General features: G+C 45.5%; 1 protein-coding gene across 1 annotated transcript; it reads right to left on the bottom strand.

The window, feature by feature from the left end:
• Positions 1–43,561: 43,561 nt before the first annotated feature.
• DNAJC10 (DnaJ heat shock protein family (Hsp40) member C10) lies at positions 43,562–104,750 on the bottom strand. Its single transcript, XM_088476362.1, has 23 exons — positions 104,614–104,750; positions 100,568–100,886; positions 90,024–90,189; positions 86,665–86,715; positions 85,372–85,454; positions 85,103–85,234; positions 81,177–81,270; positions 79,636–79,713; positions 77,927–77,970; positions 75,556–75,693; positions 73,478–73,567; positions 72,440–72,553; positions 72,197–72,311; positions 67,941–68,068; positions 61,355–61,471; positions 61,107–61,208; positions 56,178–56,333; positions 53,668–53,801; positions 53,294–53,347; positions 51,346–51,493; positions 47,541–47,663; positions 46,279–46,386; positions 43,562–45,747 (listed from the first exon to the last, which is right to left on the bottom strand). Exons 2-23 carry the CDS (start codon positions 100,760–100,762, stop codon positions 45,736–45,738), a joined length of 2,382 nt encoding a protein of 793 aa, XP_088332488.1. The 5' UTR covers positions 100,763–100,886; positions 104,614–104,750; the 3' UTR covers positions 43,562–45,735.
• Positions 104,751–144,179: the final 39,429 nt, after the last annotated feature.

Here is a 144,179-nt window from a genome sequence, read left to right as displayed (position 1 = left end):
TTGGCAACATAGTTGCACATTATTGGAGAATTGATACCTCAGTCATCAATAACGGCAGCTTCCAGACTAGGGTTTACAAATCATCCTTAGGATCACTGTATCCATTGTTTTGTCACCATTTGGCTATATCTTTTATATCTTTTTTATCTTTTATGTTCATGTCACTGATTAATGTCATTGCTATATATGTGTATTTTTATTAATTATTTTTGTTTTCTGGGTATTTTTATTTTCATGTCTATAAAGATTTTTTATTTTATTCTATGATTTGTGAGACTCTCCATTCTTGATGTTCTGTGATATTTCTTCCTTTAGTGGATTTATTATCTAATTATTAGTAATACCTAGGCCTCTAGAGATAGTGCTCCTTTTTGTCTTGTATTGTTTGTATCAAGAAGTTCAGCACCTCTATTGGTAGCAGCAATCACCTGAGGCCTTTATTTGTCTCTCTGCATTGTCCTCCTCTATATATTTACTGTGTTCCCAGTATACTATTATAACCATTCCTTTAGTTGTATAGCGCCTCGTTTTTGTTTTTTCTTTTTTTTATTAGTTTTTTCTTTGTGATATCCCTGTGGTATTGCCTGAATTCGCAATGCGAATTCAGTCGTTAATATCACACTACAATCTACATTCAATATGTGGATTGTAGTAAATAGAGCCCATAGTAACATTTCTCATGAATGGTGATTATGTTACTGACTTTAAAAGTAAACTGATTTATCGGGGATAACCTACACAAGATAGCACTTAAGCTATTTGGATAGTATTTTATATGGGGTTTATTGTGGGCTGTTGGGTTTTGAAAATTTTTTCAAATTAGTGGTGACAATTGTACGAGTTTATCACTGTAAAAAGGTGATTCTGTTACCAGTGGAATTAAAGTGGCCCTTAAGCCACTTTAATACAACTCAGGGCAAAGTCCTCTATTTCTACTTGTTGTTACCCATTGATTTTTCCTTCCACTTGCCATGCCAAGTGGTTTGTCCCTTTTTCCTAGGTGTGTGTTTGTGAGTAGCAACCAGTTATTTCCTGTAAGTTGGACCTGGGTTAAACCCTGGTAGACATCGCTGATATAGTAGCAACAATCTTAAAGAGAGGGATGACCAATTTAATTGGAGTTAGTGCATGTGCAACTGGGAAATACCCCAGTCCCCAGCCGGTAACCAATGGCTACATGTGAAAGTGACATCCTAATACTTTATCATCAGAGTTAATCCACTGCATCTATTTCTGGGAAAAACAAATGATGTAAAAATAATTGTTTTCTGCGCTTTATATCAATATTGTACATGGTGCCAGTTGTTTGCCAACAGGGTCGGACTGGTCTACAGGAGAAATCCCCGGTGGGTCAGACTGTCTGACGGCCCCACCCCCTCCTCTAGGGGTCAGTAACTTGGTTGAGAAGGATCATGGATACATTTGGGTGCTTGTTTTGTTTGTGGAACCTACACCAAGATTAGCACTCCTGCCAATCAATGTTGTTGTCCTGACACACCCGTCCTTTATAGAGGGCTCCTGTTCTTTGCATGTATCCTCTAATGGTTGGCCAAGTCCCTCTGTGGTGGCTGGCCACATCCCCTCTGGTGACTGGCCACACCACTTAAGCTTGGGCCCCTACCAGTGCATTTGCTGATGGGCCCTTTATGCCCCTGTCTGACACTGCTTGCCAATATTAATGCCATAAATGAATATTGATTAAAATATGAATAAATCCCTCATGCTTTTATTTGCTAGATACACACACATTTATGGTCGTCACAAGAGCCGGCAAGTATTGTTTTTCTATTACTTAGTCATGTATGGCATTAATATTGCCACGCAGCTGGTTCCATGTATAATGTGGGTAAAAGTGAGAGCAGGCGTATTACTTTTCTGAAATAATTTTACTAATAAATATTACATATCAACAGATTCTGCTGCAGTATTCCGATATGTATCCTAGGTGTTACCTCCCCACTCACTGTCAGTATTTATTATATTATATTGCCATGCTTTATGTAGAAGAATTGGTATCCCTTTTATCCAAAACCTGAAGGCCACCCAGCTGGTTTGTTGCATCCTAGCTGCAGTATATCCTTTTGGCCTCAATGATTTCTTCTTCCAGGGCCAGTGATGAAACTAGCGAGTGATGGGCCCAGGTGCAAAAATATGCTTTGAACCACCACCACCACTGAAGTCCTCCCCTACCACCACCAAAGGCACCTTCTGCCCACCACCACCATCGAAGACCCCCTTCCCCCTATCCCCAGCAAAAGAAAAAAACAAAATGCAGGTAGTAACTTGTGTGCAATTGTATATTAAGTATCACTTTATAGAGGATATTTCAGTCATTCACATAAGTCCTTGCCCCAGTAGAGCTTACAATCTATATTCCCTATCACATGGACACACATACACACTAGGGGTCAATTTTTGTCAAGGACCTGTTAACCTGCCAGTATATATTTGGAATGTGGAAGGAAACTGGAGCCAGTCTGAAGCATTGTGGTGAATGCTGGAGAAATCGGTGGGGGTGTCAGGGAGTGGGGTCAGAAAATGGGGTGATGAGAGATGGCAGGTGCTGTCAGAGAATGGGGTGCTGGAGGGATGGCTGGGGGTGTCAGAAAATTGGGTCCTGGAGAGATGGCTAGGGTGTCAGAAAATGAGGTACTGAAAGATGGCTGGGGGTGTAAGAGAATGGGTTGCTGAGAGATGGTTGGAGAGTCAGAATGGTGTGCTGGAGAGATGGCTAGAGGGGATCAGAGAATTGGGTACTGAGAGATGGCTGTGAGTGTCAGAGAATGGGGTGCTGTGATGGCTGGAGGTGTTAGAGAATGGGGTGCTGGAAAGACGGCTGAGGTGTCAAAGAATGGGGTGCTGGAGAGATGGCTGGGGTATCAGAGAATGGGGTGCTGGAGAGATGGCTGGGGTGTCAGAATGGGATGCTGAGAGATGGTTGGTGGTGTCAAAAAATGGAGTGCTGTAGAGATGGCTGGGGGTGTTAGAGAATGGGGTGCTGAGAGATGGCTGGGGGTGTCAAAGAATAGGATGCTGGAGAGATGTCTGGGAGTGTCAGAGAATGGGGTGCCCAGAGATGGCTGGGGGTGTCAGAAAATGGAGTGCTGGAGAGATGGCTGGGGGTGTCAGAGAATGGGGTGCTGAGAGATGTCCTCGGCTGTCAGAATAGAGTGTTGAGAGATGGCTGTGGCTGTCAGTTTTCCAAGGAGTCCCCAACCCCCATCTTAGTACCATTCTTTCCTGCAGGCCATGTTTCCTGCCTGCCTTCCTCTCATCTCCGTTGCCGTGGCCTGAGCCAGAAGAAGGTGTAGGTCCCAGCCAGAGCAACAAGTGGCCACCTCAGGTGGGTTTTAGCAGCAAAGGGTGCCCTGGAATACTGACAATGATGTCACTGGAATCAGTGCTGGCAGTGCAATCCCAGCTACTGTAGGATCATCTTATTACTGGTAACCATGGCCACATCAGGCTATGTGGGCACTGGTGTGGTGCACTGGCTGCACTGCCGGTAGTTCTGTCCCTGTACCAGGGCTACATCAGTCCTACTTTTTTTTTAAGGTATTATGAATTTTAATTTGGGACACAAGTCTCTAACATTTCACATGACTACTTGCATAATGTATTTAGATTGACAAGTTAGTTACAAATATAATTCTTTAAGCTCTTGCTACACATGAGGAGAAATAAATTATTTTGGAGTTACGTTAATGCCGACATCACAAGCTTTCCTGTGCACCTCTATGGAGCACTGTACTTGAAATATAGATGGATGCGATTTCCTATTCCGGAACGGCAAATTGTGTCCATCGCACTGAATTGAATTCCCCCCATAGTGTACCATAGCAATTAAAATGCACTAAAGACTTCTATTGGCACATTTTGCCTGCATGAGACCACCCTCCAACTTCCTCTATCCCTGGCACTAGTTGTACAAAGTATAACAGTAATAGCAATAGATAGAGCAACAATTGACATTGGCTAATGAAAGGCGCTTTGCTGTTTTCCCAATGGGCGCATCCCTTAAGACTTTCAAATTCTATCTATTCAGAAAGCTCCTGTCTAACTGGCCTCTAAATGGAGTCTGAATTTGTCCAGACAAGCTTCTGTGTGTTCAGGCATCGGAATGGGGTTATTGTGCCATCAGTTTCATAAATTTTAGGAGAGCGAGTATGCCAAGGTGAACCACACTCTTGTTCTGTATAGGAGAAAAAGCTTGCATTATAATACATCATTTCTTTTAACTTAGGCAACAAGAAAAACAGACGAGAGATTGATATTTATTGGCCCAGTGGAGCGGAGTTATTGCTCAAATACGTCTTCCTATGTTTAGTGGCATTGAACTATGCCTACAGTACAGCCATTAGGTTGTTTGACGGGCTCTGAGAGGAAGATGGTTGTAAAATAAATCACACCCTGCCAAGTTATGACTCCCACTTTTGAGTCTTATGGTTAAAAACATGTGTTATTATTAGGGGTGTGCACCGGCCACTTTTCGTGTTTTGTGTTTTGGTTTTGGATCTGGATCTTTCTTCGTGTTTTGGATCTGGATTGGTTTTGCCAAAACCACCCTTCCGTGTTTTGGGTTCTGGGTTTTGTGTTTTGGATCTGTATTTTTTTGAAAAAAAGCATAAAAACAGCTAAAATCACAGAATTTGTAGGTTTTTCTGCTCCTATGCTATTATTAACCTCAATAACCTTAATTTCCACTCATTTCCAGTCTATTCTGAACACCTCACACCTCACAATAGTGTTTTTATGTCCAAAAGGTTGCACCGAGGTAGCTGGATGACTATGCTAAGCGACACGAGTGGGCGGCACAAACACGTGACCCATCTAGGAGTGACACTGCAGTGGCAGACAGGATGGCAGTTAGAAAAACTAGGCCCCAAACTGTACATAATGCAAAGAAAAAAAGAGGTGCAAGATGGAATTGTCCTTGGGCCCTCCCACCCACCCTTATGTTGTATAAACAGGACATGCACACTTTAACAAATCAATCATTTCAGCGCCAGGGTCTGCCACACAACTGTGGCTGAAATGATTGGTTCGTTTGGGCCCCCACAAAACAAGCTGGCAATTAATGTGTCCCTGCACAAACTGGCTCTACGGAGGCAAGATGTCATCCTCATCCTCCTCATCCACCGATTCCTCACCCTCTTCAGTGTGTACATCCTCATCCTCACAAAGTATTAACTCGTCCCCACTTGAATCCACCACCACAGGTCCCTCTGTACCTTCTGGAGGCTGGTCTCCCTGGAAGAGCTGATAATTCATTTTGATGAACATCATCTTCTCCACATTCTGTGGAAGCAACCTCCTACGCCTTTCGCTGACAAGGTTCCCGGCTGCACTAAACACTCTTTCGGAGTACACACTGGAGGGGGGGCAACTCAGGTAAAATAGAGCCAGTTTGTACAGGGGCCTCCAAATTGCCTCTTTTTCCTGCCAGTACAGGTATGGACTGTCTGACATGCCTACTTGGATGCTGTCACCGATGTAATCCTCCACCATTCTGTCAATGGTGACAGTATCATATGCAGTGACAGTAGACATGTCAGAAATTGTTGCCAGGTCCTTCAGTCCGGACCAGATGTCCAAACTTGGTCCTGCCTGCCCTGCATCACCGCCAGCGGGTTGCTTAGGATACCTAAGTTTTTTCCTGGCAGCCCCAGTTGCGGGAGAAAATGAAGAAGGAGCCGTTGACGTGTCACGTTCCGCTTCAGCTGACAGTGTGTTCACCAGCAGGTCTTTGCACCTCTGCAGGCTTGTGTCGGCCGGAAAGAGAGACACCACATAGGCTTTAAACCTAGGATCGAGCACGGTGGCCAAAATGTAGTGGTCTGATTTCAACAGATTGACCACCCTGGAATCCTGGCAAAGCGAATGAAGGGCTTCATCCACAAGTCCCACATGCCGAGCGGAATCGCTCCGTCTTAGCTCCTCCTTCACTTTCTCCAGCTGCTTCTGCAAAAGCCTGATGAGGGGAATGACCTGACTCAAGCTGGCAGTGTCTGAACTGACTTCACGTGTGGCAAGTTCGAAGGGCTGAAGAACCTTGCACAACACGGAAATCATTCTCCACTGCGCTTGAGTCAGGTGCATACCCCCTCCTTTGCCTATGTCATAGGTGGATGTATAGGCTTGTATGGCCTTTTGCTGCTCCTCCATCCTCTGAAGCATATAGAGGGTTGAGTTCCACCGCGTCACAACCTCTTGCTTCAGGTGATGGCGGGGCAGGTTCAAGAGTGTTTGCTGGCGCTCCAGTCTTCGGCACGCAGTCGCTGAATGGCGAAAGTGGCCAGAAATTTTTCGGGCCACCCAAAGCGTCTCCTGCACGCCCCTGTCGCTTTTCAGAAAATTCTGCACCACCAAGTTTATTGTGTTAGCAAAACATGGGACGTGCTGGAATTTGCCCAGATGTAATGCCCGCACAATATTGGTGGCGTTGTCAGATATCACAAATCCCCAGGAGAGTCTAAGTGGGGTAAGCCACTGGGCGATGATTTCCCTCAGTTTCTCTAAGAGGTTGTCGGCGGTGTGCCTCTTACTGAAACCGGTGATACACAGCGTAGCCTGCCTTGTAACGAGCTGGCGTTTCTGAGATGCTGCTACTGGTGACGCTGCTGCTGTTGCTGCGTAAGGTGATACATCTACCCAGTGGGCTGTCACAGTCATATAGTCCTTAGTCTGCCCTGTTCCACTTGTCCACATGTCCGTGGTTAAGTGGACATTGTGTACAACGGCATTTTTCAGGACACTGAGGACACTTTTTCTGACGTTTCTGTACAGTCTCGGTATCGCCTGCCTAGTGAAGTGGAATCTAGACGGGATTTGGAACCGGGGACACACTACCTCCATCAATTGTCTAAATCCCACTGCACTAATGGCGGATACCGGACGCACGTCTAACACCAACATAGCAGTCAAGGCCTCAGTTATACGTTTTGCTTCAGGATGACTGCTGTCGTACTTCATCCTCCTCGCTAAGGACTGTTGGAGGGTCAATTGTTTAGTAAAAGTAGTGGTGTTCCTACTTCCTCTCTGGGATGATGAACGACTCCCAGCAGCAGCAACAGCAGCAGCGGCAGCAGTAGGCGTAGCAATGCAGGATCCTCCGGAGGAATCCCGGATAGGAGAGTCAGTCATGCCAGTGATATGGCCTGCAGGACTACTTCCGATCCTGACTAAGGAGGAAATTGACGAGGAGGGAGTTGACGGTGTGGTTTGCAGGCGCTTGGATACAACAGGACAACGGGATTTAGGTGTCCCTGGACTGCTTACGGTCTGAGCCAAAGTTTCTGAACTTGACAGTAACTTTTTATGAACGCGCTGCAGGTGCCGTATAAGGGAGGATGTTCCTAGGTGGTTGACGTCCCTACCCCTACTTATTTCACCTTTACATATGGTACATATGGCAAGACAGTTGTTGTCCGGATTTGGATAGAAATATTGCCAGACCAAAGAGGTGGAATGTTTGGTCTTCTGCCCAGGCATGACCGTGATGGGCTTTTTCATCCCACGGACAACAACTGTCTCCCCCGGAGCCTGATTTAAACAAACCACATCACCATCAGAATCCTCCTCGCCAACTTCCTCCTCAGCGCCAGCTACACCAGTATCCTCATCCTGTTGTACTTCAACAGTGACATCTTCAATTTGCATATCAGCAAGTGGACTGTGGGTGCTCCTTTCAGCACTTGCAGGGGGCGTGCAAATGGTGGAAAGAGCCACCTCTTCCCGTCCAGTGCTGGGAAGGTCAGGCATCGCAACCACCACCACACTTGGACTCTCCTTGGGGATTTGTGATATCTTCTTAGAAAGCACAGTTCTTCGCTGTGCTTTTGCCAGCTTAACTCTTTTGATTTTTTTAGTGGGAGGAGTGCTTCCATCGTCATGTGAAGCTGAACCACTAGTCATGAACATACTAGGGATCGACCTTAGCCGTTCCTTGCCACTCCGTGTCGTAAATGGCATATTGGCAAGTTTACGTTTCTCTTCAGCTGATTTAAATGTCTTTTTCAAGGTCATTTTCCTGAACTTTGCCATTTGGGATTGTATGTGCCCTCTACTATGACATTGGGCATCGGCCTTGGCAGACGACGTTGATGGCATGTTATCGTCTATGTCATGACTAGTGGCAGCAGCTTCAGCACTAGGAGGAAGTGGTTCTTGATCTTTCTCTATTTTATTTTTATCGGAGAAAGTTTGGTCCTCCATTTATGTTATATCGATTTGATATATACGTGCGGCTAAACACAGAAAATAATTTTTTTTTTGGTTTGGACTGGAGTGTACTTTGTGGGTTACAGCACCCTTTAACGGTCAAGCCAGCCGGCCCTTTACTTATGACACAGGCGCACTCTTGGCACTACTTTGTTGATGCACGTGCGGCTACTGCGCACACAATTCACAAACACAGAAAATAATTTTTTTTTGGTTTGGACTGGAGTGTACTTTCGGGGGTTACAGCACCCTTTAACGGTCAAGCCAGCCGGCCCTTTACTTATGACACAGGCGCACGCTTGGCACTACTTTGTTGATGCACGTGCGGCTACTGCGCACACAATTCACAAACACAGAAAATAATTTTTTTTTTGGTTTGGACTGGAGTGTACTTTCGGGGGTTACAGCACCCTTAACGGTCAAGCCAGCCGGCCCTTTACTTATGACACAGGCGCACGCTTGGCACTACTTTGTTGATGCACGTGCGGCTACTGCGCACACAATTCACAAACACAGAAAATAATTTTTTTTTTGGTTTGGACTGGAGTGTACTTTCGGGGGTTACAGCACCCTTAACGGTCAAGCCAGCCAGCCCTTTACTTATGACACAGGCGCACGCTTGGCACTACTTTGTTGATGCACGTGCGGCTACTGCGCACACAATTCACAAACACAGAAAATAATTTTTTTTTTGGTTTGGACTGGAGTGTACTTTCGGGGGTTACAGCACCCTTAACGGTCAAGCCAGCCGGCCCTTTACTTATGACACAGGCGCACGTTTGGCACTACTTTGTTGATGCACGTGCGGCTACTGCGCACACAATTCACAAACACAGAAAATAATTTATTTTTTGGTTTGGACTGGAGTGTACTTTAGGGGTTACAGCACCCTTTAACGGTCAAGCCAGCCGGCCCTTTACTTATGACACAGGCGCACGCTTGGCACTACTTTGTTGATGCACGTGCGGCTACTGCGCACACAATTCACAAACACAGAAAATATTTTTTTTTTTGGTTTGGACTGGAGTGTACTTTCGGGGGTTACAGCACCCTTAACGGTCAAGCCAGCCGGCCCTTTACTTATGACACAGGCGCACGCTTGGCACTACTTTGTTGATGCACGTGCGGCTACTGCGCACACAATTCACAAACACAGAAAATAATTTTTTTTTTGGTTTGGACTGGAGTGTACTTTCGGGGGTTACAGCACCCTTAACGGTCAAGCCAGCCAGCCCTTTACTTATGACACAGGCGCACGCTTGGCACTACTTTGTTGATGCACGTGCGGCTACTGCGCACACAATTCACAAACACAGAAAATATTTTTTTTTTTGGTTTGGACTGGAGTGTACTTTCGGGGGTTACAGCACCCTTAACGGTCAAGCCAGCCGGCCCTTTACTTATGACACAGGCGCACGCTTGGCACTACTTTGTTGATGCACGTGCGGCTACTGCGCACACAATTCACAAACACAGAAAATATATTATTTTTTTAGCACTTGGGGGGAGCACCCCTGATGGACAGAGCACCCCCTGGACAACACTACAGCACTCCTTTAGGACTGGGACACTGCACAGGACTTTGGAGTGGACACAGCCCCTATGGAGAACTGACTGCACAACACAGTCCAGCCAGCCCCTATGGACTTTGAAGTAGTGGACACAGCCCCTATTAACAACAGCAGCACAGCACAACACAGCCAGCCCCTATGGACTTTGAAGTAGTGGACAACAGCAGCACTACACTACACTACACTACACAGCCCTAACTCCCACCCTCCCTCTTCACTGTCCACAGCCGAGTGAGAAAATGGCGCCGACGCGGGTACCTTATATAGGATCCAAAACCCGCGAGACTCGGAAGGCGGGATGATGACGTTTTGCCTCGATTTCAGATCCGAGTCAGGCGGGAAAAGTCGAGCCTGACTCGGATCGGACTCGGATCGGGGGGGCTCGGGGGGGTTCGGATTTCAGAAATCCGAACCCGCTCACCCCTAGTTATTATATCGCTGGCCACTGACCGATGGCCAGACATGTAATAAAAAATACATATCCCAGTAAATGGGCTATCAACATCTCTCTGTTAGGCATGATTTAAAAAAAAAGGGGCTAATTTTGAGTTGGGAGCAAAGCAAAAAGAGCAAGTAACTTAGGGATCTATGGGCCTTAATCAGCGTACACTGCTGAACGCAGATTCCCGATGATCGGGAATCTGCGCAGAATCATTACCCGTTCTGCACATGTGCAGAACGAGTCTGCGAGCCCGGACGTAGACTGTCAGCAGACTGTCAGTAATTGACAGTCTGCTGCTGTTTGTGGGCGGGGAGGGGGCGGCAATGCCCCCCCCGTTTCACGAAACGGAGGTATGTCGCTGCCGTTGGGGGAAAGGTAAGAAGCCAGGATCTCCGTCGGCTGATGGATATTTCCTGGCTTCTTCCTCTCATCTGCGGCGGCCGGCTGCGTGACCCTATGGGTCACCTTAGCCGGACGATGTTCTGCAGAGTATCCAATGCTGCGTTGGACAACACGGCTCGGATACGTAATGCAGCAGGATGGCGTGATGCCCCCTGCTGCATTACCATATCTGCACAGATGGAATTGCAAAGCTGCTTGCGAGCAGCTATGAAATTCCGTCCTTAGCTGAATAAGGCCCTATGTACTAAACCTTGGAGAGAGATAAAGTGGATGGAGATAAAGTACCAACCAATCAGCTCCTAATTGGCATTTTTCAAACAGCCTGCAAAGTGACAGTAAAGGAGCTGATTGGTTGGTAGTTTATCTCCGCCCACTTTATCTGTCCCCAAGGCGTAGCACATAGACCCCTTTGTATCTGGAACAAGTCATGTTGCAATGCAAGGGGTGCAAATACATTTACTTAGGTATTTTTTTTTTTGCATGAAGGGTAAACACCATTTGCTTTTGCATGTTACCCACAGATACTGAACGGCTTTATTTTTACACATCAGTTTAGGTTTCAGTTTGGACACACCCCCATCCCAAATCTACATCTCTCTGCACATTTTGGTGCTGATGTAGAGTCGGATGGTTCTGTTTGCACTGACACAAATGGTGAGTTTTAGCATACAGAATGCTTCAGGGTGAGAACTGTGCAGCGGCAATGCGATTGCACATACCCGCCCTGAGTTGTGGGAGTGTTGTGGTTGTGTATCAAAAGCTCCATGCAATTCGGAGTTGTGTGCGGGAAGGGGAAGCCTGTTACTGACGGATCTCTTGCACCCAGCATGGGGTTGGTGCACTTGGTGACACTAATGATGGCTGTAGCAACTGGTAGAAAAAACAATCGGCGGCACCGACCCCTGCATTAGCTGAATGGAATCTTGCATTAGCGTAAGGTAGTAAATGTGGCTTCCGCGGCTGCCCGTAGCTACATCCACTTTGCATTCCATTTAGAATCAGCCCTTTAAATCTGCCCAACCTGCAGTGTATGGTTTTGCCAAGGTGCAAAGTTACGTGGTCGTTATCGCTTCAGCTCCAAAGTCTTCTTCTAATACTTTTTTTTCCTCCCAGTAGTAGAGATGTGTGGTACGGTTCTCCAGAAATCCGAATTCACCCGAATTTCTTGAATCTGGACAGATGAAAGTCGCGGTTCTGATCTACTGAGGAGATCCGGAGAGATCTGAGTTGTTGTTCTGATTTTCCCACGGTTTGGAATTCAGATTTTAAATCCAAATTTCAGATTTTTGGATTGCAACAATTACATGATTTTAGCTGTTTATAAAACTTTTTAGCAATTGAAAAAACAAACAAAAAAAAACAACCAGATCCAAAGCCAAAACCAAAACACAGGGGTCAGTGCACATCTCTACCCAGTAACAATAATTGACACTATGGGGCATATCCAATTAGCCCCGAACACTGTTCGGGCGCTAATTGATCCCCACGATCGGCGAAAAACAGGGATTTTTCGCCGATAATCCCCGATTTTCGCCGATATTTTTATTCTCTCTATCCTATTAATTTGGGCGAATTAATAGGATAATTCGCCCTTTAACACATAGGAGCCGCGATAAGCTCGTGGACCTATGTGTTCTCGCCCTTTTTAGGGCGAAAAAACGCCACTTATCGTGGATTATTTTTCAGGACACATCAGGTACCGAAAAAAAAACTCTGATAGGTGCCGTTGTCAGGCCAACTTCGGGGCTAATTGGATAGCCCCGAGTGAGCCCCCCGCGGCTAATTGGATATGCCCCTATATCTGCATGTATTTTAAAATGAATGTGTAATTGCAAAGTGTGCCTTCACACTGAGGAAAACATATTGCGGTGATCACTTGTAGTATTACGGGAATGCATTCTGGCAATGTTCCACAACGGAAATGTTTTCAATATACCACTTTATTATATAGAATGCATCTTGGCACTCAGGCCATATTGTGTGCAGCAAATATAACAACTCAATAATAATGCAATAATATATACTATATACATATATATATATTTTTTTTATACTTGGTTATATAAATTGCTAGAAAAAGAAATAACCCCTATGGCATTTTTCACATTTTATTTCCTCACATAACGGACTCAGTATAAATTTATTAAATAATGTTTTACTTCTGATAAGCACAAAATACTCCGTAATGTATAATTAAAAAAAAAATAAAAAATGTTCTTAATCAATTGAAAAAAAAAAAAGCTAATGTTTTATTATATAAGTATTGACCTATCCCCTGTCTTATAACTTGGTAGACTTACCATAGAATTACAGGTGTAAGCTGCTTCATGTTATATTTGTTTATGTATCTATGTCAGCTCTTGCTGTATGGCTTGGGCCATTATCTCTCTGCAGCAAACATTGGGCCTGATTCAGCAAGGATCGCTTTTGCGATTACGCACGTAAAGCTACAGTGCAGCACCCAGCTCCTGTCACTGTGGAGGAGTCAGCACTTTGGTGACACACCTCGGCGGGAGACACCCGGGTGCATTCCACACACCCCCTTGTGACGCCACTGGATACAGCCTAACTCACTGTTATACACAGGTTTGATGCTGAGGAGCAGGGTAATATACAACTCACCAGCCGGACAGTGTTATGTATAGCGGCACAGGGGTGCTGGAAGGCGTTGTGGGTGGCAGTAATACCGGGATCTCCATGAAGCTAACTGGGAGACTACTCTCTCCCACTGTGACAGGATGGCATCAGGTATGCACAGTAGCTAAATCCAGCAGCCATATTGGAACAGGATATGAAACTTCCCTGCAGGAAGAAAATGGAGTGTGCGCAGTAGCGTTTTCCACTATCAACACGCAGCACACCAAAGAGTCATGGGCATATCTATAATGAATGCAGGGTGTGCGGTGCACATGGGCCCCTTGGTACAGGGGGGCCCACACTCTGCACCCATAGAGTATATTTACCTGTCTGCCGAGCGCAGATGGAATCACTGGGAAATTGGTGTTCGAGACAGTTCCCTGGAGATCTGCGCATGCGAAGGATAGAAGTCAGAAACCACTGTGAAAATGTGACATAGGGTTTTATGGGGTCTATTTACTAAGCCCTGGATGAAGATAAAGTGAACGGAGATAAGGGGTCCAAATGGGTTGTGGGACAGAACTTAGTAGCGCTACAATCTCTAAAATACACTTCAGTGTTTAAAATATAAACATTTATTCACAAAAACACAATTTCATTAAAAAAAAACCTAATATCCATAGGTCAATCACACATATTGAGTCAACATATAAATGTACTAGTTCTGTACATCCAATAAAACAACTACTCCTCTTGTCAGGGATATGAAGCTGCTAAGTTCTGTCCCACAACCCATTTTGTCCATTATTATACTTGGTCCAAAGGTGAATAGGACCTAGGGCAGAACACCAGGAGCTTAAGATCTATAGCGCCCGGGAGTTCCCTACCCCTATTCTACATTGGAGATAAGGTGTCAGCCAATCAGCTCCTGACTGTCATTTTTCAAACACAGCCTGTGACATGGCAATAAGGAGCTGATTGGCTGGTACCTTATCGCCGTTCACTTTATCTCCATCCAAGGCTTAGTAAATAGACCCCTATGTATCAAGAAGTGAAAAGCATGGAGAAGTGGACCGGTGAAGAAATTGCCGATAGCAACCCATCAGCTCCCACCTATTATTTTATAGACTGTACTGTACTTAATAAATGCTACTTCAAAGCTGATTGGTTGCAACGTCTCCACTGGTCCACTTCTCCATTATTTACACTGCTTGATACTTCAACCCATTGTCCCATACGGCGGTGAGAGAATGGGGGCCTGCATGGAGACTGCCCGATGGCCCCCCCTCCTCTCTTGAACTGCCTCTGCAAAGAAGCTATCTCTACTTAGGGTTGGGTATGAAATACCGGCAGTCGGGATGCCTGCTGTCAAAATGCAGACAGCTACATCCCGTTGCTCGGTATCCCGACAGGGGTCGGGCAAGTACACTAACCCTCCCCCCTTCTCCCTGTAGTCCTAACCCTCCTTTCTTGCACCCTAACGCTCCACACCCTGCACCCTAACCCTCCCCCCTTAGTGCCTAACCCTAACCCTCCCCCCTTAGTGCCTAACCCTAACCCCTCCAGTGGTGCCTAACCCTAAACTCCCCCCCCCCAAAGCCTAACCCTATCCCCCGCATGGTTCCTAAACCTAACCCTCTCCCCTGCTAACAGCTAAGATGCCCCGGTATATCTTCGTTCGGCACAGCGGCTGTCGAGATTCCGGCACCGGGATTTCAATGCCTATCTTTAGTCCTGGGTCGAGCTTCCGACGGCCGGCATACTAACTAAATCCCCTCTGCTTAGTATGTGGATCTACCATCTGTTTTCTGGTGTACTCTATCTGAGATTTCATGAAAGCGATGTTCAAAAACAGATATTTTCACTACCCTTCCATAAAGCGCAGATTTGAAAATCTCCTGTTAAGCTACTGTTCCTTGTCCAAAATGTGTACCAAAATCTAATTTTAATCATACTTACCAACTGTTCCCCTCTGTCCTACAGGAGATCTAAGGAGGCTCAGGTCAAGGTGGGAGTGCCCGGGGGTGGCGCTTTAAAATGAATTACCGCCGCTCCTTCCCCGCAAAATAATGCACGGTTGGAGAGAGTTGCCATCTCTGACGGGAGCTGAGAGAACCCCCCCAAACCAAATTTGGGAGTCTCTCGAAAATTCTGGGTGTGTAGGCAACTAAGGGGTCTATTTACTAAGCAGTGTTAGGAGACAGAGTGAAAAGTGATACGAAAGTTATAAGGTACCAGCCAATCAGCTCCCAACTGCCATCTCACAGGCTGTGTTTGAAAAAATGCTGTCAATGGGGAGCTGTGCCGGACCCGGGTAAGTAGTACCCACTCGCGGTTCCCCCCCCCCTCTCTGCACCCCTGTGTACGGACGACCGGCCGATGGACAGATATGTCTGCAGACATATCTGTTCATTGGCTGTGCAGGACAGCCAATGCGATATGTCTGTGAACGACATTGTTCAGACATATCGTCTGTACACATTGGACGACGGGGGCACGATATATTGGCCAGTGTGTACCCAGCTTAAGTAAAACAAGTGGGAAGCAAATGATTGTTGGCACCATAAAACACACAATACACAAGAGCACCCAATTACAGTATGTATTATCTCACAAGTTTTACAGCTGCAGATTGGAGTACAATTAAAATGCTGCCAGCTGTAGTCAATTACTAGGTATCCCAGTGGTAGCTTAAAGCAATAATAACAGTAATTTAGTGAAACACATTCAATATGACATGATTAGATTTTACTGACTGCAATAACATTTAGGGACTGAGTTTACATTACCCAGACACCACTGATTAACTCGCTTATACCTTTCTTGGCGTTGTATTTAGGGAGCATATTTTCACACATCTAATTTGTGACCGCTGGAAATTTGTAAGTCTAATTATATCCTGCAGAGTGAATTGTAGGCTTTTTGCACAGATCCTTCGCAGTTCCCAGAAAGTTAGTGAGGACAGAAGCAGCTGGTCAGGTCTAACAGGAAACTAAAATTAAGCTCTGTGTATACATTTCTGCTAGTGACTAATTGGGTTTTTCTTAATGGGTTATGCAAATGACAAACATTCTAAAAGAGTACAGTATCTCAATCTCAACAAGGACTTACTGTATTTACCTGGGAGCTTTTTTGGCATCAACAATAAACCCACACACTTTACCCAGGCTGCTAAATTTCTTCGGCTAAAAATTGTCATTTCCAGTGTTATGCGGTTGAGTGATGTAGATAAATATGAGCTTAGCTACGCCATTCAATATAATTAACCCCTTTATAATCAATAACTCCCTTGTTCCATTATTAGTTAACCCCATATCACCAATTAATGCCAATTTCAGAGAAAAAATACAAATAGAATTTGTATGCATTAATTAAAAAACAATTTTGGGCATGACTGTAACACACTTAATGTCCCTTATACAGTGCAGCTAGTAGTGGTCCCCCTATGCAGTGCTCCCAGTAGTGCCCCTTATACAGTGCCCCCACTATGCAGTGCTCCCAATAGTGCCCCTTATACAGTGCCCCCAGTGGTGGTCCCCCCTATGCATTGCCCTTTATATAGTGCCCCCAGTAGTAGTCCCTGCTATGCAGTGCTCCAGTAGTGCCCTTTATATAGTGTCCCTAGTAGTAGTCCCCCCTATGCAGTGCCCCTTATATAGTGCCCCCAGTAGTGGTCCACCCCTATGCAGTGCCCCTTATATAATGCCCCCCAGTAGTAGTCCTCTTATGCAGTACCCCAGTAGTGCCCCTAGTATTAGTCCCCCCTATGCTGTGTCCCCCTCCTCCCCCCAGCAGTGCCAAAGACACACACACAAAAAAACACTTACCTTAATCCCCGCTACTGCGCCCACCGCTGTCTGCTCCTCCGTCCTCCCAGGCCGGCTCGCTCTGCAATACGGGAGACATCTCTCCCATCATGACATCACTCCCATCACCCACTGCGGGAGCCGGAAGATTGAGCTCATGAGTGAGCTCTAGCCCGGCCCCGGCAGTGGGCGCAGCAGTCAATGAGAGTCTGCCTGACTCTTATTGGCTGCCAAAACAAGCACACTGCCGCCGGGTAGTAAGAGTGTACTACCCAGTGGTGGTGTTTGATACTGTGTAGTGCGGCCCGCACTACACTGACAAGTGAGCAGTGCTCTGGACCGCGGTCAGCAGCGCGACCCCCCTGCTTGCATGCCGCCGGACCAATCCTCGCTCGACGCCCCCTAGTTACACCACTGGATATCGCTCATGGAGCAAATCGTCTAGTGTGTACGCATCATTAGTAGCTGATTGGTTGGAGCACCATTTAAGATTAGTAATGAGTGATAACAAGAATATCACTCGTTGATAAATCTGGACCTTAGGGGTCTATTCACTAAGCCTTGGAGAGAGATATAGTGGAGAGAGATAAAGTACCAACCAATCAACCCCTAACAGTCACTTTACAGGCTGTGTTTGAAAAATGACAGTTGGGAGCTAATTGGTTGGTACTTTATCTCTCTCCAAGGCTTAGTGAATAGAACCCTTAGTGTTTTTATTTTTCCTAGCACCTCTACACTCGGAGCCAGGGGGCCTTGGGAATTTTAAATACATATATAACTGCTTCTTTGGCAATTAATGGAGACAAAGCACTGAGGCCTGATTCAGAGATGGACCCAGTTCCGGTATTTATGCTGTTGGGCGATTATCGGAAGACTGCACATGCGGTGCCTTTCAATGTGTGTGCACAAGGTCCCACTGCGATCCCGCCCTCCTGTGAACGCAGAGAGATTGACCAGAAGGCAGCGTTAGGGGGTGAAAATGGAGTATTTGGGGGAGGTGACAGGGGAGTGGTTGGATAAATGCAGGCGTGGTGAAGCCATTTTAGGGGTGGGTACCAGCAGGTATCTGCAATCCTGTATGCAGAAATCATCCCCCCAGGGTGTCTGCCCAGCCGGCCTTGCAGTGTGACTAGGAGGCTACTCAGGCCAGCTAACATTGGTGTACTCAGCTGCTTTTCCAATTGCGATGACTGCGGTGGACATATCTATGCTATTTGGAAGGAAGCGCATTTATTCACAGATTCGCACCTCTACAGCTAGCTAACGGCGTATGTGCAGGATCTGTAATTGTAATGCCTCCCTCTGCGAGATCTCTCGCAGTTCCCCCAAGCCGCAGCCTGATTGACAGGCCGCGGCCATTTGGGAGAGAGGAGTGGGCGGGGCCAGCCTCTATTCCCAAGAACGGGGATGCTTAGCCCACGTTCCCTGGGAGTGCAGAAGCCAGGGCCTGCGTCTTCCTATGGAGCTGCAAGGGGCAGTCTGAGTTACCTCAGGGTTACTCAAATTGCTGATGGTCTCGCTGAAGATCCAGAGCTGCATCTTAGGATGCTTCCCTGCGGCTGTGCAGTACCGTACAACTCAGGCCCTATATCTCCTATCACTTAGACATACATACACACTTGATTGAATTAACCTACCAGTATGAGAGGTAGCTGGAGCACACCCACGCAAACACAGGGGAAACATATAAACTCCACACACAAGGGCTATGGAATTGAACTCATGACCTCAGTGCTGTGAGGGAGTAATGCTAACCACTATGCCATCCATGCTGCCCATTTACTGTACCATCTACACTGCACAAATGCTAGGCAAACAGTACAAATCTCCTTTCCGGGCATACTGCTCGAATTCCATTGTCAGACACATTGAAGTGTTTACACTGTCTTGCAGGCTTCTATATTTATGCATCCATAAGTGTATATTACAGGGCATTCATGACAGTCAGTCACTAGTGGCTTTAGCCACATTTCACCAACGGCATAGTCAACCACATAATCAGACCCCGTTTCACAGACCTCAGATGCTCAGACATTTCTGCTAGCCACATAGTCAGATCCCATTGCAGACTTCAGTATTGGTCACATTGCATAAGCTCTTTTTAGTCAGCCACATAATCAGACCCCATTAGACAGACCCCACCAGAGTACTGGCTTTCAGCATTCATATAGACGGACTCATTTAATTCAATTAATATGGCAAAAAAATAAAAATAAACTATAAAAACATAGGGCCTGATTCAGAGCCACTCGTAAGCGGCAGCTCGTTTGCTCCGAGCGATGTTTGCCCAACTGCGCATGCGTACGGATCGTTATACGCATGCGCGAACCAGTCAGTGCGGTCGAAATTCATGTGCTCGCAAAATAGCGAATGCCTGCTAATTTGAGTGACAGGAGGAGGCGTATGTGGGTGGTAACAGGGGAAGGTGCTTGAAAACGGGGAGTGGAAATCCGATCGCAGGCGTGCTTAGAGGTCAAAACGGGCGTTTTAAGGGAGTGCATAATTAATCCAGCAGCGTCATTGACCACGTCACTTGGTTTTTTTAACTCAGAACTGCTCGCAAAATTTCTTTTTTCAAATTTACGTTCGCATGTTTTGCTCGCTCGTTCAGACTTAGAGGCGTGAACAGACCGCAAAGTTCGAACGGTTCATTTGAATAGCCACCCCTTTTTAGAAAACGAACGACCGCAAATAGCGAGCGGCTCTGAATGAGGGCCATAATTCAGAAGATTGAAGGTCTCCTAATCAGAGCCCCACTTCAACCTGGGGCATTGCTAGTTTCTCAGGTTCCATCTCCAGAGCCAGGGTTGACATACATTTTCTCCAACACACAATAAAATAACAAGAGAGGCTAATAAAAGAGGATATTTCTGTTTATACTGGACATTTATGTCTATTACAGCTATACCGGTGCATGATCATTAAATAATTATCTATATATAAATAAATAATATAAGAATAAAGTTTTATATGTGGCATTAGGCCACATATAAAATTTCAACAGCAAAAAAAACAGTCTTCTGAAAATGTACAATGTAGCGTTGACCACACGCCACTGTCTGCATCCCAGCAGAACCTCACCATTAACATCTCATCAGTGAGAAGCAGGGCTATTTTTCAGCAGGAACAAGCAGCAACCCAGTTCCTGAACCTCTCATTAACTATGACGTAATGTCCTGGTCCTGGGCCAAAATTTATTTTCCATTAGATAAGTTGTATGTTAAAGATCCTTTTTAGTGCCTCCTTTTCTAAATACTATATATATGTATGTATATAAAATATATTTATATGTATATATTCTCTATGGGAGAATTATTTTTGTTGGAGTCAACCTTAATTTAAGAGCACTCCTTTTTATCGGTGCGGAGGGTAACGCCATTACCCTATAGAAGCCTATGGGCTTCTTACAGCACCCAACGCCTCGCCGTCGCCCAGCACTGACCCCCACTCACCTGCTCTCCATGGTTGCTGTCCTGTGCTCCTGCTGGGTCCTCCGTCTCCTCCTAATCTTCTTCCGGGTGCAGGGAGGAGGAGGAGAATCCCAGGACCTCCTGCACAGGTCACCAGCAGGAAGCGCACGGGGCACGGAGGGGGCGGGGTCCCACGGAGACCCCCTCACCTGGCGACGGCTGCTTCGCAAAGGGCAGCTCTTATCGCAAGAGCTGTGATTTGCGATACTAATCGCATATGTTAGTAAATATGCGATTAGTAAGGTTACGGTGACTGGCGGAATGGTCACCGCAACCTTACTACTTCCCACTGTAGGTATGAGAATGTCTTTAGGTGAAGGTATAGCCAGAATCTTAGGCTGTTATGCTACAGTCTGGTGCTCTTATGTAGGTAAAACATGATGTCAAGTTGGCGCACACCGGAGGGGTTTACAGTTGCCTTTGGTGATATTAGCCGAGTTGCCGCTGAATGTGGGCATTTATTAGGATACTAACAAAGATCCCATATCTGATGTTTTACAGCTGGTCATGGATAAATGAAAGTGGTAAGAGTAAACAACGGAAGCCTATGTATACTACTAATGTATATATTAAATTGCTAAAAGTATCTGAGTGACATCACAAGCACTTGAAAATTGCAGGAATCAGCATACAGCGGCCTCTGAAATATTTAGTACAGCAATATGGAAAAGAAACAGACTAATCCAAGAAGCAGCATATAACAGTAACTAATGTCGCATGCAAGACAGCTGTGATTAACATCAGGACGACCCTTACTTACTGTACGTCCCGTCTTTACTATCTTCCCTGATTCAGCAAGGAACGCAATTGCTAATATGCACGCAATCGGCCGATTGTTGCGTACTGAGCATGCGTATACATCGCAGTACACGTACGCGAAATAGCTATTGCGATCGGGACTGTGACTACGCAGACCCATTGCAGAGTGATTGACAGGAAGTGTCATTTATAGGTGGTGTGGGGGATGGTCGGTGAACGCAGGCGTGACAGTGCGTTTTAACGTCATTGCAGGGGCGTGCATAAATTATCCACTACGATGCCATACACAGCCTGAGGCCTGATAGCGTGTGTGGTCGTTAGAAATTCCTGAGTAAGGTCAGAGCTTGTACAAGTGTGCGTGAGGCTGTGATGGTACTCAGTGTTACCGATGGTGTCACAGTCTTGTTAAACATTACGGATGTGTGGTAAGTAAAGTGCGCGTCCTTGTGTAGTGCTGCGAGGGAATAGCAATCGCTTTGAATTAGCATACTATCGCAGTTGAACTGCTTACGTAAACGCTATTGCATTACGATAGTGAATCAAACCCTCTGCTCATACATTAACAGGCTCCATCACAACAACACAAAAAGCTTCACCAACGACAACATGGCGAATAAACTACTTCCTGTGTGTGGCAAAAGGCACCTTCTAAAACAGCGAGTGCATAAAAATATTAGATTTACCCACACCCAACTTTATCTTCATTTTCAGCCCCCTCCCCGCCTTTTTTTTTTTAAACTGAATTTATTCGCACAAGAACAACTTTTTTCCTTTTTATTTATTGTAGAAATACAATAATAGTACTATGAGTTTATAAGTAGTATAAAAGTCAAAGTAGACTGCATGACTGGTGGCAAGCAACATTAAAATAATGCAAGACTGTAGCACTTCTACCATACAGACTGCAGTGGAAGTGGAAGGGGCTGGTCATAGTGACTTACAGCAAGCAGCCAGCTCAATCGCTAAAGGAGCTGCACAGACTCTCACTCTTAGGGGTCTATTTACTAAGCAGTGTTAGGAGACAGAGTGAAAAGTGATAAGGTGACAGCCAATCAGCTCCCAACTCCAATCTCACAGGCTGTGTTTGAAAAATGACAGTTAGGAGTTGATTGGCTGGCACCTTATCCTAGAACTGCTTAGTAAATAGACCCCTGTGTCATGATGAAGATGTAGAATGGCTTGTAAGAAGGGAAGAGGGGAGTCTGGGCCTGATTTAGAAGTAGACATTAATGTTGTAGCGGCTACGAATTTTGTTGCTACCGCCAATGTATGCTAATGCACAGCCAATTGGCTGTCTACTGAGACGCCCACCGGCTGCAGCTGCAATTCGCTGCGGTGCACAAATAGTCGCACCATAGAGCGGACAACGGCTGCATCTTTGGACTATGGTTACTGAGAATGGCTGTCGGAGCCGGTGGAACTGCATCTTGAGATGCAGTCCCTGACACCAGCACGCTCCCGACATGCTCTCCAATGAAAGCCACACCGCTCAGTCACTGCCCAGGAAATCCTATCTGCGTACCCTGGCTGTAACTGGCGAGAAGCATACTCAGTGTGTATCTGAGGCATGCGCATATATAAAACATTGGGCTCTTGCGGTCACCTCTGACTGTCTCAAAGTGTCAGGGTCCAAACTGGACCCATATTTATGGTGGAAGCACCTTCAGGCCCAAAGAAAATATGTTAATGTATAACAACCCCAGGATATGTAGAACTCAGCTATATATAATACAGTGTGTGAGGCTAGTGCCCCATCATTGCCTGACTCAGTGGCGTAACTATAAATTTTGCTCCCCCATGCCAAAAAAGTTTCAGGCACCTCCCCCCACCCAAAGATCAAACACACCCAAAGACTACGTTTAAGGTGTGTGGTTACATGATACAGCAACGTGCCTTACACATTATGACACACTAAGTAATGCCACTTATAACACAGTGTGCCACACCGGAATGCCCCTTACAACACATTATGCCACACCGGAGTGCCCCTTACAACACATTATGCCACACAGCAATGCCCCTTACACATCCCACACAATAATGCCACATATAACACATAATGACATACAGTAAAGCGCTTATAACAAATTTATGCCATGCTGTAGTGCCCCTATTTCACATTATGCCACACTGTAATGCCACATACAACAGATTATGCCACATACAACACATTATGCCACACAGTAATGCCCCTTACACATTATGCCACACAGTAATGCCCCTAATAGCACATTGTGCACACAGTAATGCCAAATACACATTATGCCAAACAGTAATGCCCATTACATCCCACCCTGACAGATCTACTTCACCAACCCTCCTTTCTGCTCCTGCCAGTCCATCACCTCAGCTCAAGACAGGTTGCACAGTTTTTATGTCCGTGTAGAACCAGATTATTGGGAACATAGTTTATAACCTGTAAACTGTGTATCAAATTAGTGCCCCTTATACAGTGCCCCCTGTAGTTGTGCCCCAAAATGCAATGCCCCTATACTAGTGCCCCTTATGCAATGCCCTCTGTAGTAGTGCCCCTTTTGCAATGTCCCCTGTAGTAGTGCCCATTATGCAATGTCCCCTGTAGTAGTGCCCATTATGCAATGCCCCCTGTAGTAGTGCCCCTTATGCAATGTCCCCTGTAGTAGTGCCCCTTATGCAATGCCCCCTGTAGTAATGCCCCTTATGCAATGCCCCCTGTAGTAGTGCCCATTATGCAGGGCCCCCTGTAGTAGTGCCCATTATGCAGGGCCCCCTGTAGTGCCCCTTCTAGTAGTTAGCCCCCTGTAGTGCCCCTTCTAGTAGTTAGCCGCCTGTAGTTAGCCCCCTGTAGTTAGCCGCCTGTAGTTGCTCTGCACGCACACAAACACATACACAAAAGAAAAAAACACAAACACTTACCTTTATCCCCGCTCCAGTGCTGCTGCCGTCCATACCCCGGCGTCCGCTCCTCGGCACTATGGGAGTGACGTCATTATGTCACTCCCATAGTGCTCTGCGGGACCCGGAAGATGGAGCTCACTCCTGAGCTCCGTCACCCGGCGTCCGCTCCTCTGCACTATGGGAGTGACGTCATGACGTCACTCCCATAGTGCCCCGCGGGACCCGGAAGACGGAGGGAGCTCCGTCCTCCGGCTGCCGCCGGGGGTTTGAATAGGAGCCGGGCGCCCGCTGGTAACACACTCAGTGGGTGCCCGGCAGATGGAGGGTGCAGGGGGTGCGACCCCCTGCACCCTCCGTAGTTACTACTACTGCCCCCATTGCCCCCAAGCTACCCAGCGCCTCCAAGCCACCGCGGGGGCTGCGGGGGCAGTAGTTACGCCACTGGCCTGACTCACTACCCCAAACTAAGGATTTTTGTTGGCTTTCTTGTAGCCTTGCTTTAAATAGCATTAAAAGGACATTTTTACCCAGTGGCAATTTACAGATACGCACCCATTTCCCCAGACTTCAGAATGGCCTGGGTCTCTGCTGTATCCTGATCCTCCTTGGAATTTCAAAATTCTTCTGCCAGGAGAACCAGCACTAAGATAGCCAGGAGAGTGGATTTAATTAATTAAAGGTGTCCACCTAATCAACATCATCCTGATGGGATCCTTACTCCTAGCAATTTTGTGAGTGTGAGTTCTTTCACATAGGCTCAAGGTAAAATAATAGTGAGTAAGAAGTATACCAAGTGATACAATTAAAGGCTCCTGCCAGTTCTACCCTTTTCCTCGTTAAGGTAAACGGTCCTCTTACTCCAGCAGCAGAAGTTCCATTGCTGCTACCCTTCTGTTTCATTATTGTGGTTGCTGATAAATCAGTGGTGGGCTGGATTCCTGAGTTGGCCACGAAGTAGCTTCTGCCAGACTCTGAAAAGTAACGAGCTGCTCCAAATTATGGATGGCCATCGATGAGCGATGTTTCACTCTATTGATGTTTTCAATGGCGATGGTTTTTCCATTTGATGGTTTACACCAAGGATGGGGATCCTCAGAATTATTTGGTCTGTCCCTCAGAGCTTTTTTATGCTAGCCTCATCTGCCTAGCAGGGTGCCTAGAATTGCACTTTGCCGCCAGAATCTATGTAGCAGTGCCACCTGGAGTGTCCTTAGGACACTTCAGATGGTCACACCGCTGCCCTTACAGCTCCCCGGCATTGCTGTATCAAAATGGCCCTTAGCAGAAAAAAGGTTCCCCACCCCTGGTTTGTACCATCGCTTGCTTCTTGGCAATGGTTGTTTACCGATTTTTGGCGATGTCATTCTGGCCACATACACCACAAAGAGAAACTCCGAGTAAGTGGCAGAGCTCTTTTGTGCATTCACAACTATCTCTCTCCATTGCACATGAGCGTACCATAGATGGTACAAACCAGCAAATGGTTTTCCAAAAATGGTTATATACAATGGTTGGGCAGAAGCAATTTTGGAAAAACTGAAACAGTTCAATACCGACCTTTCAGCTCTACCTCAAGTCCCGACACAGAACATGACGCCCAGAACCTGCATGATGACGTGACACAATGTGCGACCAAACAAGGCTCTTGCAGGAATAGGGCTTTCAGCCCAATTTAATCATGGACCTCAATAGAGCAGAGAAAGAACTACAGGCAGGGGCAGAACTATGGGAGACGATGGAGGCGCCTGCCGCCGGGCGCCAGCACTGAAGGGGCACCTCCTCCATCACCCACAATATATTCACCCCATTTAGGGCTGTAAATATGGGGGATAGGAGGGCAGTAAATGATAACTTGCCTTCGGGCACCTGGGATGAACTTACGCCACTGACTACAGGTCAGATATGAGAAGAAAGGGTGGGGGCTTAGACAAAAAATTCTAAAGTAGAATGACTTGTTTCATACCCTGATCAGATTCTATTTGCAAAACATAAGAAAATTATTAATTTACAAACTGGGAAATTATTTTGCAGAATTTTTACTTATGTTTCAATTACATTTTTATATGAAGCATGAATACTAACTGGTCAGCTCAATCATAAATAGCACAATTGGGCTAGGTTGTGGTACCCCCTCAAAACCCCAGATCAGGTTCTACATTTTACAGCACACCCCCTCCCCACCTTCAGCACAAACTGTAGCTGCCAGTACCTGGATTTGCTAATAACTCTAAAACAATCCCATTATGTTACCCACGCTGTGCGTCACTGACTGGCTGATCCTTTTGACAATGTGAAAACTATCCAGAGCCCAAACCACCAAAGACGCAGCAGCTGCTGGGCTGCAGGGTGATTTATGGATGTTATGTCTTGAAATCCAATTCAAAGTCATATAGTAATTTCCCCAGTTATCCATAGATAGGGCTGCCGTAGTTATTACATGCAAAACCAGGTCTGTCTTAAACTTTGCTAAAGTCGTGAAATTCCCCAACTATTATTTGTATTTTCCTCCCTGGATTTATATAGAATTTAAATTATAGCAAAATAAGTACAGAGTTATGGTTGAGGGAGACAGGAGACAGCCCTGGTTAAACCGAAAGATAAGTACCTACTACCAATAGGGTACAGCTCAGTGTGGTCCAAGATGGAGGGCCCACTGCTGTGGCTGTGGAGGGTTATCACACCATTTCTCTAAGGGGCATATGCAACTGGCTGCAAACTGGGCAGCGTGACTTTTTACAGGTGTGGTATAAGAGATAGACAGCAATTAGTTAGACAATGTCTAGATAGACACCAGATGTTAGACAGTCAGTAGATAGACAGGGAAAAAAAGTTCGACACAGACAAAAATCAGACACACTAAAGTTAGACATGTAAAAAGTTCGACAGGTACAAAAGGTGGACAGGGTCAAAAGTTCGACATGAAAATGATCTGCACAAAAATGGTCGACAATTTTTTTTTTTTTAGCTCTAATCTTCACCCTAACCCTAACCATCTGGGTATGTGCCTAACCTTCCAGTAAGTGCCTAACCCAAACCCTCCCCCTGGTGCTTAACCCTAACCTTCCTTCCTGGTGCTTAACCCTAACTGTGGGGGTAAGTGCCTAACCCTAACGAAAAAAAAGTGTCGACCATTTTTGTGTTGATCATTTTCATGTCGAACTTTTTACATGTCTAACTTTAGTGTGTCTGACTTTTTTCTGTGTCAAACTTTTATCCTGGTCTAACTATTGACTGTCTAACATCTGGTCTCTATCTAGACATTGTCTAACTAATTACTGTCTGTCTATAGTCGGGAACCCGGATTCAATGGCAAAACCAGCATGTTTTTGTTTGCGCCTCCGGAATTGGTGATAGCTTTTCAAAAGTCCTTATTTTATTGTATAAATGTCAGAATAACGTGAAATGCCGCTGGCACATCACTCCTAATGAATATCATGTATTTAAAGGTGTTTAAATAATAAAGACATCTCATTTTACATGTCATATTCTCTAAATAAGCGGTTCCCAAACGCAGGCCTGACACAGGACGGATCGCAATTGCGATCATAGCTGCGAAAATATGCTACTGCTTGGCAAAGCTCAGCCGGTATAATGACGCCCACTGCTGCCTTCTCACATCCTTCCAATGGTCGCTCTTCTGCGTAAACATCGGTACCATTGACGCACATCGGCCAGTCACGCAGCATTTACAGCAGCTCTGACCAGCCGCAAACACTGCAAGTCTCCTCGCACACAGAGGGCTCTCATGCTGTCATCAAACGGACAGACGCGTCTGCGTTCTACTCAACACCCCCAAACGCTGACAGCCTGTCACTCACTTTGCGATGGACTCCTCTGTGCATCCGTAGTTGCAGTGCATGAGCAGTGCGGCTTTTACGAATGCGCGATGGCAATAGCTCGATGTGCGTTTGTAGTTGCATGTGCAATCGGTCCTCAGTCAGGCTCTCAGTCCTGAGCACAGTTGGTTAAATCAAACTGACTGATGAACTAATAAGGGACCTATTCATCAAACGATAAATAGTTTCTGCATATTTAGGTTACCAGGCCATTCATCATAAGGGGTCTGATAGGACCCCCTGATATTCAGCAAACTCTGAAAACTGAAAGTTTTCGGAGTTTGCTTCCGAGAACAAGCGCCATCTTCTGCCACCCTCCTCCGGGGATGTGAAGAGTAATCCGAGCGGATTTCTGCGCCGCCTTCTCACGGACTCCCTGGCAGCTGTGCGCAACTAGGCCAGAGGCCTGAGGGAGTTAGAATATATTTATGAACTGAAGACAGGGAAAGGACTGAAGGATTGATTAGTTTTTAATTTACTTATTTTAATGTTTTGGATTCTTAAAAAAAATGTATGAGCTTCTGCCATCAAATTCTATTGGGGTGATTCAATTGTTTTAGCCCTGGCTATTTCTTTTGGGTGCCCGATGGAGCAATTCAATTGTTGCTGCGTTTGGGCGCCCATAGCCTCCAGGGGTGGCGAGCAAAAAATGTGCGAAAAGTCAGCTTTTAGGATCAAGACTGGATTAACAATGGGGCGGGTGGAGCTACATGGAGTCATGTGTCCTGTCAAATAAATCAACAAGCTGGTGTAATGTCTGACACTGTTCTGTTGTAATCTTAACCTGGGCTGTATGCATGTCCCTCTCTCTCTCTCTCAAGATATATCTACATATATTTATATATATACACATATATATTTATATGTACATATATATATATATATATATATATATATATATATATATATATATGCGTGTGTGTATGTGAATGTATAACCTCTCTTTATCTGCTGCTCTGTCCGGCTCGGATATATTTATTTATTTAAGATATATATTTAAAAAAGATGGACGCTCCAGTAATCCAATGTAGGTAGAGTACCAGAAATAAAGCAATGTTGGTGGTCAACATTTACAATGTCAACAGCATTGATAACCTCATTAATATTGATGCCTGCAAAAAGTCAACATCAGAATATAGACATTGTTGATTTTGTCATAAGGTGACATTTCCAGCAGGGTTGGGGTTAGGGACAGGAGAAGAAAACCTGCATGTTGACATTGTTACAATGTCGACATAACATCCATGTCAACTAGCTGAATGTCAACATGGTCAATGTCAACATCATTTACATGATGATTGTCAACATTGTAACTGTCTAATTAATATATCAAACCCTTTTGAACTATGGAGCACCGTTCGCATCAGCAATCCATCCATCCATACACATAATGGCCCTGATTCTGAGACAGACGGATCTCTGGGCCTGATTCAGTCGGTCGCTCTGAGAGAGCACTCGCTCTGAATCAGGGCCGGTCTTTTTTTTTTTACAGAACGGCCTCCTGGCCGCTCGCATAGCTGTGGGTGGCCACCCACAGCTATAGCGAGCGGCCATGATGATGGTCGCGATGGTCAAGACCATCGCGACCATCGTGCTTGCGATGAGACCCTTGTGGTAGGGTCTCGTTGCTGCAAGCCCCAGAGAGATTTCGGCTCTAACAGAGCCGGAATTTCTCCACTGACATCACTTGTGATGTCAGTGAGGCCCGCCCCAAACGGTAGGCGTTCCCATGGGAACGCCTCCGTCCGGACAGCCACCCCCCAACCCGCCCACCAAAGGGGGCGTGCTGTCACTCAACATCGACAGCGCGCCCCCTTTAGTGCGAGACCCGGAGCGACGGATTGCCAGTCGCTATCCTGGTCTCGCACATGCGCACGACGGAGCCGGCTCCGTCGTGCGCATGCCCTCTGGGCCACCATCGACCCGGTTGCGAGCGCTCAGCGCTTGCGACCGGGTCTAAATCAGGCCCTCTGTTCAAGGGCATAGATGGCGAGTGTTTGCTCGCAGCACATGTGCAGATGTAAATGGAAGGTTTTTCTTCGTATCTCCGTATTATTCTTATGCCACGTATACATTAAATGATTTGCTCCATGAGCGATAACGTTTAGTGGGTCAACGACAGTGGTGTGCTCAATGTCGTTAACGACATTGAGCACACACACTGAACGATATCATTAACGAAATCGTTCAGTGCCAGAACCCTCCATCATCCCCGAACCTGCACAACCTGACGATATCGTCCGGTTGGACAGCAGGTTCGGCGATGGGTGACCTCGTCAACGACCAACAGGAGCGCGCATCGCTGGTTGTTGACAGCGCTGGTAGTTGAAGGCATGTCCACTGGACGATATTGCGGACGATGAACGATAACGATATCATTATCGTTCAAAACGCCCAATATATCGTCTAGTGGATATGCGGCATTAGTCAGACAAAACATTTCCAGATCTGTCTTTCCGTGAAATAAGGCATTTTTGGCCGGGAACTTGGAAGTGACAATGTAAGCACATGTAACCAACCTCACTTGTGGGAGTTTCATGGGCGTGTTGTGGACATATATCTAAAGTGCCATGCGAATCTGTGTCATATGTACAGGTCTAGTACGCCTGTTACTGATGCATCTCTTGCATCCAGCATGGTCTGGTGCAAGTGCTGATACTAATGATGACAGTCACGGAGGGTGGCATAAATTCAATGAACGGTATGGGTTTCATCTTGCAGATGCACGAACCCCCACATTAGTGCTACAGATTGTTACTTGTAAAGTGGATGCACAGCCAATTTAATATATGCCTACATGCATGTCTCAGACTGTCTTTTTCCTTGGAAGGTGACAGAAATGTGTGTTTGGAGATATAACTGGTTTCAGGTTTCGTCCTTATTAGAAGACGACCAGCTGGAGACTCACCTGATGGTGGGCTATTTAATATAATAGTGGTGCTCCAAGGGAGGGTACTTCATGTATTCCAATCTGCAAAGCAGTAAGTTCACCCTTAACACCCTAGACCAGTATTGCCATTGCAGCTATTAATTTTTTGAAAAAGGCTACAGCTAAGAAAGCAGTTCATTTATCATTTGCTTCAGTGGCTAGTGATGTGTGATAAACACTTCTAGAAATATGGCAATAAACAGTGAACAATTTTAGATATTTTTCTTTTTTATTAATCTAAATCACAGGTTCTCAAACTCGGTCCTCAGGACCCCAAACAGTGCATGTTTTCCAGGTCTCCTCACAGAATCACAAGGGAAATAATAAGTTCCACATGTGGATCTTTTAAAATGTGTCAAATGAATATGTGAGTAATGAACACACCTGTGCACCTGCTGGGTGACCTGCAAAACGTGACCTGTGTGGTGTCCTTAGGACCGAGTTTGAGAACCACTGATCTAAACTATTCTAGCACTCAAAAAAGGCAGACAAGTTCACAAAAAACATTTTTATTTGTTATAGCTATAAAGAAAACTGGCTACAGGTAGGCGCTAGCTATGCCTTTAAAGGGGATGTAGTTAGGAAGCCGGCGGTCAAAATGCCGACCGCCAGCTTCCCGACTGTGAAATCCTGGCATGGGACTAATGATAGACGTTTAAATACCGACGCTTATCATCAGCCCCACGCCGAAATTCCGACACCCGGCATACCGATCGTAGGTAAGCCGGGCGTCGTGAGCGCTTAGCCGCAGGGGGGGGGAGAGTTAGGATTAGTGGCTCCCGGGGGTATTTAGGGTTAGGGAGGGTTAGGTTTAGGCTTGGGGGGTTAGGGTCAGGCACCACCGGGGGGGAGGTTAGGCTTAGTCGCCCCCCCCGGGAGGGTTAGGTTTAGGGTGCGGGGTGGGGAGGTTAGGGTTGGGCATCCCTAAGGGAGGGTTAGGAGGGGAGAGGGGTAGGGATAGCCTACTTACCTACTTACCTCCCCGGTCGGGATCTTCAGCTGCCGGCCTTTCCGGCATCGGTTCTTCATCCACCGGGCTTAGTTACGGCGGTGATTCATACCGATTCCTTCTCATGCAACTAGCCTGTGCAGACCACATACACACAGACCTGGTCACACCCCCACATGAATAGTCTCCATCACCGCAGTGCTGGTCCCCCCCCCGCAGTCACACAATAGGCCCTTCATAAATTTCAGCTCCATGCCCATATGGACCTTAATCTGGCACTGTTTAGGATGACCAAACGGGAGTTTGCGCGCCCAAAGTAGGACGTTAGATGGGGTTAGCTGCTAAACCATGTGCTTTTAGGTGCCCACACAGATCAACAATTGGATTGCGCCGTCGGACGCCCATAAAATACATTTGAATCACCCTTTATGTTTCTATATCTTCCTGCTCACGTGTATGGATGTCAACCCAGAATCAACATCACTATTGTAGTCACAGGTGCTCAGGGATACATTCATACTTGCCAGCTCTCCCAGTTTATCAGGTAGACTCCCTGAAATAGTAGCAGTCTCCCTGACTCCCTGAAGATTGTGCCAGATTAAGCCTTTGGGGGGCCCGGGGTACATAAGACAGGAGGGCCCTCCCACTCTTGTCAGCTCCACCTCCCTGGCTATGTGTGTGCCAGACATACAAATGATCTCTCTATGAAGTTCTCCAGGAAATTCTGCACCACACATAGGGGCCTATTCATTAAACGTAAAAATTCTCTGGAGATAATTAGCTTTAGAACTCTCATGGAGTTCTAGCTAATTATAGGTGGAATTCATCATTCCACCTCTCCATAAGTATCTATTCCGAAAAGCTGTCATTTTTGCGATTACAGCTTTTCGGGAAATAGATACTTTTCCCTGCCTACACTACCATATCGCTTCTGGAAACAGTGCTGCGCATGCGCTGTTACATCTGTAAAACCAGCGCATGCGCAGCACTGCCTACAGATGCGTTAAGTTTCGTACCCCCCCCCCCCCCCCCGACTTACCTGTCCGCGCAGCAGCCTCCGGCTCCGTCCTGCTGGTCTGTCATGTGGTTTCCCTGCAGACCACATGACAGATTAGAAAAAAAATATATATATTTTTTTCTTTTTCTAAACTTTCTTGTGCTCTGCTGGGGAGCACACATGACAGACCAGCCTCCGGAGCCTGAGGACGAAGCTGGAAGAGGCAGAGAAGACACATCCAGCCCCGGCTTCTAGAGATGGCTACTGAGGGAGTGTCTCATCACAATGACTTTAATCATTCAGATGTTCGAATGATTCGAGTCACTCAACGTTTGGTGTGTCGAGACACTCACCTCTGTCAGTGGGAGTCGTTAGCGCCTGGGCCGAGTGCAGAAGTATGATCAAGTCGGACTCGGATCAGAAGTGTAGGGGCGGAGCTGTCAGTAAATCAGTGAGTCGCGCTGCTGCTGCCGGGGCTCGGGGGGGGGGTGCACTGACTCGGGAGAGTAAGTGCAGAAGCAAGATCTCCAGTGCCCACAGCGTTTGCTGAGCTGCAGTGGGAGACTGCTCGTGACTGCTGAGCAGCAGCCACGGCAGTCTCCTATGCCTGTTGGGGGGAGTGATCACACTGATCGCGCCCCCCCTGGCTTTGAGCAAGGCTGAGGGTGCTAAGAGCGCCCCCCTCCTCCCCAGTGCGCAGCGCCGAGAATAGCTTTTTATTTTTATTTTCCCGGGAAGGGGGCGTGTCCACTCCTCCCGCGGTTAAGCCACGCCCCCTGTTACCCGGGCCCGCTGCTGCTCTTTACGGGCCTGCATACACACACACATACATAATGTATATATATGATAAACAAAAAAAATTACAATAACAGTTACTTACCGGGCCTGAGAGACTTTCTACACTTTTCAGGTGAACCACTTGGAATGTGGGGTGGTGGAGATCGGGGGGAGGGGGGGAGGTTTGAGGGTGCCATGAGTAGGGGGCAGAGGTGCCTCGACTGGGGGGGGGGGGTCGGGGGTGCCGTGAGAGGGGGGTAATGATGGGGGGGTTGAACAACAAGCCGATGGGAGAGAAGACGTATAGGAAGCAGGAGGGGTGAGAATTTGAATGGGTTGCTGCTTGCTGGAGCTGGGTGCAGGCGGGGATGCGGCTCCAGGAGAAGGAGGAATATACACCGGCCTCCACGTCTCAGTGTGACCAGTGTTTTGACTTGGGGGAAGGAAAGAAGGAAGGGTGACAACGCTAGCAGGAGATACTGCTGGCTGCTGCTGCTGCTGTACGATTCCTGTCTACAGCAGCACAGCATTTAAAAAGTATTTTTTCTGTCCCTGAATCCTCAGGGCCCGGTACTGGTGTCCCCTTAGTCCCCCCTGTCGCCGGGCCTGAGTTGAGCTATGTGGCTCAACTGCGTATTGTGAATCGCTCTGCCCGTCTCTACCGGCTTCAGAACGATGTCAGAGAGCTCTGCTAAACAGAGCGCTCTGTCTGCGGAGCTGCCGTGCATGTGCAGCACCTCAGATCATTCACCCCAGTCCCTGGCCTGTGCGAGAGAGAGACAATGGTGTCTCCATTGTCTCAAACAAAAAAATTGATCTGTCACTGCGGACAGCAGGTCTAGAACTAGCTCGGAGTAGCTCTGCCGGGGGGTCCCTGAGAGAGGGGGGCCCGGAGGTACTCACCACCTGTGCCCCACCCTTATATGCAGCTCTGCCTGAAGAGCCCAGCAATCTCCCAGATTGCACCTTACCCCCATTATGATGCTGTTATAGAGAGAGAGAGACGGCACAATGAGCCCTATGGCTACATGCATTTTCTGAAAAGTATCAGTGTGTTTTCATTATCAAGTAGATCTTACTAACCGCTTTGGGGCTCATTTACATTTGGAAGTAAGGCCATTTTATTACACGCCTCTCAGATGTAGCAGTACACGCCCATCACATGTATGACACGCCTCTCAGATGTATCAGTACACGCCCACTTTACAGCCACGCTCATAGATGTTGCTTTTCACAATCTCCCTGAAATGCTTTTTCAAAAGTAGGCGAGTATGGATAAATTGTAAATAACAGACTCAAAATTGCAACATAGACTGGTGTAGGAATTCAGAGCCTGACAGGCAGGAGCAGTAAAGCTGGAGATAATGGATATGATTTGGGACCCAATTTATGTTTAGAATATCCTCTAATAAAAACTTTCCATCAATGATCTATGCCTTATTGCAGTATTTGAGGATTTTGTTTTTGTTATCTGACCAATGCACACAACTATTTATTCATATGTAAAAGATAACAAATCAGGAAATAAACACATGAAAGAGTTTGCAAGCTAAAAATTGCACAAAAATGATCAAATTAATCAGAACAAAATCCTCACATGCAACAGTACCACCTAGTGCACAGAAGGTAGAACTGTTTAGGTAAAACCAATTTGCTACATGTGATGGCTTGTTTTCAAGGCGTAACGATTTTTTTATTTTTTAAGGTCAGTACAATTTTCAAAAAGCATCAAATTACTTCATTGTTTATTCAAATTCTGCCTTTAAAGGTCGGGTACACACAATATTACAAGCACAAGCTACAATAGTCACAATATATAGCACACTAGTATTTGCTATACAATGAATTGCCTAACACAATCTCATTTTTCCCATTTCAACAAGTGACCTATAAGAGATTCTTGTGGAGGAGCTATCGCAGGAGGCCACACTGCAAAGAGGTCAGTCTGCTGAGTAACCAAGGAATGCCCAGAGCAGACCCCACAACAGCCATTGAATTCCATCCTAGGTCCGTATTCAATTAGTTTCTCACTCGCAATAAAGTTTTGCCTGCCGGACTTTTCGCCTACATCGCGTATTTTAGCCGCGGAAACTTATCGTGTGTGTACCTGTGATGTGCCCTATTAAATTCCAAAAGACACGAAAACGGAGACACGCGAAGTCAGAACAGGGGAAATCAGTCTGAACCCCAAAAAAGATGCAGAAACATTGGGGATCAATGTAGTAGTGCCCGAGTAGTCCTAACACTACAGTTTGGGGTACTTAGGTTTGCACAATTGCCACTAATTTGCGTCTTTGCACAAGTGGTGAAGAATAGCATAAAGCAGTATTTTTAAGAAAAAATAAGTAGTCCTGTCAAATTTGGGATACTTGAAAATCGGTGCTAGCATCTGTAAGTTGCTAAAATGAAGTTCTATAAAAACGCACCTTAAGCAAACACCTGCAATCCAAAAAAACACCTCACCCATACTTGCAGAACCCCAAAAATATATTTCGCTAGTTGTAAAGTTTGTACCCCCACTTTGCACTTTCGCACCCATTTTCAAAGTATTTTTTGGGGTGTTTCTCACTTTTTTTAATGTAGTTATCTATTGGGGGGCTATCCCAAGGGTACCGAGTGGTTTCCCCACCTTTGCACCCCAAAATAGCGATTTTGCACTTTTTTTTTCTCCACCTATTCAGAGGCAAATCTTTTTCCTGTACGCGAAAAGTGTTTTCAGTTGAATCCGGAGATAAGTTTCCGCCTGGGGAAAAGTCGCAATAGGCGATACTTTTTCGCGGATCACGGCTTTTCGCTTCTAACTGAATACGGGCCCAAATGTTAATTCTGTAGCTAGAGATCCTCTTCTGTATGACCGTCTCCAAGTCACAGTGGTAAATAAAAATTCCAACAGGTAATCGGTTTTCTTCTTAGGAGAATTTCCAATACGGGAAAATTATTTTACCCTTTTCTATCAACATGTCGATGTCGGCCTGATATGTTGTTTCTGGCCGAATAGGAATATCCAGTGTGAGTGGACTATCTGCGCACTCCCGCAGTTGCAAGCTGCACGGCCAACCGGACGATAGCCCATGCGGCGCCGATGAAGGTAATGAAGAACGGAGAATCGTTCATTACATCGCTCAATGTGTATCCGCAGTACGATAGGTCTTCTGGTCGGGCCTACATAGTGTCCGGGTACACATGGTTAAGTGTGCACCCAGCTTAAGACACTTCAGCAAATCCTAGGGATAAAGGCAATCCCCTAGCCTCATGGGGAAATACATTAATATTTATGAGAGGGTCTGAAGGCTTGGTGACACCTCCAGCGCTTAGACCTATGGGGGAGATTTATCAAAGCTTGGAGAGAGATAAATTACCAACCAGTCCTCTTCTGTCACTTTGCAGGCCGTGTTTGAAAAATGAGTTAGGAGCTGATTGGTTGGTACTTGATCTCATTTCAAGCTCGATAAATCTCTCCATATACCTTTAAAAAGGAAAAAAAAAAAAAATCTGTACATATGGAAATTACACGTACAATGAGTACTGTGACCGGTTTATTAAGCTACAGGTGGGTGCTGATCTTACATTTTATGGCCCAGATATCATAGCCCTGGACACTGCACTCTTGCTGTAGTTGTGCTTTGCTCACACATGTGCTGTGGTCCCTTCTATGTGTTTTGCACTCTATTGCATTTGTGGTAGATTTTATCTGACAGCAGGGACGCCGTAATGTTTTTAGGTTTGGGGGGGCAAGATATAATTCCATTTTGCCGTTCCTAAATTGCTGAATGTCGCCCACTCAGGCGCAGCAGGAGTATCCAACAGACGGAACATTGTGGTGCAGCTGCAGAAGTCACATCTCACTCTATTTACACCATATAGGCAGCAGCATGGGGGGAGAGCAGAGTGTCAAGGTACCAGGTGCGGGTGTAGTATCCGGCCCCCACACATGTACCGTCACAGTGTGCTGCAGCACCTCTATCGCCCAGTCAGTGTAAGATCACTGTGCAGAACACAGTGCCGGTCATCCCTTTTAAGCATAGCAGTGACCGACATGTAACACAGAGAGCATTGCAGTTAATGCCGTATAATACTAAGAATATTGCAGTGACAGCCATAATACAGAGAACATAGCCGTCAGTGCAATATAATACAAAGAACATCACAGTGACCACCATATAATGCAGGAAACATTGCAATGACCACAATTCAATGCAGAGAGCATTGCATTGACCACCAAATAAAGCAGAGAACATTGCAGTGACCACCAAATAATGCAGAGAACATTGCAGTGACCACCGTTTAAATCAGAGAGCATTGCAGTGACCACCATATAATACAAAGAGCATTGCAGCGACCACCAAATAATGCAGGGAACATTGCAGTGCCCACCGAACAATACAGAGAGTCACAATGAATGCCAGATAGTCTCTATATTATCAGTGAACCATATACTGTATAACAGGTAATATGAATAAACCTCTAACAAACACACAATAATACCCCCCGCACACACACAAACGCACACACAATAATATCCCCCACACACATTAATACACCAGCACAGACAGTATTAAAACACCCCTCCTTTCCATTGCATAAGTATACAATGCCCCCTTAGATAACATTAAAACATTTTCACCCCACCAGTGGCACTTACCTGTCCAGAGGAAGGATCTGTCTGGTCCCTGCCTGCAGAGCTCCAGGGCATAGGAAAAGCATAAAAGATACAGGAAAGACTGGAGATGGGGTGGAGACTGGGATCTTAGGCGGGGACAGGAGGGAGTCGATTAGAATAGTCACATAGGGAAGAGGAGGGAGCGGGGACTCGGCCACTGACAGGCTAGAGCACAGGTTTCCAAACTCAGGGCTCCAGTGGAGAAGTTGTCCATAGCAACCAATCAGCTCCTACCTATTATTTTATAGACTGTAAAAGATAAATGCCACTTCAAAGCTGATTAGTTGCTATGGGCAACTTTTCCATGCTTTTACATCAGTCCTCAAGGCACCACAACAGTTCAGGTTTTATAGATATCCATGGTTGAGCACAGGTGTTTAAATCAAATTAACGGAGGTACTAATTAAGTCATGTGTGCTCAAGCATAGATTATCCTCAAAACCAGAACTGTTAGGGTGCCTTAAGGACAGAGTTTGGGAACCTCTGGGGTAGAGGAGAGGAGGAGGCAGAGACTCGGGGTCTCAGGGCCACAGTCAGACCCGCTCGCTAGGCTGCGTTCGCACATGCAGCCTGCCGATGTTTGCAATCTGCGTATGCATCACAGTGCGCGAACTAGTCCATGCGATCGGCAAGCGCTTGCTCGTTGGGCATAGCCAGCTCGCTACAATGAGTGACAGGACGAGCCGTTTGTGGGTGGTGACAGGGGATGGTCGATGAAAACGGGGGTGTCTGAGTGTCTTAACGCCGTTTCAGAGGCGTGCATAATTAAGACGCAGCGTCATAGTACACATCGCATAGTTGTTTTACACACTTGGTGCCTCTCTCATATGTTGGGGGGGGGAGGAAGGGGGCGAGGTGCCCCCTTGCCACCCCACAGCTCGACAAGCCTCTATGCTTCAAGTAAAGGGATCTTTGACACCCATGTTAATAACCGGGAGTATTTCAGCGTGCAGATGTGAACACAGACCACAGATGAAATTGCTACAGCAGGGCCATAGCTAGAGTAGTGCGGCTGGTGCCATCGCACAGGGCACCACAGGTCAGGGGGCGCTGTGTGGACCTGTCAAATTTCTGTTTATCATTCTTGCTTGTAGCTTCCTCTTATTTCATCCCCAGCATCTCCTGCCCTCCCCTATCTCTTCCCTGGCCCTTCCCCATGAGGCCCTGGCCCTTTTTTGGGTGCATTATGTCCCTTTGAAAAATGAGGGGGTCGCCAATGCTCTTTCTGGCACAGGGTACCAAAAAGTCTAGTTACGGCTCTGGCTGACAGTATGACCTTGCCAGTTGTTACACAAAAATTCAAGTATAAAAACACCTGTTTGGGTAATATAGTTTGTGGGAATGTAAATGTATAATACTTTGAATAGAATAAGACACAAAAACTGGCTTTAGAAGTTTATTACAAAGTTCCCTAAAAAAAAGGGCAAATTCTAACAAGTTTATTTCCATTTTCTTGGCATACTCAAATATTCCATTGCAAAACATCGATGTGACATTTAAACAACATTATAATCCTGACATTTCCATTAAAGCTACCTTATCAACTTTATGTATGGCTAGTGGGTTAACAAACATCTTATACTTGTGAAACAGGACCAATAAGTTTATTTAACAGCCAATCAATGTAATCTTTACCAACTAGTGTAAAAAAAAAGGTGTATTGATAATTACTAAAAGAATTACATTTAGTAAAGTAATAATGGCAAAACAGAGATGGTGTGGGTATACCAAGTGCATACAAATTCATAGGTCACCAAGAAGGGTCTTGTACTGAAGTGATAAGCTGCATTCTCATGAATACTAGTCCGCCCACAAAATGGCTGCCATCTACTCTTTGCAGAAAATGGCTGAACTTAAAAAGATAGAGTACTTCCCAGAACTATCAGTGAACATCTTCGTCTCTGAGAAGTGTCGCTTTACTGCATTGATTAGATTTAAGCTGGGCATACACTATACAATTTTCTGTCAGATAGCTGTCCAATCTGGCTGGTTGGAATGAAAAGCTGGTAATGTATGGGAGCAAATGACAATCATCCATTTGCTCACAAACACTGGAAAATAGCCAAAAAATGGTTGTTCAGACAAATTGGTTAAAAGTAAAACACACAAATTGAACCAATTTGAACATTTTTTTTTGTTCTCTTTCCAGTGTTTAAAACCATATGATCGAAGAAACTTGTCCCCTCGCGGTCTCTCTTCTCTCACCGTGCTTCGGGCACAGTGGCTTGCTTCACTCGCCCCAGGTTTATATTCCCCCTCTATGTCCACGTGGACATACAGTAACTGATGATGTCAGGGCAATCTACGGAAGGGGATCTATACACAAACGAAGTTAAAAGGATTTTTCTTTTTCTTTTTTGGTATCCCAATTGCTGTTACTGCATATATAGTGGTCATCATTGGTCAAGAGGCACTGTATATATGTATATATTGCTATTCACATTGCTTACAGACATAAAAATGTTTACGTTGCCAGCAATAAAAAAAATCATCCAGTAAAACAGGAAGAAATGTGAAACCATCACAGGGAAACTATTAATGGTCAATATTGTGCATCATAAAAAATAAATGTATTTCACTTTTAGGTGGCATACTAAAACATTTTGCCAATTTATATCTTTCACATTTGGGGGGAGATGCATCACGTCTTGGAGGGGGAGAGGGAGACAGCGGAGAAAAATAAAGTACCAACCAATCAGCTTCTGTCATTTTTCAAGCACAGCCTGTAACGTGACAGTTAGAAGCTGATTGATGGGCACTTTAGCTCTCTCCAAGGCTTGATACTGTACATCCCCCCCCCCTTGGTCTTTGCAACCTATCCTGTATTTGTTTGACATTTGAATTCTATTTCAGCAAAGTTCACTGTAGTCCTGCCAAAGTTTCATTTGTTTTACTTTTGCTTGACAATTTGTCAACCATGTTCTCCATTGTATTAAAAAATAAATAAGATTAAAATCTGGATAAAAGGACAATGGGAAATAGTTTAATGTGTCCCCATCACCTACCACAGTACCATGATATGGGGAGGTGACAGGCACACTTTAACCCCTTCCCATACCATATTCAAGACAATGCAGCCTAAGATTGAGGAACTAGAGACCTCAAGAAGGCATGAGATACTTTGTGGGACAATTACTGCTTCATCCCACAAAATGCTCTATGTAGGCAATGAGTATTAACACTGATAATGATTAGAGTAAGAAATAGCCAGGACAAACCATGTTACAATGCAAGGGGTGCAAATACATACTTTTTTTTTTTTTTGCATGCGGGGTAAATACTGGCTGCTTTTGCATGTAGCCCACAAATACTGCACAGCTTTATTTTTACACTGCAATTTAGATTTCAGTTTGAACACACCCCTCCAAAATCGAAATCTCTCTGAAAATATTAAATCTGCCCCCTCCCCCCAGCATTGCAACATGGTTTTGACAAGGGTGCACAATTACTTTCTCTATCTTACACTATTCCCAAATCAGGCCCCAAGTCTGCAAGGGCCTGCGTTGTCCGTTCTGTCAATAGAGGACCTGAACTAGGATTTGAATGTAAAGAGAGGTCTTCACGCTTGAATTTCCATGTTTGAGTACCACGCATTTTAAAGATATGTGCAACCTGAAATTTAGGGTACGGATGTACTGGCAGCAGAGATGCACCCAATAGTGATACACTTTATTTTCTTGTGTTCTGTAATGTAACTTGTACTGTGTCCGGTGGTAGCACCCTCTTTGCAATGTATTGATACAAATAAAACAATCGGATAATAGGGGTTATCTTTGTCATGTTGTAAATATTGCGGCAATTGTATGAATACCTGTGCGATTGTCGCATCTCTGCTACACAACTTCCAAACTTGCACACAGTTACTGTTCCCGCAAAAGATAAACCATATTAATTAATGCATTTAAAAAGTTACATCCAACCTTCTCCAATGGGCGAGCTTAGCTGGTGTGCGCCCTCCTTTTCTGTATAGCCCTTGTATGTGTGCTTGAGTTGCATCTCCAAGAACAAAGTACAGGTTGAGTCTCCCATATCCAAAATGCTTGGGACCAGGGGTATTTTGGATATCAGAATATTCCGTATATTGGAATAATTGCATACCATAATGAAATATCTTGGAATCTAAACATAGAATGTATTTGTTTTATATACACCTTATACACACAGCCTGAAGGTAATTTTATACAATATTTTGAATAATTTTGTGCATCCAAAAAATGTGTGTGTACATACATGAAATTAATTTATGTTTCATATACACAAAGCCTGAAGGTTATTTTATATTATATTTAAAAAAATGTTTTGCCCTAAACAAAGTTTTTGTATATTGAGCCATCAGAAAGCAAAGGTTTCACTATCTCAGTCATGCTAAAAATTTTCCGTATTTTGGAATATTCCATATTTCGGAATATTTGGATATGGGAGACTCAACCTGTACTGCAAATTACACACAAAGCTGAATAAAGATTATAATTTTGCTTCAAGACTCATTTATGTCGCGGAAATGCACTAAAGTGCTACTGCAAAGCAGGATCAAAAACCAGAATGAGCATCCAGCTATTTTGGCATGGCGTTTGGAATTCACATACATGAATAATACTCATGCCTTTGTAACAGTGATCAGAGTGACAAAGAGATTAGGTGGCACAAACAATGTAAACTTGTAGGACTGTAAATGCATATAAATGATGCATACATTGTCATTCAAAACTTAAATGGTAAAGTAATCAGTAGCAGTGAACCTCTGACTAACCTCATTAGGCTGGCAACCCTGGCCTGTGGCTATGTAGAGATTTGTTTCCCGCTGGAGTGTATCACAATTATATTTTTTCAGATCATTGTCAGATGCCAGACTAAAGTTTGAAACGTTAGTTTACTATAGATCAGGGCACTAGATAAAACTGGAGGAATACAAAAAGGATATACTGAAGTTTGTCGTACATTTGAGAGTGATCGTAGCCCCTAACTAGTCCTCCTGCACACAATGTCCTGTCTGCAGTGTCGCACAGCCCTGGATTTCGGCTGCGATGTGAGATGGATACAGTATGTCGTCTCTGGGAAAACCGGCGGCTTGCAACAGCTCCCTGTGTGGGAAGCAGCCGGTGAGTAACATTTAACGATTATGCGTTAATGCTGCTTTCTAAGTGCATCTAGACCAGTGTTGGCTAACCTTGACACTCCAGCTGTTGTGAAACTATATATCCCACAGCATGCCCTGCCACAGTTTTAGCATGCCCTAATCGCAAAACTGTAGCAGTGCATGCTGGGTTATGTAGTTACATAACAGCTGGAGTGTCAAGGTTAGCCAACACTGATCTAGACCAACTTTTTGTGACTGTGACCATTGTGCTCAACATGGGGGCTACAAATAAATGTCATACAGGCATCAGAGGCAAGTGGACTCTTGTGCTTACAACGTTTACAATTGGTTGATATTCGAGAAATCTAAATATTACATTGGTGTCCCACATTAATACACCTCTGGCACACTGTGTAATGTAATGTTCATTGGCAAGGTTTATAGATCATCGGCCCGCTGTCCTTAATCACAGGAGGCAACCAATTTATTGACCCACAAATATTTATTGTGCATTATTAGGCAGTGGGCCAGCCATATGTTGATTTATTTCACATAATGGGAGGTATTTATCAAAGCTTGGAGATATAAAATTGTAAGTGATAAAGTACCAACCAATCAGTTTTTAACTTACATTGTACAGGCTGTGTTTGAAAAATGACAGGAGCTGATTGGTTGGTACTCACAGTTCTATCTCTCTCTAAGCTTTGATAAGCACCCCCATTAATGTGAGATATAACATGAAACAAATCAGAGAAACTCCAATATACCGTGATCAAAGTAGCCAAAATACAACGTTTACCAGCTGCATAATGTTTGCTTAATTGTCAATCTGTCCAGCAACTACAGATGGGTCTAGGTAATGAAAATACTTGATAGCAATGAAAGTGCCTAAAATATTCAAGGACTATTACATGTTCATGGACATTTATTGTAAAAATAAGAATGTGAACCAGCTTCCTTCAAAATCACATTGGTGCAAAGGATCAGGTTGCTATAACCCATAGTAACAGGATTATAGTTGTGTTTACAAAATGAAAGCAGACCTCTGATTGGTTACAGCAATTTTGTCCTGCATAACAGCTTTCATAAAAGTGACCAACTATATTTAACTATTGCTCCTCAGTGACGCCACGTAGCAGCCATCTGTTTTCTTAGCACTAGAGGCAATTACTATTGAACGGTCTATAGGCTTGGTAAGTATGTGTAAGCCAAGGCACAGCTTTTGGTGGCGTTACTACTCTCCATGGTACAATGTATGTAGTTTCTAAATTAAATCTATCACTTTAAACCAGCAGCCTGTAAGAAGTGTTTCCAAATACACATTCACGCAGGCTAGAAATGTAGAAGGTTAATTGCCCATTAAATAAATTATGTATCCAACACAAACAAAGTTATAGGTGTTTGCAAAAGTTTTCATACCTTGATATGTCCCGGTATAATATTTAAAACTTGCCTGGCAGTAGTCTGTGAGAAAAGTACCCATAAATATAGTTTTGTACAAAAAAAAAAAATATGTTTTGTGGTCATAAGAAAACATTTACATATAGGTACTGTGACAGTGTGGCCTTTCATGGTTAAATGACCGCAGTTACAAGCATCATTGACTGCAGGACACTTGTGTATACCGATGTGCACCACAAATATCTGACTTCATGGTACTTTTACTAGACTTTGGGAACTAGAATAAAGTTTTTGATAATGTGCAAAAGCATCTCAATCCTCTAGTAAAAAGAGAAAACTGCATTAACAGAATAAACATATACTGCCATTACTATTCCTTTGTCCTGAAACCTACAGATGGCAGAATCTGACATAGTTTCCACTAACAGAATCATAAATATAGGCGTAAAGGAGATTGCCTTGACCCCAGTGTTCTAGAACCAGTAGGGAATTTTTAAAGACCACAGCGTTCAGGAAACAACTGAAACTGCGCCATAAAGACATACTCCGCAGAGCCCACACTACAATTAACCATAAAAAAACGCATTTTTACTTGCTTGATTCTACTTTGCTACAGTACAAGGGGCAGGGTCTGTCAGATTTGCTGCAGGTTCCCATAGTGTTCTTATGTTTCACAGCAAATTTTAATCTAAAATGAACGTTGTTTGCTCATAAAGAGAGTTTTCAGACCACTAAAATATATGTAAACCATTGGATTCAGATAAAACCAGCACTGGTAAGCAGATTGCCTCCAGGGACGAAACAACCAATTCTTTACAGTAGATGTAGATTATCTGTACTTGCGATGCACAGTCCATCCGATCTTAATTCCGCTGTAAGATTTATTTTTTTTTGGTTAAGTTATCAGAAACAGTCCAAATCAATACATGTTCAAGAGGAATCGGTGAACCTCATATGTTATCATTGCTTTATCACACTCCTTCCATCACAACTCGTCCTACAAGACAGACAGATATGGTAAAATCTTCCACATCTAAAATTAAACGCATTAAGAAACAGAAGAAAATAGAAAATGGTGATGTCATACTGCTCTGTTCTAAAATGTGTACAGGAGATTAAAGCAGGTCTCCACCCAAATCGCATTTCAAAACACTTTCTGTTAAACATGTTTTAATAACGTTACCAACCATCACTTACATCCCCAATAAAGGCAACCCGTCGCTATGCCTCAATGCCCTAATAACTAGCATTCACGCGTTATGAAAACTGGTTGCCAAGGCGCATTAAGACATGACGGAGAATTTAGCAGTTACTTTGTCTAAAAGAAACAAATTACATCCAAACAACAAGTCGGCAAAGTCAGATAATTAGCAAACAGTTGTTAAACAGAAAAAAAATAAATATTTAAATACGGTCATTAAGATTTGGGTTAATATTACCTCTAGTTTGGATTAGAGATCAGACATTTATTTTAAGTCATATAAAAAAATACAATAAATATAAAAACACAGATACATTTGCAATTTACCTTTTTAGCCGGCCTTTGCTGACCTTTAATAAATCCTATCCTGGACGTTATAATGTTGACTATATCTTTGGCATCTTTTCTTTCTATAAGTTCACCATCAATATTTTTCTGTAAAGAGAGAAAATAAGAGTTATCGACATTAGAAATCTGTAGAATTACTCCTTTGCACCAATGTAATCATGCTGCATGTTTAAGCCACTTAGGAGTTGTTGTACATAAGCGGACCCTGGTGGGCACTGCTGAGAACTGTACGCTCCTGGACGGACCGCACTACTACGCCCAGGAATGCCTACTGTTTCTGGTTCGGGATAGGAAGCAAGGAGCATTCATTTACCAGAAAGCCCCCTCCCCAAAAACAGGATCTGGGGATAAAAAGGACCCGGCAATCATGGAAAGAAGAGACTTCCTAGCAGGAAGAGAAGATGTTGTATGGCAGGGTGTAGTTAGTAAGCCAAGGTGTATTCCTGCAATTGGTGTGGAGCATCACATAGTCTACTATGTATGTATGTATGTATGTATGTATGTATGTATGGGGTTTGGCGCAGTGCACATCTGCTCGTTTGTTTGTGGGCTCCACATAGTCTACAACTGATCCTGATCTTGAAAATCCATTTTTTTAAAATGTTTCTTTTTTTCAAGCAGTGTACTTTAAAAAGAAACAATTCCCTAAAACAAGCGCTGATTTGACACGTAGAATAGCCTTATAGCAGTAGATATACATGCAAAACATCAGCAGGTGGACCGCAGATATCGACCTGGGTAAACGCAGATGATGCAGGAATCTTGACTGTCAAGATTGTAACGTGTGTGGCCAGGTATAGGGAAGTCCTGATAATAGGCTTACAGATAGCAAGGTAGCATGCATAGGAATAATAAAGCTGGGTACACACTAAGTCGAAGAGTCGGCTGACCTATATGACGATTGTGTGTACACACTTACCAATCGTCTTCCCAAAGTGCCGGACCTGACAGTTCAACTGGGTGGGCAATTTAAATTGCCCGCCCAGCTGAGCTGTCAATCACCGTCGGTTCCCGGAAGCATGTGTACGGGTAAGCAGCGTGTCGTCCGTACACACCAGCAGATGACCGATATATATTTCAGATATATCGCCCATCTGCTGTGCTGCAAGTCCCATCCGATGTGTCTGTGAGCAACATCGTTCACAGACATATCGACTAACGATCATACTGTATGTATCACAATTTTGTAAAGAGTTATTTTGTGACCAAAACCTGAACGTGGTCTATTTTACATGCTTTACCTTTTTAGATCCCAGGTATGGGTAGAATTTCACGGTGGGATAAGCTCTGATGCCTGCGGATTGGCACGTATGTCCATAGGCTTGGCAGTCCAATTTTCCAGCCTTTACTTTACCTTTAAGAAGCTATAAACAGTGTCAGATTAAGCAGAGGATAACTTCTGTTCTCCATTCAAAGTCAACTGAAGGTAGAAGCTTTTTATTTATTTATTTTTTAAATATTCAATATACATTTTAATGTGCACACTTAGCAGCTGATACCTTCAGGCAACAACTGCATACTTAGAAAATGCTAATCATTAACTAACGTTCACATTCTGACCTGCAGAAAACGTAACATTTCAGGGGAACTATAAGTGCATAATGATAACTTCCAGCTAAAGGAAAAGAAACTAGTGGAGCGTATTTAATGTAACAGACTAATGGGCTATAAACAAGACCTGCCAAGTTTCTGCTGCCATCTAGAGGACTAGTCTGGTGGTGTTCGGTAAGGACACAATGCAGATAAAAGGGCATAAAAACATATGTAAAATAGAAGATAACACAGGGGCTATTTTGTGTATTATTAATGTAGTAATTGGACAGTTGCAACAAAACCAACCAGTGCACTAAAAATCTTGGTCAAACTACCTAAAAAGAAGAATGAATAAATACATAAATAAATATTAACCAAAAGGCATAGTGTAGATAGGATATTCCATATACAGCTATACATACATACATACATAATGGTCTGCAAAAGTATTCACCCCTTCAAAAAGACAATAGATTTGTCTACATTACAAATGACGCTTAAACAGTTTTTATTTTTACTGTGAACCAGGAAGGCTCTTGATGATTTTTAACTCATAATTCATAAATCATGACCTGTGAAAAGTTTTTTTTTTTTTTTTTTTAAATAACTTTAAAATGCTGCTTGAATAGTTATTCAACCCCTACAGACTAGCACTATGTAGAACCACATTTTCCTGAAATATCAGCTTTAAGTATGTCTTGGTAAGTTTCGACCAGGTTTGCACACAGGGCCCAAATCAGACCCGCTCGCTAGATGCGTTCGCAAGCAGCCATCAGCTGCCAAAGTATACAAATCCTGCGATCGCACAAAAAGACATCAGCACGCCCACTAAGTCTTGGCGTGTGATCGTGGTATGTATTTAGACGCCCACCAGCCTGTCTTAAGACGCCCACTTTCCCTTAGCAATACACATAATCTCCAGGAAGTGTATGCAACAATCGGTAACATCGGACCCATACGCAGCACTTGTGGCTGACCATACCCTACTGCAAGCACTGCGAGTGCTGCTGTGTGTAATTCAGCCATGTGACGTGTATTATGACACTGCGTCTTAATTATGCAGTCCTCTGAAACGGCATTGAGACGCACACAGACATGACTGTGTTCGCACCATCACACCCCCCTTTTCCATCGACCAACCCGTCACCACCCACAAATGGCTCGTCCTGTTAATCTAGCGAGGAGTCTATGTACGAGGGGCGATCGTATGGACTGGTTCACGCATGAACACTGCGTCTTATACGCATGCGCAGATTGCAAACATCGGCAGGCTACGTGCGAACGCAGCCTAGCGAGCGGGTCTGAATCGGGCCCACAGTTGGAGTGAGAGTGAGTTTTGCCCATTCTTCCTTACGGATTTGCTTCAGCATTTTCAGGTTGGTTGGATGACGTTTGCGGACTGCAGTTTTCATATAGTGCCCCAGATTCTCAATTGTAATGAGATCTGAACTTTAACTTAGCCATTGTAGAACATTCACCTTTTTGTTGTTCAACCACACTAGTGTTATGTTGTGCTTGGGATCACTGTCCTGCTGAAAGGTGCACTTTCCCCAAGCTTTAGTTTTCTAGCAGATTGAAGCAGGTTGTCTTGTAATATCTCCCTGTATTTTGCACAATCCATTGGCCCTCTATTTTTTTTAACCAAATGCCCAGTCTCCACTGATAAAAGCATCCCACAACATGCTGCCACCCCTAACTGTCACTGTTGGAATGGTGTTTGCTGAGGAATTGGCAGTGTTAGGTCTGTACCACACATAGGGGTCGATTTAGGTGCGATCATCTTGCGTCCGCATGTAAGTGCGTCTATATGCCCCACTTACAGTACCTCTGGACTAGCAGATTTTTGTTTGCAGCCCCAGGGGGCAGCGAGTCCAGGGTGTGATAGGGCAGCGAGTTTGGGTGCCGTTGCATCAGCAACTAGCCCCCCTCACATGCGGGGGGTGAGCTAATTGATTAGACTCCAAATAGTTTGAATTGGATATTCAGAGCTCTTGCTATGGATGACTGATGCACCTTCACTCTTGTCTCAGCCACTGAACTGTGCAGCTCCTACAAAATGATAGTTGGCCTCTCTGTGGCTCCATCACAAATCACCTTCTTGCTCTGACGTTTTGAGAGATGGCATTGTCTAGGTAGTGCCTGGGTGGTATGATGCAGCTTCCAATTCCTCATCCAACAGTGATCCCTGGGATTTCCAAGCACTTGGATATCATTTTGTAGCCTATTCCTAACTTGTTCATATCTATAACGTTATCATAACTATTCTAATAGGGGTATTCAATATGGGAGCGAAAAGTATGTGCTGGACTTTTCGCTCCACATCGGAGACTTTCCTGGGATGAAGTATCGCTTTGTCCCCGTATTCAATATGAAACCTACGAAAACGGGAAGGTGCGAAGTGGGATCTGCGTAAAAAAATGAATTTTTCCTTGAATAAATTGTAGGACCCCCCTAAAGTTGTAAAAATGTGGGGGATCACTATGGGTACCCCTGTTTTAGCTTGCAAATGAAAGTCGGGGATTTAAATAGCCGCAGCAGGTGTTTTTTTCCCGACATTGAAGAAGTGATGCAGAAGAGCACTTAGGTTATTTTTTTCGTTTTTTTAAGTGGTCCCATCAAATTTGGGGTACATGAAAATGGGTACTAGCATATTTTTATGTCCCTAAAGTAAGTTTTAAAAAATTCTGCAACTATGCACCTGCCACTAATAGCCTATTCTAGAAAACACCTGCCGCATACTTGCAGAATAGCCCTGAACCTATTTCCCTATTTTTAAACACTTTTTTCAGCATTTTTTTTTTTTCACCCCAATTTTTAAATTAATTTTTTGGGGTGTCCCTATTTTTTTTTTTTTTTTTTGACACAGTTCTTTTTAAAATGTTATTCCCAGGGGTGCAGGCTATTTTTTTTTAAGCCTGCACCCCTAAACCCCAATTCTGCACTTTTTTTCGCCACCTATTCAGTGGTGAAAAGTTATCCCAGTTTTCTTTTCAAAGACTTCTCGAACCTGCGAAAAGTCTTTGAAATTGAATATGGTGTAAAACTAAAACCTGCGATAATGACATCATAGGTGCGATATTAACGCAAAAACTGAGTTTTCGCTCCATATTGAATTCCCCTATTAGAATGCTATTTGGTGTCATTTTCACAGCTTTCATTCAGACTCACCAATGTACATTTAAATATGGGGTCTTTTATCAATAAAAGCTGATTTTTTTAAAATGATACAGATGTGGAGGCTAATTGAAAAGCCAATTATTAGAATAATATCTTTCATCTGTGTAAACTTGGAGCTTCCACAGCACAGGGGTTGAATCCTTATGCAAGTAACATTTTTCAGTTTTTTTTTTTCTTTTGTTAATGTTGTGTCATTTCTAATAAAGACAAATCTGTTAAGCTCTTAGTGGGATTTAATACTTTTGCAATCCACTAATCTATGTATGTACAGTATATAAAATAAATCAAAACATACTGCTAAATAATACACTTGCTGAGTAAATCATTGGTAGTTACCCTAGCCACTTGTTCAAATTCCGGCGCGAAGCTCCTACACGGTCCGCACCACGGGGCATAGAAATCTAACACCCAGTGTTCGTTCCCGTTTAGCACTTTTTCATTGAAGCTTTCTGGTGTCAAATCAATAGCAACTTTAGGTAAATATCTGCACATAAGGGGAAAAAAGGAAATTAGACCATAAGAACTGAAGTGGTGCATTATATTATAACCTATAACTTACTGTACATTTCTTTTGTTTGTTCATAGATTTATAATTAAAGCACAAGGGAAAAAAAAGACTAACATTACAAAGGATATGTATATTTTTAAAGCTTTTTATCCCTTCTGAACTTTTTCCTATCTTAATTAAGGTATTTAAATCCATTAGGCACTACTGTATAATCATAAAATGAATACATTTGTTTAACACATAGGGGGAGGGGCCCTAGATTGCACACCCTAAGCACAATGTGAGGTGCTACCTGCTGAGACTTGTAGTGCTGCAAGCAGAAAGAGAGACAAATGCAAGTGCACACTGGGCCTGATTCAGAGCCGCTCGTAAGCGGCCGCTCGTTCGCTCCGAGCGATGTTCGCACATCTGCGCATGCGTATGGGTTGTAATGCGCATGTGCCAACCAGTCAGTGCGGTCGGAAATCGTGTGCTCGCAAAATAGCGACTGCCTGCTAATTTGAGTGACAGAATGAGGCGTTTGTGGGTGGTAACAGGGGAAGGTGCTTGAAAGCGGGGAGTGGAGATCCGAACGCAGGCGTGCCAAACAGTCAAACCGGGCGTTTTAAGGGTGTGCATAATTAACAAAGCAGCGTCATCGACCACGTCACTTGGTTGTTTCTTAGCCTGAACTGTTCGCATGATTGCGGTAGGAAAATCCAACCACAAGCACTGCGAGCAGTTCATACGCCTTTCGATGTACTCGATTAATCTAATAAATAGCGGAGATGACGTATGATGCGAGCGGCCAAGGGGCGTCTTTACAAAATAGCGAGCGCATGTTATGTTCGCTCGCTCAGACATAGAGGCGTCAACAGACCGCAAAGAGCGAGCGCTCAATTTAAATAGCCAGACCCTATTTCTGAACGAGCGTCCGCAAATAGCGTCCGGCTCTGAATCAGGCCCTCTAACCATGATGAACCTAATAATAATACTGCTAAATTACATCCAAGTGGTTCTTAGCATAATAATGGCCATAATTATGGGCCTGCCCACCGCGTCCAGGTAATCTCTATCAGGCAGGTCCTTAACACTCCTATGGAACAAATACAGGACACGGGACATCCCCAGGCCAACCCAGCAGAACCGCCCCATGGCATCACACTAGTGAGAGATTTGAAGTGAGGGTTCAAGAATAATAAGAAAGCCTATGTGTTAAGTCCTACATAAGTAGGAGGTTATAATAAAAAGTGTATCAAGTGCTACATATATAAAAAACAAACTAAAGAAGTGAAAACGTGTACATTACGATGCCATGAACCAGTCCAGCCACCTCAGCCCAGAGAGCCACGCACCCCAATACCAGTCCCAAAACTGGCACACGGCATATGTATAATAGGTCTTACCCACAGTGTGCCTCATTAGATGTGCAGTCTTAGAGGGGGGATTTCCAAATGTTTGATCTTAGAGTGAGTGTGGCCACGTCATGTTTAGCACTTAACGAGCATCATAGAAAGTGCAACGAATGTAATACCGCAGACATATACAGCGCCAGCGTTGACAGCAAGCAGTTAGATGCACAGCTCCATTACATCCCTTATTCTGCATGTTGTGGCCACAGACGGCTATTGTGGTCATGATTCGAGCCATTGGCCTGGCTGGAAATGGGAAGGGGGGGTCCAGGCAACTGGAAACCCCCCCCCCCCCCCCTGATTTTGCCTTTGGGCATGGAACTCTGTTAGTAGTTACAAGTTCTAATAATATTGCAATATAAATTTAGTTACACGCATAACTTACGAAAGTCCCCAGTTCTTTAGTGAGTGGGAATCTCTCTGCCAGCCACTGTACGATCTACAACAAAACAAGATAGATTCTGGTCATTATTATATCTAAGCAAGTTGTGTTGCTTAAACCTGCACCAAAGCCTAACACAAAACATTTCACTAACATGCTCTCCGACTCGACTTTCTCTGTTCCTTGTACAGCCCTGGCTGAAAACGGGAGAGGAACTGAGGGTGGCAAACAAAAATTGTACCCAGACGTCTGCTGGGGTTTCCGACTAGGTGAAGGGGGATGTTAGTAAATAGGTGGTAGCGCAGGTTTAAACAAATGATGCACTCCACTAGGGAGCATAGAACACAACAGACGGTAAATGCAGTAGTTCTACTCACTGGTAATAATTGCGATTCTCTCGATTTGCTGGGTAAAGTCTAATTTCTGGATATGCTTGAACATATTGCTGGCTGCAAAGGGAACTGTATTTTTGACAGTCAACAGTGCCAACACTGATCAATCCAGTTAAATGCTGAAAAAGAATGCAATAAATCTCAGAAAGTACATTAAACCAAAACAGGATCATGTCACATATGCATATGTGCAAAATTGTCTCTGGCTGCTGTATTAACTAAATAAATAGAACCCTGTATAAATAACTACACATTCAATAACGTTCCATATTTTCCCCCGGGCAGCATTAAATATGGAGATAGATGGAAAGCAGACAACAGTGCTGGTGTATGCACACAATATACAGTTAGTGCCCCTAGTCACAAGTTCAATAACTACATTACACAAAGCCACTTGGAATAGAAATCTATTAAATATGGAAGTTCCACGTATAGGGAGTTCGTAAAGTCCCTCTGCAGTGACTGTGTACTAAGTGTGTGACAGACTGACAGTGACGGCTCCAGAAGTGGTGCTGCAGCGCCGTCCAAAATTCAAACAGGAGCCACCAACTGCCACCCCGAACATCACCAGCCGGGACTCACTGGCAGTTGGTGTGGCTCCCCTATTTGAATTTTGGATTGTCACACACTTAGCACAGTCACTGCGGAGGGACTTTCCTAACTCCCTCTTTATACAGTACCAGTAGTTGGTGCTTATTTCAGCTCCAACTAAACAGTTCTTTAATCTTCTTAAAGACTCATCCATGCTTTCTCATACATTTGCATTTATTAATACAGCGGTCCTGATTCGGCGTGGCACACAATGCTACTGCACCTGCAGAGATTTGGCTGATTTCAGACGGATCTCTGGCACCAGGTATAGGGCTGGTGCGCCGATAGTGATGGCCATTTTCACATGCCATGTCGTACACAACCAGTGGCGGTTCTAGGGGTGGGCTAACAGGGCAGTCACCCGGGGCGCCGGCCCCTAGAGGGCGCCACTGAGTCCCCAGAAGGTAAAAAAAAAATGTCCATAATAAAACAGCGCCGGTCCCCCCCGCGTTGCCGGGCGCCCGCTGATATTTGTTATCAGTGGGCACCCGGCTCCCTCCCTGCAAAGGCAGCCGAAGCTCACTCCAGAGCTCCGGCTCCCGCATAGAGCACTATGGGGTGGACGTCATGACGTCTCTCCCATAGATCCATGGTGGAGCCGCGGTCAGACCGGACGGCAGCAGACGCAGGAGCGGGGCCTAAGGTAAGTATTGTGTTTGTAAATTTTATTTTTCAGAAGGGAGGAATGGGGGCATTACTACTGGGGGCATGTCTATAAGGGGGCATTACTACTGGGGGCATGCCTATAAGGGGGCATTACTACTGGGGGCATGTCTATAAGGGGGCATTACTACTGGGGACATGTCTACAGGGGGGCATTACTACTGGGGACATGTCTATAAGGGGCATTACTACTGGGGGTATTACTACTGGGGGCAAGTCTATAAGGGGCATTAGTACTGGGGGCATGTCTATAAGTGGGCATTACTACTGGGGGCAAGTCTATAAGGGGACATTACTACTGGGGGCATATCTATAAGGGGGAATTCCTACTGGGGGCACTAATGGGGGCAATCCAACTTTGGGCACTACTATAGGGGGCATTATTACTGGGGCACTACTAATGTGGGCACTACTATAGGGGGCATTACTACTGTAGGCATTGTATTAGAGGCACTACTACTCAGTACTGTGGGCCTTGTGTATAAGGGGCACTAATTTGGGCATTGTGTAAAAGGGGCACCACTGTGTGTCATAACATGAATAAAGGACTAATGTGTGGCATAATTTGAATTGGGGATAATGTATTATAAAGGGAATTACTGCATGTGGCATAATGTGCTATACAGGGCATTACAGCATGTGGCATAATGTGTTATACAGGGCATTACTGCATGTGGCATAATGTGTTATACAGGGCATTACTGCATGTGGCATAATGTGTTATACAGGGCATTACTGCGTGTGGCATAATGTGTTATACAGGGCATTACTGCGTGTGGCATAATGTGTTATACAGGGCATTACTGCATGTGGCATAATGTATTTATAAAGGGCATTACAGTGTAAGGCGCATTGCTGCACATGGCAATTATTCGCCACGAGGGGAGAGCTTGGGGGAAGCCCAGCACCTTCATAAGTGCTGGGCATGCCCCACAGTGTGATGAATTGGGGGTGTTCCGCAAGGACACGCCTCCTTTCCGGAAATGCGTGTGCTTTGCAACTGTGAACTTTCGCCCTGAGCTCCACAATGTCTAGAACCGGCCCTGTACACAACCTAACAACCAGTCCCTGTCAATTTAAGCCACACACAAATCCCCTAGCACTGCACATTCCCCATAGCAGTGCACACAAGTCCTTGCAGAATGGCCTTAGGTCCCAGCGTCAGCCTGTATAAAAATGATCACATTCTCGCAAGAATAAATATAAAAGATCCCAAAATACAAATATTAACATCCAATTACCCGTGCCATACGTTTCCACTCTGGCATCAGGGCTTGGCATGGGCCACACCAAGGAGCGTAAAAATCCACCATCCAGATTTCCTCCAGATTCCGTCCCTTCACCAGTTCATTAAAATTTGCAGGTGTGAGAGCAATAACGGAGGGATTGCGAAGATCCTACATTGAGAAGGCAATTTTACATTTTGAAGTGTAAGGAAGGCAATCTTTATGGTTTCTTGAATATCAACATTCAGACAGCAACATTTTGTAATACCCATAACGAAGTCTGGAGGTAGAGTATGAATAAAAAAATAAATAAAAAAAAAAAGGACTACAAAGTTACATTATGTTGAAAACAGTGCTCTATTACCAATATTTTTAAAGATATTTACATAAAAAGGATAACTACATCTAAAAATATTAATTTATTTAAGAACAGAGAGTGTTACTAAACCAGTGGATGGCAATGGACTTACAGTATTTCAGCAAAAAAGCAACTAGTACAAGAAATGGCTTAATAATATCCCTGTTGACCAATTCAAAACAATGTGAAGAAACTACGCAAACCTGAATGGAATTACAAAAGAAAGAAAAAACAAAAGAAAGAAGGAATAAAAAGAAAGAAAAAAACAAAAACACTAATATAAGTTTTATTACACAGTAATATTACATAATTACACATCAGTTCCGCTGCCTCCCTTTTGGATAAACACTAGCATGCACCCTTTCAAAGATGAGAACTTGACAGATACTCTCAAGATACAGACGATACTTACAAAAGAGCTTCCGATTTAATACAAAAATTAGTACTGTATGAAGTTACATTCTATATATGATGAAAGAAAATAAATGTACTTGGCTAGAAGAGATGAAGTGGGTTCTTCCATTGCTATAATGTTATGGCTATAGGACTATGGAAAAGAAGGTGACATAGTGGGGTCTACACCAGTGGCGTAACTAGGGTATTTGGAGCCCAGGGCAAATTTTAAAAGGGAGCCCCCGCCCCACCCCCCTCACAACCCGATATGTGCGCGCATGGGAAAAAAAATGGGCGTGGTCACTTAAAAATGTCAACATGACACACCCCTTTATTTTCACGCTGGACATTCCTATCCATATGCACCTTAACACCAGTAGTACCCTTTATACAGTACCCTCAGTATGCAGTTGTGGTCCCTCTTATGCAGGCCCATAGTAGTGCCCCTTATACAGTATCCCCAGTAGTGGTCCCCCTTATACAGCCCCCAATTAGTTCCCCTTACTCAGTGCCCCCAGTAGTGGTCCCCACAAATGCAGTGCCCTATGTAGTGTTCCCCCTTATGCAGTGCCCCCAGTAGCAGTCCCCACAATGCAGTGCGCCCAGTAGTGGTATCCCCTTATGCAGTGCCCTTTATATAGTGCCCCCAGCAGTGGTCCCCCTCATGCAGGTTTCCCAGTAGTGGTCCCCCTTATGCAGGCACCCAGTAGTGATCCCCCCTATCTAGTGCCCCCTGTAGTGGTACCCCCAGTGCAGTGCCCCTAGCAGTAAGCCCCTTATATAGTGCCCCCAGCAGTAGTCCCCCCCCCCTCCCATGGTAGTGGACCCCTGATGCAGGCCCCAGTAGTGACCCCCCCTATCCAGTGGTCCCTGTAGTGGTCCTGTTATTGCCCCCATTGTGGTCCCCCCAGTGCAGTGCCCCTAGTAGTAGGCCCCTTTTATAATGCCCCCAGTAGTAGTTCAAAAGTAGTGGTCCCCAGTTGAGGTTCCCCCTCCCGATTAAGTGCCCCCAGTAATAGCCCCCCCCCAGTAGAGGTCCTCCCAATAATGGTGCCCCCAGTAGTAGCCACCCCCCTCCCCCGTTGTGCCCCCACCCCCAGTAGAGGTCCCCCCAGTAGTAGCCACCCCCCTCCCCCGTTGTGCCCCCAGTAGTGCTGACAGGTTTTAAAAAAAAATATCTAAAAATATACTTACCTGAATCCACGCTGCTGCTCCGGACCGCGACACCACTCCTCCCGCCACCGCCGCCCCCTGCCAGTTCTCCCGGGCTGGCGCGCTCAGCATAATGGGAGAGACGTCATGATGTCTGTCCCATTACCCACTGCAGGAGTCGGACGGAAGTCCGGCTCTTGCAGTGGGTGCTGCAGCAATCAATGAGAGTCTATCTGACTCTCATTGGCTGCTGTTTAACACACGCATCGCCGCCAGTGATGCGTGTGTTATGCACAGCCTGAGCCCGCCTCCTGGAGCTATTGGGCAAGCGCTCAGGGGGAGGGAACGGGCTCAGGTGTGCAGCACAGGACCAGCGCTGGAAGCCTAGCGCCGGTCCTGTGTAAATGTGTAGCGCCGACCGCACTCACTGCGGTCAGCGCTACACTTGTGGCTAACTAGGGCGGGCCAGACCGTGGCCGGCGGTGCCCCCCCGCGACGCCGGTCCCACGGCGCCCAGGGCACGCACCCTGCCCGACCCCCCCCTAGTTACGCCACTGGTCTACACAAATGAACCATCAGGGAATCAGTTGCATTTGAACGCTGAGCATTTTACCATAGGGGTGTGCAAAACAATTACACATTGCTAGGCTACATGTATGCCTACTGTGTACCGCAACAATGCAAACGTACATTGCATGTACTTCAATTGGGTACATAGGGTATCAAGACACTTAAATAGCCCGAGAGACCAAATGTCCTTAAATATAGATGTGTTAGAATAATAAAGATATTACTGAGAGATGCAAATTGCAAGAAGAACCCACAGGAGGAAGCTGAACGGATTCTGAAGGTGCCCACACACATAGCGATCTGCACATGTTCAGCCGATGTGTACGATTTCCCTTGAAACTCTCCCCGGCAGCTCTGTACACGATCTCCACACAATTTGGTGTCCAGTCTTAATACGATCTCTACTGCATCCAGACTTTCACAGTGCATCGTGTCCTAGATTGTCAGATCTGCCCTACTGCACAGCAGATCTGACGATGCGATGTGCGACCAGCGGGGACTCACGATTTACTCAGTATTTGGCCATATTTTACATGATCGGTCATTCCAATGTGTCGGAATCGGCCAGATCGGGTAAAATATCGCTATGTGTGGGGGCAGCTTTAATGTGCAGACATTATCCATATGTGGACTGAATATAGACTTTGATTTAGCCTTTAAGAACAAATCTCTGGAATTATTAGCGTCTTTACTCGTTCCATTCAGGTCAGAGGTTCCCAAACGCGGTCCTCAAGGCACTAAAACAGTTCCAGTTTTAGAATTATCCATGACTGAGCACAGGTGGTTAAATTAAATTGACTGAGGTACTAATTAAGTCACCTGTGGTCAAGCAAGGATATCCTTAAAACCTGGACTGTTAGGGTGCCTTAAGGACAGAGTTTGGAAACCTCTGATTTAGGTTATAGATTATATTTATTGGTTAATTTCTGTTTTTTGTTTATATTTGATATCTATTATTTAAAAAAAAAAAAAAAATTGGTTCCATAATTTTATTCAAAAGGACTTTTAGATTAATTATATAAGGAATTAATATTTTAAACATTTGCATTGTTTGCAAAGAATTGGAAGTTCCGTTATCATATTCCCCACATGTGAACAGAGGGGGCTTTATACATGTTTATGTTTTGTAATTATCCTCGCCCTATAAATTGTGTGTGCCCCACTCCCACCCTACTTTCCGTCTATGTTCCCCTTACAAAGCAAATGATAGATTAGGATATGAAATAATGATTGATAATTTATTCATTTTTAAGAACGGCTATTTTTCTTACTGATCCACTTTCTTTCCTAAATAAGATTCTCCAGTAACAGAACAGAATAATATATGAAGACAACCATAATATACAAAGCATGCCTATGCTAACTGTTACTTCCAAACTGAAACAGATGAATTGAATGATGCATTTGATATTTTGGGATTTTTATTGGAGTACTTGGTGTTCCTGTGTGGGAAGGAACCTACAAGTACTTGGCAATATTTCTAGACATGTTCTAGAAACTTCTTTACTTGTGAATGATGACCGAGCTGATTGTATGTGTCTAAGGTAATCATTTATACAATGTACTGAAAAGTTTTTTTTATCTACGTTCTAAAGATCATAAGGGTCAATAAAGGAGATTCAAACAAGTTCCTGCAGCAGTGACATTATATGAATCACAAGAGAAATGACATGTAAAAACTGCGGAACAGTCAGTGGTGAATCATTTTTCGTATTCTTATGAACGGGACTTGCCCGAATGCCGACCAGTCACAGAACACCAAAAGAAAAATTCAAGGAGGGGCGGGGGATCAATTAAGAGATGTGCCGCTGTTACGCATATCCCGGAGAATTGCAGACATTTTCCTGTGCTCCTCTGTGGGGTGCATTGGGGAAATGTGTGATGTTGGCGACCATGAATTGCTGGTCCCCCAACTGTCACTTCACGGACATCTCTTGCAATTTATTCCCCCCCCACCCCCCAGCAAGGAGTGTATAAAACGATGGAAGAATAGGCCTTATTCGTAAATTTACTTGGGACACCGTTTCGGTCATCCAGCATAATACAGGTAGGAGTTTTCCAAAGCACAGTTGCTCCAATGTCAGAAAACATTATAGTGCACAAATGGGACACGTAAAAGTCAATGTCGCCCCACTGCCGCAGTTAATCATAGACGTAAAAATAGCTGCAATAAGCAATGCTGTATATTAGGGAGACAGAAGTTAAGAAAGTAAGAAAATTGTGAAGTACTAGTTGGATGATCTGATTTTGCGCTTTCCAAATTACTAGCTTCATCCACAAACCATAGAGCACTAAGAGGGGCAGTCCCAAATATTCCTAATAAACCTTTTAACGTATTTACATTCTAAGCAGCTGTAAGGATGGGTGGGGGGAGGGGAGGTGTTTACATAACAACAAAACAAATACCCCGCTACCACCCAACTGTTCTGATGTCATAGTGGTTCTCGCTATTAGAATATTATGTACTGTACCTCAATGAATTCCAAGATCTGGTCAGCGCTGTGATGTCCCTCGTACTCGTGAATATTAGACTGGTTGTAAACTACAGTAGTAGGATAAGCTCTTATGTTATGCTGCGGAAACAAAACAATCGCCGTCAATGGAACAACGTGAAATAGTCAATTTAAGACTACAAACGCTTTATAAGACAGGTTCAAGACCGTTTAAATCGTACTCTGCCGCTGCTACACTCCTTGTATAAATGCCATTATCTGCTCACCATATTACAGAGGCCTTCATGGATTGTGCAGTCTAGGGTCCCAAATCGGACATGACCAAATGCGCGCTTTGATGCTTTTCGTAATTCTGGCAGTAAGGCTCTACATGGGGGACACCACTTCACAAAAAGAAAACAGAAACAAAAGTCACTGACTAAATATTAACAGATTTCGGCATGACGGAAAATTGCAGTTTTATATAATCGATTTGAACATTGATTTTAGTGTATGTTTAATACTTTATAAATGCTACATTGTAAGGAGAATTTTTTTCTCTGTTTTTTTGTTGACTCTTATGCTTTTGGACTAAGTCCGCAGTGTGGGTGTTTTGTTTTAGGGGGGGGGAATTCAATTAGCCGCAGAAATACGATTACTAAACGCGCGCTAAGTTATCGCATCCTTTGCAAGTTATCTTTGCTTATCATATGTGCGTCCGCATTTTTCGTGCAATACTATTGCAGAGACGTGATTTGGCATTAGCGCAAATAATTTTTCTCGGTGGTAGCTGCGAAAAGTATAGGTGGAAATGGGCAAATCTGCCTGTTCCACAAAAAAGGAAAATGGATATAGGAAAAATGTATAAAAAAAGTGTATTGGTGGCCATAATAAATGTATTTGGGGTACTTAAAATGTGTCAAATGGCTGTTATATGCATGTTTTTAATACAGTGGAGTAATGATTTAAAGTGTTTTTTGGTCAAATAAAAATTCTTTTTAAATTGGGGGTGCAGAAAAATGGCTAAATGGATACATGTGTCACTTATATACACTTTTTAAAAAACCTTAAAAATATACCTGTAGCACCCACCTGCAATCATAAGAACATCTGTCCCATTCATATAGCACCCCCATATACAGTCAGGTGCATAAATATTGGGACATTGACAGAATTTTCATATTTTGGCCTCTATTCACCACCAAAATGGCTTTGAAATGAAACAAACAAGATGTGCTTTAACCGCAGACTTTCAGATTTAATTTGAGGGTAATTACATCCAAATCAGGTGAACGGTGTAGGAATTACAATGGTTTCTATATGTGCCTCCCACTTTTTAAGGGGCCAAAAGTAATGGGACTATCAAGTCAAAAGCTATTTCATGGACAGGAGTGGGCTATTCCATCGTTATTTCATTATCAATTAAGCAGGTAAAAGGTCTGGAGTTGATTCTAGGTGTGACATTTGCATTTGGAATCAGTTGCTGTCGACTCTCAATATGAGATCCAAAGAGCTGTCACTATCAGTGAAGCAAGCCATCATTAGGCTGAAAAATCAAAACAAACCCATCAGAGAGATAGCAAAAACTTTAGGTGTGGCCAAATCAACTGTTTGGAACATTCTTAAAAAGAAAGAACGCACCTGAGAGCTCAGCAACACCAAAAGACCCGGAAGGCCACGGAAAACAACTGTGGTGGATGACAGAAGAATTATTTCCCTGGTGAAGAAAAACCCCTTCACAACAGTTGGTCAAATCAAGAACACTCTCCAGGAGGTAGGTGTATATGTGTCAAAGTCAACAATCAAGAGAAGACTTCACAAGAGTGAATATAGAGGGTTCACCACAAGATGTAAACCATTGGTGAGCCTCAAAAACAGGAAGACCAGATTAGAGTTTGCCAAACAACATCTAAAAAAGCCATTACAGTTCTGGAACAACATCTTATGGACAGATGAGACAAAGATCAACTTGTACCAGAGTGATAGGAAGAGAAGAGTATGGAGAAGGAAAGGAACTGCTCATGATCCAAAACATACCACCTCATCAGTGAAGCATGGTGGTGGTAGTGTCATGGCGTGGGCATGTATGGCTGCCAATGGAACTGGTTCCCTTGTATTTATTGATTATGTAACTGCTGAAAAAGCAGCAGAATGAATTCTGAAGTGTTTCGGGCAATATTATATGCTCATATTCAGTCAAATGCTTCAGAACTCATTGGACGGCGCTTCACAGTGCAGATGGACAATGACCCGAAGCATACCGCAAAAGCAACCAAAGAGTTTAAGGCTAAAAAGTGGAATGTTATGCAATGGCCAAGTCAATCCCCTGACCTGAATCCAATTGAGCATGCATTTCACTTGATGAAGACAAAACTGAAGGGAAAATGCCCCAAGAACAAACAGGAACTGAAGACATTTGCAGTAGAGGCCTGGCAGAGCATCACCAGGGATGAAACCCAGCGTCTGGTGATGTCTATGCATTCCAGACTTCAGGCTGTAATTGCCTGCAAAGGATTTGCAACAAAGTATTAAAAAGTGAATGTTAGATTTAGGATTGTTTAGTTTGTCCCATTACTTTTGGCCCCTTAAAAAGTGGGAGGCACATATAGAAACCGTTGTAATTCCTACACCGTTCACCTGGTTTGGATGCAATTACCCTCAAATTAAATCTGAAAGTCTGCAGTTAAAGCACATCTTGTTGGTTTCATTTCAAAGCCATTGTGGTAGTGAATAGAGGCCAAAATATGAAATTCTGTCAATGTCCCAATATTTATGCACCTGACTGTAACTGTCCCATTCATATAGCACCCCCATATACCTGTCCCATCCATACAGCACCCCCATATACCTGACTCACATCAAATAACCCATTTTCCCGCACTTTGCAATTTTTCATCCCAAAAAAAGATGCGTCATTAATGGCCAAATGAAGCCAATTAAAAACATTTTTTTTTTGCCTAATTAGTCATTAAAGGAGAGTGTCCTTGTGGTTCTGAACCAGGTCCCTGTATTTTTAGCCAAAAAAAGGAGATTTATGGCGTTACCTTGTTAAATCCTTTTCTTCAGAATCCATAAGGGACACAGGCATTACCTTAGGTATAGGCTGGAGCAGGAGGAGTCCGGGCACCAACTAGTTAACTTTTTCTCCCATTAGCCTCAGCTCCTTCCCCTCTATACCCTGCCCCCAGCCAGCTCAGTTTAGTTAGCAAGCGCAAGGCAGGAGCAAGAAGAGGAGAAGGAAAACAGACATACATAGGAGGTCCAAACACCCACCAAAAGTAGGACTGGAAGCAGAGTAAAAATCCCACAAGCCCGATGCGTCAGGGTGGGCACTTTGTGTCCCCTATGGATTCCGAAGAAAAGGATTTAACCAGGTAAGACCATAAATCTAAGTTTCTTCTTCATGCCATAGAGGACACAGGCATTACCTAGGGACGTCCCAAAGCTATCCCCATAAGAGAGGGGATGCGCCAGAGCTGCACTGACAACCCTTCAGCCAAAATCCACGACCACAGTAGCAAAGGTGTCAAATTAATCGAATCTTAGGAAAGTATGGGCGGAGGACCACGGCGGGCGCCCTATCAAGTTGCTCAGACGAGGCACCTTGGCGAGCTGCCCAAAAAGTACCCACCGATCAGGTGGAATGATGGAATGAGTCCTCCCCACAGACGGCATAGGAAGGCCTGCACCATGGATAGTCAAAAAGAGCCAAATGGCCAAAGTCTGCCCTGAAGGAGGCCAGAGCCATCCGTGACAGATATAGAAGACAAAAAATTAACCTCTCCTACGTGGTTCTCCGGGTCCTAAGTAGCAATGTCCAAAAAGGTCTCCTCTGAAAAACAATCAGGTTCCCAAAAAAATAATAGGGACCCCAATTTCTAGAGAGATGAGAAATCTAGAAACTACCCTAGGAAGGTAGCTCAACCGACTTCAAAGAAAGGCCCTGTCCAAGAGAAAAAACAGAAATGGAGAGAGAAAGGATAGCGCACCCAAGTCTGACACACACCGGGTCGCCGCAATAGCTGTCAGGAAGACAGATGTTCATGTAAACTAACAAACGGCAGCTGTACGAAGAGTACTTATAAATAAAGATAAATTAAATAAAAAGCTAGACTGCTTAAAAGTAGAGATGAGCGAACATAGAGGATCAGAGTCCACCCGAACAGTGTTCGGGTGTTCCCCGCCTTACTCGTTTCCCCGTTCGGGGCCGAATGGCGGCCTCCTGATGTCGGATTCTTGCGAGAGAATCAGACGTCAGGGCTCCTCTAGTGTAGGGCAGACTCTGCCCTACACAGACACAAACACACAGCCGCCAGCGGCAGCTGTGTGTTTGTAATAGCAGCCAATGAGAGTCAGGCAGACTCTCATTGGCTGCTGCACGGAGGGAGCCGGTTGGAGCTCACTCATGAGCTCAGTCTTCTGGCTCCCTCCGCGCGTAATAGAGCAGAGCTGATGGCGGCAGATGCGGGGATTCAGGCAAGTTTTTTTTTTCTTATTTTATTTCTGGGTTTGTAAGGGGGCGCTACAGGGGGCACTGCTACTGGGGGGCATACTACTGATGGGGGCCTGCTAATGGGGGCACTACTACTACTGGGGCACTACTAATGGGGGACATACTACTACTGGGGGCACTGCTACTGGGGGCATGCTACTACTGGGGGCACTGCATAGGGGGCATTGTGTAAGGACACCACTGCTGGGGGCATTGTATAAGTGGCACTACTACTGTGGGCATTACTACTGTGGGCTCTGTGTAAAAGGGTCACTACTGTGGGAATTGTGTAAAAGGGGCACTACTGTGTGTCGTAATATAAATAAGAGACACTACTTTATGGTGTAATGTGAATCAGGGGCACTATGTGCGGTGTAATGTGAAGATTGTGCACTGCGACACCTAGGGCCGTAGCCCACTATGTAAACAAGTACTGTGGTTCTGCTGGCCGTACCCCACTGGGTGAGTGCACTACTTTTCATTTCTGCCACTGCTGTGTGGCAATGTGTCATAGATGTGCTTTAAACTGTGGTGTCTATGCCGCTGCTTTGTCGCTTGGTAACCAGTCAGTTCACTGCAACCTTTGGCCAATAATGGTGAAAACTATCATTTAAACTGTGAGGTGGTCTAAATTGACTGTAAATGACTGGAAATGAAGGTTATTGAGGTTAATAATACTCTAGGAAGAAAAAAAAAGCCCAAATTATGTGATTTTAGCTTTTTTTTGGTCAATTTTTGTAAAAAAATCCAAATCCAGTCACCGCAGTTTGGCAAATCCAAATCCAAAGCCAGACGACGAATTAGAACCAAATCCTGCAAAAATGGTCCGGCGCACATCCCTACTTAAAAGCAGTCTCTAACCAAGTGCCGACTCCTACAAGGCACCAAACTAAAACTGAACTGCCTGTGGCTGGGGGCAGGGGGAATCGGCATGATTTACTGCCGGACTCATGCCCGGCGGTTGGAATCCTGACAGCGGCATCCCGGCAGGAGGAGGAAATCCCGATCGTCAAAGGTAAGTATATACTAACCTATTTCATTTTCTACCCCCTAACCCTCCCTTAGGGGTGCCTAACCCTAACCTTCCCCCCCAGTGCCTAAACCTAACCCCCTTCCCCATCACCTAAACCTAACCCCCCTTCCCCATCACCTAAACCTAAGTCCCCCGGGGGGGGTGCCTAATCCTAAATCCCTCCCAGGGGTGCCTAACGCTAACCCCCCTTTCCCCTAGCCTAAACCTAACCTCCCGGGGGGAGGTGCCTAACCCTAAGTCCTCCCCGGGAACCCTAAACCTATCCCTCCTCCCCCCGCGGCTATCCGCGCTCGGCGTCCCTTCGATCGGGATGCCGGGCGTGGGGCTCCCGGCGTATGTCTAATGACAGGCGTCGGCATATCGACGCCTGCCTTAGACCCTTCCCGGGATATGACAGTCGGGAAGCTGGCTGTCAGGATTAGGTCCGCCGACTTCCCGACTGCATACCGGGCAGGGTATAGGGGGGTGGGAAGGAGCCAGGGCTGATGGGAGAAAAAGTTAAACTAGTTGACGCCTCCTAATACCCCAAGGTAATGCCTGTGTCCCCTATGGCATGAAGAAGAAATAGGAGTTTGGCACAACTTTTCACCTACTCAGGAGATGGTGAAAATTTTTCACGACAAATGGTATGGAGAATTCACACATGCGAAATGTTGCGGCTAATAGGATTGCGCAATAAGCTGTTTTACGCAGAAAAGTGGCTTACTGCGGCTAATTGAAACTTTCTTACGTTTTCCTTGTGGTGGATTTTACATTGATCAATGCAACAGTAAATAATAAATCACAGATCTTTGTACAGTGCTCAAACCTATATAAACATGATAATTGGGAGGATAGCAATTAACTACGGTATAACATGTTATAACTTTTCTAAACATTCAAGTAATACTTAATACTATTTTCAGACCTTGGACAGTCAGAATCCTGACGCATGCCTGACAAGTACCCTAACCCTCCTACAACCCCCCCCCCCCCCCAGTGCCTAACCCTAACCCCGTCAGGATGTCAGCGGTTGGGATTCTGACCGCCGGCATCACGACTGACGGAATGCCGACTACATCCCCCTTGTCTATTTTCTCACCTGTGGGGCTTGGTTAGAAGAATAATCGGGTTCACTACAGGGAGGGGGGATATTGGATGTGGACAAGTTTCAGACTTTGGCCTCATTCTTAAAGTGCCATATTCCTAGATGGGCACTAGTGTCCCCCGACGGCCATTTCTAAGGGTGCATTTAATACCCCAAGACTGCCTATTTTTGATGCCTAGCATTCCACAACACTCATCGACCAATCCTCTACTGTTCCATTAGAAATATACAGTAAGCTTCGGAAAATTAGCCTCTACTCACGGGCGCGAAGAAGTCTACCAGCCAAGGTTGTTGCTCATTCCCAGGGAAGTTCTGAGGACCCAGTGTAATGACATGAGAATTTACACTTTCTTTCGTGAAGGCCACCAAATCATAAAGATTTGTTTTTCCTTTAATTAAAAAAAATCACAAACATTCAAACCAATGAAACTGTAGAATTACTAAAAGGGTGTTAGCGGAGACACAACATTTGTATAATGATTAGCCTCTACAACAGAAGTGCTTACTCTGCATGCACATGTACAAGGCAATTATAATAATACGTATTACATAATACTGAAGACCATTAGGGGTTAATGATCCCTAAAAGGCATAGAGAAGGGAGAATCTTGTCTTCTGTAGGTGGGAAGGGAGAATATCCATAATTTCTGGTCATTACATACGGATAGGTTAATCTGTTTCTGACAAAAAGAGTATGTGTGTACATGTGTACAATATAGGCGTCTATATACTAAGTTTTGAGAGAGATAAAGTACCAACCAATCAGCTTTACAGGCTGTGTTTAAAAAAATGACAGTTTGGAGCCAATTGGTTGGTACTTTATCTACATCCACTTTCTCTCTCTCCAAGGCTTAGAGCGGTATCCAATTAGCCCCGAACATCATTCGGCACTAATTGACCCCCGCAATCGGTGGAAAATAGGGATATTTCGCCGATCATCCCCGATTTTCACCAATGTTTTTTTTATCACCCTAGCCTATTATTTCGGTCGAAATAATAGGATAGTTCTGCCGATAACGCATAGGTGCCGCTATAAGTGTTTTCGCCTTTTTTCAGGTGAAAAAAACAGCAATTATCGTGGATCTTTTTCGGGACACATCAGGTCCCGAAACCCCCTCCCCCCCCCCCCCCCTATAAGATCCCGCGTCAGGCCAAATTCAGGGCTAATTGGATAGCCCCGGGCGAGGTAATTAGCCGCGGTACTTTACCACATCTAATTAGATACCCCCCTTTGTATATAGAACCCATAGACTGTAAAGCTCCACTGGGGCAGGTTCTGATGGAACGACTGACATACTCTCCGTAAAGCGCTGCATAATATGTTAATAAATAAAGAGGGTTAGAAATTTGCCAGGAAATACCTGTGCTATTGATTTATTAATACCCATAGAATACTAATGTTCCATTAACTTCTATAGCAATTTGCTGTATTTTAGTATTTCAAATGTATTCCTGGTGGAGGCATCAGCACACTTTACACATTGTGGGACCCATCTATCGTGGAGTTTTATCATACGCAACAAGTTTTAAAACTCATTCCGTATGATAATAGTGCTCCAGCCAGTCGGTTCCCAACTGTCATCGGTTTGAAAAATGACAGTTGGGAGCAGATTGGCTGGAGCACCATTATCATACTCAAGTTTTAAAACATATTGCGTATGACAAAACTCGTTTATAAATGGGCCTCTCTGTTTGCTGTAAAAAATAACAGTTCATAAATAAATGACCGATCTACAAGCAATGATTGGGGCAGGATGTACTAAAGGGAAAAATGCAGTAAAACCCCCGAAAATGCTGTTTTCGGGGGTTTTACCACATTTTTCATATGTATAAAGCACCCAAATGCGTTGCATTCGAATGGTTCGTCCCGGTGGGTAACGCCATCTTCAGGTGGAGTTACCAAATAAAAGTGAATGTGTTTCTTTTTTGGGACACCGCTCCTGAGGGGGACTTAAAGTTAGGCACTCCCCTGGGAGGTTAGGGTTAGGGCTAGGCACCCCCCCCCCTGGGAGACTTAGGGTTAGGCACCCCCCCCCCCCCTGGGAGGTTAGGGTTAGGGCTAGGCACCCCCCCCCCTGGGAGACTTAGGGTTAGGCACCCCCCCCCCCCTGGGAGACTTAGGGTTAGGCACCCCCCCCCCCTGGGAGACTTAGGGTTAGGCACCCCCCCCCCCGGGAGACTTAGGGTTAGGCACCCCCCCCCCCCCTGGGAGACTTAGGGTTAGGCACCCCCCCCCCCCGGGAGACTTAGGGTTAGGCACCCCCCCCCCCCCCGGGAGACTTAGGGTTAGGCACCCCCCCCCCCCTGGGAGACTTAGGGTTAGGCACCCCCCCCCCCGGGAGACTTAGGGTTAGGCACCCCCCCCCCTGGGAGACTTAGGGTTAGGCACCCCCCCCCCCCGGGAGACTTAGGGTTAGGCACCCCCCCCCCCCCCGGGAGACTTAGGGTTAGGCACCCCCCCCCCCCTGGGAGACTTAGGGTTAGGCACCCCCCCCCCCTGGGAGACTTAGGGTTAGGCACCCCCCCCCCCCGGGAGACTTAGGGTTAGGCACCCCCCCCCCCCCGGGAGACTTAGGGTTAGGCACCCCCCCCCCCCTGGGAGACTTAGGGTTAGGCACCCCCCCCCCCCGGGAGACTTAGGGTTAGGCACGCCCCCCCCGGGAGACTTAGGGTTAGGCACCCCCCCCCCCGGGAGACTTAGGGTTAGGCACGCCCCCCCCCGGGAGACTTAGGGTTAGGCACCCCCCCCCCGGGAGACTTAGGGTTAGGCACCCCCCCCCCCCCCAGGAGACTTAGGGTTAGGCACCACCCCCCCCCCCCAGGAGACTTAGGGTTAGGCTGCGGGGAAGGGGGAGGTTTGGGTTAGGGTAGAAATTAGATTAGCTATACTTACCTTAATGGATGATCGGGATTTCAACCTCTGCCGGGCTGCCGCAGTCGGGATTAGAAACGCCTGCATAAATCATACTGATTCCGTCCGGGGGCATCGCAAAGGACAGCTCTTATCGGGAGAGCGGTCCTTTGAGATTTTCATTGCATTTCTAGGTACATACCACGGTAATCAACCGCAGTATGTACCCGATAAGAGACGGGATTGTACCGCATTGCGGATGTGATGCTTAGTTCAACCCGCCAAGGGACAGAATTCTATATCTATCATGAAGAAGGAACTCAAAGAACTATCACCCCTGTGATAGCACCAACTACCTGTCTGCAGCCTGGCGGTCTCCGCTACAGTTTGTATTGTGCCTGTACAAAGGAGTACAGGAGCGAAAGTGTGTGTGTGTGTGTGTGTGTGTGTGTGTGTTATATAAATAACTGGTAATAAAGAAGTATCAGATACCATGGCAAATATGTGCTTTGGCTTGTATATACTGTATGTAATGGAAACCACTTGTTTGAAATTGGAAATGACCGTTAAGAACCACTGTATGTTATTAGCTACAGCAAACCATAGCTGCTCTTCTGCAGAATATTCCAACTACTATAAGATCGATCAATAGCTTCACAGATTTGCACAATGTTCTCCTATATTTACCCCACATCCCAACACAGTTTATATATATTCTATACATATGTAGCTCCTAAAAAGTCCCATACCTGCCAACTAATGTCCCTCAGCATTTACACCACGCTACAACTGCCCCCAAACTCCTGATATGAGACCAATACCGCTCTCCCCACTTATCGCCCTTAAAGTCTTCTTTAATGGGTTATTGCTATAGCGAAGCTTGTCCAGAAAAACAAACAAACAAAAAAAAAAACTCTCCAAATTCTTTTCCTTTGCTTTTGTGATGCACTGTCATGCAGGGGGGGAATTGTGTGATGCACTGTCATGCAGGGGGGGAATTGTGTGACGCGCTGTCATGCAGGAGGGGAATTGTGTCACATGTTGTCATGCAGGAGGGATATTGTGTCACATGTTGTCATGCAGGAGGGGAATTGTGTGACGCGCTGTCATGCAGGGAAGGGGGGGCTTTGCGACGCGCTGTCATGCAGGGGAGAGGGGGTGAGCGACGCGCTGTCATGCAGGAGAGAGGGTGTTGTGTTATGCGCCGTCATACAGGGGTGGAGGTGGCATGTGTGACAAATGTTGATGTGGAAAGGTCTGATGGTACTATATAAGTAAATGGCCATTTTAAATTAATTTCTCTCTTTTTTATAGACGTAGGCAGGCAGCGTCAGCCTACTTCTGTGACGTCAGGATCATTCAGCTGGAGAGCAGCTGGTTGGTCTGAAGACAAAGTAGGTTAGATGTGTGGAGCACATTAGTTGGTCAAACAAGTTGGACAGTCTGTCAGTTGAATGAAAGTTGGTTGGATGTGTGGCCAGCATCAGACCCCATCTCTGACATTCTAGCAAGCAATGGTCTTTGCTCACACTATATATGACAAGACGTTATACGGCACATTTACCATTTCAGCCCTTTATAGATAAAAACCAAATAAAATGATTTATGGGCTGGTCTAGATAAAAACCACTAGGAACGTGAAGAGGAAGTTACCCCAGATTCTCACCATGATGAATTTCATAGTCATTGACACCTTTCCCCTTAAACGCTGCTACACAAGGCTTCTGGATATACAGGGACTTGCAGGTGGATGGATTGTCCTGGCAGTCAAATCGTCCAACCTTACAAGAAGACAAAGATGAATTAAATTTAATAGATCAAATTAGGAAAATGAAAGCATCCATTTGTTACTGGGAGATGACACTTCCAGGCAGCGGTCTGCGATCACACGGCTGCGGGGGTCCTGTACCTGAACGTGCTCACTGCGGAGCAAGAGGTTTAGTTTCTTGAATTCTGGAAGATAGGACTGATCGTCACTTCCATAGGTGAAGAATACCAGCCAGCGATGATATGTTAATCTGTCCTTAAGAAAGAGAAGAATTCCCATCAAACTTATGTTACATGCAGTCCGATATTCAGAACGAAAAAAAATCCAAATATGTATTTGCACCATTTACATTGCTCTCTAGGCGGTATATTTACGAAGAACAGGTTTTGCTGTCAATTCAAATCCTATGGATTTTGACGGCAGTTAAGAGTCTAAAAATACAGAATTTACTAAGAATCAGCTTTGACTGTCGTTTTAAGTTTGCAGTCGCTGCTTGCTGGGTTTAAGCCACTTTCCCACCGACAAACAGATGAGAATCTGCCGTAAATTTGCTGCGGGGTTTGACGCACTGCACAGATCGATACAATCTGTGCATGCTTCAATGTTAGAAAATGTGAAATAAAACCATAAAATCGTAGGGAAAAAAAACAGCGTGAGGATCCTCGCCAAATTGATATCCAGCCCTGGGCCTCTTTAGACTAGCCTGGTATTGAAAAGTAGGTTGGGAAAAACTGGAGGTGGAGTATCCACCTATTTTTTAATTACCAGCTGTAGGCTGAAACAGCCAGGGCTGGTGACACTATAGAAGGGGGACATGCAGTGTGGGGGTCCCCCTGCCATAATGCCAAACAGCCCTAGACAGGTCAATCCTAGGCTGGAATCCCTAAGTCCTGCGCATGTAGCGCCAAATTCAGACGGATCTCTTGCACTTGGCATAGAGGTAAGTGCCGATGATCGCGATGAGTTAGATGAGAAGTGGGTTACCGCCCCACTTTCTCTGTATGCGAGAAGTCGTGTACCCATCAGGATGTACGTATGGCGGCATTAGTATTCAGTTTAGAATTTATTGACATTTAGAATGGGTCCTCATACGAGCCTGTAAGAGACCCCCCTGGATCAGGCCCAAAGTCTTCAGTAATAAACAGTTTATGCGCCTCATATAATTACACCTCTGTTTACCTTTAAAGAATCTGGAGAAAGCAGTTCCAAGTCGGGAAGATGTTTCATGACCTCGCTGTAGATCTCTTTCACGTCTAGAGAATTTAGGAACTAAACAAGATAGAGACAAATTATAAACTGGTATTCTATTGTGTGTCTTCATTCAAAAAGGGATTCAAAGGAGAATTATTTTACGTCCCCAAACTCCCGGGGTTTAGAACCCGCCGTCAAACTGCCACCAAACCGCCGGGGTTTAGAACCCGTCGCTTAGTAAATTTTGCCCTAAGGGGCAGTTTGAGCTAGCCATGTGGCCTTTTCCCGTGGGTAAAGTGCTCGGACCAAGCCATTAGAGACCCCATGAACATTCCCCCAGCAACAGTTAACGCTTATTTCTGCTCACACCCTCCTGAGGTGCAAGTACAAATGAGCGTTGTCGGCTGTCAGAGCTGCTCGCGGGTCTGTAATTGAATCGCTGTGGTCATTTTACCCAGGGGCAGAGGTCGCGCGACTGAAAAATGAAACCTATTACTATGACGCAGATGAGAGTATTACTATCCACCTCTACTGCTGTGTAGGATAGTCAGTCCCTACCGGAAAATAAATTTATTTAAAAGGAACAGCGCTGAGGAACGAGAAATAGTAAATCAAAATATTACTTTAAATAAAATTAAAGATATGCCATTGTGGAGAAGCAGAAAACAGTGTAATTGTCAAAATACCATCAGTGCAATTATAACATATTAGAAAACAGCCCCCAATGGTATTGGATGCGCTTCAAGTCTCATGACTAGTAGAGCTACTGCAGAACATCTTCAAGTAGAGGAGAATACAGGGCCTGATTTAGAGCCACTCGTTCGCTCCGAGCGATGTTCGCACATCTGCGCATGCGTATGGATCGTAATGCGCATGCGCCAACCAGTCAATGCGGTCGGAAATCGTGTGCTCGCAATATAGCGAATGCCTGCTATTTTGAGTGACAGGATGAGGCGTTTGTGGGTGGTAACAGGGGAAGGTGCTTTAAAACGGGGAGTGGAGATCCGAACGCAGGCGTGCTAAACGGTCAAAAACGGGCGTTTAATGGGTGTGCATAATTAACAAAGCAGCGTCATCGGCCACGTCACTTGATTGTTTCTTAGCCTGAACTGCTCACATGATTGCGGTAGGAAAATCCAACCACAAGCACTGCGAGCAGTTCAGACGCCTTTCGATGTACTCAATTAATCTAATAAATAGCGGAGATGTCGTATGATGCGAACGGCCAGGGGGCGTCTTTACAAAATAGCGAGCGCATATTTTGTTCGCTCGCTCAGACAGAGGCGTCAACAGACCGCAAAGAGCGAGCGCTCTATTTAAATATCCGGCCCCTTTTTCTGAACGAGCGAGCGCAAATAGCGTCCGGCTCTGAATCAGGCCCTCAGTTCCACCACCCACTCCCACATCCTGGAGCTCGACACCCTGAAGTTCCTTAACCTTGACTTGGTTACACCTGTATGTGGTTTGGCACAGGGGATCTACCGCTATCACACCTGCCAGGTGTTTGGACTCAAACTGCTCAACAACCACTTGCGGGTCTTTGGAGCTGCCAGCGGTCCAACATATCCCATTGACAAACATATGTGAGTGCAATTAATGAAATAAAAAGTCTGGATCAATAAGGATAAATTCAAGCAGGCATCCCATATCAGTGGGCTTTATGTTAGCTGCTGTTTTGTAATGTGTGATCATTGTACTGGTGTTATTTTAACAATTAAAGTGGTATCTACTTATCCACAGTGGCATTCATTTAATGCAATTTTACTAATCTAATATTTTGATTAATATCCCACCCACCTCAGCGCTGGTCCTTTACATCGGCTGAAAAATGAGAGTGCTACTGATTGGGTTATTTTTAGTGTTAAATATTCTAAAACAGGGATTGGATGTAATAGCTCCTACAGGAAAGAAGAACATTTATACGATGGGAACTTCATACAGTTATCGGCAGATGTAGCATTTTTCATACATTAGCGTGGCCTAAACAATGACGTTTCGAAAGTGTACCTCCTCTTATCCAACGTTACCAGGCAGACGCTGTATATGATAAAGCCGTAAGCAATTACCAAAACTCTGTTATTCTCTTTATTTGATAGGGTGGCTCCAGGCGGGAAGTAAGCTGTAGTACTAGTTGTGATTTCCAAATTGTCACAGAGATCAGCCTGAGTGGAACAATCCATCCAACCGATGCTGACAAGTCCGTCCTGGGTCACAAGAAATAAGAATCATTCAATGTCTTAATGTGAAGGTCTTGTCTCATCAGCCATCAACAATTCCGGCACAATCAGTAAACCGTTTGGATGCTTAAAATGCGATCGTTCAATGTGTGGTGATATTGCCCGACCCATATGGTAGGTTCAGCCCTCTAATCTTTAATCTAGAGATAAGCCCTAATGCAGTTTGCACTTTACCGTTCTGTGGGCCTAATTCAGAAATGTACCTACGCAAATCTAACGGTTTACATACAGATGTGACCTCTTACATCATTGCAGCCATTACGCCAAACAGCCTCTCTCTGCGTGCCAGCTCCCATGCGACTCTGCTAGCGCCAAGCATCTTTTTTTTGCCAAAAATGCATCTTGGTCGCAATGCGACACACCAGGAGACCGTGATGATAAATTTGATATGCGACACTTGTATATCTGTGTGCCACAGAGTCTCTGAATCTATATACGAATTGCTACGATGCAGCGGCTTTTTTCCACGCCAAGTTACGCCGTGTTTCGTATGCAGACTCAGTTGCATACCGATGTGATGCAAGTATCACATATCAAATAAATCAGTGCATCCTAGCCCCATCGCATTGCAACCAAGACGCATTTTCGGCAAAAAAAAAAAAAAAGACACAAAAAACGCCTGGTGCTTCCAGAGTTTCACTGGACCTGGCGGCTCACTCGCGCCAGGCATCTCACGCCGCATGGCGTATTGAGGCTAGATCTAGTACATCTCCGAGGTTTATTGAACTGTGCAGCTGAGTGACAGTCTTCAGCCTTTTGGCGGCGGGGAAAAGGCTGCAATGAGGGAGCGTTTTACAAAATGTGGGCGTGCCAGATCTGTTTTGTAGGTGTGCCGAGGGCCAGGGCCTGCGTCCTCCAACACAAAGCTTCACTAGCTCCAGCAGCGTGAACTCACCGGCCATCCCGAGATACCTAAAGGTTACTCAGATGACCATTGTACGCGCCGATAATCTGAAGCTGAGTCTTCGGATGCAGCGGCAGATCACAAAAGCTGGCAGTGAGCGTCTTTCTGCTACAGCCACCTCCTGCTGCTACTGTGTATTTTAACACAGCCACAGACAAAAAGAACAAAATATCCCGCACAGGATTTCAACCACCTTATATTTTAAATACATGAACGAAACCAGCCATAAATATCATAATTATCACACTTAAATGCATTTATACATAGACTGATTTAATGATTAAATGCTGGAGGTGCTCCCTGGAATCAAGTATCTAGAACAAAAATAACAATTGGAATAACCAACTGTTAGCAAAGCGATTCCTTGGTGGGGCACTCTTTTTTTTGTGTAATTGAATAATTATTCACATTAAAAATTAACTTTTCATATTTTTCAAATGAAAAAATTGGGATTGTTATGCTCTACTATAAAAAAAAAATTGTATTAGAGCTCCCTTTTATCTATCCGCAAAAATAAACAAGTGACCTATCTATATTAACATCTTATTGTAAAAATATTTTTATTTTTAATGAATATACCTGTATTGCAGCAGGATCAGGCACAATTGAATTAGATACAGACACGTTTTTTTTTTTTTCAATAAAAAAATCTGAGTGTAGATAAATCATAGGTGACTAATGTACACCCTTTGGTTTACACATGATCTTGCTTGCTAATTTCCACCTTCAGCATATGTATCCCCCTGTATCTCTTCTTCTATCGGAGTTCTACCAGGTTCCTCTCTCATCCCGGTGTCCACTCACGGAAGACCCTGGAAAGCAGAAGGGACCAAGGTACCTCTCTCCGTAAAAAAAAACATTCCTGCCTCTAATTCAATTGTGCCTGATCCTGCTGCAATATATTCATTCAAAATAAAAATAATATTTTTACAATAAAATGTTAATATAGATCGACCACTTATATATTTTTGCGAATAGATATAAGGGAGCTCTAATACAATAAAATAGTTGTGTGTGTGGCAGTCCGGTGGCTGTGGTGGGCAGTTGTGCACTAACTAAAACTCAGGGAGCTAGATGTATTAATGACTTATAAAACACAGTGGAGGCAGCGAATTTCTAAACTCCAATATGTAATTCTGCAATAATTTATTTTTATGTGAACTGAAACTAACTGATTAGTGTTGGAAGGGGCCCTTCAGAAAACAATGGAACGCTACATGTAGAATGAAGCATTTCATGCCTTAAAAAAGAAAAAAAAAAAAAAAAGGATTTCTACACAAGGCGAAGACTACTTACAAGCATGGCGGCCAGCTTTAGCCGTGTCTGGGAGGAGAGGCAGTCTGGAACAAAAGGTTAAGTGAAGATTAAAAAGACTTGGAAGTACATGCTACACGATACATGCAGACGTTTCCTCACTCGTCTTTTCTGCAGTCGTCAAACAGCCCCTCTTGGCGCCCACCTGGTCCCGTGAGAGACTGCTAGCGCCGGGTGTCTTTTTTGGCTGAAAATGTGCAGTTTACAAACTGAGTCGCACACAGATATACAAGCGTCACGTATCAAATTAATCAACAGAGGTATTTTTTATTTTTTTTGGCGAAAAAAAAAAAAGATGCCCGCCGCTAACAGAGTTCCACGGGATCTGACGGCTCACTCACGCTAGGCAAATCGCGCTTTATCGCGTATTGAGGCTAGTTTTGCAAAGACACATCTGTATTCAATAGTAAAATGAAAAAACAAACCAGAATATACCACACACTAGCCAAACACGTGGCAACACCATTTAGGGTGCATGGCCCTGAAATTGCCAAAGGTCTAGGCTCAATATGATCTGGCACAGACAGCACATCTACTCATTGAATGAACTCATTGGCTTCTGTATAAGATAAAAAGGTGACCAAAAACTCGCTACAGATAGGTAAAATGTATCCATGCAGCCCAAGACATTGATAAGCAATTGCCAACCAGAATTACGTGTTGCCTTAGAATTTTAAAACTACATTATTTAAAACATTTGTAAAAATGGTTCAGTCAAAGCTAAAAATGACATTAATCCCACATTTAGGGGCAGATTCAATTTCACGCAAGTGGCCGTTGGCAGCTCGTTTTGCGCATTTTTCTTCCGCTGATCTGGCTCGCTCTCCATAAGCTGCGAGCAGAATCAGCCTTCTGCGAGTTAATGCGCATAATAACGCGCTAAACTGAATCTGCACCTTAGGAATAATACAGATTTCCGCTGAGGAGGGGGGAGCACTGGACAAGTTTTAGTAAATGGTCATGGGCCTCCAGTGGTTGATCCAGGGGAGGGAAGCGATCAGGGCAATCCAACCCCCTGTAACACTTCCTTTCTGCCTGTTACCGCTGTGTCAGCGGCTCCAGCAGCATAGCAGAGTACCAGTGTGCGGAACATCAGGGCAGGGAAAGAGCAGAGACTGCTGCCCCTCTCCCCAGCCCAGCGCATGCTGTTGTGCGCTGTGCTGGGCGGCTGAAGTCCCACTTCTCCCCTGCCTGGAACCGCCACTGTGGGCCGCAAGCAAAATAAATGTATTTCCCTTGCAGAGCCACCCGCCTCCTGCGCCTTCATTATGCACGGCCTCTGAATTCTCTTCCATCAGAGCCGCGCACTAGAGAGGTCTGAAGCAGCACGTAACAAAGTAGCTGGGAGCATGTAGCTTAGATGTATTAAGGGAGTCCTGAGATAGTGTGCAGTTTATTTTGACTCAATACAAGTTACTTGAAGGTGCGTATATAATTACAATTGCACGTATATTAGATTATTATACAGAGGATAAATGCAAGTAAATTGAGATACTGGAGATGGGGGAAAATGACGTTGCAAAGAACAATTGAGATTATACAATATATGCAGCCAGTAAAATGACGAACGTTTCATTGTAACACAGGTCTGACAACACTGTGGGCCCTGAGGAAGACAATGTCAGTGTAATATGAAATGTACGAGCTACTGGAAGAGGATAATCGTATTTGTATGTGCATAGAAAGGTTACCTCCAGTGTCCGCACAGAATGTGATCAGCCAACCAACACCTGATTCAAATGAATTCTCAATTGAGCTTCTGAAGTTTCCTAATTAAAAAAGGAGCAAGGAAAAAAAAAAAAAAAATCTTCATTAATATTATTAGTTTTCTTTAATCTAACATTATATTAGCACAGACTAAAAGTGTAAACGCAATGTTCAATTATGACCAAACAAAACACTCATCATAAAATCAACTATAGACGGCGTCCTTCCCTTGGGTGCTATCTGTATTAACGCCTTCATCTGTATTAGGAGCCACGTGATAGCTGGCAGACATTTTACAGTCTGCGAATTACTCTGGGACACAGCGAGCATACTACAGACAACGCAAGGGACGCTCACACTAATGCTAGAGACTATTTATACCTCTCCAGGCGATGGCCGGCTTCATGAAGGCATGTAAAGGTGAATTTAGAAGAAAATGATACAGTTGTAACATAGTGAATGTAATGTATGGTTATTTAGATGTTTAGTGGATATAATGAAATTAGGGATGTGCAGGCTCGGATTAGTTCTTATTTTTCTGCCAAATTCAGATTTTTCCTGACCAAAATCTGGTCCCAGAAAGAGGCAAAACATCATCTTTCATAGACAAAAATCATCTTTCATGGACTGCTGTCCAGGAATGATGATGTTTGTCCATGAAAGATTACATTGTGCCTCTTTGAGAGACCCGATTTTTGGCGGGAAAAAAAAAAATCATCATCAGAATTTGGCGGGAAAATCCGAACTAATCCGAGCCTGCACATCCCTAAATGAAATCATGTAAAATCCTGAAATCAAGATGAATCATTTCAGACATTTTTCCACTTTTAACCTGTAACCAACAGGATTCAATGAAAAAACATAATAGACATTTCTGTCATGTTATCCCCCTCTTCCATACAAACAAGTTACAAAATCGAAATGCGTGGGGTTCTCCTGTACGCATCCCTCCTTAGGTCATTCCACATGTTTCTAATGGGACTGTGCAAGTGTGTGTGAGGCTGCGATTGTACCAGTGGTTTTGCAGTCTTGCTAAACATCACAAATGTGGGCGTCCTTACGTTGTGCTGCTACGGCATAGTGATCGCAATGGATTAGCATACCATCGCAGTGAGACTGCGTGCGTAATCGCTTACTGAATCAGGCCCATTGTTGTCACATGCAGGGAAGGACCAGTTCCAACCACAAATACTGCAATTTCAATCAGAATGTGTAGACTTTTAATATCCACAGCTTAACAACCGTTTAAGGTGCAGATTCCAAATTTCTATTAATATGTGGGAACTGTTACATATATAGGTTTAGGCATTGGTCAGTGATCTAGGTTTAAAACTACCAATAATTTATTTGTACACTTTCACCCCTCCCTTGTGATACCTCTTCTAGTGCCACATAAAAGGATAATATACACATATCCAAACTTTATACGCTGAATAAAACACCATTTACTTGCCATAACTTATTATTATGCCCCATAACAATAGAAGTACTCATCTCCTAAATAAACATTATAGGGAAGCCTTACCTGCCCATAACTCGGTTACAGTACTTGACACATACTTCATTGCAAAATTAACCAAATGATCTTTTGTCCGATCCCCAAAATATTTGACTGGAGTCTGCAAATGACAGAATGAAATGAAAATAGTAAAGTTTAAACCACGGACACATTTCCACGTGAAGTTAGATCATTAGCCCACGATGCGATGTCACATTCCATACAACGCTGGGACCGCAGTGATCTGCTCTAGGCCCCAGCAAGTTCTAAGCATAAAAAAGCGTAAGTGATTTATATGCACACGAAGTTAAAGGACCCGTAGATAAGGATGTCCACAACAGTCGCTCCATTAGCAAAGCAAAGCTGAAAACGTTTCTTAAATGGCCTATAGAAAAATACAGCTGAAAACACACGCTGAGATTGGTAAAATATTTTTAACTGGCTAAAGCATGAACGCTCATCAAGCTCGCCACACCCAGTGCCTATAAACGCCATTCCCATTTAAATTTTTTAACATTGTTTTGCGTACTGTATGGAGCTGTCCGATAAGCGTTACTGGGTGTAGCTTGTAAGAGAACTCCTTACATGAAATGCAGTTATAGTCACACTTATCCTGCACCCTTATGTTGCACTAATGACACCTTAACCATGAGTTTGCATAGGATGACAAGAGGTAGGAGATCACGCAGCAAAAAGTGTTTGAGCAGGGCTCCCCCACCCCTCACTGTATACCTGGGGGCAGCAGTTATTTCTAGGGCAACCGGCAAATCCATTAACTCTTAACCACCTGGCAATGGCGGTGTATGAGTGTAATGGCCATCTCATGCGAAGCCAAAAAGAGAACCAGAGTGTCTCTAAGAAAAATGGCTCATTAAGCATCCCCGGTGCACACTTGCATTACAGTCTTATATGAAGTGGTATGATACTTAGGAGGAAGATATGTTGAATGCAGGGCTCGCCGTCTGTGTGGACATGGTTCCTACAGATGCTATTGGCTGCTAAGGGAGGTCGAGCTCCATGGGTCAATTTAGGCCCATAAGTTTGCTGGTGCGGCCTCATCATAGTGCAGTGTTTCAGGCAATTCAACAGGTGGCGACATTATCTAGTGGTAATTAAGGAACGTGCGCTACCAGGCGATGAGAAGTAAGAAACTCCAAGGATGAGGACAAGTCAGGGGGTAACATGCCAGGCTCTCATTTATATCAAGTTAAATCGTAAATCTTTGTTACCCCATGTAAAAGGATTGCCAATGTGTATGAACAGAAAAAGATTGATGAAGGCAGCTGCTGATCGTGGCAAAGATTGTTCAGAAATGGTTGTAATGTATTTGCAGATTGCACACGTGGTGGGAGAGCAGAGTCCAGAACATGCTGCACCCTATTCAGCCACTAGAATATTCTCTTAGCGCCTTACAAAGGATGTTGATGGAACCGCTTAGTTCTACCTTTTAAATGTTCCATCACAGAATGACAGCACCTAAGTACGTAGCACTATAGAAGAAATCAATTTATGGATCCTAAAAGGTGAAACAGGTTTTGGCAACAGTCCATGGTCTAATAAACCAGTAACGAACATTTTTTATTTATTTATTTTTAATTACTGACTTACAAACAAATACATTTTATTAGATCTTGATTTATAGAGGGGACAATGCAATGGATAATAAAAGCAGGAATGTTCCAATCTCAGTGTCGATGCATCCACTGCGGGGCTAGACAGTCAAAAGAAGACATCAGAGAACCTTTTGTCATGTCTCCCGGGACGAGTGTTCTGCTATTATTATTCCTCCTGTTACACAAAGTTATTGTCGTATTGGGAATATGAAAAATAAAATGGGAACGTGGAAGTGCTAAGAAAACGATAATGTACCGAGGACTGAGCCAGATAATAAATGCACTGAGCAGTCAATGAGAAATGAACACAGACAAACAGTAACACATGTTTATAGGCCCTTTGTTTTCTAAGCGATTCTGCGTTCCCATTCTTTATTTTTGATAATCTACGATTAGATTATATTTAAGCTGCTACTCACGTAATAGTTTTGGAGTGCTTGGATAATGACTTATTTGATAGTTTTTGATATTGCTAATATAAAAATCAATAAAATTCTGTTTGACTAAAATCCGGAGGAGGGGTTTTTGGGCCGTTGGGAGAACAAATCAGAAACACACAGTAAAGGCTACTGGTACAGAATTTAGTTGTGTGTGCTCCATTGGCGTATCTAGGATGATGCGGGGTGTGCGGCGCACACGGGCCCCTGGGTCCAGGGGGTGGCCACATCGCGCACCCTTGTTTAATACTTACCTCTCCGGAGACCAGCGTCGATGCTGCAGGAGCAACTCTGATTACTGGGAAAATGGCGTGGTGGCCATTTTCCCGGTGATCTGAGCATATGAAGTAGAGGTGTCCCCGGGTACCATGGTGCTGGCGCCATGTTACCGGAGACCTGAGCATGTGCTGTAGAATCTGGCACAATGCCAGTGTCTACTGTCCAACAGAGGGGAGGGGTCCACACAGAGTGGTCGGCACACAGGTCCCCTCATGTCTTAAGCCGCCCCTGGTGTGCTCCTACTTTTCACTACATTGCAATATAGTTTGGTCTTTGATTGCAGATAAAACTACTGAGCCAACTGTGTTATAATTAAATATAAAGTATATACATCATTATGTCCCATAATACTATTTCTTTACATTTATACGTGGTCCATTCCTTTTGGTCATAGTTACTTTATAGTATAGCTCACTGTGGCCCCATTTAACAATGAAGCATAACCCCTATAGCGCTCGCTAAAGGGGTTAAGCCACCCTTTCTGGAGTTAACAAACAGCGGTAATCTAAGATAACGCATCGCTCTCTACATTTTTTAGATGGCAAGAGCGATGTACTCCCCATTGTCGGCAATGGAGACCCAGGAGTGCCTTTCCTGTTTCAGCGAAGCCTTCCAGGCAGTGTCGGGTTACCCAGTCATGCACACGTGCAGGCGGACCATCGCGCCCGATGCTGGCAGCGTTAGGTGAGCGGAGGACCTCGCCGAGGATTAAGACTTTGCGGGACTTTGCCGGAGGGGTAAGTATTGATAAATACTAGTGGCATTTTCGTTTGTATCACAGTAATACTAAAGGAATATTACCGCCGGTATTTTTATTCGTTTATAAATGGGGCCCTGTGTGATAAAAAGGCTGATCATTATATTTGTTGAAGGTGAGACAATTATAAAGGACAAACCCAGAACACTGTATAGCTCTCCTTTTAGGGGAGTAAGGGACAGTCTAGTCACAGACACATGTCATCAGGTTATAACCTAGGTTATTGCTATACTCTCCTCCAGCGCCAAAGATAATTAACTCTTTTCTACCAAGCCTGCTACAGTATAGCCTCCTTCATCCACCATTCCCATTTCATAAAGAGCAGTATTATAATAGCTCATTATACATTTTATTCTGACCGATACAAGTTCACAATATTTAGGCTAAAGGAGTGCAATCACTTTGAAACAACAAACATCAGCACATTGGGCTCTAATATAGTTTATCTCAATGGGATGAGGTCAGCATGGTAACGGTAATATCGACAGCGCAACATCAACAGTTACGTCGATACTGCTGAGATGTCAACAGCTAACACACTGACATCTGCAAAATGTTGACATGTTCCCAATGTCAGCATCGTAAATGTTGGCAAGAAAAATGGCGACATTAGGATTAGCGGAACACCGCATGCGGCTTAAATTGCGGGTCGCAAATCTGCTACTTATGCTGCAACCGCTGGAACTTTAGCTGAATGATTAGGGTACTTAGCAGCCGCATTGCCGATTCTCAACATTATGTCGGCACTTCATCAAGTCAACATTATAACCATGTTGACATGATGCATTGTTGGAGATTTTGTTGGTTTTGTTTTAGCCATTTCCTAGAACTGTGAACCACGACACAATGAAGCCACTCCTGACTTACCATTCCGGCTTTGAAGACGTACAGGCTTGGGTAACTATTGATTCCCTGGCTCCTGCAAAGCATCCGGTCGTCTCCGCAGTTCACTGCTCCTATGCGAATAAGCCCATCCATTTCCTTAGCAAAGTCTCTCCACTAGAAATACACAAATAATAACAGCAGCATAACATTAGCAAGTGGGTAAGTTATATGAGAAGAGCAGGTCACCAAAAGAAAATCAGTGACTGACGCAAAATACATTGCATCATAAAAGACGCCGCTGCTTGACTTACCGTAGGTGCGAGATCATGACAGTGAGAACAGCGAGGAGAATAGAAGTTTATGAACCATACTTCCCCAGAGTTAATGGCCGCATCTATACAGAGCAAATAAAACGGAATTAGCATAAGGACGATTAAATAGCAGCAATGTCAGAGTCTGGCTGCCCAGAAAGGGATAAGGCATAAAAGTTATACAGACTAGTAACAATATGAGTTCGGACCAGTGGTCCAGGACACTATGGCCCGGATTCAGAGCCGGACGCTCTGACAGAGCGCTCGCTCTAAATCAGGGCCGTCCCTCCTCCTTTTTGGAGCGGCCTCCTGGCCGCTTGCGTAGCTGTGGGTGACCACCCACAGCTATAGCGAGCGGCCAAAATGATGGTCGCGATGGTCAAGCCCTGGAGTGCTTTTGGCTCTATCAGAGCCAAAAGCACTCCCACTGACATCACTAGTGATGTCAGTGGGGCCGGCCCCAGACGGTAGGCGTTCCCATGGGAACGCCTCCGTCTGGGCAGCCACGCCCCCGGCACGCCCACCAAAGGGGGCGTGCTGTCAATCACCATCGACAGCACGCCCCCTTTGGTGCGAGACCCATAACGGCACCACATACTGAGGACGCTGCATCGGGGGGGAGGGGTAGACTAATACTGGAGGCCTGCATAATGGAGACCACTACTGGGGACATCTATATAAGGGGCACTGCATTTATGCAGAAGATCAGACTGAAGATGGCCAGACCTCTACTCAGAATAGGTGGCAAATCTGTCTACACAGCTATGGGATGCTTCTCCTATGTGTGACTGCCCCATTGCCGCCCAGTAACGCCCATCCAGCAATCGCTGAGTAGTGACTAAATTTGCGTACGACTCAGAATTGCTCGTAGGCCCTTTAAGTGCTTATCTAGGCTGCAACGCACGCGCAGTTTGCTAACCATACGGGATAGATATCGGAAGCCAATGGTTATAGGCCGTACGTGTTCCTAATCTGATGGAAGTACTTTTTCCATCTAATTGCGGGTATTCGATGGTTTTAAGCCATCGGATGCTGCTTTCAGATGCCCAACCAATGGCTGACAGCTTGTATGCAGCTGCGGACACAGAAACCCTGAGTGCTTCAGCGCAAGCACACATAGTAACAATCGATGGTTATATCATCAAATGGTGTTGATGTGATGGCTAGTAGCATTACTTGATTTGATGTCGGAAGCCCGGCAACCATTCGACGCCAGGCTTCTGACGCCCGTCCTTCCTTAAAAACAAACAATAAAACAGGTGGATAAGTACGAGGTTATCTGTGACTACTCACCAAATTCTCCACTATCCAAAGTAACAATTTCAGGGTCATCATCATAAATACCTTAAAGCAAAAGATAAATCCATCACAAGGTGCAATATTATAATCTCATAAAAAAATTATTCAAAAACATTCACTCTTATTAACAAGACAGGGGGGCCTAGGGATGGAGACATTGGGGGGTCTGGAGTAACACAGGGGAGCCTGGAGAGACACAGAAGTTTGATCAGGGAAATTCACATTTTTCCTGCACAAAAGCTTCTGTTACTACAGTATATATTATCTGGTTATGATGAGGACATGGGTTATATATTTCTACGTAAACAGGCATCTTCCAGACAATGTCATCTCCTACATGAATAGTGAATACCGGCTGAAGACGCTGCCCAGTGAGGCTGAAATTCCTCAGGAGGTTCCCCGTTGCGGAGAAACCACCATAAAAGGTAAGAAAAGACTTTCAAACTGACTGGGGTCCCAAAAACCCACCTAGGGGTGACACCTTAGTGACAGGAGCCGGGTGCTGCACTGTAGCATCAAATGCAGCACTCGGCTCCTGACAGTGTGAGGGAGCCGGCACTGCATAGTGCTCACCCGTACTTCTTATGGGGGGTATCCACTTAGCGATATACAAACGAGAGCACGATTGCGACATTGCAATCGTGCTGTCGTTTGTATAGCTAGTGATGTGCCTAGACTGAATGTTCACTCGTTCAGTCCCGGCACATCACTCAACCCCGCACATGCTGAACCTGACGAGATCGTCAGGTTGACCTACATGTACGGGCGATGTCGGAAGCTACCCGCGGACACGTGCATCGCGGGTCGCTTCCGTCCAAAACATGCCCGATGCAAGCGCAATTTGCAAGCGATTGCACGATAACATCGTTATCGTGCAATCGCTTGTTTAAATCGCTAAGTGGATACCCCCCATTAGACACACACCAGAACACTGCAGTTGGGGCTGCGAGGCCATTCCCCCTTCTCAAGTGACCACAACCCCTGTTCACGAGGCCACGCCCCCAACATGCCTTCTTACTCTGGGTGACACCACGGGGAAGGACGCCACTGTTGTTTTTTTTTCAATACCTGACATGGTGCTAAAACTGGGACCACCCATTACCAGATCTCTAGTTTCACATATGCTTCTATCTTAGCCTGACCCACCTTGGACCTCCTCAAGGATGGTGTATAAAAGTTGGTAATTAGGATACAAATTGATTTATGTTAAATGTACTGTATTAAAAATGTAAAAGAAATTAAAAATGGTTTGAGAAGTGAATTTGTGGCAAAACGACGACGTACTGAGGTAGTTTTCAGGCAGGAAATAGGCTCTGCAGCCATTGCACTAAAACAGGGAACGCTCCCTAAAATGTGCAATACCTGACAGTTCATTTAAAGATCTTGTCTTGTAAAACAATATATTATATTATTTATGAACGTGAGCAGAAATCCAAGGCATATACAGTCACTGAGCCTGGGCACAGCGAGGAACCCTATGATCCACCCAGAGCCCCCAACTAGCAGCAGCAAGGGTTTGCCCCAAACTGTCGTCTTGCCGCACCAAATCACCACGCGCTTGCCCATACAAACGGATCCAACCATGCAAAAAAACGGTAGAGAGGGTCACAAAGCAGCACGAGTCACAAGCTCATATACATTCAGCTTTGAGATTATTAGGGGGATAGCAGTGTGTACTAAGGAGCCATTAACCTTAAAAATCAGTCTAGGTTTTGATTACAAGTATAACTCTAGTTTTCATGAATGTATATCCAGAAAGAGATATTCTATAGTGTTTCTGCAAATCGTACAATTATAGTTCTCTGCGTATTGTAAAAAATTTCGTTCCACCATTCTGGGGCAGCTTATATCGCCCTTTAATGACAATCACAATGCTATTACACTTACAGTGACCATGTACCACCTGTAATGTGCTATACACAAAGATACTGAAGCATGAACAACTGCTGCTCGCTGAGCTGTAGAAAGACAAGCTGAACTCATAAATATTGTACAGCCACATCCTGGTGTGTAAGGGAGCAGAACCGCTCTGCAAACAAGGGAAAATGGGTAGACCCCGGTTTCACTCCACTACTAGCTGAATCAGAGGTCATTTGGGCGAATGACTTGCCAAGCGGCAATATAACTTATATTTCGACTTTCTTGTCACATAATAAGGTCTTTCATTCTAATAAAAAATGACCCAATAACCAAAACCTCATACTGAGAACAAAGGCACAGATCATTTCAAGGTTTAATCAACCATTAAGAATGTACTGTAATCTAGCACAGAGAACAGGTGTCTTTAGTAGGACTTATAACAAAATGTATAATACGTAGAGAAGTTGCATGATACTGTAGCCCTATACATACAGTATGCGTGGCACCTTTTCTGTCCAATGCCCAATTCTCTATAGACTGTTCTCATCTTATACTTGTGCAGGGAGCAGGGGAAACACAATGATAATGTTAGCAGGGTCCTCAAAACGACACCAGGGTCCTCAAAATGACACCACCTTGTCGGAATCGTCTGCCTCCTGCTGACTATCAGCACCCTCTGCAGTGGCAGAATGGACGTTCAACGTGATGCTCGCGAATTGCCATGCCAGAACTGGCAAATCACGCTCACCTACATCGCAAGTTTTGCATGGCACCTCCTTAGAGGTGCCTAAGAAAAGGTGCTATACAGGCCCTACCATAATGGGTCAATATTCACGGCGATGCCTGGCAACACATCGCGTTGAATTAAATTACCACCAAAGACCAATATAGGAAAACAGTAATGGTGCATACACACGGGCAGATTTTTCTTAGGATCTGAACGATAACTATTTTAAAAATCGTTCATATCTGAAAGAAAATCTGACATCTCTCACATGTTTGTCAGATGAACGATGCGCGTTCCCTCTTGTCAGATAACGATATCTGACACGTTTGCAGTCAGATTTGGACGATTCCATTCATTTTAATGCAGTCAAAAATCTTTCGCAGTTCAAATCGTTCATACAGATGGAACGATGTGTGCCAAATCGTGAAAGACAGATCGATATCTCTCTGCATGTTGAAGAGATCAGCGACCCCGATCACACGACAGCGGGAACGCGCTTCGGCATAGTCATCATGCCCACAAACGGCACTTTTCAAACGATAGGTCGTTCCAATCGGTCGAAAACGGCCATATCGTTTATAAAATCGTACAGTGTGTGGGGGCCTTAAGAAAGCTATTTCCAGCCTTCTTAACAATACGCTCTGGTTCCTCCAACCCAAATAGGAAGCTTGTAAGACAGTGGTAAGTGGAAGGTCACAGATCTATTACAGTACATGTAAATATATAAACATCTACTTAACTGGAAAAGAAAAGGGCATACACCTACCAAAATCATAGCGGTAATAACTCCAGCTCTCATACTGGCCTCCTTGGTGTTGGTCTTCAAGGCCCTTCTCCCCATATTTATCATACTTTTTTCTAAGATCTTCGTCTTTTAAGACCTCGTATGCTCGGTTTATTTTTAAAAATTTGTCGTGCGCTTCCGGATCATTCTGGAAGGACAGAAAAAAAATAAATAACTTCAATGGACCAAAGATAAACATTACCCGAATATATTCCTCATTATCCACAACACAAACAGGGGGCTAGTTGCCGTTTGAGCGAGGAGGTGGAGTCGGCTGAGAGCTCGGCGCAGGGAGGTGAGCGAGGGGATGGCAGCCCTAACTGCACAAGGACATATATCCGCCACTGAGCCATCATCATCATCTTCGGCACTTACACCTACCCCCTGCTGGGTGTAAAACGACTTGGCACACGCCTAAGTCAGAATATGTTGTAATACTGGCTACATGCCCACAAGACGCTTCAGAGTATATGCCTAGTTGACACCCAGAAATGCCCTTTTCACGTACGTAGAAAAAGAGAGAAGAGTTATACTTAGGGAGCACCCGAAGATAAGCAAAGGTACGTATGTTTAGTGGCCGATTGTTTACGCTATGTGGGGCAGATGTACTAAGCTCTGAAAAGTGATAAATTGGAGAGTGATAAACTACCAATCAACTCCTGTCATTTTTCAAACATATGGCTGTATTCAATTAACGGGCAAAAAAAACGGATGGCTTTTTTCGCCATTGGTGAAAATGTTCGTTTTTTCGCCACCCAAAAAAAATAGGCGAAAAAAAAATGTGGGGATACCTATATATATATGTATGTTTTTAGGTCACAGTGCGCAACTTACAGTTTTTTTCCCCAGGTAATTTATCACTTGGGGGGAGAATGTGTCCAAAGGGTTCTTAAAGAAATCCCCACATTTTTTGCCATAAATAGGGATTTAGTTTTTTTTTTTTTTTTTGCATGGTCTGGGATGGAGAAAACTTCTCTCCAGTTTTGTTATGCCCGTTCCCGTTTTCACCTGTTTTTTGGTGAAAATTTCAGTTTTTTGGCAATGGCAAAAAACCTGTCAGTTTTCACCGCTAATTGAATACGGCCCTTAGGAAGAGAGTTTAAGTATGTAATCACTAAAAGACAGTTGGTGTCCTCATTCTGGCACTGAATACCGTTGCTCCCCTATGCCTTACCGGCTGGACTACACAGATCATCAATGGCGGATTTATTCCTTACAATAGACAAACTTATATAGACTAGGGGTGTGCACCGGACACTTTTCGTGTTTTGTGTTTTTGTTTTGGATCTGGATCTTTCTTCGTGTTTTGGATCTGGATTGGTTTTGCCAAAACCACCCTTCCGTGTTTAGGGTTCTGGGTTTTGTGTTTTGCATCTGTATTTTTTTTTTTAAAAAGCATAAAAACAGCTAAAATCACAGAATGTGTTGATTTTTCTGCTCCTATGCTATTATTAACCTCAAAAACCTTAATTTCCACTCATTTCCAGTCTATTCTGAACACCTCACAATAGTGTTTTTATGTCCAAAAGGTTGCACCGAGGTAGATGGATGACTATGCTAAGCGACACGAGTGGGCGGCACAAACACGTGGCCCATCTAGGAGTGACACTGCAGTGGCAGACAGGATGGCAGTTTGAAAAACTAGGCCCCAAACAGTACATAATGCAAAGAACAAAAAGAGGTGCAAGATGGAATTGTCCTTGGGCCCTCCCACCCACCCTTATGTTGTATAAACAGGACATGCACACTTTAACAAACCAGTCATTTCAGCGCCAGGGTCTGCCACACGACTGTGGCTGAAATGATTGGTTCGTTTGGGCCCCCACAAAACAAGCTGCCAATTAATCTGGCCCTGCACAAACTGGCTCTACGGAGGCAAGATGTCGTCCTCATCCTCCTCATTCACCGATTCCTCACCCTCTTCAGTGTTGTGTACATCCTCATCCTCACAGAGTATTAATTCGTCCCCGCTGGAATCCACCACCACAGGTCCCTCTGTACGTTCTGGAGGCTGGTCTCCCTGGAAAAGTTGATAATTCATTTTTATGAACATCATCTTCTCCAAATTTTGTGGAAGCAACCTCCTACGCCTTTTGCTGACAAGGTTCCCGGCTGCACTAAACACTCTTTCGGAGTGCACACTGGAGGGGGGGCAACTCAGGTAAAATAGAGCCAGTTTGTACAGGGGCCCTCCAAATTGCCTCTTTTTCCTGCCAGGACTGTCTGACATGCCTACTTGGATGCTGTCACCGATGTAATCCTTTAACAGACAGACGCACGCTTGTCGCTGCTGCTTTGAGGATGCAGGTGCGGCTACAGCCCACACAATTCACAAAGACAGGAAAAAAAAGAATTTTTTTATTGTTTGTGGAGCGCACTTTGAGGGTTACACCACCCCTTAACAGACAGACGCACGCTTGTCACTGCTGCTTTGAGGATGCAGGTGGAATCTAGACGGGATTTGGAACCGGGGACACACTACCTCCATCAATTGTCTAAATCCCACTGCACGAATGGCGGATACCGGATGCACGTCTAACACCAACATAGCAGTCAAGGCCTCAGTTATACGTTTTGCTTCTCGATGACTGCTGTCGTACTTCATCCTCATCGCTAGGGACTGTTGGGGGGTCAATTGTTTAGTAAAAGTAGTGGTGTTCCTACTTCCTCTCTGGGATGATGAACAACTCCCAGCAGCAGCAACAGCACTAGGAGGAAGTGGTTCTTGATCTTTCCCTATTTTATTTTTATCGGAGAAAGTTTGGTCCTCCATTTATGTTATATTGATATATACGTGCGGCTAAGGCGCACACAAACACAGAAAATATTTTTTTATTTTTGCTGGAGAGTAGTGCACTTTGTAGGTTACACCACCCTTTAAGAAATGAGCCAGCCGGCTCTTTACTTATGGGACACAGGCGCACGCTTGGCGCTGCTCCTTTGTTGATGCACGTGCGGCTACTGCGCACACAATTCACAAAAAAATTTAATTTTTTATTTTGCTTGGAGTGCCCTTTGGGGGTTACAGCACCCTTAACGGACAAGCCAGCCGGCCAATTTTTTCACAGGCGCACGCTTGGCGCTGCTCCTTTGTTGATTCACAGTGCACACAATTCACAAACACAGAAAAAAATATTATTTTTTTTTTAGCACTTGGGGGGAGCACCCCTGACGGACAGAGCACCCCCTGGACAACACTACAGCACCCCTTTAGGACTGGGACACTGCACAGGACTTTGGAGTGGACACAGCCCCTATGGACAACTGACTGCACAACACAGTCCAGCCAGCCCCTATGGACAACAGCAGCACAGCGCAACACTACACTGCACTACACTACACAGCCCAGCCAGCCCTAACTCCCACCCTCCCTCTTCACTGTCCACAGCCGAGTGAGAAAATGGCGCCGACGCGGGTACCTTATATAGAATCCAAAACCCGCGAGACCCGGAAGGCGGGATGATGACGTTTTGCCTCGATTTCAGATCAGAGTCAGGCGGGAAAAGTCGAGCCTGACTCGGATCGGGGGGGGGGGGGGGCTCGGATTTCAGAAATCCAAACCCGCTCACCCCTAATATAGACCTAAAAACACACACAAATATAAACACACACACACACACACACAGCTAATCAGGGGATGGCACACTGGCTGTTAAATGATAAACAAGTTTCTTCCCTAAATGTCCACCTAGGTGAAACATGAAGCAAGCTTAAAATGTAAAATGGCACCACCCTGAATAGCCGGCTTCCCTGGTTGAGGCAGTCTGCAAGCCCAAAGCTAGAACTTGTCAGCCCCGGGCAATGGAGTAGTTAAAATAAAACTAAACAAAAAAAAAAGGTTGTAATTTGAGGATTCTGATGGAGAGGGGCATCAACTTATAGAATTACTATTAGGATAGTTCTGCATACCGTACCCAATAAATGGGAACAAAAACACTTTAGTCATCGTCTCTTCTAATATATTCTGCAGCACGGGTACAAAATCTGTAAAAATTGAAAGAAGAAGAGGTACGGGGTTCCCTCTATGGATTTTGTTTTTATAGTCACATAACCCACCCTTGCCCTGGAATCTCACTGCCACCTAAGTAATGAAGTTTATAAAGAGGGAATGCACCTTAAAAGTCAAGGCTATTGGCTGCCCATCATGCTCCAATGTCTGCGTGACGCGACTTAGAAATGATTTGGGTGCTAAGGCCTAGAGAATAGGAACTTTGCCGACTGTAGCAGAAGGGCAGCAGCAGGAATACCCTTGCGAGGGACCTCTGCTACCCTTACAGTTATGGGAGGTCCCAATCCCCTAAAGCTGGAAATCCTTGTTCAGGTTACGAACAGGAAGTTATGTTTTTATTTCAGTTATACAGCCTTACTTTCCAGTGCCTACTGTTTCCCATTTACTTAATTATATCAATGTTTTTATAAGCACATTGGGGCCGATGTCAGTTGGGAGCTTTAAAAAATAAATAAAAAAAAATAAGAAGTAACTTTGCACCTTGGTAAAACTATGCTGCACTGCCAGTGGGGGAGATGTACAAGAGGGATTTGGGAAAGGTACCCCATACATGCCTGCTCTCTCGATTTGGTCGGGAGCCTCCGAAAATCGGGTGCCACTCCCGACCTCCCGGAAAAGTAAGCATGCCTCCCGGCTCCTCCAGTCCCCCCCGCAATACCACGCGAAACACCCGCAGCGGGGGTGGGGGGGCGGATGACGCGATTCTTACCGGAAATCTCGGCATTGTGTAGCGGGGGCGGGGCAAAAATTATGTGAATTTGTGGCTCTGCCCATACCCCCTCCCCAAACGGCATGTGCCATCCCGGTGACGCCCCATTTTGCCACCCCCGCCCCTCTGCTAAGCCGATCTGGCTGCCTCCCTCCCAGAAAAGGCTAAAAGGACATCAGCAAGTATGAGGTACCTTCATGCAATAAAAATAAATGTATTTGTACCTGGTGCACTGCAAAATGGTTTGTCTGCGCACAATATTTTTTTTTTTGCTTTGCTCTCCCTCTCAGAACCATCCCCTATGTCATTATCAAACATAAGAGTCTTACTTTTCTCTCCGCAAATGAGCTTCAGTCTGAGGCTTATTCAGTCACACGCTACGGAGACCGCTTCAGCAGCTCTTGCTGCAGTTGTGTCTGTGACTTTATGCTAATGCTAGTAAAAGCCCCTCCCCTGGAGTACAAGCGTATGTCTAACTGTGCAAGATCTAGGACGCCCACTTTATACGTTTTTATCCCGCTTGGTGCGTTTTTTTAGACGCAACCATCGTATGCATCGTCGAAACTTGCACCAGCCCCATGCTAGGTGCAGACTCTCCGTCAGAGTACGGCTTTAATGTGAGCGATTTAATCTGAGCTCACAACCAGCTATACGACGCACCCATAACACACCCATAACACGGCGCATCTCCGTGCGTCTACATATCCGCCTCACAGTCACAGCCCAGGAACGCCCGATGCATTTCTCAGACTGAGCATCTTTGTCGGTACCGCGGCTCTGAGCCCGATTCAGAGATGGACGCAATGTCGTCGTCGGAAGCAGTGGAGAGATTTGGGCATACGCCAAAGCCGCACTGTTCACACGCAGTGATGGATTTGTGCGGTGGTCGCAGAGAGGATTTAATCGCAGTGAGTGACAGGTAGTCAGCGTTGGGGGAGGTTAGAAAAATGCAGGAGTGTCGGGACAGTATTCAAATTCATTCGCAGCTGGAGGGACCCCAGCGTCTTAGGAGCACCGCTCTGCCCAAGACAGCATGGGCATACTCAGAAGTTCCATGTGCGACCGATTTTTCCAGTTTTATTTGTAACTAATGGGTGCGAGACACTGGATTGGGGCATTTCAGTGCAATAAACATCAGCTAAATAATTAGCATATTTTTTCAAAACTACTGTATATGGAATAGCAGTCGGGATGGGACTGGCGTCCATCTCTGAATCACGCCCTCTGCGCACACCGTGAGATGCATGCGCTGTGCACCTTTTTAGAAACTTGGATGTATGCACAGTTGAAAAGCATCAACCATTTGCACAAATATCGCCTTTTTATCTGGCTTAGAATCAGGCCAGACATCTGCAATACGCTAGAGTGGATTTACATATCCTAAATAAAAAATCATATTAAAAATAATGGATAAAATATGCCACCTTACAGAAACACAACCACTGACACATATCAAATGCTGGAGCCTAATGAGAACATGATGTGAACATAGATCACAAATATGCACTAAGCGTACATTTACAGCAGGGTGTAACACGCATTCGGAGCCAGCTGCCTGACATCACCAAGTGCACGGGGACAAGTGAAGCAAATATACGGTGTAAGACAAAATAGTGGTTTGTAAAACGAAAACTTTTCCTACATTTTGTAGGTGTTTGTCATAAAGAAACGAGAGTCGCTGTTATATAACCCTTACTTCCTCTTTCCTAAAACTACAATAGGGATCCCTTCCACAACGCAAATGCTACAACATGTATGTGGAATGCCACAGGAAAGCTCCTAAGGAAGCCATTGACTGCGACACAGAGATTGAAATAATAGGCTGCATGTGAACCTGATTGGATTAGAAAGATAACAGTCATCCAATTAGGAGCTGACAATCATTTTAATTAACACATATATTCATGCGATTGTAACAAACTCTCAAGCAGGTTTTAGGAGCAACTGCATTGAGCAAATCCTAAGGGCCCCCATACACGGTGCGATAGAGCAGCCAATCCGACGGAATGGTACGATATCGCTGCTATATTGTACAGTGTGTGGGCAGGATATCGGCCAGTGCGCGCTCCCGTGGGGTCGTACATCGCACCTCCAGATCTTACTGCATGTTCACTTGATCCGGGGATGCGATGTACGATCCCATGCAGCGCTATGTGTGGGGTGGGGGAGGGGAGAGGGGGGTGTCGGCATATTGGGCAGCGGATCGCTTCTTGTGTGGGGACCACCAGATATGTCGGCCATCGGATCGGCCGTTGCATCCCAAGGTGCATATCGCACCGTGTATGGGGGACTTAGGGGTCCCCAACTGAGGAACAAAGATTGGGGACGGGGAATGTACCATCTCCATCCCACCACTAGTTCCCCTAGTATATGGTCCAGAATGTAATTCTAAATGGAATGGATTTGTTTCTTGCATTTTAGTTAAACTTCATTTACTTTCATCACCACAACCTCCACTCAATGACCGGTCACTTTACCACTTCCAGGACTTTTCTAAGACAGGTTTGGTGCAGGGACAATAGAATAAGACTGTGCTCAGTATCATAGTGTTAGAGGTTTTGCAGTGCACAATGTAATGTCATTGGTTTGGCCAAATAAAGTGGTAGTAATGCTATATATACACATCTCTTTAACACAAAACGCACTGCGCCATTTTTACCATTCTTTGGTCGGTATAACTGTATCATGACAAAGGATACCATGAGCGGGCATTTGTGCCGCTGGCCACTGATAAGAAATATGGCTTGTGCTCTTCAGATTCATGGTCCGCTCAGTGTTTGGGACGAGTGCTTTTATCACACAGGGGATGCAGATTTACACTGCCAAGGTGTACATGGGAAAAGATTAATGTTCAACAATACCATTTATAATTCACTAACCGGGCAGATCTAGAAGGTGTAGAAATTATAAATTTAAAAGGATCATGCAAAAATAATAATTACTTGGTAGACGACGTTCTATCTTACGCTAGGAAACGGTTTCCAGGTCTCAGACTATTTCACATACAAGTGCAGATCAGTATGGTACAGTCTGCCATTTAATTACTACACTTTTTGGTCAACAATAGCACAATACAGAGACAATAAGCACAGTGACTTCAAATGCAGCGAAAATGACTTTTTACCAAAATTGCTTATTGAAATTTAGCAGGTCAAAAATACTTCTAGTTCTATATTATTAGTAACTTTCACTGCTATAATCAATAACTGGGTTACAGTGCAATCCAGATAAACCACTGGGCTGTAAGTCAGTGATTTCCAAACTGTGTGCCGTGGCACCCTGGGGCGCCTCGGAACACTCTCAGGGGTGCCTCAGGTTGGTGGTCCAGCACCAAAACAAACTATTTATGGTCAATGTAAGAGGCAAAAAAGTTAAATATGTGGACAAACCGAAGCACAACCCTGTCCACCACCACATAACTGAATCGGTATGCAATACCGCCGGCCGCATGGCCAGCAGTTCGAATCCCGGCAGCGTCAGGCCGACAGAGGAAGAGATCCCGGCAGCGGCAGCCCGACAGCGCTGGAAATCCTGACCCTAACCCCCCCCCCCCCAAGTGCCTTAACCTAACACCCCCTTCCCCTAGCCTAAACCCCCGGGGTGGTGCCTAACCCTAACCTCCCCTTCCCCTAGCCTAACCCTACCCCTCCCGTGCCTAACCCTAAGTCCCCCGCCGGGAGCCCTAAACCTAACCCTCCCACCCCCCGCGGCTGTCCGCTCGCGGCGCCCGGCATCCCTTCAATCGGGATGCCGGTCTCCCGGCGTAGGGGTAATGACAGGCATCTAGATTTTAGGCGCCCGTCATTTAACCCTCGCCGGGATATGACAGTCGGTATAATGTCAGCCGGCTTCCCGACTGCATCCCCACATAACTGACCCTTAGGATGACCGGTGAGCACAATTTACTTTTTTATTGAATTTCTCAATAACAAACTTTTGGCCAAGGGGTGCCGTGAAAAAAATGTGGATACTCTAGGGTGCCGTGATTCAAGAACGTTTGGGAACCACTGCTGTAAGTGATAGCGGGTGTGACACAGCCATAACGTTGACTGCCTGTAGAAATGGTGCCCTGGCAGCTAGCGGGCACAACAAGAAATAGCGACCCAGGCAGATCGCGAGCCTTATGCAAAGTTGATCACTAGTTGGCTGTTATTGTTCCCGCATTGCATGCACGGAAGTATATGCATATATTAGCCAGTATACAGAGTAGTATGCATCTCTACAGGCAAAGCCCCCATAGTCATACACTTGGTTAGGTACCAATCATCCTCAGTGCACACTTGCACAAGCCCTCTCCTTGTTGCACATCTGCTGGAACACAGGCATGCACAGTTCTGTGTAAGTGCATGCACAGGTCTGTGTAACCCCGCAATTCCATCTACACGCCCTCTCTGAACCTAGGCCCTGATTCAGAGCCGCTCATAAGCGGCCGCTCGTTCGTTCTGACCGATGTTCGCACATCTGCGCATGCGTACGGATTTTAATACGCATGCGTGAACCAGTCAGTGCGGACGAAAATAGTTTGTTCGCTATATAGCGAATGCCTGCTATTTTGAGTGCCAGAAGGAGGCGTATGTGGGTGGTAACAGGGGAAGGTGCTTGAAAACGGGGAGTGGAAATCCGATCGCAGGCGTGCTTAAAGGTCAAAACGGGCGTTTTAAGGGAGTGCATAATTAATACAGCAGTGTCATTGACCACGTCACTTGTTTTTTTTTTTACTCAGAACTGCTCGCAAAATAGCGGTTGAAAAAACCAGCCACAAGAATAGCGAGCAGTTCATACGCTGCTCGATGTACTCGATTAATCTAATAAATAGCGGACATGACGTATGGTGCGAGCGGTAAGGGGGCATATTTTTCAAAATTACAACCGCAAGTTTTGCTCGCTCGTTCAGACTTAGAGGCGTGAACAGACCGCAATTAGCGAACGGTTCATTTGAATAGCCACCCCTTGTTTTAGAACGAACGACTGCAAATAGCGAGCGGCTCTGAATGAGGGCCCTAGTCTACATGCTGCCATCTGTCACAACCAAGTTGCACCCATTTCAGTGGCAAACGCAGGATTTCCAGAGGGGGGGGGGGGGGGGTGGTTCCATATGCTTAATTTTAGAGCGAGTGTGGCCAGTCAATGAAGAGGGCAGAATTAGTACTTAACCAGCTTTAATAAGCGTCATACATAGTGTGTTAATTCCAAGCATAGCATATACAGGACCAGTGATCACTGTAACCCATTAGATGCGTCTGTAGGCCATCCTGCCTGAGCTGAACGTATTTATTTTAGATGTGGGCACCATTCCAGACTATTGGAGCAAGTCCGGGAGCCTGGAGAAGCAGCAGAAGAACCTAGCACTGCACTGGACATAGATGTACATATTGGGCTCTATAGCAGTGCATCTCTAACAGTGCATGTTTTCTAGATCTTCTAGCTGGTGCACAGTTTATTTATTACTGGCTGATACATGTTAAAAGATCCACAGGTGGTGCTAATTATTTCATTTGTGATACTGAGAAGAACATGCAGCACTAGTAATAATCTATTATATTACTATTTCTATTGTGGTCATGGTGTGGGCTGGGGAGGGGGGTTCCGTCTGCCTGCGTTTGCCTATGCATTCGGTTTGCACACAACTGTGCCCCAGGCAAACAGATTTGCGTTCAACCATTTATCAACCCAGTGTATGCTGACATTTTAGTAAACTGGCTATAGGATTGTGGGCATAAATAAAAGTACCAGGGAGTCTTTCACTGTAGTCAGTATTAAGATTTTGTTTTGGTATATAGTATTTTGAATGAAGACCGTATCACGTACCTGATTTTTGTCAGGGTGTAATCTTAGTGCCAACTTCTTAAACGCCTGTCTGATTTCCCTATTACTCGATGCTTTGGATACACCCAGTAAACTGTAGTAATCCTGATCTGGGCAGATGAGCACGGATAGAGACAAGATGGTCACACACAGAATGGTCCTCTTCAGAACACGAATATCTGCACTGTAAAGCTCCATCGTTCCTACCAATATCACAATACTATAATTATTAAAATACTAATTAATACACTTCTAGTTCACATTCTTCAGTGAAGTACATGGTGCTGCCTCATACTGCCTTTGTTGCTCCACTCCTATGTATCTGCAATGAAAAACAATAAAATGCATTAAGATGACGTGGTTCAGTAACAGATTAGTACATATCCCAGGAGTCAGCTAGTCAATGTATTTATATATAAATTATATATTCAATTTATTCACTCATTTTCTCCTGGGAATGTATATTTTGTTTATTTATGAAATGTAAATAACCCTGCAGGATTTTTAATATTAATCTGAAATACTTAGCATTTAGCTGTACCCCTTCTAGAGACGGATTGTCTACTCGGTGCTAAATGAGGACTCAGGAGCTCATTCAGACCCGCTCGCTAGATGCGTTCGCTCGCACCCTGCGTATGCAAATCCAGCGCACGCCCAGCAGGGTAAGGCGATCGCACGGCAAGGCATTAACACGCCCACTATGTCTTGGCGTGCGATCACTTTGTGTATGCAGACGTCCACCAGCCAATCATAAGACGCCCACTTGCGCACGTCATCTCATGGAAGTGCATGACACGTTGGTACCTTGAGCACCATCGGATGCTATTACAGCGCTTGCGGTTGACTATACCCTGCCGCAAGCACTGCGATCACTGCAGTGCGAAATACAACCAGGTGATGTGTACAATGACGCTGCCTTTTAATTATGCACGTCTCTGAAACGGCGTTGAGACACTCAGGCACGCCTGCGTTCGCACCTCCACTCCCCCGTTTCTAGCAGCCAGCCTCTGTCACCACCCACAAATGGCTTCTCCTGTCACTCATTCAGCTGGGCTGTCTATGCGCAGCGAGCAATTGCTTCCCGATCTTTCGCAGTGGTTCATGCACGCGCATTTCGATGCATTCGCAGATTGCAAATATCGGCCAGCTACGAGCGAACGCATCCTAGCGAGCGGTCTGAATCAGCTCCTCAGTGGAGCCCATAAACAAGGGAGAGTACGTGTGGCCCCTAAAACCTCAAAAAGGACCAAAAAGAATTTTTCCACTGTCATTGTGGGTAAATGTTACCTAAAACATTAAATGCAGAACAGCCACAAGTGACAATGACAAACACTCCTCCTCATTAACATCTATTAGCATTATTTTTTTTTTCCATACAATTCATTATAAAAAAATGTAATTACTGATTTTACAAATATGGTGCATATCTATCTATCTATTACATACGCACAAAAACACTAATATAGAATATGTGAATTTGTTTCTGTAAACTAGCAAGATATCCCACCCTTTTTTGGATACATACAGCTATGTGTTATTCACAGATAAGATAGGGACCTGTAAAGTGCAATTAGCATGAGGCTCAGAGGGCCTGATTCAGCAAGGAACGCACGCTAGCAGACGCACGCACCTGTCCGCTGCGAGAATATGCTAATCAATGCATACGCACGGAGACCCCAGCACAAGACGCAGACGTCCAGCCCCATATTAAGCCTCCCATTTCCCTTATCTCACAGCCTGATCAGTAAGCAAGATAGCGTAGACATCGAGAACGATCTGAGTCATACACACAATAGTGGTTGACCTGACCTGCCGCAGGATTCTGGCCGCTTCCTGTGCACAGCTTACGGTATTGGCTGCGTATGCCGTCGCACTGCCTTAATTATGCATGCCCCTATAACGGCGTTATAACGCCTACGTTCGCCTGATCACCCCCCGTCACCACCCACAAATGGCACTTCCTGTCAAACAATATTGGAAGGGTGTGCGTACACACTGTGTGTAGTCTGCGTACCATAACCTGATCGCACTGGCCAGTTTACGAACGCGCAATGCGATGCATAAGCAGAGCAAAAACATCGGCCAAGTGCGTGCGTTCTCTCCTTTGCGTTCCTTGCTGAGTCAGGCCTAGAGTCCTCTTGATGGAGGCGAAAGCTCTCTGATGTGGGTGGGGAGCCCTCCTAATACCCCAGATAGAAGGAAAACCACCTGATGTGGGGGCTTTGAGTACTGAGTTTGAGTCAAGATACTGCAAGACTGCTACCAGTGGCGTATCTATAATGGGTGCAGTGTGTGCGGGGCACCCTGCACCCATATTATTTTAAAGTCACCTGTCTGTGATCCCGCGTCGGGTGTCAGCACTGCTCAGAACAACGGAAAATGGCCGTCGCGGATATTTTTCCGGTGTTCTGCGCATGTGCAGTAGATTCCAGCCACACTCTAGTGCCTGGAATCTACTAATGCTCTGGTGGCTGGCCGGTTTTCTCTGTCAATATATAAACACGTATACTAAATCAATAATGGTGATCAATTCTGAAAACCAGTTTGTAGTTCCTGCCACAAGTCTACATAATTTAATTTAATAAACCGAAGACAGTACTTTTCTAATCAAAATGAGATACTGGTATTTTATGAATGCTGTTGGCCTCTGTGCAAGTGTAACAATGTCCCTTCCCTTCCCCTCCCCTCAAAACAAAAAAAATAACCCAAAAATTAGAAGGTGGGTGGCAGCAATGGAGGTTCCCTCTCACTCCTGACAGCTCTCCTTAATAATTCAGTTAGCGGAAGGAGCTGGAAGCACACATAACTACATCTGTAATTAGGGAGCAGGAACCTTCAAAGCTGCTAAAAATTATTTTGGGGCTCATGGAGGCAGCAGGCCCACTTGTCTCATCCTTCATTCATGATTCATATGGCTTGTCGACAGTAATGCTTATGACTGTCAATATTGTATAGCGAACGCATTATGTCGCCGGGAGTTTACAGACGCCATTGCAATGTTATTTAAAGCATTTTAAACATGTTGGCATAAAAAGTTAAACATGATGCTTTACAATCATGTTTAAAGCTATAACGCCGACACGGCAATCTCCCGGCGACAAGCTAACTAATTATGGATACACCAGTGATTTAGAATCTAAAAACAAACCAGGTTTGAAGAATAACATGAAGGGTTATAGTCACTAAGCAGGGTTTTTTTTTTAAAAACCTCCAAATTTTGTCAGTTTTGAGCGCAGGATTTAAAATGGAACAAAGATATTAAACCCCAAAATCAAGTTTAATTTGCATTTGATATTTGTGCCCTTTATAAACCAAAGTCCCGAAAAATTTGATGAGCAGACCTAGACAGAAATCGGAAACATTACAGCAGCACAGATGGTGTATTGGTTAGCATTACTGCCTCACAGCACTAAGGTCGTGGGTTTGATTTCCCCCCACTGCTCTGTGTGGAGTTTGTATATGCTCACTGTGCTTGCATGGGTTTCCTCCAGGTACTCCAAAAATATACTGGTAGGTTAATTGACTCCCAACAAAAAAAATGAACCCTAGTGTGTATATTTGTGTGTGTACATGTAGTAGGGAATATAGAGTGTAAGCTCCACTGGGGCAGGGACTGATGTGAATGGTAAAATATTCTCTGTAAAGCGCTGCGGAATATGTGTGCTCTACATAAATAACTGGTGATAAATAATAACATTACAGAGCTTACACTTTACCAGGCTGTACATAAATATACATTATTTCAGAAACTAGGGAACACAGATGACCGATTTATTTTACAAAGTTCAAGGATTGGCAAATAACACTTTAGAACAAGCCAATGAAATTATTACAGAACACTACTTCATTCATTCAAGCTTTAATACACACACACAACTCAATGGAACACCCTAATCATGGTAACTTCATTTACAGACTGCAGACTAAGCACATAGGTCATACATACAACCCTCAGACACTTCACCATCAGACTACAGGCAGGAGAATACTTGCTACATAGGAAGCAGGCAGTAATGTATACATTGTTGCACATGATGCAGATCTCTCACCCGAGCAGAGTGTAGCCGGCAGCCGCAGCGTGTGATGATCAGACGGAAGTAGTCTCTGCTGTGTACAGTACACTAGGATGATGACGCGGGGCTGTGATGCTGCAGCAGGCCCTCATCCCCTCCCACCTCAGCTATTGTAGCCCTATGACAGCAGAGGACTGGGATGGGGGCAGGAGCTGTGTCTTGTCGCCACTGTATTGGCTGCAGCTGACTCCTGGGCTCGGAAGATGATACATTAACATTCCACAGCAGCAGCAAGTTCATTACTACTACTTACCCTGTGTGTACTGCAGCTGCAGAGCTGACTCTCTATAGCTACTTACCTAGGTGCTTGTTATCACTGCTTTCCCGATTCTGTTCTCATCCTTTATATTCATTCCTACATGAATGATTTGCTGATAATTGCGTTAAACCCTCTGCAGAGATCTGCAAAACATAACTCAGTGATGAGGGTCAGTGCAACACAAAGGAAAGCAGCAAGAACAATGAAGGAAGTAGTTAGTGAGAAGATCTTATCTATATGGCAGTAGGTACAAAGGTAATTAGCTTCATGTACAGTAGGAATGTGTACATTCTATACAGCAATGGGTAGGGTTCCAGTGATAAATACAAAAAAGTGATACAAATGCAATATTAATAATCTTTGGACCAGATAAGTAGTTGCCAAAAAACCAGAAAAGCACAAGTAAATAGTAAATACCGCTAACACAAAAAACTGACACGTAACAATAGTGAAGAACGGTAGAATGCTGAGCCTGTGGCAGGTGGGCTGGCCTGAGTGGGGGCCGGGGATCAAATGCGCGGGGGTGTGAATTGATAGATCTACAGTAAAAAGGTAGACAATGTTTAGATAGACACCAAATGTTAGAAAGTCAATAGGTCGACAGGGACAAAAGGTCGACACACTAAATGTCGACATGTAAGAAGGTCGACAGGTACAAGACAAAAATGGTCGACACGTTTTGTTTTTTCTAACCCTAACCTTCACACTAACCCTAAACCTCCCCTTGGTGCCTAACCCTAACCATCGGGGTAGGTGCCTGACCCTAACCATCCCTTCTAGTGCCTAATCCTCCGGTAAGTGCCTAACCCTCCCTCCTGGTGCCTACCCCTAACTGTCAGGGTAAGTGCCTAACCCTAACCGATGGGGCAAGTGCTTAACACTAACCCTCCCTCCTGGTGCCTAACCCTAAACAATGGGGTAAGTGCCTAACCCTAACCCCCTGGTAAGTGCCTAACATTAAACCTAACCCTAAAAAATAAAATAAAACATGTCGACCATTTTTGTGCCTACCCTTTTCACGTCAACCTTTTGACCATATCGACCATTTGTACCTATCGATCTTCTTACATGTCGACCTTTTGTCCCTGTCCACCTATTGACTAACATCTGTTGTCTGTCTAGACATTGTCAACCTTTTTACTGTAGATCTTTAGACTGGATCCCGCTCTGATTATGAGTTCTGCCGATCCGACCAGATCCTTGGATATAGATGATCGGCAGATCGGGAAAAGTCAACACGTTAAAATTCCCAGATTTGCCGAATCTGGGATTTTTTTGGTCGGAATCGGGGAATCGAGATTGTTCAACTTATTGAATGTCTCTGATTCCCTGGTATCGGCAGAATGGGGGAATTGGGGCAATCCACCTGAGATGGGCCACCACGTATGGTGTAATGGTAGGGTCTATGTACTAAGCTTTGGCAAGAGATAAAGGCCCTCATTCAGAGCCGCACGCTATTTGCGGTCGTTCGTTTAAAAACAAGGGGTGGCTATTTAAATGATCCGTACGCACATTGCAGTGTGTTCACACCTCTAAGTCTGAACGAACGAGCAAAACATACGCTCGTTTATTTGTTAAAAACGCCCCCTGGCCGCACGCATCCTACGTCATGTCCGCTATTTATTAGATTAATCGAGTACATCGACCAGCGTATGAACTGCTCGCTATTCTTGTGGTTGGTGTTTGCTACCACAAATTTGCGTGCAGTTCTGGCTATAAAATAACCCAGTGACGTGGTCAATGACGCTGCTGTTTTAAATATACACACCCATAAAACGCCCGTTTTGACCTTTAAGCACGCCTGCGTTCGGATCTCCACTCCCCATTTTCAAGCACCTTCCCCTGTTACCACCCACATACGCCTCATTCTGTCACTCAAAATAGCAGGCACTCGCTATATAGCGTACAAAGGTTTTTCGACCGCACTGACTGGTTCGCGCATGCGTACTAAAAAGCGTACGCATGCGCAGATGTGCAAACATCGCTCGGAACGAGCGTACTGTCGCTAACGAGCGGCTCTGAATGAGGGCCAAAGTACCAACTTTATAGGTTGTGACAGGAGCTGATTGCTTGGTACTACTTACTTGCATACTTGCCTACTCTCCCTGGAGTCGTGGGAGGCTTCAGATTTTTTGGGTAACCCCCCGCAACCCTTAAAGAGAACGCAGACCTCCAGCATACCGGCAACTTCCTAGTGAAGTGGGCAAGGTGGGGAGAAATTTGTGGGTCTGTAGGTAGGGAGCGGGGTTAAATGAAGCGAATCATGTCATATAGCCCCGTCCCCTCCTCACCGACCCGTGAATTGCGGGCTTTTCTGTAAAGGGGGCGGTGCCTAATGATGGCTATAGTCTGGCCCCGCCCTCTGAAGCTGAGAGCACCAGCTCCTCTCGGGCCGCTCCCGGAAAGGATTTCACAAAAGTCGGTAAGTATGCGCTATTGCTATCCACTTTATCTCTCTCCATGGCTTAGTACATAGACCCCATAGATTGTAAGATCCACTGGGGCAGGGAACGATGTGAATGGCCAAATATTCTCTGTAAAGCGCTGCAGAATATGTGTGCGCTATATAAATAACTGATAAATAAATGTATGGTTCCACCAGGGCCGGCTCCAGGGTCCGGAGCACCCTGTGTCAGCTCCTCAAAGTGCGCCCTGTCATCAGGGGTGTGGCCTGATTACCATAGGCCACGTCCCCTATGTGACGTTATTTGGAGGTGTATCCGCATGGCTCACCTCCAAATAACGTCAGGCTGGGGGGAGCCTCACTAGCTGGGCTTCCCCCAGCCCTCTCCCGCCACTGAATGGATGCCGCGCGCATGCGCGCAGCATCCATTCAGACTCCGGGGTCCGGTGCGGCGGTGGGGTCCCAACCTCCTGATTTCACCACCCGCGGGCCGCTTCGGCCCACTGGTGAAACAGCGGGACTGTACTGTCCCGCTGAAATTGGGATGTTGGGGAGGGGTGCGCCCTCTATGGGTGGCGCCCCTGTTCGACCACACTGGTCGAATACCCCTAAAGCCGGCCCCTGGTTCCACTCAACCATGGCGTTAAGCATCTTTCACAGCACCATGCCCTCTGAGACTCCCCCGCTTGCAGTTTGGGAGAGGAGGAGGAATGGAAGGTAAAATTATATTATGTATGAATAGGTGTTATAGTTTCACATGAGAATCTGAGTGGTGTACCAGATTACTGTATATGCCTGATACTCTCCGACCACCCGGAGGGGGCAGCCAGTTCTGCACTGCGAGGGGCATGGCGCGTTGGGCACATATGTGGGCGTGATGACGCAATCCTGTCACCGTAGCCTCGCCCCTGCTATACAATGCAGCAATTACCAGAATTGTGAGAGGGGGGGCGGAGTCACGATGACGCGATTTATCACTAATTGCGTCTTCTGCTGCCTGAAGTGGTTGGCCGGGTGGCTCCAGCCTCTGGGAGATTTGCCCATGTTTCCTCGTTGCCGGGAGCTCCACCCGATTTTCGGGAGCTTTCTGGCCATTCCGGGAGGGAAGCCGAGTGTGGATATTGGGCCTGATTCAGAGCCGCTCGTAAGCGGTCGCTCGTTCGCTCCGAGCGATGTTTGCCCAACTGCGCATGCGTACGGATTGTTATACGCATGCGCGAACCAGTCAGTGCGTCCGAAAATCGTTTGTTCGCTAAATAGCGAATGCCTGCTAATATGAGTGACAGGAGGAGGCGTATGTGGGTGGTAACAGGGGAAGGTGCTAGAAAACGGGGAGTGGAAATCAGAACGCAGGCGTGCTTAAAGGTCAAAACAGGCGTTTTAAGGGTGTGCATAATTAATACTGGAGCGTCATTGACCACGTCACTGGGTTATTTTATAGCCAGAACTGCTCGCAAATTTGTGGTAACAAACACCAGCCACAAGAATAGCGAGCAGTTCATCCGCTGTTCGATGTACTCGATTAATCTAATAAATAGCGGACATGAAGTATGATGCGAGCGGCCAGGGGGCGTCTTTATCAAAATTACAACCGCAAGTTGTGTTCGCTCGTTCAGACATAGAGGCGTCAACAGACCGCAAAGAGCGAACGGTTCATTTGAATAGCCACCCCTTTTTGTTGAACGAACGACCGCAAATAGCGACCGCCTCTGAATCTGGCCCCTTGTTTTGAGTTGTTGCCAAAATTGTTAATATTGCTTTATAAATCCATATATTTCTTTTATTCACTATATATACTCATCAGAAACATTAATGAAATATTTTGAATGTTTTGTTTTTAGAACAATATTTAATCCTGATTTTTTATATTTTTTTTAAATATATATTTATTTGCTTTGTTATAAAACAGTGGTACTTCTGTTTGAAGACCTGAACAAATAGTGTGTACAGTGCTCTGTGCAGGGAGCCGCCTTACTTAAACATTTTTTTTTTCTTTCTTCCTTTTAGTTGCAATACCCTGCGGGTGACGTGGCGCTGCAGGATATCACCAGTGCAGTAAATCCGGAACATGAGCAATACAAGTTACTGAAGTGTGTTAAGTGCTGGTTAACTTTTTAATCACTGTTTCATGACAAAGCAAATGTTGCATCCTATGAATGCTCCAGAAAACTTATTTCAGAACTAATCCCGAGATAAAGGAACCGGCGTGTTTTCATTGAGTTCGCCTTTAAATTTAAAGCAGCAATCGGTTATACTTTAATAGCAGCTAATAACTGACTGCCGCTTTAAGTTTAGCGGTGAAGTCTAATGTCGGATGCACACTAGACGATATGGGCGTATCGGAGCGACATATCAGGCACATTGTCTAGTGTGTACCCGCTGTGTCGCTGACAATGTGCGCTGCCACGCATTGTCAGTGACATCGCCCGTCGGACCTGCATGCAGGTCCTGTGGGCGATATCGTTAGCGGGGGCCATGCTGCCAAATGCAGCATGGCCCCCGCTGCCAGCTCCCCGAGGGGTCATGTCGCTGACGAGGTCGGTACACACATCGTCTAATGTGTACCAGCTTTAATTCCACTTAAAGCATTTTATCGTGCAGGTATTATAACTCTGAGGGGTCTATTTACGAAGCAGTGTTAGGAGACAAGTGATAGGAAAGTGATAAGTGCCAGCCAATCAGCTCCCAACTGTCATCTCACAGGCTGTGTTTGAAAAACGACAGTTGGGAGCTGATTGGCTGGTACCTTATCACTTTCTTATCACTTTTCACTCTGTCTCCTAACACTGCTTAGTAAATATTCTTGTTATCGCTTGTTACTAATCTTAATTACTGCTCCAACCAATCAGCTCCTAACAGGGCCGGCTTGATCAGTGAGGTTGAACGGGGCGCCACCCCATAGAGGGCGCATCCCTCCCAGCCATTCCCGATTTCAGCGGGACAGTCCCATTTTTCCAGGCACTGCCCCGCTGTTCCACGAAGTGTCCCGCGGGAGGTTGGGCACCTCCACCACCGCAGCTGTGTGGTGGTGCCGGCCCCGGAGAAGAGGAATGGATGCAGTGCAGGAAGAGAGCTGGCGGCAGCCCAACTACTGACGTAGTGCTGGGCTCGCCCCCAGCCTGACGTTAAAAGGAGGTGTGCCATACGGGCAAGCACGCCCCCAAATAATGTCATTCAGGGGGGCGTGGCCTATGGTAATTAGGTCATGCTCCCATTTTCGGACGTCATAGGTGAGTCCCGTCCTGCATAGAGCACGCGGCTCCCCCTGGAGTTGGCCCTGGCTCCTAACTGTCGTGTGTTTGGCTCTGTAGACAGCCTATCGGTTGCTGCATTAGCATACATTTGCAGCTGCTGCTTTAGTGTCCGCCACTGAATACGGCCCACTGCCACTTATCAGGTTGAAGTAGAACTGTGATGAGGACAAGGACAGGGTGGACAGTGGACTCAGGGCCTGATTCATTAAGGATTGCAACTGCAACAGCGCTCCAGTTGGCCGATTGTTGCGTATGCACCACAGTGCGCGTGCACGAAGGTACCACTGCGATCGCACTGCAATCAAGCAGACCACACTGAGCCATCGCAGTGATTGACAGACAGTGAGCATTTGGGGGTGGTGATGGGGGGGTGGTCGGAGAAACGCAGGCGTGCCTGTACGTTTGAACGCTGTTGCATGGGCGTGCATCAATTAGCCAGTGCAATTACATATGCAGCTTCAGTACTCACTGTGGTCAACGAGATTGGCAACCTCTAAGTAAGGTCAGGGCTGCTGTAATTCTGTGTGAGGGGCTGATGGTACTTGATGTCATCGATGTTTTCATGTTTATGGAGGTTTGCAAAGTATTGTGGATGTGAAATAGCGGCAGTGGGAGTCTCTATGCTGGCAGTGCGACGGCATTGCGACAGCATTCATTAGCATATTTTCGTAGCAGATTTGCGTACGATTACGGAGCTATTGCAAGCACTTTTATTGTTCTTGCAGGTATATCTGGACCTATTGACATGTGTAGCAATAAACATTTGGGACATCATTCAGAGTTGGATGGAAAACGCAAATGTAAAATGCATCCGGATAAAAAATTGCAGTGTACGACCTACGCAAATTGCAACCTACCCTGCATAGATAGCAAAGGCTCCTCTCTCCCCATGCAAGTAACAGTAGCGGATGCGCTAGCAATACGATAGCCAGTTGGCTTAGAGGCATTTGACAATCCAGACGCAGCTTGCATCCGTCATCATCATTAGCTCATAACAAGCACCAGGGTTTGAGTACACGCAAGTCTTGGCCCCCCAATCAGGCGCATGTGTGTCTGTTAGGTGGCCATCTTGGCTACATTTCGTGCCGACACGTCCACAACACTCCTTTTCTGTACTTAGGCCGCATCTACATGCCCCCTCCAACCCTCGTCCCAGCCCCCATGGCACATAGGGATCTAAATAAAAGCTCCTGAAAAAGAAAAAAAAGTTGTGCATCACAAAAAGACACGTGTGTGCACTAAAAACATAAGGAGCAAGTTACAGCCAAAACAAAAAGAAAAACCCAACTTGTGTTTACATCCAACTCTGAATGAGCTCCATGGTGGGGAAGCACTGAAAGTTATAGAAATACGCAAGAAAGTTTTGTTCATCCTTAATAATCGATATATAAGTGTCAGCACAGTTTCAGCCAACAACTTTAATAAGCACTGCATACCTCCCAACATGACCCTCTCCAGGATGGACACAATGCTCTGGTCCTGGACTTCCCTGGTAATTTCTGATTGGTTGCGGCTCCAGAGGAGGCGCTGCAGTACAGTGCAAAATTCAAATAGGGGAGTCACACCAACTGCCAGTGAGTCCCAGCCAGTGATGTTGGGCAGCGTGTGAAATGACAGTTGGTGTGACTCCCCTATTTGAACTTTGAACTGTGCTGCAGCCCCGCCTCTTACCAGGGAAGTCCAGAACCAGAGCATTGTGTCCCTCCTGGAGAGGGTCATGTTGGGATGTATGGCACTGTTTCAAATAATTGCTGTGTGTCTATGTAGAGAGCACATCAAGCACAAAAGTAATTTATAATATAAATAAATCAGAAAATGAATTTTGATTATAATGTAATGTAACATGTGAAATACATGATACTCTAGCACACTCTAGTGATCTTCTGGTGTAGTTTTGTTAATAAAAAATTGCCATACATGATACATACCGGGAAAGTATGTATTCAAATAGTATCACTTAGAAAACTGTGCTCTGATATTATAATTCAGTAATAACTATGTTTAATGAGCAGTTGTGAAAAGGAGGGGCTCTTGTCCATACCCTCTATATTTAAAAAGCAAAAGTCAGCAAAAAGGTAAAATTTTTGACCAACTATACATATATAGTCGACATGGAGAGACCGCGCCGCTGGCCGCGAGGCCATGGGAGCTCCCGGACGGCAGCCAATCAACAGTGGTGGCTCCTGATTGGTTGCTGGTCTGTGAGCTCCGTTTGGCGCGCGACAGGCTCCAAATTCAAATTGCGCCGGCACTGTTTATCCATGTCTGCCGCTGGCTGCAAGTACTCCAGCTGTAATTAGCTGGCGGCCCAGCACCATATCCACACCTGCTGACTGCTGATGGCACACAGGGGGAGGCAATAGGTTGCTGGTCGGACACAGGGAGGTGACTTGCTGGGAGGGGGTCATAATGTGTAAGGGGCATTACTGTGTGGCATAATGTGTAAGGGGCACTACTATTGTGTGGAATAATGTGTTATATGGGGCACTACTACTATGTGGCATAATTGATAAAGGGCATTACTGTGTGGTATAATGTGTAAGCAGCATTACTGTGTAGTGCAAAGGGCATTACTGTGTGGCATAATGTAAAAAGGGCACTACTACTGCGTGGCATAAAGGGGTACTACTATGTGTCATAACCTGAATGGGCTCTGTGTGGCATAACATGAATGGGTTCTGCGTGGGGGCAAATGTATGTGGGTTTTTTTGCCTCTGGGGGGGCCCTTTTAAGATCTTTCTATGTGGCCCCCAAAGTTCTAGTTACACCCTTGCATGCAAACACAGAGGGCACACTAATATATATGGTCACTTTAATGAACTTGCATGAGTGATAAAGTTTGACACTTGCTCAGACTGTGAGGGTAAAAGGATACTTTTGTAGCTTTCACACAGGTTTTTGGCAGACTGCCAATTTCCACTGGAGCCAGCTGCAGAACATGTGTAATTTAAGAGAGTCCCCATTCTTAGGGATTATGTGACAATGTGTAGTCCTGACAAAGTTCAAAACCTAATCTTGGTCAAACTACACCACCCTGCCAAATTTGATGGAGCTAGGGGCCTGATTCAGAGCTGAACGCTCTGACCAGAGCGCTCGCTCTGAATCAGGGCCCTCCTACCTTTTTTTGGAGCGTCCTCATGGACGCTCGCATAGCTGTGGGTTACCACCCACAGCTATAGTGAGCGTCCATGATGATGGTCGCAATGGTCTTGACCATCGCGACCATCGGGCTTGCGACGGAGACCCTGCGGTAGGGTCTCGCTGCCGCAAGCCCTGGAGTGATTTTGGCTCTATCAGAGCCAAAATCACTCCCACTGACATCACTAGTGATGTCAGTGGGGCCGGCTTGAGACGGTAGGCGTTCCCAGGGGAACGCCTCCGTCTGGCAGGCACGCCCCCAGCACGCCCACCAAAGGGGGCGTGCTGTCAGTCAACATCGACAGCACGCCCCCTTTGGTGTGAGACCCGGAGCGATGGTGAGCCCGTCGCTCGCCGGGTCTCGCGCATGCGCACGATGGAGCTCCCTCCGTCGTGCGCATGCGCAGTGGGGAACATCGACCCGCTTGCGAGCGTCCTGCTGAATGATGTGCACTAACTTGATGGTTGGTGCACATCTCTGATGTTTTGTTTTCTGTGCATGTGCAGAACAGGTCCTGCAATACCCCAAGCCACTGCCTGATTGACAGGCAGAGCATTTGGGAAGTGGCGTGAGGGTGGCCTGCGTTCCCAGGAATGGGGGCGTGTCGTCCCCATTTATCTGAGAGTGCTGAGGCAAGAATCTGTGTCCGTGGACGCAGACTTCCTGGCCTCGCAAGCTGCCAGGACCTAAGGTGAGCTTCAGCTACTGCAGCCTGGCCAAAGGGACAACAATCGAGATTGTTCCAAGGGTAATCCCAGGTTGCAACCTCGGTTGCAGCGCTGGGATCACGCAGATGCAGCAAGGAGGTGTCTGTCTCCTACAGACACCATCTGATGCATTTGAATTTTAGAAGGACGGAATTGCAGCTCTGCAATTCCGTCCATCTCTGAATCAGGCCCTTAATCTATAGACACACTAACCCATTCCCAATATATCACTGAAGATTATGTATACCAGTGAGTGCTGGTTCTGTCTGATCTATTTGGATTACGTGAGTGTCCCTCTCCCTGACCCTCTCCCTCTCCCTCTCTCTCTCTCTCTCTTCCTCTACCTCTCCCTCTCTCACTCTCCTGATAAAGGCCGGCACTCATTATACCACATGTAAATGCTGCCGTCCCTGGTTCTCATCTACTGTGTGGGCGCGCCGTTGCTAACCAACGCCCGACGCCTTAGTGACTCAAAGAGCCTGTGGTCCGGTGTTACATACAAAAACAAATCACAAATGAACAATTGTGCCTACACTAAGGATGGACATTGGAAGCCCGGCATCGAATGGCTGCTGGGCTTCCGACATCAAATCCAGCGATGCGATGGCAAAAAGCCATCTCATTGCAACCATTAAATAGTATAACTATTGCGATGGTTATACTCGCGGGGCAAAAAGGGGGTGGGGCCTATATGAAAGGCGGTGGAGTTTCTCAGCTCTCCCTGTCCACGTCATTGTGGGGGTGTGCCCAGCAATCTCCGAGATGCTTAGCTGCCCCTGGGCTCCCCCTAACACTGAGAATAGATGCTGTGAGCATGCAGAGCAGCGGAGTATGCTCCCCCCCAAAGCTAGCCATCGGGTGGGCATCGAAATGCTGCCTCCGATGGCTGGCAACCCGGTATTCAATGGAAAAAGTACCATCGAATCGGAAACTTCAGTGGTTGATAACCATCGGTTTCCGATGTCCAACCCTAGCCTACACCCGCATATAAACAAAAAGACAACACCACATACAGTAGATGAATAAATGCACCAACCTAGTTTAAATGAGGAAAATACAATGCTAAACATTCCATTATAGACTATAATAATATCTATGGATCCTACTTCTAATGTATAATTATAATATACAGTTCATGAGATACTGTAAAAACAGCATCAAATGAATACATAAGGTCAACATATGCGTGGCTTACTGACGTGGACGTGTGACGTCATCCGGTATTCCCAGAACCAGCGGTGGTCCGCTGAATTGCTGTCTGCAGCGTGGCCTGTCGATTACACCAGGATCCGGAGGACCGTCCATGGTGGAGTTTAATGTTTTAAACTTTGATGTACTTGAGCAAATGTTATAAGTAAAATTGTTATTTTTCACATAATCACGAGTGCGCTCTCCTTTCAACTTGCTTACCTCTAGAATCTATCGCTCTGTGGCTTGGAGCTGGGATGCAGCTGCGCCACATATATACCTGAACAGATAATTTCTGGACATTTCAATTAAAAGACTTCATGTGCATTAGTAGGATTTCTTCCTTTTATTTTTATATATATATATATATATATATATATATTGTGATATGATCGGGGTAGGGGTTCCTCTCCTGGGATAGGTGGACACCTCCTTTACACACAGCAGCCAGGAAACAGCACTCCAGTCGTGGGTTTTCGTGCAAGCTGGTCGGCACCAGTTTTTATTGTGCAACTCCAATAGTCAAATAAACCAAACATAAAATAACTCCTAGCCCGGCTGGGCTCTGACTAGACAGGTAATTTCCTCTCTACAAGTGGCAAGGCCTACTGCCTCACCACAAACACAGCACTTTCAAAAGGTCCCAGTGTCTGGTCTCCCCAGGGGGTGTGAGACACTGCATCTAAACTCTTACACAGCTCTATTGAGCCACTTCCAGGTGTAATCCCTAATTAGCCTGCTCTCAGGCTGAAAGGCCTAACACCTGAAACGGCCCTGTGGATGGAGCCCTCCCTTCTCTCTCACATCCACACCCCCAGGACCCATTCTCCGGCTTTTACCAAAAGCCGACCCTCAAATCTGTTTGTAAAACAGAAATCTGTGATTTCTCTGTAATTTCAGTTTATCAGATATCAAAATATGGAAAATATTGCTTTATCCTGCTGAAATGCCGTAGAAAAGTATTTTTGTTATTTTACAAATAGACCCCTTGAAAGATGGCTAGACCAATATGTAATATCTGGCACTTTACCTCCTGTCATCCTATAAACTTCCGAGCAGGGCCCTGTGACTTCTCTGTCAATACCTGGTCTTGGTTTATTACTGTTTTGTTCACAATTGTAAATGGGATATGATGGTACTGTATAAAAATGTTAATAATAAACTGGTTAGTCAAGTCTATGAAAAAGTTCCAAAAATAGCTAGAAATATTCAAACTTTTGCATGTTTGAAAGATTTTACCACAGTCCGTGCCTGTTCCAGCGTGTTTGATGGTGTTCATCAGTGGATCAGTTGAAGCTGTTTGATGAGACTGCTAGCAGATAATGGGGTCTATTTACTAAGCAGTGTTAGGAGACAGAGTGAAAAGTGATAAAAAAAATGATAGAGTGCTAGCCAATCAGCTCCCAACTGTCATTTTTCAAACACAGCCTGTGAGATGACAGTTGGGAGCTGATTGGCTGGCATCTTATCACTTTTCACTCTGTCTCCTAACACTGCTTAGTAAATAGATCCCAATGTCTTGCAGGTGAATTTTGGGAAAATATTTTGACAGGGTTCAGCACCGTGACAGGATGGCAGTGCGCCCTATGCTGGCCCCGCCCCCTAAACCTATTAGATCATGACCTCCCACCTAGGTGGCGGGGCCACTGGATCTAGGAAGTCGAAAGCATAGAGCATTGCCCAGTACAGTAGCGTTAGTGATCGCAGGGTGCAGTTCCAGGCACCCTGCAGGCCACATACAGGAAAGAGTCACGATGGACCGGTATCTGCGATCGCTACCTGCATCTCTGCGCAAGTGGGTGAGCCATGCAGACCCTAAATCCGCGGACCAGTTGGTCGAGCTGGTGGAGAGGTACATGGCGGCTGAGGAACTGTTGAGTGTGTCCCACTGAGCCCCGATGGCGCACCGACGAACTCCCACAGACATTGGTAAGACTGTTCCAGGGGAGAAGGGTGCGGGGCGGTGGAGTGAACTTAAGACTGAGGGTGTAGAACCTGGAGACAGGTCTGGCAGGCCAGGAAGGTTCTTATCCCATAAGAGACTTGATGATAATATGATACAATGTTTCCGATGTAGTGAATTGTGCCATATTGATGCTAATTGTCCACTCACCTCTGAAGCTATGCAATGTGATAATGCTTATGTCCATCATAGAATGTCTTTCTTTGCACAGCCTGTCTGTACTACTGACCGACGGGCTGAGACAGATAAGCAGATGTGTAAGGTGATTGTAGAGGGCAAACAAGTAGCGACTCTGTTAGGTTCGGGCAGCCTGGTTACGCTTATGAAAGCTGAGTTAGTGAACCCCTTGAGGCATAAGGGGAAAACTGTTGATGTGACCTGCATACATGGGGATAATCGATATTATGTTACTGCCGAGGTGAACATCGAGACACCATGTGGCTCTGCTATAGTTTCTGTGGGTTTGGTGCCTGGTCTGATGTACGATGCAATATTGGGGAGAGACTTTGCTCACTTCTGGAAATTATGGGAAAGCCGTTTTGTTCCAGAAGTGAACAACCCCGGTCCACTTGAGAAGGTTGTCGATATAGTGGAGGAGGGAGTTTCTTCTGAGTCAGAGTTATTCCCTTTTCCTACTATGGTTGGCGAACTAGAGAATGCGGAGCGTGACGGTGGCCCGCCAACTGATGTGCCTCCCATTGAGGTGGGAAGTGTTGTTGGGCCAGTGGATCATCTGCCTGATTTAGAGGTCAGAAGAGAGGTCTTTGCCGTGGAGCAGTTGAATGACCCTACTTTGGTAAAAGCCAGGGAGAATGTAAAAGTAGTTGATGGTAAACCCATAGACCCTGATAGTCCTTTGTCCTATCCCCACATGGCAATGTGTCAGGATTGCTTATATCAGGTGACTAAGAAGGTGGAAGATCTTGTGGAACAACTAATAGTTCCAAAAGCCTACAGAAGAACATTGTTGGATCTGGCCCATGGTCGTATAACGGCAGGTCATCTAGGGGTAGAGAAAACCACTGAGCGAATAATGCAGAGGTTTTTCTGGCCCGGGCTTCATAACGAGGTATCTGACTTTTGCGCATCCTGCCCTGAGTGTCAGTATCATGCTCCCAGACCACGTTTTAAGGGACCACTAGTTCCATTGCCTATTATAGAGGTGCCGATAGTGAGAGAGCACCTGAAACAGGCTCAACAGGCACAGCAGAGGGTATACAACCGCAAGGCTCGGTTACGCAGCTTTGCTCCTAGGGACAGAGTGTTAGTGTTGGTTCCCACGGTGGAAAATAAACTTTTGGCTAAATGGCAAGGGCCCTTTGAAATCTTAGAAAGAGTGGGACAGGTCAATTACAAAGTTTACCAGCCGGGGAAAAGAAAGCCGGAACAGGTATACCATATAAATCTGTTAAAGCCCTGGAAAGATAGAACGGTACCGTCGGCCGTCCGAGCCCCTCCAGTAAATCCAGGGCCCTTAGTTCCCGAAGTGACAGGGGCAAAAACCCTGTCGGCAATTCAACAACGAGAGGTCAAGGAGTTTTTGGTTAGAAATAGGGTGCTGTTCTCTGACGTACCTGGGAAAACCTCGGTCGTTAAACATGACAATATCACTGACCCAGGGGTTAAAGTTAATCTAAAGCCCTATAGGTTACCAGAAGCACCAAGAGCATCGGTGTCGAAAGAAATTAAAAATATGCTAGAGTTAGGGGTTATTGAAGTATCACATAGTGAATGGTCAAGTCCCATTGTGTTGATTCCAAAGCCCGACGGGAGTGTGCGTTTCTGCAATGACTTCCGAAAGTTGAACAGTGTTTCAAAATTCGATGCCTACCCGGTGCCACAGTGGAGAAAGAGGCGTTGGCCATAAAGTGGGCGTTACAAACTTTTACATTTTCGGTGGAACACAGGCCAGGGGGCCTGTTGTTTAAAGCAGACGCGTTGTCACGTGTTCATTGTTTGGGGGCTTCAGTTGTTCCGCCCCATAGGTCGAAACAAAGGGGGGATATGTGATAGGATCACTGGTAAAGTGGTCTGTGGCAGGGACATTGGTCCCAGATTCCTGTCCTATGTGTGTTAAATCCCCAAGAGAAAGTCTGCAGTGTAGCAGGCTTGAGTCTCGGCTTTTTGAAAAGCCGGTTTGGGTCCTGGGAGTTGTGGGTGAGAGGAAGGGCTCCACCCATGGCCACTCCAGGTTTTGGGCCTTTCAGCTTGGTAACAGGATCATTAGGGCTTACAGCTGAGAATGGCCAACATATGCTTAGTTTGTTTAGGGCTGAGTGTCTCACCTTGGTGAGCAGACAGGGAGTTTGCACAGAGACCCTGGGAAACCTAGCTATGAGGACTGTGCTGTGTTTTTGCGGCTGGTGAGGGCATTAGGCCCTGCCAGGACCATGTAGTGAGGGAAATCACTTGTGAAGTTAGAGCCCCGACAGGGCTAGGATTTATGTTTTCTTTATGTTATTTCTGACATTGTACAATAAAGACTGGCGCCGACCAGCTTGTACTCGCATCCAGACTGGTGTGCTGTTTCCCCGGCTGCTGTGTGTGTGTAAGAAAGGAGTCCTTCTACCCAGGAGAGGGACCCTAACCCGCCCGACTGAACGTCACAATATATATATATATATATATATATATATATATATATATATATATATATCAAAATCAATCCACACTCACATCTTCACAAGATAATCAGAGTTTGGGGTGCTCCCCACTGGCACCAATCCAGGTCCAGATAAACACAGTCAATTTGAAAAAGAGGGGCACTCACCAGAATAAATATAAACAGCTATAGGTTTTTATTGCTTACATCCAGTTTGTCAAAGTTTGGGGCTAGGGCCGGCTATGGAGAAGTGGAGAGTCTGATAGGCAGAGGGAGAGAGTTCCAGAGGTAGGGAGCAGCACCGGGAAAATCTTGGAGGCGGGATTGGGAGGAAGTAATCAGTTGGCAGGAGAGACAGCGTGCATTTGTTGAGCGAAGTGGATGGGTGAGAGTGTGAAGGGAGATGAGGTCAGAGATGTAAATGGGAGAGGAATGGGTGAGGGCTTTGTAAGTGAGTGTAAGAACCTTGAATTGGGTACAGATGGGAAGGGGAGCCAGTGTAGGGCTTTTAGGAGAGGGGAGGCAGATGTAGAATGTTTGGCAAGGAAGATGAGCCGAGCAGCAGCACTGAGGACAGATTGGATTGGAGAGAGGTGGGAGTCTGGGAGGCCAGATAGGATTACAGTAGTCCAATCTGGAGATGATCAGCAAATGGATGAGGGTTTTAGTAGCATCCAGGGTGAGAAAGAGTCTGATCCTGGAAATATTTTTGAAATGAAAAACAGCAGGACTGTGGGGCCTATTCATCAACACTAAAATATCGTTGGAGGTAATTAGGTTTAGAACTGACATGGAGTTCTACATAATTACCGGAGGAATTCATCATTCCTCCTCTCCATAAGTATCTATTCTGAAAAGCTGTCATCTTTGCGATGACAGCTTTTCAGAAAATAGATACCTGCTCTAACTTACAGCAGCTGTAATCCGTTCTGCGCATGTGCCGTTACGTTCACAAAAGTGACACGCGCAGCACTGATTACAGCTTCTGTAATTCTGTGTCTTGTGAGAGGTACTGAATGTGTGGTTGAAGAGTCCAGGATAACTCCAAGACTGCGCACTTTGGGGAAGTGAGGTTATGAGGGGGAATCGGTATGATTTACCGCCGGACCCATACCCGACAGCAGCATCCCGGCAGAGGAGGAAATCCCGATCGTCCCCAGGTAAGTATACACTAACCTAATTCTACCCCCTAACCCTCCCTTAGGGGTGCCTAACCCTAGCCTCCCCCCCAGTGCCTAACCCTAATCCCTCCTCTAAGTGCCTAAACCTAACTAATGCTATCCCCCCCTTCCCCTAGCCTAAACTAACCTCCTGGGGGGGTATCTATCCCTAAGTCCCCCCCCCCCGGGAACCCTAAACCTAACCCTCTCCCCCTCACAGCTGTCCGCGCTCAGCACCCGGCGTCCCTTCGATCGGGATGCCGGGCGATGGTCTCCCAGCATCGGTAAAATGACAAGCATCTAGATTTAGACGCCTATCAATTAACCCTCACCGCGATTAAGCAGTCGGGAAGCCGGCTGTCGGGATTAGGTCCGCCGGCTTCCCGGCTGCATACCTATGAGGGAGGGTGGGAAGTTGATCATCTCAGTTTTAGGCATGTTAAGTTTAAGAAATCGCTGGGACATCCAGGAAGAGACAGCAGAGAGGCAGTTGAATATACGAGTGAGGAGAGAGGGGGAGAGATCAGGGGAGGAAAGGTAGATCTGAGTATCATCAGCAGAGAGATGATAATGGAGGTCAAAAGAGCTGATGAGTTCACCTAGAGAGGATGTATAGAGGGAGAAAAGGAGTGGTCCAAGAACAGAACATTGGGGAACACCTATCATTTAATAGAATGTACCTAATGAATGCTATCTAGAAGCTGTTTAGTTGCTATGGGCAACTACTCCACTTTTCCACTCTTTTGACTTTTTGATACATCTCCACCATATGCCTGATGCGGTGAGTGTTATTGGCATGTACTGTATGTTTACTTACGTTAAAATTCTCTAATTTTGGCTTTGGACATAGTTTGAGATGCATGAAAGCATCTGTGATGCACCAACACCATAGCAACAGGGTAAAAAAAAAACTATTGTTTCAAAAAGAAAGTTTTTGTGGTTGTTTTTATTTTAGCCTGTTGCCATGGTGTCTTTACTTTTATAGATCCATCTACATTTCAAATAATTTTGTTTACTTATATCCCTGCTCAATGGTTGTTTATATTTATTTATTACCAGTTATTTATATAGTGCACAGCACACACATATTCTACAGCGCTTTACAGAGAATGTTTGGGCATTCACATCAGTCCCTACCCCATTGGCTGCTGGCCAGTCGTGGTTTTAAAAATAGGGTGACCCACGTGTGTCATCATAGCCAATGGGCGGCAGCTACATGTAAAGCGACCTCTGATAAGCTGGCGGTCGTGGGAATTTCAGATGACTGCCGTCATCTGTCATTTTGCGAGGTATAGGTATGTATGGTAACATACATACCTATACTTGTCCGGCATGGAACAGTATTAGTTTTTTATTTTGCCAAGTATTGTGGATGCTACGGAGACCGGCGCCAGGAAGGAGGTGAGTATATGATCTTTTTTCCAGGTACTCCCATTGGATTTCTACTTGAAGAAGCGGACCGATCATCGAGCAGCAGGTAAGTATTTGTGAGTGGGATAGGTAGGTGTATGTAATAAAGTTATACTTGACACGGTGTGTGAGTGTTGTGGTTATTTAACTATTTATTTTACAGTGGGGTTAAGGGTGCTGGCCGCCTGCTGGCACTTGTAGTTCCACAAGTGCCAAAGGGCAGGCATGCTGGCACCTGTAGTTCCACTGTAAAATACAATAGTTTCTCTATATTTACTCTACTATTACAAAAAATTTTGTAAAAAAAACCCATCTGTTGTTGATCGATACTATCTGTGTTTAAAAATGGATCAAATCGGGACCAACACGATGTGTCTAACTATGGATAGATTGCATAAAATATTCTACTCTCAATCTAGACTTTGGGGCTGATTTAGCAAGGATCGCAACTGCAATTACGCACACAATAGGAGATTGTTGCTTTCTGCGCATGCGCGAACCAGCCACCGTGATCGGGACTGCGATTGCAGAGACTACGCAGACCCATCGCAGAGTGATTGACAGGAAGTGACCATTTGGGGGAGGTGACGGGGGGTGGTCGGAGAAGCGCAGGCATGCCAGTGCGTTGAATGCCGTTGCAGGGGTGTGCATAAATTAGACACTGCAATGCCATATACAGCTTGGGCTTTCACTGCATGCAATGAGGTTAGCAATTCCTGAGTAAGCTCAGACCTTGTGCAAGTGTGTGTGAGGCTGCGATGGTACTCGACGTTACCGATGGTTTCGCAGTCTAGAAACATAGGCCCTCATTCAGAGCCGCTCGTAAGCGCCAGTACGCTTGTTCTGAGCGATATTTGCACATCTGCGCATGCGTACGGTTTTTAGTACGCATGCGCGAACCAGTCAGTGCGGCCGAAAATCGTTTGTTCGCTATATAGCGAGTGCCTGCTATTTTGAGTGACAGAATGAGGCGTATGTGGGTGGTAACAGGGGAAGGTGCTTGAAAAGGGGGAGTGGAGATCAGAACGCAGGCGTGCTTAAAGGTCAAAGCGGGCGTTTTATGGGTGTGCATAATTAATACAGCAGCGTCATTGACCACGTCACTTGGTTATTTTATAGTCAGAACTGCTCGCAATATTGTGGTTGAAAAAACCAACCACAAGAATAGCGAGCAGTTCATACGCTGTTCGATGTACTCGATTAATCTAATATATAGCGGACATGACGTATGATGCGAGCGGCCAGGGGGCGTTTTTATCAAATAAACGAGCGTATGTTTTGCTCGCTCGTTCAGACATGGAGGCGGCAACAGACCGCAAAGAGCGAACGGTTCATTTGAATAGCCACCCCCTTTTTATGAACGAGCGAGCGCTAATTGCGAGCGGCTCTGAATCAGGCCCATAGTACCTTTTATCTTTAGTGATCATTTTATATTTTAGGAATTAACTGATTTACGTTTAGTGTTTTTTTTAATTTTATTTATTTATGCCTTTGAGCTGCGGGTTATTTTTCAATATGCGATGCATCTATTCTAAAGCGTCATCTGGTTGATTACAGATTGTCAATTCTATTCTGTTTCACGCTCTTTATGTTGAAAGAATATTTAAAGCTCCATATTGTACCTGCTTTTTAGTTTCCTATTCCCTCCGTTTTTTTCTTTATTTCTGAATCCCTATGTTCTTGTATGAAGCACAATGATTATTAACCAAAAACATGATAAAAAAAGGAAAAAAAGACTCCTAAGCCCCTATTATTAAAATACCTATCCATGTAAAGAATATCAACAATTTTCACCTTTTCCAAAATGAAACAGCAGATGGCGATATTATTGCACTGTTATGTAACATGATACTTACTAAATTCTTACATATTATTTATTGTTTTGATTTGTGTAGTACTGTTTGAATTAAATTATATTTGTTTATACATATATTTATATGTTATTATAATATTTTAACAGTTTATATTATCCTATCTAGAACCAGGTATTTTATTTATAATGAAATTGTCAGTAAGTCAGATATGTGAGCATTTTTTCTGTATATTGTTTCTTACATTTTCTCTCTCTCTCTCTCTCTCTGTGTAGCAGGGACGTGCAGTCAGGGGAGGCAGAGCCTCCGCTGTGATACTCCCTCCTCTATCATACTCCCTGTCATGCTCCAGAGTTTTGATATTAAAACTGTGGCCCTGATTCAGAGCCGGACGCTCTGACAGAGCGCTCGCTCTGAATCAGGGCCGTCCCTCTGAATTTCAGAGCGGCCTCCTGGCCGCTCGCATAGCTGTGGGTGTCCACACCCACAGCTATAGTGAGCGGCCAAAAAGACGGTCGCGATGGTCAAGACCATCGCGACCATCGGGCTTGCTACGAGACCCTTGTGGTAAGGTCTCGTCTGCCGCAAGCCCTGGACCGCTTTTGGCTCTATCAGAGCCAAAAGCACTCCCACTGACATCACCTGTGATGTCAGTGGGGCCGGCCCCAGACGGTAGGCGTTCCCATGGGAACGCCTCCGTCTGGCCAGCCACGCCCCCGGCACGCCCACCAAAGGGGGCGTGGTGTCACTCACCATCGACAGCACGCTCCCTTTGTAGTGAGACCCATAGCGACGGCTTGCCCATCGCTATCCGGGTCTCGCGCATGTGCACGACGGAGCTGGGTCCGTTGTGCGCATGCGCACTGGCCCAACATCGACCCGCTTGCGAGCGCTCGCGAGCGGGTCTGAATCAGGCCCTGTGTTTTCTATATGTGTGCCTCCCCAGCCATTGACTTCACCGCATATCACTGCAGTATATCCTATTCAAGTGAATGCGGACCCCACAATCACATTTCCCCCCATCTCTTACTGGCCGCGCGCATGGTGCCACATGAGTCTCTTGTATCGATAAAGTAATAAAATTTAGTTTTTGTTATTGCTCAGCTTTCACTACAAAGTAACGCAGTTTCCAAAAAAAAGTGTTTATGTAAAGATATGTTCAATTTGTACAATAGAGACACCCTACACAAATCTATTAGACCCCAAAGAAATCTGAGGGGTACATTTTCTAATAATCATGTTTGACTTCTAAATCAAATCGCTGGTCATCGTCGACGGTGTAGAAGATCAAAATCACAAATTTACTAAGCAGTGTATTTGTCTGTTAATTTAGATCGGATGGTGATACTCATCAGTTTCTTCCATGTGTGATTTTAGTCTGAATGCCCCCTTCATGATAGAATTATAAATCTGTTGACAGTCGGCAAATTGAAAGCACTGATCATCAAGCTATTCCCCATATCCCTAGAGGCGTTGGATGTGGTGCTAATGGTGTAAAATGAGATAATAATATTGTTCTTTACAGTGGGACTACAGGTCCCAGCAAGCTTGCCCCGGCATGCCAGCATGTGCGGACATTCAGGACATGACAGGACATGGACACTGAATGTGGAAGTCCTTTATTAAAATTAAGAAAAAACAATCCATACTCACCATCCCATTGATTGAATCCTCTTGGGTCCAAGGGGGTCATTCAGACCCGCTTGTGAGCGGCAGTACGCTCGCAAGCGGGTCGATGTTCCCCCACTGTGCATGCGCACGACGGAGGGAGCTCCGTCTTGCGCATGCGCGAGACCCGGCGAGCGACAGGCTCTCCATCGCTCCGGGTCTCGCACCAAAGGGGGCGTGCTGTCGATGTTGATTGACAGCACGCCCCCTTTGGTGGGGGGGCCGGGGGCGTGCCTGCCAGACGGAGGCGTTCCCATGGGAACGCCTACCATCTGAAGCCGGCCCCACTGACATCACTAGTGATGTCAGTGGGAGTGATTTTGGCTCTGATAGAGCCAAAATCACTCTAGGGCTTGCGGCAGCGAGACCCTACCGCAGGGTCTCCATTGCAAGCCCAATGGTCGCGATGGTCTTGACCATCGCGACCATCATCATGGACGCTCGCATAAGCTGTGGGTGGTAACCCACAGCTATGCGAGCGTCCATGAGGACGCTCCATTTTCTGGGAGGAGGGCCCTGATTCAGAGCGAGTGCTCTGGTCAGAGCGTTCAGCTCTGAATCAGGCCCCAAGTTAGGGATGAGTGGGTACGGATTTCTGAAATCTTAACCCCCCCCCGAGCCCCCCCTATCCCTGCCGGATCCGAGTCAGGTTCGAGTTTTCCCGCCTGGCTCGGATCTAAAATCGAGGCAAAACGTCATCATACCGCTGTCGGATTCTCGAGGGTTTTGGATCCTAGAAAAGGTCCCTGCGTCGGTGCTATTTTTCACAACGGCTGTGGACAGTGAAGAGTGGCTTTGTCCTCTCCAAAGTCCATAGGGGATGGCTGGGCTGTGTTGTGCAGTGTCCCATAAAGGCTGTAGTCCTAAAGGGGTGCTGTAGATTTGTCAGGGGGTGATCTGTCCATCAGGGGTGCTCCCCCCCAAGTGCAAAAAAAATTAGTTTTTTTTTCTGTTTGTGTGCGCATTAGCCGCACGTGCATCAAGAAAGAAGCGTGCGCCTGTGTCATAAGTAAAGGGCTGGCTGGCTCGTCTGTTGAAGGGTGGTGTAACCCCCAAAGTGCCGGAAAAAAATAAAAAATATTATTTTTTCTGTGTTTGTGACTTGTGTGCAGTGTCCCAAAGGCTGTAGTCCTAAAGGGGTGCTGTAGTGTTGTCCAGGGGGTGCTCTGTCCATCAGGGGTGCTCCCCCCAAGCTACAAAAAAACAATTTTTTTCTGTTTGTGTGCGCTGTAGCCGCACGTGCATCAACAAAGTAGCAGCGCCAAGCGTGCGCCTGTGTCATAAGTCAAGGGCCGGCTGGCTCGTCTATTGAAGGATGGTGTAACCCCCAAAGTGCCTGAAAATTTTTTATTTTTTATTTTTCTGTGTTTGTGACTTGTGTGCGTTGTAGCCACACGTGCATCAACAAAGTAGCGCCAAGCGTGCGCCTGTGTCATAAGTCAAGGGCCACCTGGCTAGTCTGTTGAAGGGTGGTGTAACCCCCAAAGTGCTCCAAAAAATAATAAAAAAATATTTTTCTGTGTTTGTGTGCGCCTTAGCCACACGTATATCAATATCACATAATGGAGGACAAAAATTTGTCCGATAAAAATAAAATAGGGGAAGATCGAGAACCACTTCCTCCTAGTGCTGAAGCTGCTGCCACTAGTCATGACATAGACGATAAAATGCCATCAACGTCGTCTGCCAAGGCCGATGCCCAATGTCATAGTAGAGGGCATATAAAATCCCAAATGGCAAAGTTCAGGAAAAGTACCTTAAAAAATAAATTGAAATCGTCTGAGGAGAAACGTAAACTTCCCAATATGCCATTTACGACATGGAGTGGCAAGGAACGGCTAAGGTTTTTCCCTATGTTCATGACTAGTGGTTCATGACGATGGAAGCCTTCCTCCCGCTAGTAAAATGAAACGAGTTAAGCTGGCAAAAGCACAGCAAAGAACTGTGCATTCTAATTCTAAGAAGATATCACAAATCCCCAAAGAGAGTCCAAGTGTGGCGACGGTTGCGATGCCTGACCTTCCCAACACTGGACGGGAAGAGGTGGCTCCTTCCACCATTTGCACGCACTCTGCAAGTGCTGGAAGGAGCACCCACAGTCCACTTGCTGATATTCAAATTGAAGATGTCACTGTTGAAGTACAACAGGATGAGGATACTGGTGTAACTGGCGCTGAGGAGGAAGTTGACGAGGAAGATTCTGATGGTGAGGTGGTTTGTTTAAATCAGTCTCCGGGGGAGACAGTTGTTGTCCGGGGGATGAAAAATCCCATCACGGTCATGCCTGGGCAGAAAACCAAACATTCCACCTCTTTGGTCTGGAAATATTTCTATCCAAATCCGGTGAACAACTGTCTTGCCATATATACCGTATGTAAAGGCGAAATAAGTAGGGGTAGGGATGTTAACCACCTAGGAACATCCTCCCTTATACGTCACCTGTAGCGCGTTCATAAAAAGTTACTGTCAAGTTCAGAACTGTGGCTAAGACCGTAAGCAGTCCAGGGACAGCTAAATCCCTTTGTCCTGTTGTATCCAAGCACCTGCAAACCACACAGTCAACTCCCTCCTCATCAATTTCCTCCTCAGTTAGGATTGGAAGTAGTCCTGCAGGCCATGTCACTGGCATGACTGACTCTCCTATCCGGGATTCCTCCGGATGATCCTGCATTGCTACGCCTACTGCTGCTGCTGCTGTTGCTGCTGGGAGTTGTTCATCCCACAGAGGAAGTAGGAACACCACTACTTCTTTTACTAAGCTATTGACCCTCCAACAGTCCTTAGCGAGGAGGATGAAGCACAACAGCAGTCATCCTGTTGCAAAGCGGATAACTGAGGCCTTGACAGCTATGTTGGTGTTAGACGTGCGTCCGGTATCCGCCAGTAGTGCAGTGGGATTTAGACAATTGATGGAGGTAGTGTGTCCCTGGTACCAAATCCCGTTTAGATTCCACTTCACTAGGCTGGAGATACCGAGAATATACAGAGACGTCAGAAAAAGTGTCCTCAGTGTCCTAAAAAATGCAGTTGTACCCAATGTCCACTGAACCACGGACATGTGGACAAGTGGAAAAGGGCAAACTAAGGACTATATGACTGTGACAGCCCACTGGGAAGATGTATCGCCTTACGCAGCAACAACAGCAGCATCACCAGTAGCAGCATCTCAGAAACGCCAGCTCGTTCCAAGGCAGGCAATGCTGTGTATCACCGGTTTCAGTAAGAGGCACACCGCTGACAACCTCTTAGAGAAACTGAGAGAAATCATCACCCAATGGCTTACCCCACTTAGACTTTCCTGGGTATTTGTGATATCTGACAACGCCACCAATATTGTGCGGGCATTACATCTGGGCAAATTCCAGCACATCCCATGTTTTGCTCACACAAAAAATTTGGTGGTGCAGAATTTTCTGAATAATGAGAAGGGCGTGTAGGAGACTCTTTGGTGGCCCAAAAACTTTATGGCCCCTTTTGCCATTCAGCGACTGCGTGCCGAAGACTGGAGCGCCAGCAAACACTCTTGAACCTGCCCTGCCATCACCTGAAGCAAGAGGTTGTGACGCGGTGGAACTCAACCCTCTATATGCTTCAGAGGATGGAGGAGCAGCAAGAGGATATTCAAGCCTATACATCCACCTATGACATAGGCAAAGGAAGAGGTATGCACCTGACTTAAGTGCAGTGGAGAATGATTTCTGTGTTGTGCAAGGTTCTCCAGCCCTTCGAACTTGCCACACGTGAAGTCAGTTCAGACACTGCCAGCTTGAGTCAGGTCATTCCCCTCATCAGGCTTTTGCAGAAGCAGCTGGAGAAAGTGAATGAGGAGCTAAGATGGAGCGATTCCGCTTGGTATGTGGGACTTGTGGATGAAGCCCTTCATTCACTTTGCCAGGATTCAAAGGTGGTCAATCTGTTGAAATCAGACCACTACATTTTGGCCACTGTGCTCGATCCTAGGTTGAAAGCCTACATCAGAGGTTCCCAACCACGGTCCTCAAGGCACACTAACAGTCCTGGTTTTAGGGATAGTCATACTTGAGCACAAGTGACTTAATTAGTACCTCAGTTATATTGATTTAACCATCTGTGCACAGTCATGGATATCACTAAAACCAGGACTGTTAGTGTGCCTTGAGGACCGAGGTTGGGAATCACTGGCCTACATGGTGTATCTCTTTCTGGCGGACACAAGCCTGCAGAGGTGCAAAAACCTGCTGGTGAAAACACTGTCAGCTGAAGCGGAACGTGACACGTCAACAGCTCCTTCTTCATTTTCTCCCGCAACTGGGGCTCCCAGGAAATAACTTAGGTATTCTAAGCAACCCGCTGGTGGTGATGCTGGGCAGACAGGAACAAGTTTGGACATCTGGTCCGGACTGAAGGACCTGCCAACAATTTCTGACATGTCTACTGTCACTGCATATGATACTGTCACCATTGACAGAATTGTGGAGGATTACATCGGTGACAGCATCCAAGTAGGCATGTTAGACAGTCCGTACCTGTACTGGCAGGAAAAAGAGGCAATTTGGAGGCCCCTGTACAAACTGGTTCTATTTTACCTAAGTTGCCCCCCCTCCAGTGTGTACTCCGAAAGAGTGTTTAGTGCAGCCGGGAACCTTGTCAGTGAAAGGCGTACGAGGTTGCTTCCACAAAATGTGGAGAAGATGATGTTAATCAAAATTAATTATCAATTCTTCCAGGAAGACCAGCCTCCAGAAAGTACAGAGGGACCTGTGGTGGTGGATTCCAGCGGGGACGATTTAATACTCTGTGAGGATGAGGATGTACACAACACTGAAGAGGGTGAGGAATCGGTTAATGAGGAGGATGAGGACGACATCTTGCCTCTGTAGAGCCAGTTTGTGCAGGGACAGATTAATTGAGAGCTTGTTTTGTGGGGGCCCAAACAAACCAATCATTTCAGCCACAGTCATGTGGCAGGCCCTGGCGCTGAAATGATTGGTTTGTCAAAGTGTGTATGTTCTGTTTATTCAACATAAGGGTGGGTGGGAGGGCCCAAGGACAATTCCATCTTGCATCTCTTTTTTTTCTTTGCAGTATATACTTTTTGGGACCTAGTTTTTCAAACTGCCATCCTGTCTGCCATTGCAGTGCCACTCCTAGATGGGCCACGTGTTTGTGCCGCCCACTTCTATCGCATAGCATAGTCATCCAGCTACCTCGGTGCAACCTTTTTTCCTAAAAACAATATTGTGAGGTGTTCAGAATAGACTGGAAATGAGTGCAAATGAATGTTATTGAGGTTAATAATAGCATAGGAACAAAAAAAAATTCTGTGATTTTATCTGTTTTTATGCTTTTTTTCCAAAAAAATACAGATCAAAAACCAAAACACGAAGGGTGGTTTTGGCAAAACCAATCCAGATCCAAAACACGAAGAAAGATCCAAATCCAAAACACGAAAAGTGGCCGGTGCAGACCCCTAGTCCATGTACACTTTAATACACTAAAGCCTGCACAGATCATACTGACCTGTGCAGTGCTCTGGACGGGATGCGGTCACAATGCCAACTGCTGGGATTCAAGCAGTCAGAATGTCGACGCCGGAATCCCGACACTTGTCAGAATACCAGCACCGGCTTCCCACCGCCAGAATCCCGAAGGCAAGTACTGGGGTTAGGGGGAGGGTTAGGCGCTAGGGGGAGGGTTAGGTTTAGGCTGCAACAATTATGCATAACAAGAGGGAGCTCTAGATACCAACAGGAAGTTTAGCTGTTTGTGAGTGAGGTCAGCTCAACCACAACTGTGTGTATGCATCCGATGTTACTCGATGTTGCCGATGTTTTTGCAGACTTGCAAAGGTATTGCGGATGTAAGCAATGGGAAGTGGGTGGCTTTATACAGTGGTGGGTGTCTTGATATAGTGCTGCAATCTCATTAATTTGCATCATTTTGCAGCGGCCAGGTGCGTGCGCATGCAATCTAGGGATGAGAGGCTTCGGTTCCCTGAGAACCTAACCCACCCAAACTATGGGGTTTCCGAGGCAGATACGAGTTTGCTCGGGTCTTCCCGCCTGACTCGGATCTGATAACGAGGCAAAAAGTCATCATTACGGATTCTCGCGGGTTTTGGATTCTATAAAGGTCCCGCGATTGCCGCTATTTTTCATTCCGGGTGTGGAGAGTGAAGAGGAGGGAGCTGGGACCTGTGCAGTGCTGTTGTTGTTGCATGTTGACGCTGTGCATAGGGGCTGGCTACTGTTGTCCATATAGGGGTTGGCTGTTGTCCAGTCCATAAGGGCTGGCTGGCTGTTGTCCTGTCCATAGGGGCTGGCTGTTGTCCTGTCCATAGGGGCTGGCTGTAGTGCTGTGTTGTCCAGGGGGTGCTCTGTCCTTCAGGGGTGCTCTTCATCCACCCCCAGTGTGAAAAAAATAAAAAAATTAGTGTTAGCCACACTTGTCATCAGTGCAGGGGTGCTGTGCTGCTGTCTGTCAAGGAGCTGCTGTCTCTTTCAGGGGTTCACCCCCAGTGTTCAAATATATAAAAAAAATAACCAATTTTTTTTGTGTGCATGTTAGCCACACCTGTCATCGGCGTAGGTGCGCAGGGGTGCTGGGCTTCTGTCTGTCAAAGGGCTGCTGCCCAAAAAATATATAAACAATTTTTTGTATGCATGTTAGCCTCACCTGTCATTGGTGTAGGTGCGCAGGGGTGTTGTGCTACTATCTGTCAAGGGGCTGCTGGCACAAAAATAAAAAAAAATTGTGTGCGTATTAGCCTCACCTGTCATCGGTGTAGGTGCGCAGGGGCTGCTGCCTCTTTCAGGGGTGCTCTTCACCCCCAGTGTGAATTTTTTTTCTGTGTGCATGTTAGCCTGCCACACCACCAGTGTTAAAATAAAAACTACTTTTTGTGTGTGCGTGTTAGCCACACCACCAGTGAAAAAATAAAATCTTTTTTTTGTATGTGCGCGTTAGCCACATTTATCAGCAATGTAGGGGTGCTGTGCTGCCTGTGTCGTTTATCAAGAGGCTGCTGCCTCTTTTGGGTGCTCTCCCTCCCAAGTGCCCCCTAAAAAATGATTAATCAATCAATGTGTTTTTTTTTCTGTGTGTGTGCGTTAGCCATGGCATCACAAACGCCTCTGCTGAGATTTGCATAAACATTTTCAAAGGTGAAAATAGAGGATATGGTTTAAAAAAATGGAATAAAGCAGGTAAAACTGCGTTCTCTGATTATAGTGTCCCTACACCCTACCCATGGCCCACTTGAATTTCAGTGAGTCAGAGGGGCAACTCCATGCAACCGTATTCCAGAGTGCAGCTGCTCCTCCTGTAGCCCAGGTCAGAAGATGTGTAGGGGGTGTGGTGATGATATGGTCTAAAATGGAGCTCACATCCACTAAAAAACAACTCGACAATGAATTGGACAATGAATGCCCAATCTGACTGGGAGTGCAGCTGTAATTCATACACAACACAGGATGGGATGACAATATAGGCTTGGGTGCTGTTATAATCTGGGGTGATGGATGCATCGTCTTCTTCACACAATACTAATTTGTCCCCGCTGGAATCCACCATTACAGGTGCCTCTGTAATTTTTGCACATAATTGACGGTAAAGGTTTTTCTCATAGAATTTGTAGTTCATTTTGATGGACATCATCTTTTCCACATTTTGGGGAAATAGTCTCAGGCCGATCACTGACAAGGGCCCTCATTCAGAGCCGTACGCTCTGAGCAGAGCGCACGCTCTGAATGAGGGCCGCCCTCCATGAAAATGGAGCGTCCTCCTGGACGCTCGTATAGCTGTGGGTCACCACCCACAGGCTATACGAGCGTGCATTGTGATGGCCGCGATGGTCGTGACCATCGCGACCACGCCCCCGTCAGGGAGGCACGCCCCCGGCACGCCCACCAAAGGGGGCGTGCTGTCAATCAACATTGACAACACGCCCCCTTTGATCGGACACAACGAGCGAAGGACTTTCCTTCGCTCGTCGCGTCTGGCGCATGCGCACGACGGAGCTCCTTCCGTCGTGCGCATGCTCAGTCCATAACATCGACCCACTTGCGAGCGGACAGCCGCTCGCGAGTGGGTCTGAATCAGGCCCAAGGTTCAGGGCTGTGCTGAAAACTCTTTCTGAGCGAGTACACACTGGAAGGTGGGTGGGCAGCTCAAGTAAAGCAAAGAACGTTAGCGTTCTTCATGTTGCCCATAGCAAGTGGCAACATGAACACTTTTAATTTTTAGTTAGAAACTTAATATATCCCCAATTTGCCTCTTTTTCCTGCCAATAGTTATTTACATGTATCTCTTTCTCTTCAGATTTGTGTCCATTGGGAAGAAAAAAACAATGTCTTCATCCCTTCTGGGATGAAAATCCACTCCCAGCAAGCAGGCATGGCGCTAAGAATTCCCAAGAAAAACACATTGTAAGACTTAAACCTTAAATCTGAAATGTTTCATTTAATCATCTGTTCCGCTTGTTCACATAACTGATCTGGTTAAGTGGACAGTGGGAACAACGGCAGTTTGAAGGCCACTAACTAAAGGTGCATACACACGGTATATGATCTGTACCACCAACGACTTGAAAGGTATCTTTCAAATATATCTTTCAGTGAGTCATCCTGCTACATCTCTGAACAGGGAAAATTGATGATATCGTCCAAGTTGGCCTGCGTGCATGGATGATGAAAGATATCTTTATCGTCCATGCGGGAATGCGCTTCGTTGGTCGAAAGTTCACTGCCTAAAAATGAAAGATATGAACAATATATCGTTCAACTATATTATTATTGTTCATATCATTCAGGAAAATTGTCCCGTGTGTATGCAGCATTACTCTGTTTTTTTTTATGTCCCTGTACAGGTTGGGAAATGCCTTTACAGAAGGTTTGCAAAGGATTATTTATGTCAATTGTTTTTGGAAAACACTCTTCCTGGTCCCCTTCTGGAATGAAAATCCACTACTAGCCGCAGAAGCAGACATAGGATTCTCAAAAAAGACACAACGTAAGGCCTTAAATCAGGGGTAGCCAACCTCGGTCCTCGAGAGCTACTAACAGTTCACGTTTTCCAGACTACCGAGCAGGTGCACAGGTGTATTCATTACTCCGCACCACATTTGAAAAGATCCACAGTTAATTATTTATTAAAGTTGTGATTCTGTGAGGAGACCTGGAAAACATGCCCTGTTGGTAGCTCTCGAGGACCAGGGTTGGCTACGCCTGCCTTAAATCATAGATTTTACGCTTGTCCATATATCTGTGCTGGTTAAGTGGCACTTTGAGGCCACTAACTAACTATGGGCCTGATTCAGAGCCGTTCGCTATTTGCGCTCGCTCGTTCAAAAACAAGGGCTGGCTATTCAAATGATCAGTTCGCAAATTGCAGTCTGTTCCCACCTCTAAGTTTGAATGAGCGAGCAAAACATACGCTCGTTTATTTGTTAAAAACGCCCCCTGGCCGCACGCACCATACGTCATGTCCGCTATTTATTAGATTAATCGAGTACATCGACCAGCGTATGAACTGCTCGCTATTCTTGTGGTTGGTGTTTGCTACCACAAACTTGCGAGCAGTTCTGGCTAGAAAATAACCCAGTGACGTGGTCAATGATGCTGCTGTATTAATTATGCACACCCATAAAACGCCCGTTTTGACCTTTAAGCACCCCTGTGTTCGGATCTCCACTCCCCATTTTCAAGCACCTTCCCCTGTTACCACCCACATACGCCTCATTCTGTCACTCAAAATAGCAGGCATTCGCTATATTGCGAGCACATGAATTTCGGCCGCACTGACTGGTTCGCGCATGCGTATAACGATCCGTACGCATGCGCAGATGTGCGAACATCGCTCGGAACGAGCGTACTGCCGCTAGCGAGTGGCTCTGAATGAGGGCCTATGTTTTTTTTTTATGTCCCTGTACAGGTTGGGAAATGCCTTTATAGTAGAAATGAGCAGGTTCTAATTCGTTCGGATTTCCACGCCAAGTTCGGATTTTTACCGGCAAAAAACGTGACTCAGAGAGAAGCAAAACTTAATTTTTAATGGACAAACATCATCATTCCTGGACTTTTAACGAGGAGTGATGATGTTTGTCCATGAAAGATGACGTTTTGCCTTTTTCTGAGTCCCATTTATTGCTGGGAAAAATCCGAACTCGGCGTGGAAAATCCAAACTAATCCGAACCCGCTCATCTCTACTTTATAGATGGTATGCAAAGGATTATTCAAGTCAAATGTTTAATTGTTTTTGGAAAGCACTCTTCCTGGTCCCCTTCTGGTATGAAAATCCACTCCTAGCCGCAAAAGCAGGATTCTCAAGAAAGACTCAACGTAATGCCTTAAATGAGGGGTAGCCAACCTCAGTCCTCGAGAGCTACTAACAGTGTACATTTTCCAGATGACCTAGATGGTGCACAGGTGTATTCATTACTCACCAATGCATTTAGAAAGATCCACAGGTGGAGTTAATTATTACACTTGTGATTCTGTGAAGAGACCTGGAAAACATGCAATGTTGGTAGCTCTCAAGGACCAGGGTTGACTACCCCTGCCTTAAATCATAGATCTTACGCTTTAGGTCACTAACTAACTATGTTTTTTTTTATGTCCCTGTACAGGTTGGGAAATGCTTTTTCATGTGGAAAGCACTACTAGAAGTCTTCCTGGTCCCCTTCTGGGATGAGATAATCAACTCCCAGCAGCAGGAGCCATGCTCAAGGATTCTTCTATGGCAAGGACTGATGTGAATGTATCACATTTTTTTTAAATGCCTCCTCCCCTCCCCTCCCCTTCTCCCTCATAAATTTTCTTCGGAATAAAAAAATTTAATTAAATTTACTGCCAATCAACCCTTCCTGTCCCTGCCCTGCCTTCAACTACATATATACTCCAACTCCCTCAGGCCTCTCTTGAATAATAAAAGTGTTTCCTGATGTGCCATGTTTAAAGTTGAACTGCCATGTGTTTGTGCTGACCACTGTTGCAGCTTAGCTTAGTCAGCTTGGTGCAAATTTTGGAGCTAAACTGGATGAAAACAATATAGTGAGCTGTGAGGTGGTCAAAATTGACTGGAAATTAGTGAAATAAATGTTATTGAGGTTAATAATACTGAAGGGACAAAAAAAGGCCCATTTTATGTGATTTTAGCTGTTTTTATGATTTTTTAAGAAAAAAATCCAGATCCAAAACCAAAACTGAAAAACAAAACAGGGAGGTGAGGTTTTGGCAAAACCAATCCAGATCCAAAACCAGGGGAGATCCAGATCCAAAACCAAAACACGGGGGTCAGTGCACATCTCTAATGCAATCTTGCGATCCGTGCTGAATCAGGCCCAGTGAGAAGCATAGTTACTAAAGTTCGGATTTCTAGAAGTGGAGATGTTGCCTTTAGCTATTATTTTCTAGAAGGTGCTAGATAAATGTTAAGTAGAATGTGATTGGTTGCTATGGGCAACAGCTCCACTTCTAAAAACCCGCACTTTAGTAAATATACCCCTCAGTGTCTGTTAGAATGATCTTTCTGCTGGTTGTCAATGGGGAACAGAAGCTAGTACACAAGTCCCTGACTTTGTGACCTTCTAGTTATGAGAAGAGGGGTGAAGGGGTATTAGTTAAAAAGTAATATTTCGGTGAAGTAAGTCTTTAACAACAAAAGAAGGAGGTCGTTTGTTTTTATACAATTTAAGAAAAACACATTTGCTTATTCTATATTGCTTTTTTAATAAAAGAACAACAGACATTTGATTCTACCATATTCTTTCTCCAAATACACTGTCAAAGTCAAATGCTGTTTTTATTGTTCAACAATCTTTTGGAGCCCACAGTTAATGTTAAAGCCTACCTAAGTATAGACTTGGGATAATAATTTCCTTATTGTACTGTTGGCAGCATCAATCATTAGACCCCTGTTCCTAAATTACTCACATTCTGCCCTTTTTGTCTATTGCTAACAATTACACCCTTGATTATATAAAAAGCTTAGAACATCTTTGTGTTGCAGAAAGGCACCTGTTTGGCAGGAAGTCATGTTCTCCGTAGTGTACTGATGCTCTAAAGGGATGTGGAGGCTCTAATTCATCATGAAAATGTTATTTACTACATGTTAACGGGGTTTGGAATGTGATTTTTTTTTTTGTGACAAGGAGAAAAGCCTGACAGAGCACAATATGCTACCAATGATCTGCACAATGTTGTAAAGCTATGGAGAAGTGCCAAATGTACAGTAGATGGAAACTGTTTGTTGTCTATGGGACAGATTCAGTTAGCCACGGGCAGAGGCGTTTCTAGAGAGGAGGGGGCCTGTGTGCAGTCTCCATCATGGGCCCCCTACTCTCCGTCCGACGGCTGGCAGCGCACTGAGCGGTGCGCGGCCAGCGCCGCACTTATAGACCCTGGGCACTAGAGTGTGCCCAGAGTCTATAGCGTACAGTGTCGGACTGGGGCATGAAGGGCCCACCTGGGAATGCAGTGGTAGGGGCCCATTCTTAAGGGGTGTGGTTATCCAGAGGGGGTGTGGCCAGTCACCCAAAATGCTTGGCTAATCAATAAGTCCGGTGTAGATTCTATAGAAGGGAACCAATCACCCATATTGTTCAGTGGTACTGCTCCACCAGATAACTGATCATCTAATAGAGAAACAGTGTATAATTTCAGGTCTGGAACCTGACACCTTGAAGAGGGAGTGGGGCCTTAGGCAGTGGGACCCACCGGGGACTTCCCCTGTACCCCTGTGGGCCAGTCCCACCCTGATAGCGTATGGTCTGGTCATCGGTAAAATGGCCGTGGCGGCTATTTTCCCTATACTGCGCATGCGCAAACAATGGGAAAATGGCCACGGCGGCCATTTTCCAGCCGTTTTTTACAGCGCAGACACCGGCGCTGTCTTATGACTTTGGAGAGGTAAGTATAATATGGGTGCAGGGTATGCGGTGCGGGCCCTCCCTGGATCCAGGGGCCCGTGTGCCCCGCACACCCTGCACCCATTATAAATACGCCCCTGGCCACGGGGCTTACGACGTGACTGCAGCTGTGCTCTGAGCTATTCAATTACTGCCACCACCCTGCACAGTAAACCTCAGAGGGTTCACTTAATGCAGAATTTTTTTTTCTCATTAAGTGCACCCTGGGCACTTATCCTGGAATCTATGGGTTAACGTATGTTAGCTGCAGGCATTTTGTGCAAGCAAATGATCCTATAGTTGAATAGCTCCAGGTGTTAAAGCCTGGAGCCACGAGCCCACAGTAAGTCCAGCGGCTAATTGAATCTGCCCCTATGTGTATCTTCTATCTCTGTTACAGGCTGTGCTAGAACTGCACTTGGTGCAGATGGTAAAGCTAATATGGGGCCTAGGGGTGAAGGAGTAGAGAAAGGACTCACTTGTCTAGTGCCGTCTGTAATATCAGTTGGATCTGTTCATTTGACCCTAATGGAACCCCGTATGACCCAAACACCTATATCTCAGCCAGGCCAACATGAAGTCCCAGCCATTCCTGCCCAATGCCTTTTCGGCTTCTGTTGACAGGACTATTGACAGAATGGTTGTGTTATCCTGTGCCTCACAGCCAGGGACAAATACACTTGATCTAATTTCACTATTTTTGACAAAGTGAGTTTTAATCTACTCATAAGCTTAGCAAACACAACTTGAGTGTTCTCCTGAAGTGATGAAGCCCATGGATGGGCCACCCCGTCATAGAACCCTGTCAGACTGCAGAGTTTTGACTATAAAAATTATTAGAACAATATATATATATAACATAAACATCTTCTTTGTATTATTCTGATTCAGCACACCCTGGAAATACAGGGAGAGACGAGAGATGAGGCAGTAAGAGCTCAGTCTCACCTCTGATAGCTCAGACACTGCCTGGAGCTGGGGGCTGGGCCACGAAGCAGCCAATAAAACACTAAGAAAAAGAGCTTTTGGAGGCATGCCTCATTGTGAGTGGGCGTGTCTTGAGCTCTGATAGACACCTCTGATGATCAGGTGACCAGTCCAGGAAGTACTCAGGCATCGGAGCTCAGCAGCAGCACTAAGGAGGGAAGGAAATTGGCATATGCCGACAGAGGAAACAGACAGGAGAAAAAGATGAACAGTGGGCCTGATTCAGAGCCGGATGCTCTGACCAGAGCGCTCGCTCTGAATCAGGGCCCTCCTACCTCAACTTGGAACGGCCTCTTGGACGCTCGCATAGCTGTGGGTTACCACCCACAGCTATAGCGAGCGTCCATGATGATGGTCGCGATGGTCAAGACCATCGCGACCATCGGGCTTGCGACGAGACCCTGCGGTAGGGTCTCGTGGCCGCAAGCCCAGGAGTGATTTTGGCTCTATCAGAGCCAAAATCACTCCCACTGACATCACTAGTGTTGTCAGTGGGGCCGGACCCAGACGGTAGGCGCTCCCATGGGAACGCCTCCATCTGGCAGCCACGCCCCCGGCACGCCCACCAAAGGGAGCGTGCTGTCAGTGACCATCGACAGCACACCCCCTTTGGTGCGAGACCCGTAGCAACAGCTTGGCTGTCGCTATGCGGGTCTCACGCATGCGCACGATGGAGCTCCCTCCGTCGTGCGCATGCGCATTAGGGCACCATCGACCCGCTTGCGAGTGTCCCACGCTCGCGAGCGGGTCTGGATTAGGCCCAGTGTCCGCTGCTAGGGGGAGATCTGTGTGTGGGGGAAATCATTTGTGCTAGGGGGAATGTTCTGTGCTAGTGGGAGATATGTGTGAGGGGAATCTGTGTGTGAGGGAGGAGATCTGTGTAAGTGGGACAGGATCATATATGTGTGTATAAATCTGGGTCTGATACTAGCCAGTGCCTCCCCATCCACTGACCTCACCGCACGTCCCTGCATAGAATAACTTCAAAGGTTTCACATCATTTGGAAAAAGGAACCTGAGATTTGGAAGTGCAATTAAGTTATAGAGCCATGCCTTTTTTCAGGTAAGAGCAAAAGCCACTATTAAGGAATGGGGCCTGATTCAGAGCCGGACGCTCTTTGAGAGCGCTCGCTCTGAATCAGGGCGTCCCTGTTTTTTTTAAAGACGGCCTCATGGCCGCTGGCTAAGCTGTGGGTGACTACCAACAGCTTTAGCGAGCGGCCAGGTGATGGTCGCGATGGTCACGACCATCGCGACCATCGGGGCTTGCGACGAGACCCTTGTGGTAGGATCTCGTTCCCGCAAGCCCCAGTGAGCTTTTGGCTCTAATAGAGTGGTAAGCTCACCTCTGACATCACATGTGATGTCTGTGGGGCCTCCCCCAAACGGTAGGCGTTCCTTCGGGAACGCCTCCATTTGGCCAGCCACCCCACCTGCCTGCCTCCAAAACGGGGCAAGCTGTCAATCACAATCGACAGCTGCCCGCTTTGGTGCGAGACCCATAGCGAAGGAGCGCCCATCGCTGGAAGGGTCTCACGCATGCGCACGCCGGAGACTCGCTTGCGAGCGCTGTATGCTCGTGAGCGGGTCTGAATCAGGCCCACTTATCACAGTATTTTAGAAAAAAAATACTGTGACAAGTGTCTGCGCATGCACCGACCAGCCGCCGCTAAGCCCTGCCCCGTCGCTAAGCCCTGCCCCCTGCGAACGCGACACCCCCTCCCTTACTTACACTAACCTCCAGTGATCGGTGCTCCGGTGATGTCCTCCGTGGCTCCGGTCAGCTGACATCCCATCCTGCAATGGGTCTTGGCCAGGTGACGACCGGGCTCCAGTGCAGGATGGGAGACCAGTTGACAGGAGGTAGGACATCACCGGAGCACCGATCTTCGGTCCCTGAACTCTGGTAAGTTTTTTCTTTACTAATTTTTTTTTCTTTTTTTCAGCAGTGATCAGCGAGTGGTCTGTTTAGACCACACAGCTGATCACTGGGGCCGGCTCCAGGCTCTGCTCTGCCTGTTAGAGCAGAGCAGGAGTCCGGTAACCGGTGGAGACCCTGGATAACGCCACCTCCAGGTGGCGTTATTATGACAGGGCTTCCCCCGGTATTTTTTCACATTTTATTTTTAGTAACTACCAGACAGATCGCATTTCCCATTACAATTATGGGAAATGTGATCTGCTTACTAAAAATAAGTGATAATCAGGGCTTGGAGTAGAATTTTACATATTCTACTCCAGTTGCCCTTTAGTAACTTCAGGTGATACTAAAATAATGTGAAAAGGGTGTGAAAACACCCTTTTTCACTTTATTGTAGTAAAAATAATGGGCCTGATTCAGACCCACTCGCAAGCGGGCGCACGTACGTTAGGCGTACGTACAAAAATATTTAAATTCAATGGCTCGCTCGTATTTTCGTTCGCATCTAAAATTCCTCCCCAAACTCAGACGACCCCTCCTCTAACTAACGAGCGTGTGAAATAGCGAGCGTATATCCCCGAAATGGCTTGAAGGGAACGCACGCACAAGTATAAACCGGAAGTGGCCTTGTCAGATGTCGATTACCTGCTCCTTTATTCTGCCTACCTCCATCAATCGTATCATGCCAATCAATGTATCAATTAGCTTAATTGTTTGTTTTTTTTCAACACAATGCAAGAAACTTTACTCTTGTCTGTGTTTGTGTTTACCCGCAGAATACGTACGGCTTAAACATTCGCTTTTATTGCTCAAAAAACATGTTAGCCACAATTAAACAATTGTTCTATTGCTGTGGATCCCCGCATATTTCCCGGGGTTCATTTCTTTATTTAAATTTGCATACGCATGTCACTGCATCAAGCCTATCATAACTCTCCAGAGATTTCTGGCCCTGTCGAACACATGACTCATACACTAACCAATAAAATTGCTCCTGTTAATTTCCAAAATACATTAGCCAATCAGAAATTTTTTGCACACTTTATCAAAAATTATTTTTATGAAAAACACCATTGCCATCATGAGAGCCTCCGCATTCACCAGGCGCGAGCTGCTGGTGCTAACGGAGGTGATGGATCGGCGTATCACCAGCCAGCCTCCACCCATCACCAACCGGCAGAAGCGTTCCGCGTATGCGGAGGCACGGGCCCGCCTGCGCTCCTTCGGCTCACGCCGCAACATCGGCCAGCTGGAGCGCAGGTGGTCTGACCTGCAACGGCGAACGCCCCGCTTGCTGGCATGCTTTCGCATGCAGATAGAGGAAAGTAAGTGTTATGTATTGTGGTTTTCATGTTTGTCTTTGTGGGGCAAACTGCGTGTGCATGTTTTCATGTCTGTCCTATTTACTCCTTCCCCTCCGTCCCACTTCCCCCTCTCCTCCAACCACCCCTCTTCCAATTACCCCCTCCCCGGAGTCCGTGATAACCCCGCCCCGTTCTTTGGGGAATGAAGGCTCCTCCGAGGATGAAGATGGAGGGACTTCCGGAGCTGCCATTTTGGCTACCAGTTTGTTTTTCTTTCACGTTTCTTTTAAGCACAAACTGTTTGTGTGTAATCATGTGTCGTTCCTTTATTCGTGCTTTTTGGGTTGTTTTTTGGTGATTTAGCAGTTTGCCTTTACCTCTTCCTGCTGATTTCAACATACACATATCACACCTGTGGGAATTTCTACATAGGCCTTGTAATTTTTGCAGCACCCCTTTTTTTTTTTTTTTTGGTTTAGGAGTGATTTCGTTGTGTTTTTGTTTTTTTAATGTGGATTCCCTATTGTTTTATTAATCCACACACTTTTCTCACCCACAGAGGAACAGAGGCGTCGGCAAGAGGTCGAAGAATGTGTGGCACACATGCGCCAACATCTAATTGGGGTGCTTGTGGCCCTTGACCGGCTGTCTGGCATCCTTCGGCAGTAGTTTTTTTTTTTTTTTTTCGTTTTCAAAATAAATTGTTTATTTCTAATATACGTTCTGCCTCATTCGTTTTTTCAAAACCAAAGATAGTTTACCCTGACATAAGTAGACTGTTCCTGCAAGGATTTCCATTTTTTTTAAGTTAGATTGTGTTTTGTATTTGTATTTAAAACACCCACAAGAAACACATAACAGTAACAATGTCATTTCCCTTT

Source organism: Taudactylus pleione, unplaced genomic scaffold (genome assembly GCF_031769625.1).
Source record: "Taudactylus pleione unplaced genomic scaffold, aTauple2 ptg000188l, whole genome shotgun sequence".
Lineage (NCBI taxonomy): Eukaryota > Metazoa > Chordata > Amphibia > Anura > Myobatrachidae > Taudactylus > Taudactylus pleione.
This window is presented reverse-complemented; position numbering and strand designations above follow the sequence as displayed.

Coding starts and splice junctions, on each gene's coding strand:
- DNAJC10 (XM_088476362.1), bottom strand. CDS start 100,762: ATGGAGCTTTACAGTGCAGATATTCGTGTTCTGAAGAGGACCATTCTG. Junction 86,716..90,023: donor TTATTACCGCTATGATTTTG/GTAGGTGTATGC, acceptor TTTTGCTTTAAG/GTATTTATGATGATGACCCT. Junction 85,455..86,664: donor TTTGGATAGTGGAGAATTTG/GTGAGTAGTCAC, acceptor TGCTCTGTATAG/ATGCGGCCATTAACTCTGGG.